The 140,337-nt window shown below is 38.5% G+C and overlaps 4 protein-coding genes and 1 long non-coding RNA gene across 5 annotated transcripts; 3 read left to right on the top strand and 2 right to left on the bottom strand.

The window, feature by feature from the left end:
- Window positions 1-18,717: 18,717 nt before the first annotated feature.
- LOC114138722 (uncharacterized) lies at window positions 18,718-81,883 on the bottom strand. Its single transcript, XR_003594278.1, has 5 exons — window positions 81,762-81,883; window positions 81,286-81,329; window positions 80,474-80,601; window positions 26,572-26,694; window positions 18,718-18,861 (listed from the first exon to the last, which is right to left on the bottom strand). It is a non-coding gene; the product is annotated as an uncharacterized LOC114138722 (long non-coding RNA).
- Window positions 81,884-101,537: 19,654 nt separating this feature from the next.
- LOC114139137 (alcohol dehydrogenase class-3-like) lies at window positions 101,538-107,844 on the bottom strand. The gene is made up of 9 exons (XM_028008829.1): window positions 107,704-107,844; window positions 107,054-107,155; window positions 106,681-106,831; window positions 106,485-106,572; window positions 106,179-106,398; window positions 102,577-102,840; window positions 102,341-102,473; window positions 102,100-102,238; window positions 101,538-101,801 (listed from the first exon to the last, which is right to left on the bottom strand). The coding sequence occupies exons 1-9, from the start codon at window positions 107,719-107,721 to the stop codon at window positions 101,768-101,770; spliced, it is 1,149 nt and encodes a 382-aa protein (XP_027864630.1). The 5' UTR covers window positions 107,722-107,844; the 3' UTR covers window positions 101,538-101,767.
- An 11-nt stretch (window positions 107,845-107,855) lies between these two features.
- gar1 (GAR1 homolog, ribonucleoprotein) lies at window positions 107,856-111,135 on the top strand. The gene is made up of 7 exons (XM_028008832.1): window positions 107,856-107,963; window positions 108,173-108,349; window positions 109,899-110,053; window positions 110,152-110,211; window positions 110,284-110,413; window positions 110,526-110,648; window positions 110,733-111,135. The coding sequence occupies exons 2-7, from the start codon at window positions 108,187-108,189 to the stop codon at window positions 110,741-110,743; spliced, it is 642 nt and encodes a 213-aa protein (XP_027864633.1). The 5' UTR covers window positions 107,856-107,963; window positions 108,173-108,186; the 3' UTR covers window positions 110,744-111,135.
- A 736-nt stretch (window positions 111,136-111,871) lies between these two features.
- Window positions 111,872-116,406, top strand: LOC114139138 (alcohol dehydrogenase class-3). The gene is made up of 9 exons (XM_028008830.1): window positions 111,872-112,004; window positions 112,505-112,606; window positions 113,557-113,698; window positions 113,767-113,854; window positions 113,943-114,162; window positions 115,395-115,655; window positions 115,724-115,859; window positions 115,938-116,076; window positions 116,200-116,406. Exons 1-9 carry the CDS (start codon window positions 111,987-111,989, stop codon window positions 116,222-116,224), a joined length of 1,131 nt encoding a protein of 376 aa, XP_027864631.1. The 5' UTR covers window positions 111,872-111,986; the 3' UTR covers window positions 116,225-116,406.
- A 1,109-nt stretch (window positions 116,407-117,515) lies between these two features.
- Window positions 117,516-122,436, top strand: eif4ea (eukaryotic translation initiation factor 4ea). The gene is made up of 7 exons (XM_028008831.1): window positions 117,516-117,639; window positions 118,297-118,397; window positions 118,673-118,768; window positions 119,758-119,821; window positions 119,987-120,100; window positions 120,324-120,463; window positions 121,407-122,436. Exons 1-7 carry the CDS (start codon window positions 117,622-117,624, stop codon window positions 121,519-121,521), a joined length of 648 nt encoding a protein of 215 aa, XP_027864632.1. The 5' UTR covers window positions 117,516-117,621; the 3' UTR covers window positions 121,522-122,436.
- The last annotated feature ends 17,901 nt before the right edge of the window (window positions 122,437-140,337 follow it).

The raw sequence follows: 140,337 nt of genomic DNA, 5'->3' as shown, positions 1-140,337 counted from the left end.
GGGTGACCTCAACAACAACTGGCCCATGATACCATAGAAACATCAATAATATTTCTGTTTAGTGTAATCCAGAAGGAGGTATTGTTCTTCAGGCAGGTAAAACATCTATGCAGATACGAAATGTGCTTTATGTTATTCAGCTTTATTACCCCTGACTAATATGATAACACCAAACTCAGCTTTATTCCTGCATCAATTTTTAATTGTAAATATAATGCAAAATAATCATCAGACTGAGGCGTAGAAAGAATTAAACAAACTTTACCAAAGAATATAAATAAAGCATAAAACTGACCACAATTAAACACATATTTAAATAAATTTAAATTAAATTGGTCACTAATGTCTTTTGGAAAGTGAGACATATTTTCATTTTTGAAAATGTGTCTGACATTTTAAAGCTGAAAATGTGGAAAGATAAATGAACCCAAACAGGGAGCTTTTCCATAAAAAATATTCTGAAAGCTGAAGGAGCTGCCTCCAATTTTGGCCCAATAAAATATGACAAACAACTGAAAACTAATGCATTCTGTGAGCATAATGTGCCTGGTAAGGTATGGTGAGTTGTTTGGGTTCTGGTGTGCTCTGCAACCCCTGAATCAGAACCAACCACAGAAAGCAGCATTTATTTTTTGTATTCCTCTAATCTGGAACAAACTTCCAGAAAAGCTGCTCTATTTTGAAGGATGTATAAAGAAAATGGAACTGGGCCGAGTGCTGAGCTCTGAGGAACACCACTATAGCAGCATAAATACAGTTTTTCCTCTCTGACCATCTGGAGTTAAACACTGGTTAAATACAAACCATAAATGACCTTTAAATTGCAACCACTCAACCAATAAAATAACACCTGCCAACTGAGATGCTGAGATTCCACACTGGAAACAAATACGGATTAATTAATATATTACAAACTGGAATCTGCTGTGCAGCTGAACTATTCCCCTGCAGGTGGGTTAAAATGTTTTACAAACATATTTTCAAGGCTTTTGGATGTTTAGAAACTGACCTGTAATAAGATTAACATCAAGATTTATTAATTTCCATTCAAATATTTACGAAAGGCTAATTCAAAAACCTGAGGTACGGAAAAAGTTAAAAGTTATTGAAAAGAAATTGGAAAAAGCAGTCCAGTCAAAATGATTTTGACCGGACATTTTTAATGTCCAGTCAATGTTTTAAACATTTGAAAACATGTTTTTGAACATTTGAAAAAATGAAAACATTTGTAATTTTCCTTGACATCCACTAATTAAACATTTTGTATCTATTTCTTAAGAATCCCATTTGTCAGTGCAGAAAAACTCCCCAGCATCGTTCACAGAGGTCCTCTCTCCAACTGGACACAGTTGTAAACAGTAACTACTTAAATATTGCCCTAAGGTGTATGCGCTCTTTAACCTTACCATAACCCCAACCCGGCCATAACCCTGACCTTCATCTGGCCTCTGGCCTCTAAATTTAACCCTAACACCAAGTCTGCCCGGCTTGCACCCTTCAACCTGATGTCCCCTGCCTCCGGGGCACATCTGCTTCGGGATCCAGCCTCTGAAGGAGGAAAATAAAGTCAACGAAACTTGAACCCCTGATGAAATCCACTTAATATCTCAGTGATCGGCTACTGCAAGACAAATGTGGATCTGTCGTCAGTGAGATGAAATCGACAGCAGCCTGCAGCAGAACGCATCGCATACTGAAGGATGTTTTCTGGTTCCTTCTCTCATGAAGTGCTTGTTAAACAAACCGCAGCAACAATTAGAGGTGTTGTTGATAAGATGTCATTTAATCATTTCTTAATGATTAATTTCTTAATGATTAATTTTAATCATTTCTTGTATTTCTATTTAATTTCGGTATTATCACTGGAGGATCCTGAGACTGATAGAATTGTGAGATTCCAGTTCTATTCAAGTTTAAACAGCTTTTTATATTTTAGTGCTAGTTAGACAGCAGCACATGCTAAAATAACAGTAGTAACAACAAAATGTCTTTGCATTTATGATTTTAGTTGGATCCGTCAGGAACTGGCCCACCAGGTTGTCCTGAACTCGGTGGTCTTTTTGATACATGGGCCTGTGGACTGGCCCAGAAACAAGAGAGCAGGGATAAATTTCCCCTCCCTTCGTTTCCCTTTCCCTGGGTCGATGTGATTCCTAAGCTGGGGCTGTACTTTCTTTCCCAGCCTTCAAATACTCCCCTGCAGCATTTGGCTTCAGTTCTTTTGCGCCCTAAATCCCTGGTCCTGGAGCTCGCCTGGGCCCAGTTGCATTGGGTGGTCACCAGTACTGTTCTGCATATTGAAACATGTCTTTTGAGCGAACGATAAGACGGCATGGTAACAATAAGCTACTACCCAGTTAAAAATAAACTCCTATCTAACGCAGATGCTGATTTTTGTGTTTGATAATTGTTGAGTTGTTGAGTTCAGGCTTTAAAGCATCTGCCTTTCTGTTTCTGTTTTCAAATTCAGCCTCTTTGACTGTAATGAAAGCAAAACAGCTGAAAATTCCCACATTATTAAATAAAACATGTCGGTGGTCAGGGGCCAAACGCTGTCACGCCATGAGGGCCGAGAACTCAGTGATATTAGTCATATTCTGTTAGCTTCTGATTCTTTTCATTTCAACTAAAATGAATTTACAAAGCAGTTAGTGAGGTGTTATTACAGATACTTTAATCGACTGGATATTTCTATTAATTTGTCTGTCTGGGAATCTGCACAAAAAACACAACTAAGACATGACATTACAGACACATTCACCCTTTCACAACTCACTTTCATCATTGAAATCAGTACAGAAATCAGCGACATGTATTGCTGTCAAATTCTGTCACAGTTTTATGTTCCTCAAAATTCGCCTCATATATTCAAAATTTGATTCTTTATATTTCCTTTACTTCCTGTTTATTGTCCCCCTGGTTTCTGAGGTTCTGTCTCATTTTGTCACTAGTTTGTAGTCATGTCTGTGTTAAGTTGTATTCTGTTTAATTTTTGTTCTGTTTTCTAGTTCTGGTCTCGGTTTCTGTTCGTCCGTACGTTCAGTGAGATTCTCTGTCCTCTGGCTCCTCACTCAGCGGCTCTCAGCTGTCCACTGATAACCTCTCCTCAGCGAAGTTGACCTCTGCTTCATCAGGTTCTTATTATCTATTCTGTTTGCTGCCTATGTGTTCCCAACTTTGGGCTTTGGTTCAGATTTCTGCTCTTTGTTTCACGTTTAGATTTCGAACACCCAGTTTCATTCCTTAAATCCGTTAACGCTCCGCTCTGATGAGACTCTGTGGCCAACAAGCAGAACTCTGTGTGGAGGAAAACTAACACACCCTGAACAAACATTCTGCTAAATCAATTATTTCATCCCTAGATGTGTACAGCTAGTAAAGATGCGCTTCAGAAAATCTACAAAGTACCGATTTATGCAGAGTATAAATGCACGCCACACTTTTCAGATATTTATTTGTGAAGCATTTTTAAATCCTTGGATCCTTTTGATCCCACTTCACAATTATTCACCACTTTCCTTTGATTTCTTACAAAATATTCCAATGAAATACATAAAAATATTTCATAATTTGAAGTTTAAAGATCATGAATATTTTTGCATCACACTGTGGAAAAATCAGGGAAGTGAAACTTGAATTACAGATTAAAGATCATTAAAATACAGTTTTTGCCACCAATATTAAAGATATTTTTTAACATATATTTTCTAAAGAGGGAAGTTGCTGCCTTCTTTCTATCATATGATAAGAGTCTCTCTACATTTTGCTTTTTGTCTCCAAGCCTGTGAAGGCCTTATCAAAAGAATCCTTTCCATAAACCGGTCCAGATGGGAAGAGAGGAACAAACACAGGACTGTGGAAAGATGAAGACACTGAGTACCTTTGTGAAAATGCAAGTTTTCCAATATCTGACTGGATGAACTTTAAAATAAACATGTCTGCTGATTGCGTCCAGTACATTTAGGGTCAGATGTATTATTTTATGCTGGACAACAGTGATCTATCTGAATTTGTTTTTCTGTGATAGATTTTCACCTCAGGCTTCTTTCACTTTATGGGAATTCCAAAACATAAAAAAATATTGATCATATATCCATTTTTTTCAGTTGTTTGTATTGAACATTATCTCTTAATGCACAACTGTTAAAAAATAAAACACAACACTGAATAAAAAATAATGTATATCAAATGGCGCCACTGAGAATATTGTATGACTACAGGACTATTTTAATAAAGAAAATATGAATGTGTGAAGCAATATTTACTTTAAACACAAGAAAATTTGAACAGAGGCATATTTTATATGTTAAAAGCTATCACCCTTTTTTATTTTGAAGGGTTTAATTTGTTGGAAAAACAAATAAGTGACTATTTAAAGACAAAGATGTTATAACTTCACCTCTGACCTAATGCCAAGCATGCCGTTTAGAACAACAGGAAGCTCAGCAAGCTTCCTTCTCTGTTTCCACCATATTTCAGTGCCTGTGTTAAATCACTAAGTACAGGCCTGGTAGAATTACAAAAATATCTTCAAAAGAAGAAATCTTCTCAATAAACTCCACAGTTGTGTATGTAATTTATTTATTTTATTCCTTGGTTCATTCTAAATTAGTGGATTTCACTAATATGTGTTTAAATATTGTGGAAGACACAAATGCAGACGGAGAGAAGGTGGAGCAAAAACATAAACGAAACGTAAATGCAAAGTCCAAAAATCCAAAAGATCATGAAACAAAATAAGTTCCAAAACAAACCATGAAGATGAAGGAGAGACGATGCAGGACATACATAGTGCATGGATAGCAGAACAGGAGCTAACACTGACCAGGAACTGAAAAGCTGTACATGAACAGAACACAACTAGTTACAGGAAGGATAAATTAACTAACAGGAGACTAGAGCAGCTCTCCAGGCCTGAAGTTGGTCACCACTGGGCGAAAGGAATATTAATTTATATACAGTTAAATCCCAAGAAATGAAGCTAACAATTCAATCACATCAATCCAGTTTAATCCAAAATGTATAATCAAAGACAGTCCAAGCACATTTGATTCAATCAGTCACTGATTATTTTAGTGTGAATTTAAACCAGCTGGGATGCAACAGTGAAGAGAAAAGCGAAATGTTAGCAGAAACTATACAGGAGGACTAAGAGTTTAGAAAAAGACTGTTTCAAATTCTTGTTTTCTGATTTTAAGTACATTTTACAAACAGTAATTTTGGAATTGGACTTTATTCATTTATTTATTTATTTTTAATAACTGTTTACTGGTTCTGTAGGAAAGCTGAGATTTAAAGGCAGGTCACCTACTTGAAAATTCAGTAAACTTCTGCATGAATTCACAGAAGCTGCATTGGTCAGAATAACACTAGACTGAAACCCACTGTACAGCAATATGAGAGAAAAAAAGAAAAAAGCACCTTGGGCAAATGAGAAAAAAGCATGCATACCTTCAGCACCTTTCTTTGGGATTTACCTGGAATATGAAAGGATTGAAGCTACAGCTGGCTTTACAGACACTGTGTTACTTTATTAAAGCTCATGTGCCAACTTCGGCACTGTATTAAAAACTGAAAGAGGTAGTGAGAACCTGATTCCTCAGGATAGAAAGAGAGAAATCCCTGGTTGAAGCACCTCAGATCTTTGGCTTCCTGCCTGCAGCTCTACTGATAGTTAGATGATGCTGTCCTGGGTTAGACAGACATTCACTTTAAAAGGTATTGATTTTAAGTTCAATAAAACATGTATCATTTGCAATTTCTTAAAGAAGAAGGCGCTACTACTTCCTTTGGAAGACACTATCTTAAGTTTAAGAATTTCATGCTGATGGCAGCACATATGTAGATTATTAAAAGAATCCATGATGACAATTAGGTACCACTGAGGTCAATTTGTCTACAGCCAAAGGTCAAATGGGAAAAATAATATGCACAAACAGATATGTTGGAGATTTGTCCTATAAGAAAATACAGCATGGGTCCATTACCACAGTTAACAGAGAAAACATTTTAGAGAAAAATTATCAAACATATAAACAAGGCAAGGAACAAATGTATTTATTTCAGTTCAGGTAAATATAAAACAGCTGAAAAACGTAGCACCTTGTTACCTACAGTATATTCAATTCAATTGGTTTATTTATTTAGAGCCGATTCTCAAGACGTGTCATCTCAGGCTAATTCAGTCCAATCATAAATCAATCAATCAAGTTTAACCCATTTCAGCAACAAGGTAGTTCACTGTGCTTTACATTATAAAAACATAATACAGTATCCAATTATGAAATAAGCAATAAGCATTATATTTTTTTCAAATGCCATCATCAAAGTCATCAAGCAAATATATTGATCGTTGTTCCAGTTCTAACAAATTAAACCCAGTTCTAAACAGGCTGAACTTCCGTCCTACTTTAAATCAACTCTGTGTTTTTTACTGATTTACAGTTTTCTGTAAGTTTACCATTTTAATTGCACTGACTTTGCAGCAATCCTTCACACTGAGCATGCATTTATAAACACTGGAGAGGAAAACCCTCCTTAACAGGAAGAAACCTCCAGCAGAACCAGAACCGGGCTCAGTGTGAGTGAGTGGTCACCTTATACTGCTGACTGAGAATACGGAGCGTACACTGAAAAGAGAAACAGATGCACTGATCCAGGAGAACTTTTTATATTAGAGAAAAGTAAAATAGCAGGCGAAGGAGAACATTAGGTTGTTGGCAGCATTATCTTGGCCAATGCCTTCAGGAAGGTGTCTAAACAGAACGCCAGACCAGATGTAGAAGAAAAAAACAACTGAGAGAAAAGTTGAAACAGCAAAGAGAATGAACAGAGTGGTCAGCTTATCGACCAGCAGCCGGAGCATACAGCAGGATAACTCCATATTACATGTACATATAATGTACTGTGTTACATGTTATGCATGTTAATATAATAAACACTCATCATAGAAAATTACATGAAAACCACAGATTTAAAAAATATTGTGATCTTCGCTTCGTTGGACCCAAGAAATGTTAGGAAATCACAAGCAAAGAGCTTCTTTATCCACAAGACAACAGCTTACTTTGTGATTTTATATTTTTCATTTTTAAAACCTGCAGCTTCCAAAAACTAACAGCAAAATGTATAATATTTATATTACTCATTTCCATATGTTTATTTTATTGAAGATTTCTGCAGCAGGATGGGCAGATCTGAGCTGGAGCTTTTGTGTTTGCCTGTAGTAAATTATTTGTGTACGTCGGCGTGTGCAGGGGTGTGTGTGTGTGTGTGTGTGTGTGTAATAGGTTTCCTCTTACAGCACAAAAAAAGCATACTAAGTGGATTGTCATTGAGCTTAGGTGTGAATGTGTTTGCTTCAATTTGGTTTGATGTTGGTAAACAGACGACGTACAGTTAGAAAGCTTTTACAATACAAAGCAAATCATAAAGGCGGATATTATTTGAATGAAAACAGAGGAGCTTTCAGTATAAGAATGATTTAAGTCCTGACCAAACTCATTGTTTTTTTATATTTCAAATTATTATCATTAAAAGAATAGTTCTAAATCAAACACATCGCCTCAGACTATGGCAAAACGTTTGTAAGGAGTTGCAATCTGTCACAGTCAAAGCCATCAAATAAAAACATAAAGTTGCTTTTTACTGAGATTAAGCAGAAAAGTGAAAACTGTTTTATCCATCTATTGAAGATTCGTTCATCTCATTTGAAACGTTTAGTTTCTGCTTCTGAATGCCTGATTTCCTCCAGGAAACAAGCAGCTCCATTTCCTCTCCTCTGTTCCCACTCTGGATTTTCCCAATAACTTTATTTTAAATAAGAAACATACAGGAACAAAATAAAACACGGAGAGTAGAGAGCAAGGTGTAAACACAAATACAGTAAATTGTAATGTCAAAACTAAATTGGTGCTCAATGGTAACAATCTTTGAAGCGCAGATATAATTTGAAGTGAATTTAGCTATTTACCTTTAGCTATTTAGCATAAGCTTCCGCTAAGTACTGTGTGTGTAGCGCTTTAGCATTAGCAGAACTAATGTTTCTGATTAGCACTCTACGGTTAGCAGAGCTAACTTTTTAGTTTGTGGTGTCTATCACTGATTTCTGTATATCTCAAAGAAACAACCGTTATTGTTGTATTTTTGTTATGTTTGGATTTGTGTGACATTTAGATGTCTGCAAAGTTTTTGTTGTTTATAAATCACAAAACATTACTGTAGGGAAAATAACTCCATGCTCCATCATCCATAATGCAAGGCAGGTGTGTAAAAACTTTGAGCTCTTCCTCCAGCTTTTAATGAACACAAGGTAGGATCAGCACAAATGAAGCAAATGAGGAGAAACAACCTGGCAGAAGGTTTTCTTCTGTCTCTGAGGTGATGCTGACAGAGGGGAAGAAGAGCGAGAGTCCCTCCATCGGTCTCCTTTTTCTGATTCACTTCATTTCCTTCTTTTTCCTCACTCCATCATTCTCTGCCTGGTTCCCTCGATCACAGTCGTCTCTCTGTTTGCTCTTCTCACTCCCCGTTTTCCCTCCCCATTAAAGACGCTGTATCTTACAAGCTATACATTCACCAGATGAGAAACAAATCTGGGTTGGGTAACAGTGATGCATTGAGTAAATGAAGTAAAAAAAAAACCACCATACAACACACTTGTCTCCATGTAGAGAGTCTGACTATTCCCAGATGCTGCTGGTTGTTTCTACACAAAGAGGACACACACATGAAATCCCTGTGGGTTTGAAGCGACACCGTCTTTTCAGCGGGTGCCAGCAGAGCTTTCACTCTTTATGACTGACTGTACTTTAACATCAGAGGGAGTAGAGCAGAGAGACTCCCTCCCAATGAACAGTTAGATGGAAAATCCATTTAAACAAGCTGAGTCATGGATGGAGGGAAAAAAACTGCTCTCAGAATGAATTATTGAAGAATCTACCAAGTAAGGATAGAAATGTGGACGCCTAGTCTGGAGATAAAACCTAAATCTGTCACAACTTTGCAGACTCTCAACTTGTTTGCATTAAGTGGCAAACAAGCTGAAGGGTAAAAAAAAGTTAATATGTAGGGAAAAAAGCTCTTTTTGGTTCCAGGATAATAAATAAGCCAACAATATTTGTCATTTGGAACGGCAGCGACTGAGTGAAAAACATAAGATGAAGCTAATGGCAAAACTAGAGCTGCAAAAGATTCAAACTGCAATCAGCATTGGAATATTGATGTGCATAAAGTTCCCCTTGAATGCAATATTTTCTAGGGTTTTTTGTTTCACACAAATGCATTCATGCTCTTCTTTTCGTCCAGTGGAATGAACTTTCACTGTCCTGTGTGGATCCCGCATAGCTCTTAGTCCACCTCTCGCCCTAAAACCAGAGGATGTTGGCACTCATCAAGATTTTGAGCTCCAATGTTTCCTGCTTGGCGCCATGGCGATTGCTAGGAATGAAATCTGAAGACTAGATGTCCAATTCACTTCCGGTTTTGACAGCCAACTAAGGGTCGGTCTACATCGACAACGTAGACTCCGTCCTTCGAAGGTCAGAGTCAGTTTTTCACCGTGGCAACCACCTTTGTTGTTAGTGTGAGGAGTTTGGGCCACAGCATAGGAAGCTTCATGCTTTTTTCACACAGCTTTTTATTTTCTATTTGAAAACACATTATGGCCTAGAATAAAGAACATCAAGTTCTCTCATGTCTTTCAGGAATCTGTGTGACCGGTGACTGGCTCCTGCTCTGAACAGGGCATGTACAGTGGGATCTTTAGTGGCAATTTTATCATGAAGGCATTGCCTCGTTTTATATATATATATATATATACACTGCTCAAAAAAATAAAGGGAACACTTAAACAGGTGTTTAACACTTAAAGTGTTCCCTTTATTTTTTTGAGCAGTATATATATATATATATATATATATATATATATATATATATATTTCAGTATCAACGAGTCACCTGAGAATGACATTTAAATGTTCTATGAATGCAGCCAAGTTATAAGATACATTTAAGGCGAATTAACCAAAAAGTGGATCATTGAGTCAGTTTCACTTTCAGTTTCTAGCAACCAGCATGGCAGGTGAGTAAATCACCAGCAGACTGCTTATTGCTAGGTTTACTATTGGTTTATTTATTATTGAGTTACTGGTGATATTTAAGTTGCAGTTGCATTGATTCTGTGGCAGATGCAGACATTTATCTACAATATTTTTGCAGCTATTATTTTTTTAGAAAACTGTTTATAGTGATGCAGATGTTCAGAAATATAATAGTATACTAGTAAAAATAACACATGATGTTTCAAAGTATTCACAGCCAATGTTCAGATCCAGTTATGAAAAAAATGAGGTAAGCAGGAGTTGAGAAGAAACAATTTTACGGTTGAGCTCAAGCTTTGATGTTCACCACGGGGCTGCGACGACATCTAATAAGCATCAGATGAATATGAAATGCAAAACATATTTGTCATCTCTGTTGAGCTGGAAAGGCAAACCACTGGAGATCATGAGATTTTAGAGGGAGTTTGTTGCTTGATGAATATTACAAACTCACTGCTAATAAAAGCCAAAGTGTTTCTCTCTCCATGTGTCTTCAGTTCGTCTTTCTCAGCCATTCCTAAACAATGAACCTTCTGCAGAACCACTGATGTCTCGAATTATTCAGGTTTTCAATTATTTTACTGGCATCCAAGAAAAAAAAACAACTGTAAAATAACGAGTAAAGACAACTAACAATATTGATAAATTGTTCAAGCTGCATCTGATATCATGAACTATTTCACCTTGTTTCTGTTTTAATGATATTCAACAGAAATGAAGTCATATTGAAATATTTAGTTTCATTTTCCTCCATCTTTATAATAGTTTTGCAGATGACTAAATTCACTGGAGAAGTTATTTTAGCACAAATACTGTATTATATTAGCCCTTTCTAAACTCAAAACCATAAAGTTAATACACATTTTATTTTTTCTGAGAAGTATGTTTTCCATGATTGTCAAAGAAAGATCTGATGAAATGTCCTTTTAATGGGTGGAAAAACAAGATTATTTATGGTGTTGTTTTCGTTTATGTATTTCCCTAATTAAAGCATATTGGCTTCCAAAGGCAATAAAGGAAACAAATTGCTTTGGCATAGCTGTGGCAGTTGGAGGACAGACTCTGCGTATTGGCAGATAAAATGAGACGGGATTTGGAGCCTTTGAAACTACATTTGTGCTTCAGTCGATGTTAATAAGGCCTAGCAGAAAGATATCACCACTCCCAAATATTTAGTCTGTCATTTTGTGGTTATACTTTATGTACTTGTGTATAAACTTAAAGTTTTTTTTTCTTTTTTACTTTTGCGGTTAATTATTTTGGGATGAAGTTTACAACTGATATAATAATTGTTGTATTTTAATAATAGTTACCTCTGGGATGCCTTAATATTGGGGTATGTAAAAGTTGTTTGTTTTTTTTTTCAGAAAAGAAATTAGCCATATTGTCTTTTTAAAAACATTAGTTTAGATTAATCCGTATTTTTATCTAATGTGTAGCATGAACATGTGTCCTGTGCAGTGGTGTGAAAAACATGTGTGTGAGCTCCACAAAACATGGTTTCAATAGTCTGACTGTGACGGTTTGAACTGGGACCCGAAGGAGAAACCACAAAACAAGCTTTCCTCAAATAACAGCAAGGGGTGGCGATGCACTGCGGAGATAATGGCCTCTTTGAAAACAATCAGGCTTTCCCCTCCTGTATTTTGGAGGGAACACATGTTTGCCTGTCTCTACTTCTGTCAACACCCACCACTACAGTGGCAGAGACCAAAGAGAGCTCTGCTGCTCATGTGCCGAAGGCGGGAGAGTTCCCCTGTCATGGATGGCTCATATAACGACTCATTTCACAGAAATGCATCTGTGCGGTAAACACGGTCAGGCAGGAAGCAGTGAGCACAAAAACAAGGCAGACAGACAAAAGTAAATATAAAGAAATGCTGAAGAGCTGAGATTCTGTCTCTGAATTGGTTAAAGTTCCTATTTGGTAAACCAGACTCTAATTCCTGACCTCGTCTTGCCCCCTAACTATGAATCTACCCCTTTCTATTCTTCTAGGAGTGAATAGTGGAACCAGATGTTTTTAACAGATAACAAATGTCAGAAGCAATAGCTGCCTGAGCACCTGGTACAGTACAGACAAAGAGCTCTGGACATTTGAGAACAGATTCCTTTTACTGCATACTCTACAAATTGCATCACTTTGGTTTAATGCAAGATACAAAACCATTTAGCTTTTTTTATTAATAATAATAGAACAACGTTTTCCCGCCTGCTTTAACAGTGACTGTTGAGAATTTGCCTTTGAGCAAGGCATCATCAGACGATGCACCGCCTCAGCTGTCATAAAAAAAAATAAAATAAGTAAAACAGTATGAATATATGATTGTTATTAGGTTCTGTAAATGTTGTTTCTGAGTGATCACATTAGATTGTTTTTGGTCAAATTGATTGATTTGTGAATTGAATAGCTTAGTAAACGTCACCACATTCACTTGTTATAGGTGTTTATTTTATGTCGCTGTTGTAATTTTTGGATACATTCAGATGAAATGTCCTCTCTTTATATAAATAATATCTTATATTTAACTGGTTTGTGTTAAATAAATGGCGTCATTAAACGGCCATTAAATCACGAGCTGAGACAGGCAGTACCTCTGCCTCTCTGAAGGGGGCGTACTTGAGTAAATAGCTTTGTGAGGTTTTTTCTTCTATGTGGAGACCAGAAGAACCAAAACACTTGCTATAAATCATTCAGCTTAAAAGTAACAAAACTGGACCTTTAACGTGAAGATGAAGTGAAAATGTTGGCGTGAGAAAGAAACTCCCTCTGTTCAACCTGAGTGAAACACCTGAACCCTCAGAAAGGCGAAGCTGGAGCGAACTGACCGTCTGAGGCAGCATCACTGCACAAACATCCACCTGCTCCTCACAAAGTAAACTATTTAAAAAGAGAAGGGTTTGATCTGAGAGCTGCAATAAGAAGTAAAATGAAAACAAGCCCAACCGTGACTCCACTATGAAGCAAATGTACATCTGTGTAACTAATCCTTAAAACTAACAATCTATCACAACATCATTGAGGTGAATTTTAATTATGTATTTAAAAACCAACTTCAAGCCCTTTAATACCAACATTTTGTTTCGACTGAAATATTTTGGAGAGCTCTAGGTATTTCTCTTGCTCCTTCTTTTGAAATTGTCATATTAAATAAAATTAAATAATATTACTATGTTTATTTAATCCATTCTGAAACTTCAGTCATTCAGGAATTTTTTAATTAGTTTTTTCTTTTTTATCTGTTTTGATTTAATAGTTTTTGTCCTATGAATTTAGCAGACCAAACAATCTACATCCTTTGGTCGAGAAAAACGATCCGTACTGAGAAATCTGGTGTTCAAGTTCAGATTGTAAAGTATATTATTTTATGCCTACTTTTTCTTTTGGGGATTTTTAATGGTTAAAATCTTCTGCCAGTAGCCCATCATGCTTTAGGCATCAGATCATCTGATTTTATGTTGGCTATTAAAGTTACATTCCACTCTGACATCCAGTACCTCAACTGGGGACCTGTCCAAGGTGTAACCTGCCTCCCACCCAATGACCAATGACCACCGGACCCCCAGCAACTGGAAAAAACCCCATTAAATGGGATTTTTGATGCATGTTTCCACAGTATGCAAGCAGTTTGTGTGAAGGAGCTGATAAAACTCCTTGTGTGAGTTCAGATTATTCCTGATCAGATTGGAGGGAGAAGCTCCAAGTCCTCTCAATCACTTCTGATCACTTCTGATCACGTTGGATCAAACAATCTCAGAGGGCAGGAGAACTGGGACTAACATTCAGCTAATAATTCTAATATTTATTTTTTTACCTGAGAATTAAACAAATAAATCTAAGAATTAACAGTCTATAATTTTGTCAGACTGTTAGGACTGATCAGATTTCTTTGGGTCATAAATGAGAAAAGAAACAAAACACTGGTTGCTTTGCTCACAACCGAATCTAAATTAGATACAATGTGGGGAAAATTAACCATTTAGTAACCAGATTCAGATGTCATGCAAACATTGTTGAATTGTGGGATTAGTCATTTGAATCCTGGAGATTATCTGAAACCTCTTGCACCTTGATGTTCGGACACCAAAACCTCATTCTTGACAATAGCTTATCTACTGCAGATAAAAGATAGCAGCTCATACTTCCATAATATTAATATACTAATTTCACCAGCTGGTCCCTCGTTCAGATAATCAGTGTCATGTGTTCAGTAGTTAATGGTGTCACTGAGAATGTTAAGGATTAAAAGCCACTTTATATGAACTTTCCAGTGAGTTATTTGTTGCTGATGTTGTGTGGTGGCAACTCTGAGGAAAACTAAAGAATTTTCATGCGCTGTTGACATACGCTTGAGGAAAAAAAAATAAGACCATCATTAATTATATTGAATTTCTCCGCTGAATTTACCCGCCTTGGAAAAGTGTAGTTTGTTGAACCTAATAAGTTCTGCCTTAAATCAGTTTGAAGGTGGCACTGGTTCTGAAAACAACCCGGTTTAAATTACCTTCAGATCTGTCACATCACCACCAGAACCACAAAAATCACGCAGGTTGTTACAAAAAAGGTGCTTTTTTTCTACACTTCAGTTTAGTATGGTTTGACATGTTGCTGGGAAATCTGGATGAAGCAGAATTAGTCTGAATTTAGACTCTGAGTCATGTCTATTTTAAATGCAAGTAAACAAACATACAACATAATTTCAAATAAATAATAATTCTGACTGGTTGCTTTTGGTCTGACTTCATGTGAGCTGCATGTAGAAATCCATCAGGACTCATTGGGAGACCAGCAGGGAAGGGTGGTCTGGTCCCCCAGCTTCTGATGATTGATGACACTTCTTGTGACACTGACAGAAAGGGATCAGCCGAGCAACCAACCACGTCTGCATAGCTCTGCTTGAGCCAGACGCCAGCCATGCTATTGTGTCATCGACACTGTCGCACACACACAGTGGGACACAAGTAAACACGTTTGCCGACAAGTCAAACACTCATAATGAGTCTCTCGGAAAGAACAGGCTTGATTTATTATTGGTAGAACCCAGGTTCTGATTCATTTTGCATAAATTCAGGGCATGTTTACACTAATACTAATACACCTGCAATCTTAAAATGCTTCACTTTTGTCTTCATTCCAAAATCAGTTTCTAAGTTCCTGTTTTTATTCTACAGGTTCTGTTTTCAGTGTCTCCATTGTCTCGTTGATGCAGGTCAACATCTAAAACATTTGATTTAAATACACATCAAGATACATTTGGACAGATTTTAATCATTTTTTTACAAATAAACCACTGCGTTGTTTTTAGTGTCACATACTTCTGGCAAATTTAACTAAGAAATTAGTTTCTTCTCTACACATAATAAAACAATGATACAGGAGGTTTTTATGTGATATGCTGGAAATAATTGATACCCTTCTTAATAATCAGTGGGAAAGTTTTAATTGTCTTTACAACAATCACATACTTCTTACTAGTTCTAATCAGTCTTTTGCATGTTTCCCCAAAAAAGTAAAGTGAATAAAATGTCACAATAAATTCTATTTATCTCAGATTCCTAAACTTTTAGAATAACTTATGCATCCACTCCAGGCCAAAGGTGGCGGTAATGCACCAAATCAACGGAGGAAGATGTTGTGTTGGAGGATTCCTTGACTTCATTGTCATTTTTCTTTCTGTTCCCAGTAGCAGTTTGAACAGCAACATGATTGTTTCCAAATTGTGCAACAGAGAATTTTCAAGCCTGGGGTGTGACTTAAATGCAAAACATGTTTCTGCAACCATGCACCACAGGCAACACTGGCAATGAACGGCTCAGAGCCCAAATAGATTCACATATCTTTTAATTGATTCAATCACTTGACAAAATTTATTACAATTTTTAAAACATTGCTTATTGTTTCGAATATCGCAATTTTTTTAATTGACTGAGATTAGTTAATTACTGTGCTTCCAATGTATTAGATATATTTTGTTCCACCACTAATATACAGCTATTGTCAATGAATGCAACTGAAATAAAACATCACAAACGTCTCCATTTCTTCTTTACAGTCATACAGTAAATCTCATCTTGTAAATAGTTTGTTGGTTTTATGCTATTTTTAATACTTCTACCATATTTATTTTCTTATCATGTAAATTTGCCTATACATTTTTTATATGTTTATCTTTGTAAAATGGAGATAACACAAAGGTTAGTTCTATTCTATTCTATTCTAAATATCCATGATACATAAAGGTTGAAAACTAACAAAGTAACCCTAAAATAATATGTTCCTTCATGAATCGTTTATGAATATCACAGTTTTTCCCAGTGTGGCTGCTTTCAAATCATAATTTTTCACCTCTCCTCTGCAGCTGTCCAGATGTATGATTTACAGCAGTCTCCAGTCACTTTCATTTTATTGAGTTATCAATTTCTCAGCGTAAAGAAAAAAACTTTCACAAACTCCTATTACAACTCCAGGCCCACATTGAGATGACATTTAAAGAGCTGGCCGTTAACAATATATCTGGTTGCAGTGAGAAAGCAGGATTTTACTGCCGAGCGCATATCAAATAATGGCGTTTGCTGGCACGTCCGTGTGAACAGAACAATATCTTCTCAGCACCAAGTGGACCGCGGGGAACGCCGTATCCGGCGCCAACCAGAAAGACTGAAAATTCCTGACTTCATAAAAAAAAAAAATTCTGGCCCATCACAGCGCCTCGTAATCAATATGAAGGGCACAGCTGTCACACTATAAAAAACAGGCCTAATTTGGGAAGAGCCCTTTTCTTTCAGAGTCCTCCTCTGCTGGAGGACATCAGGATCACCTATGCAGGTAAGTCATCCTCTGTTTTTCACTACAAAATACTTTGACAATGCCATATTTACTCATTAAATGATCCTGTTTAATAAATCGCGATTAGAGCTAATAATAAATATAATATCTCTCTTCAGTGCAGGCTCATTCTATGAATTTCATTTCCTGAAAACTCAGCAGTGAAATACTGTACCACAACGTTGCTTTGCAATCTGATACACTGAAGACGAGACCTTGAAGAAGGCCAGAACCACATCTATCAGTGACTAAATCTGTCCTTGCATTCTCAGGGAAGACTCTCAAGGATGAGGCAAGTCTTCAAAAGCATCTCTGCCTTTTGATGTAAACTTCTGTGACTGCTGGGTGCCTCTTCAGCCCTGGCGTCTTTTAATTGATTATGTGAGGCAGAGGGCACTGTATTGTAAATGAGGTGCAAGACAAAGACTTGCAACACTCACTGGTTTTCACCCTGTTATTTTCCGCTACTGCGGCGGTTGATGGTAAAGACGGACGCAGTGTATCATTCAGGGAAAAGGTCATGGGAACACTGGGTGCCAAGAGGGAATAAAAAAATTTTATTTTGAGAAAAAATGCTACAAACATTTATAACTTTAAATTATTTCAGAACAGACGCATCTAGATTTGTCCATCTTGTCTTTCCCCTCTATGGAGAAAGGAAAGTTGATTCTCACAAGCTGCAGGAGTGGAAATAAAATAAATCTCCTCTACTTGCTGCTCAGGGTAACGTGACATTTGACAGTCTTTTAAGGGGCAGAATGAGGCATGTTTGGGTGCGGAAAAAATTCAATTGTGCTGTATTGATTCGCGGGCGTCTGTCATTATTCCCTGGTTGATTGACAGGTGGAAATTGGTAACGTTAAGTATTTCATATGTTATAGGGGCTGACATTTGTTTGTCTGCTCCCTATGTCAATATTGTTGGAGAGATCTGTAGCGTTATGAGATAGCATTATACACCGACTGTGGCTTTTGTGTGATGTTCCAATGTTTTTTCCGACATAATTTAAGATATATTAAAAACCCAGCTGAATCTAGAGGTGTTTAATGCCAATATTATTGTCTTCCGCCAAGGGACCATGTATGTTCATAGTCGCTGGCAGCTCTCTGTGCGTGCACACATGTGTGCACTGCATGCTACACAATGCACAAACACATACACGCATACAGAGAACTAAAAATATATCCCAGTCATGCTTTCAGGCAACAAACACGGCCATGACAGTCAAAGGGAGCTATTTTGATTTAACTGTGTCAACAATTAGCATAAGAATGAAGCTCAATGACCCCAGCATGCTGACAGCAGGCTCACCTGTTCCAGTGGTAACTGCAGTATTTCATCCATCCACATTAGCACAGATGTATATTTGTTTCGAAGTTCATGCCAAATTCATTGGAGCGCCAGTTTGTCTGGGTCGGGGGTCCTCAATTAAACTTCAGCGAGGTCCTCTGGTTTATCAAACAAAGGTCCACAATGTATAATATTTGCCACATTTATACAGCCAAAACCTTCTTGGCTTCATTTAGTAATAGATATATTTCCTTTTTTATCACTGAATAAGATAGAGCAGCATTATACCTAAAACCAACGAACAGTCGGTGTCAGAAAAGTTGTGGATCTGTCAAACTGGTTTCTTTGATAACTATTTTTCTATTCTAATTTGTAATTTTGGGGTAAGTTTAATACACTTTGTTCCCTCAGAACAAATAATGCAAACACTCTGCAGAAAGAAAGAACATGGCGTCGATCCTGTCTTAAGGAAAATCTTTTTGTCTGTTCTTACTTTTTTTTTTTTTTAGAAACAGTTTGTTTTTTAATCATTAGGCTTTTTTCTCACATGTTCTGTCTCTGCTTTCCATTGGCTAAGTTCTCTGCAGACAGGAAGTCTTCTTGTTCTTGTTGTTCTGGAAAAGCTGTATTTTTTAAATCCCATACCTGTAAGTCAGATAAAAGATGTGCTTTAAAAAAACTATCAATTTATGTTCAGAAAAAGTTATTTTTTCCAGCTCTAAATTCTTGATATATATATATTATAATCAGGATCAAAATTAATATTCAAGCCAAATATAAACCTGAGGAAAGCCCAATGATGAATTATGTTTAAACTGAAATAGGAAATTTAACCAGATGTTTTGAGATTGAAAATCAACTATAAAATTTACAGTGTAAAAAAATTAAATGTTCATATATTTTTATTATTTAATAAAATCAAACATTTTGAAACAAAAAGCAGACAGTATTTAGTACTTAATAGTGGAAAAACAAATGGAATTAAATGTAAAAGTAACAGTAAAGTGGTTTATATTAGCCAAAAGAAAGTTGCCAAACGAATTAAAGGTTCAGATTTATGTGATATAACTAATAAAAAATTAATTCAATTCAGTTTTACAAAATTTGTATGAAACTCCAATAAAACACTGAGAAACGGCCAAACTGTGCTTACAAATTGTTTGAATTAAAATACATTAAAATCAACTTTAAGCTCAGTGTGTGTCAACGTTGGAAAAGGTGAACATCTGTTATGTGAAGAGTAATTAAGAGACTTATTCACAATTTAAATAAAAATACAGAATTATTAGTGAAGCTGCTACAGTGCATATTTATACTGTTACATATTTGCCAGTGTTTTTTTTTCTCCTTTTATTTTGTTTTTGTTTGGATGAAAATACTTTATACTCTTAAAAACTGATATTAAAAAAAGGCAAAAACATTCAGCCATCAATGCAGTATAAAGTAATATCTGTTCTGTTTGAGATAAAAACACTGATTACCTCATCATGGGTAGGTCAACCTGATTCCAGTTCTGACTTCAGCAAAGCTTAGCAGGTTTTACTGCCTTTAAAACACTAATTATGTCCATAATAATTCCTCAGCAGTGCTGGAGGCTATATGCATTATTACTCATACATTCATGCTGGCTGATAATTATCTGACTACAGAGGAGAGGAGTTACTGAAAAATATCAAATTTCCAGGAATCACTTATGAGTCTGTGGCTTGTGATAGAGTATTAAAGAAAAGGACAGATGTAAACCGCACATTATCCAATAATAGGAAGAGTTTTATATACAAGAGCCATTGGAATACCAAAAATGTTGTTACCATGGTGCAGGATTAATGCAAACAAATCCATTTGTATCCCCTTCAAAAGCTTAATGCATTTATTTTTGGCACATTTGTAACTGGGACATAAGTTTTTTGATCCACAGAGTAATATTTCACTGTTCAGAATAATCCTGCTGTTTCAGGATTATTCTGGTCAAACCTAAAGGTAAATGTTTAGATTTTACTCACCCATCCCTTTTGCCACACTAACATAAGCACTGTCTATACAGACTTCTAGTCTTTGGTCAACATCACATCTTAGCCGGACTTCAGAGTGACGTCAGTGGATCAGTGTTAAGGACATCTTGTTCAATCTGCATTTTATTGTTTAATTATGCAAAAATTGTCATAATGTGCAATAATTGCCCTGGAAATGTTTTGGCAGTAGGAAGTTTCTCTTTCTGTTCTGATAATAAAACCTCTCAGACCTTTGTGTACTCTGCAGCTCCCATCCTTACCCTGCAGCTACACTTAGGTCTAGTTTTAACCTGTTTTTCTGACGGACATCACCAGATGCTTGAGAGGCTCAAGGGTGTGGCAGTCTATTCAGAACAACCATTTCCCATTGTTTGCATTGCTATTGTTGTTTTTTGTTTTCCACATGGCCTTTAGCTGGAACAAGCAAATTCTGATCACTTTTCTAGTCTTACATGTAAACCTTTGCTTTGCAATTTCGCACATTGCTCCGGTTTTAAATTAGTCTGAAATTTATTTTAAATGAATTACAGTTCCAAAGTAAAACAATTATTAGCTAGAAAAAAAAGAATTGGTCAAAATATGACTCATGTAAAAAATGATAAAAGATGAAAAGGTTACAAAGTTGTAATATGTAGATATATCTTTATAAACCCAGAAGAGCTGAAGAATGTTCAAAACATAAGTAGATTTCAGTTGACCTCATTTTAAAACAAATGCTGGCACAAAAACATTGTCTCGGCGGGTATACTAGTCACATTGCTATCGGAAGGTTGTGGGCTCCATTCCAGCTTCTTGTCCGTAGTGAAAAACACTTTAGTGGTCAGTGTGACTGGAACGTCTGTAACGTCACTGACTTGAAGTCTCACAGTAAACACAGAGACAGACACAAACATGGAAATCTTCACAGAAGACAGGCCTTTTAAACAGAATTCAGTCAAATTAATGTGTGGCTACATACTGAGAAAAAGTAGTGCTCACTTTTCTGACAAAGATCCCTTATGCAGAGAAAATACAGATTTGTTTCAACCAACAACAACAGGAGCCAGGATGCGGTTTTACCCAAGGATGGTGAAATATTAAAATCTCGGATTCAGAAAACAACAGTAGTCCAAATCCTAACACAACACAGATAATGTCAAAGCTAGTTAGCTGAAGCAGGGAGTCAACAGTCAGGCCACTGATGTGTTGTTTCTAAACCCAAAGTTTATCCAAAACTAAAACACTCTTTTACCTCATATTTACATTGCATGTGTCTGCTGTCACTAATGAATGCCTGATGTTTGGGGATCACATGGTAACATAAACCTTCAAGTCTCTGCTAAGGGAGCCATTAGTTGTAACCTGCATGTTTTAACCAAAGATAATTAGCTGCAGCTGTGATTGTTTCTTTCCCAGTGCCTGAGCCAAGTGAATCTCCTGATAGCCGCTGCCATCTGCGTATTTTAACATTACATCCAACTGTGTATAGCTTTAAATTAATTTTTTTGCCCATGTTGTGGGAAAGCATTTAGGCGTGGATAGAAATGAAGAGTTTGGTTAGAAATAAAGTTTTTGAGTGCTGTGACTATGATGATAATGTTTTTTTAGGGGTTGGAAGTGTCCTGATGCAGGAAACCGTTTGGTAATGGTGATAAAAACAGAGCCAAACTTCAGCCTGGCCAGACTTTTATTTTCAAACCAGTTTCTGTCACAAACATTTTAATCTCCATAGTGAGTTATGTGCAGACTGGACTCTCATCAAAAAGCTTTTAAATTCATTTTATGGTGTGCCAGTTTGTTAGATCTCCAAACTAATTTTCTCAGACAACGTTTCTCCTGACTTCTCCTTCTCACCAGATAAATCAGTATATAAGATGTCACTTTATCAGTTGTGACTTTAATCTGGAGGCTTTGTTATCCCTATTTTTGTCTAAAGTGAACATTGGGTTATGTATAAACATATGGTTTAATATTTTATAGTAATAGTAAGTTCATCACTTCATCAATTCTTGTTTTTCTCAGCTGTTTTTGTTTCCTTTCACACTTTTTTAAACACTTTTTTTGACTTTAGGAATGGAAGTTATTATAACTATAAAATAAGTTGTAAAAGCTTTGATATCTGCTCTTTTATTTTGAAAAGTCTTGATTCACAAGCAATGAGAATACATCACCGATTACTAGAACTATTAGGCTAACCCATGTGATGGTCATATGTGTTCAGACTCGGAGCACATTAAAGATTCATGCATGCCTGTAAGACAGAGGTCTGGTGGCTGGTTTGCTGTTACTGCTCCACATTCTGGGAAATGTTAAGTGGGGTAAATGTAGTTGACGTAATCCCTGGATTAGCATAGCTACCAGATAATGGCCAGGAATGGACACACAGCCTTTCAATATTTGTGCCCCTTAACCTGAGGCAACATGTTGGTTGGACTGTTTGGAGAGGGAGGACTTAGACCTCCAGCTGCCATTAGCTTTAGAAGAGGAGGCGAAGAGCAACTTCAAGCTGTGACTTGTTCCTGCTTCGTCTAATCATTTATTGCTACAATCAGATAAAAACAGGAAAAAAGTACAATTTTCCTAATTGCATTTTTTTCTACTTGTTAACCAAGATCAGTGTCATCCTCTCCTATCTGTACAACAAAGAAATGGATTTGAATATCAAATACAGAGAATTTAAAACATTTTAATTAAGAAAAATTCAATATAAATGAATTAATCATCAAAAGTTGTTCTTTATAAAGTAAATGTTTCTGAATCTTCTTCCACAATGGCACACAATTCAACCTTTTTGCAGGTAAATTATTAAAATGTTTCTTATAGCATTTTAACAAAATGTTGTGGTTTGAGATCTAGTGACATTAGAAGCCCAACATAATTCTCATCAAAGTGAAGTCTGCTAGTTTAGTGTCTGAGCTGTTATTGTGGGTCCAGATAAGTAGATTTACACATGTTGTATCTGTGGTTAAAACTCTTATTTTGATGAAATGTTGAACTTCTTGAAGACTCCAATCATTTTTTGGTTCGTCACTAAAAAACAACAGATGCTAAAATTAGCAGCTGATTCATCACTGAGCTAAGATCCTACAAGCCTGGACTGCTTTTAATCATCTTTGGTTCCAAACCTAAAATACTTTTATTGATCAAATCTAAACTGATTCTAAAGAATCCTGAAAAGGATATGTTGTGGTACTTTACAGCTCATAGTCTTTTGTAAGAAAACATTATAATAACTATAATATGTACTGCATCCAGCAGCTGTTCTGGTTTGATCAGGACTTACAGACTGTTGTGTTTTATAAGAGTCATCTGGCACCAAATGGTTTACAATAAATGCTTTACAATACTTTGCACAGTAGTGCAAAGTATTAAAAATTGATTAATAAAATAGATTATTAGTTTCACTTATAAATAAAATCAAAGTATTTACTACATAACTGAATGAAAATACCTTACTGGGTATGAAAGGTTTTGTTTATAAGTACAAAATGGAAATATTAAAGAACAAAATGGCCCGGGTAAATTTGGTTCCCACCTGTTTGATTTTGAAATCAATATTTTTTATTTTTATTTTAAGTTCATAGCAAATATTTTTTTAAAAAAGCCACATTTGAAAGAGAAAAAAATTGGAAGAAGTAGTGAAGTAAAAATAAATAAAAATTCTGATTCATTTCCAGTCAGAAATATCTGACTGTCAAAATAAAAGACTAATTTGGCAGAACAGTTTTTTAATATATTGTTGATATATAAATAACTCACTTTTTCCAACAAAAAAAAATCTTTATTTTTATGCGTGATGATGCTAATTCTTCATCACATTCCTCAGTGTTAGGCCAACAGAACGCAAATTGTGTTTGATCTATGATCTGGCACTCTGCAAACCTGGAAAAGTTAAATAAGCAGTCTCTCAACTTTTTTCACTTGAGTCGTCAAAAGCGCCCAGAGACTTTTCATCACCAATCACCACAGCGATCGCTCTGCATTCACACAAAAACCAAGGGGGAAAAAAAGAAAATGACAGTTGGATCATGGCTGTCCACAAACGATGCCTCAAGGCTTGAAGTGTGAGTTTGACCAAGCGTAAAATGTCAGACAGGGAGCTTCCAGGGAACGCTTGTTGGCAGGACGAAGTGGAAACCCAGCTTTATGTGAGGGGGGGAGAGGACGTTCGGTTTGTACTCTGCAGCATGTGGATGGCTGTGTGCTCCTCTCAAATGTCATCCAAGACGGCATTGCAACAGTCCAACCAGGAGCTGAAGTTGTAGCCTATATTTTAAGAGGGTGATTATTTATGTACCTGCCATGAATTTTCACTCAGGCTCACCATGTACCGAAACCTCCCACATCTCCCCCAAAACCAGATGGAACAAGGCAGAGTAACCGCAAAGAGCAGCAGGCTCCAGAGATTTTCCCTGTCTTGAGTTATGAATTCAGCATATGCTGCGCAAAATTATACTTGTGAGTCTAAAGGCTGAGGTTTGTTTGTGAGAAGCTCTGTGAGAATAAACACTGCAATCCCACTCTAAGACCTCAATCAATCTTATCGGGTGGTAGGCTGGATTTGCATGATAAAAACAATCAAATTTGTGGTTTTCAGAGATGATTGCTCGTGGTATCCAGCACCCACTGTTTTTCACAGCCAATGCTAATGCATTATCCACAACTGCAAGAGCAGCATCACACACTGGCTTCAGAATCCATTAATACTATATTCTTACTGAAGAAAAAGAAATCTCAAGCATCGTAATGTTACTCCACCAGCTTATCCTGTTTCAGCAAAGCAACGCGGCATACTGAAAATACACCATCACTGACAGAGAGAGCCTAATCCAGTGATTGGTTTTACCTTATCACACAACTTAAGGAGTGTACACTTCTAAGCTGACGGATTGAACCTCTGTTCGATACAGGTTTGCAAAACTGAATCTGTTGAGCCTCAAAGATTTGATATGGGTATTTAAAGCTCTGCGCGGCATTAACCGCAGAGCACAACAAATAGCCTGCCTTTTAACAGGGCTGGGGAATCCTGGGGCCAGTTGGGATGCAAATTGAAATGATCCAAGAGTGGATTGAGAAGGTGAGGGTGGGCTCGGATGGGGCTGCAGAGGCTGGGTGAGGAAAGTGGGGGCAGAATGAGACAAGGTTGGTTTGAGGCTCGTGGCGAAGGCTGGCGGGGTCCTGAGGGGTTAGCCGTGATTAGCCTCAAACTCCGAGTTCATCGTGTGGGTGACAACGGTTTTGTGACAAACAGCAATGAAAGAATGTCAACGTACGTTTTCCACCTCCTCCTCTCCACAGCTGGTCTGCTGCACCGCTCAGGTTCTCCCTGGGCTTTGTGTAGCCAACCAACTAAATGTTCAGACAAACAATAAAAAAACAGGAGTCAAGATCTTCTAAAACCAGTCTTCACTGAAAGCAATTTCCACAAATAAAAGTGAGGTACAAAGATTTTTATGCACTCTTCTTCATTCACTAGAAAAACAAGTCGGTGTTTTTAATTCAAAGCCTCCAACCCAGGCTGACTGTCTTTAATGTAAAAGTGGAGTAAATCATTTTAATAGCAGATTGTACCATCCCAGTTTTAGGATTAGCCAGTGATGCCATCATTTGGGAACACTCCCCGGCTTCCCCGTACACACACACATGAGGCTCGCTCATCTTCCACCAGCAAAAATCCACCGACTAATTATAAGAGTGTAACTTGCATACTTTTCATCATTGTAATTAAAATGGGATAAATTAACACAGTGGACATGAAAAGAGGAAGACTTCCACTTCTTGACCTTGTTAATCTGGACTGGAATGATCAACCTAACTGGGATTTAATTGCCTTCTGCTGCTTTTCTTGCAGCAGTAATTTGGTTTGCCGGGCTGCTGAAACAAGCCAGGCGCTGTTGGCCCATTTAAAGCACTAAAGCAATCTTTTTATTTCTTAGTTTTTGTTTTTTTTTCTTTTTGTTGGGTGAGATGAGACAGGAAAAGGTTGGAGGATTGATAGTGAGATGGATAGCTACACACACTGGGCAACTCATGATTGGGAGTCTGCATGGAAGTCAATGTGAGACTATAAAGAAAGCAGCTTCCCTCTCTAGGGTGTGGTGAGGTTTAAGGGCTTTCGCATACAACTTTAAAGAGCCCAAGTTTTAAATCCTAGGATATACTGTTAAATCACATGGGAGGCTTATTGTTTTCAAGGCTTCACATATAAGCACTGTTAACCCTCTAAATGCCATTGAAACCAGCTCGATGTATGCTCATTATAGAGTACGAGCAGTCATCAGCCGGGCAGGTGTGAGTGAAAAGCATCTGTGATCAAGGGTGGGGTTTATGTACTGCTTTGTTTTACTATCCAATATCACGTTACCTTCTCCTTAATAAGCGATTGTCGCCCTTTACTCTGGTCTCCCTCTTCCATCTGCGTGTCCACAGACCAGAGGGCGGATGTCTGCGGGAGCAGCAGGCCTAAAACACCGGGTTTCTGGAGCTTCTGCAAAAACATCCACAGAGCCGCATTTAGAGCTCTTACACACCTCCAACAGGTGCACAGCGCTGCCAAAAACAACTATTTCTCTAATCTATTCAGTCAATATAAACTACTTTTCCTCCAAACATAAAAGTTTGACTGCAAAAAAGTTGTAAAACGTCTATTTATTTTAATTTATTTTAATTTTTTAGCTTATTTTCTGATGGCTGAGTTTGGAGATTAGTGCATGTCACAAATACTTAAAAACTGAGACCAACAGCCGATAAGTGGAACATGTGAACTCCTGCATGTAAAAATAAGGAAAATAAAACTAGAATAAGCTGAATATTCAGGTTGCTCTGAATACCAAATATGATGATAGAGATTATTTCAATCACAACTCCGAAATAGAAACAAGTTACATTTATTTCCATCAAGCAGTTTATTCAAAATGTTCTAGTAGAGACTCTAACAACTCTTTACAACATGTATCAGTTGTGTTTTATGTGGATTCCTCAAGTATTCCTGGTTAAAAATGTTCCTAATGGACACGAGGCTCATGCAGCATAAAGAGAGAGAGAGACGGAACGACGTCATTGTTTCAAAAATATGGGTCTCGCTTGTACATGGAAACATGGACCCACCATTCAGAAATGCATCCTCTCTGGGACCCAGACTCAAAAATGATAATTTCTGCTCTCCCAAAACGCTGGAACAGCAAAGACTCACAGCCTAAACCACAAAAACCTTTACGGGAACACAAAAAATATGTCTATGTGGAGCGGGTCTGAAGTAATTCAATAAAGTTCAGACCGGCTTTACCTTAATAATTTGAATTCATTTATATTCTTATTTAGGTTTTTAGCCAAACTTTTCTGTCTACGTTTAAAGAAAAGAAAAATCTTCACAACTTTATTCGGCCAACACTTAGTTTTATTTGTCTTCAAGTTCATTCAGAGTTGGACTGCAGTGGACCCCGGTGTTCATGGAGCTATTTCTAACCATCCACAAACAGATTGAGCTCCCATCTAAAAATGATAATAACTGCCTATTTTAGTAGTTCAAGAAGTAAATATTCTTTAATATGCACTAATACATACAGTGAATATCATCTTATTACTACAGCAGAAGCTAATATCTACAATCTTCATTATTTCTGCTCTAAAATGGCGCTCCTGGATCGCTCTCCAATGGCTTGTCAAGTAGAATTGCACCTAGAGTATTTTGTACTAACCTGCAATTTCTTTATATATGTAATATTTTAGACATGCTCTACAAAAACAATCACAAATAGGCAAATTTTCTGCAAATAGTTTGGAATTATTTACCTGAATTTTGTGGTGCTATTCTACTGGAAAATCTGTATGAACTTTTTACTGAATTTAGCGTATTAGCTTTCATGACAGCTAGGTGTGTTTTTAAACAGAACTAGCTTAGATGCCATGTGAGTTGAGAAAACGGTCAGAAATAATGCAGAAATGTCTCATCCTTTGTTCATATTTTCTATTTCAGAAGTCGGGCTGTAATCTGTTAAACTCACTTTTGTTATTTCAAGGCTGTCAGGTTCTGTTGAAATTTGACCACCAACCACATTAAATACGTCTGGCTTGCTTGGGTGGGTAAAGCATGCAGGCGCAGTGTTAACCAATCAGTTGGTCTGGTTTTATGGATCAAAAAATGTCTAAAAACTGTTTAGAGGAAAGTGTTCCAGGCAACATGGCTAATTTTTTACATTCAGTAATATAAACTTTGCCAGTGCCCAGACTTCATGTTTCTGTCGACTGAACTTCCAAACATTCGAACTCAACTGATTTTTGAAGAGTTTAAAACTTTTTAAAGTCAGTTTATTTGTTGCTGAAGCAGACTTCGTAGCCGCTGTAGCTGTTGTTAAAGCACAGAATGGAGCTACTGAACTTCCCTGACGTGTACGGCTCACACACACAGAATCCCTGCAGACTGCAGCCGGGAGTTTCCTGCTGTGGAGATAAGCTGTTATTTTCATTGAAAAGTTCAAGAAATCTCATGAGAGAAATTCACAAAAAATGTTTTTACTGTAAATAATAAAGTCAAGAGAATTATTAGAGTTGACTAAAACACTGTTATTTTTTTCAAGATGCATAGCAGTGTGTATATGTTTCTAAATTAAAGCAAGTTGTGCAAAAACCACTGAAAAGATTTAGAAAGCATCTGGTGGAAGCAAAATCTTTGATTTTTGCAACTAAAAATCAAACTAAATATTCAGATAATTTTACATGTTTAAATGTCATAAAACATCTTTATTTGAGGACATTTTATTGTTGCAACAAAACATAAATGTCGCTAAAACACAAAAAGTGTAAACTAACACCTCTGGAGTGAGCAGCTCTGCTAACCTCTCCCATATTTTCTTGAATAAAATAAATCATTCCCAGACTCAAATCCTTATTTTCCGGGTTGTTTTTCATTTCATCACCCGGCGCTCGCTCGCCCTCCCTCGCGTGGTGTGCCGTTCAGCGAGTGTCAAGAAGTAAGATATGATTGTATCTTCAGATATTGATCCCCGTCCCAATGTGCTTCATTGCCTCATATTGATTTCTCACGCTGGCGCTGGGGGCCTGAAATTGGTCTGTGCAGTGAATTTCACCTGTGCAGTGTTTTTATTTGTCGTGAAAACATTCATGCACTGCTCACCCATGTCAATGCTCCCTCTCTGCCTGGTCAATTGACTGCCATCTTGTGATGTGTACAGCGTTATGTTCACAAGTCTTCAGCTTACATCCGGTTTTCTGCAGAATATCTGTTTAACTACGTCTAATGACCTCTGTTTGCTAAGTGTAAAGGAAAATGTAATTTCAGCCTTGTGATTATTTGATTTGACATTTTCCTTCAACCGATATGAAGCATTTAATTTAATGTTAGAGCTGTGAGCAGTAATTATTGCTCAGCTCTGGTTCTAATTTCCTCCAAGAAAGGGAGGATGAGAAATGTTCAGTAATTAAAAAACAAATTGATTCAAATATCTTTGGTTGAAAATATTTATCAATTATCTGTATCATACAAATGATAAAAGATAAAATCACAAATGCTTTTTTGCTCAAAAGCTAAACAAATGGGATTTGACTTTCTTTGTATGAGTGGATGAGGAAAAGCGTAGCATTTAATTGAACTAGAAACACGAGTCAGCTCAGGGACTCCAGTCAGTCAGAGCTGCTTTGTGCCGCTCCCCTGTTGATGACATAAATTTATTTTGAAACAGAATTATATGGCGATTTTCAGGTCATAATTTGTCTGATTTGAAGCTGAGATTTGGCTGTAATTCTAACACTGTTAAAACCTCTCATTTGCTGTTTAAGGGAATATTAGTGAATGTGTAATTTCAAACAGGCTGAAATCTTTTACATCAAATATTCAGCTGTCATTTTCTACTTCTGTGCTTGCTTTTTGTACGTAAAAAGATCCTCTATTTAAATATAGTACCTGTGTTATATAAACACATTAAAATATTTAAGCACCATAATATAATTATTATCTAAAATGTCGGTCTCACTCAGTCTGTCCCCTAATTGTGGTGAAAACGTGGCTTCAGCAGCCTGTAATCCTCCCTGACAGTGGCAGGGCCGTCATGCAGATTATGTGTTTTCACCACTGCAGATAACAGCCATTATTCCGAGGAACAGCCATCTAAACAACATGACTCAGCTCAGTCTAATGAACTCACTAATTTAATATGCCACTGTGCTTTGGTGGCAATAGATTCAAAATCTAATCTGGGCCAAAACTGATTAGGCCTATTAAGTGGTAATGGAGCGCGGGGCACTTAGCATGCTTGGAGGTTAAGCACCTCTATCTAAGGCGTGGCTGCTCTTTTGTTGTCCTGCTGTTAAGCTGATTGCATGGCCGCGACCAGCTGCCTGCTTGTGTGGTCTTTGGTTTTTGGTCTTGAAATCCGCTCATCTGGAACTTGGAGATTTTCTCAGGGAAAAGTGAAAACTTAGACTTAATTCTCAGAAATACCAAATCAAATGATTCTTATTTTCACTACATTTGTTGTTCAGTATATTTGTTTAAATTCCCCGTGTATCTAAACACCTGCAGCCACAGATTAATTCAGCTAAAGTCTAGAAAAAGCAAAGCAAATGTTTAAAGACAACAAAATGCACATTTCTTACTTAAGAATATGTTTGTTGGACAAATCGATTCCCAAATATCTCCATCTAAATCAAATGTCAGAAAATGAGTATGTGGTGAAATAAAACCTTTCCAACAGCCTATTGTGTCGAACATAAATAGTGGTATAAGCTTAGAGCATCTTTTGAAGTGTGAGTGATCTGCAGAGCAGCACCACCAGAAGACATTCCTCACCAGGAGAACTGGCTGCGGCTCTCCGCTCCCAGCCAGCGCAGGCTTCTTTGCCACGGCACGTTTTCCTCTTGCTCGCTGAGGGCCCTGACACTTTTCTGGCACGCCTGAGCGATGGATCACAGGACGTAAAAAAAGACAACGTCCTGCAGCGTTGAAAATTTATGGCCTCACTCGCCCATATGTTAAATCTGGGGAAATGGGGCCCGCTCTGAAGGCGACAATCAAATACATCTCAATTAGAGCTGTTTGCTCCTGTAATACCTGCTTTAATTTGATGGGTTCAAGACAAATGAACCAAGCTGTGATATGAAAGATTATTTCAAAGCGTTTGACATTAAGCTTAAGTTCTTTTGGTTCTTTTTATAATGCTTATTTTTTATTCTATTTTTGGAGGGCTATTTTTATTCTTTAAGAAAATGTGATTTTTAAGCAGGTCGTAAATGTGCTGGGTTTAATTCAAAGAGATAATGTCTTAAAGCAGATAAACTTGCAGAACAAAAACATTAATCAGTCAGGAATAAATTCTATATTTATCTTCTTTAAACAGAAAAACACTTCCCTGGTTATTATTTAAATATATTGTTAATTCTTTTTTTTTTAACTCTTCCAGAAATGTATCGTTATGAAGGCAAATAAAAAGACTTGAGCTGCACAAAAAGTGACGGAGACGGTCAGGCATCTAAAGCAGGGATCAGACGCCATCTACTGGTGACTCTGGCTATTTCATTTCTGCACAACGTGCTAAAAACCATATGGAATACAAAGAATGCAGCGTTTAAACTAAAAGAAAGGCGTAAATACTGAGAAAACTATGTTATATTATGTATATGTAATAGTAGGTAACAGTACATATGTATTTATTCTGAAGCCAAAGTGACTTAATAACCTGAAATCATTCATTTTCCAGTTGATAAAGCTCCACTCAGGACTGGATCAGCTGCCGTTTCAGTGCAGACTCCTGACAGCAGCTGCCACCATCCTGTTGGTGACTCCACCATGTGACCCTGCAGCCCATCTAACCAGATGGACTCCTCTCCAGCCCGCCTGCCTCTGTTGTTGGCCTCTTTGCTCGTTTCCCTGCGTCAGGCAGCTGAGCCGCTCACCGATCCTCTGATACCTAAGCGAGCCGGGCCGGGCCAGACCTGGAGTCAAATTATGTGCGAGTTTGTTTTGGGTTTGTTTGACAAAACAAGATTCACATCCTATAAAACTTAGCCATGTTGTCATGTATTGTGTACTGTAAGTCACCGTGTTCTGGTATGTAAGAAATATTTATTTGCTAATAATTCTTTCAAGCTTTTTTGAAGCTTATTTGCAAGTCAGAATGCAGATGGTCCTCCCTTTAGATAAAATTACTCCTGAATCCCATCATTTGTCTTAAACCTAAATTCCAATCATGTTTAATTGAATAAAACATGTGAAATGTGATGTTGGAATAAACAACTTGATGATGCAGGAGAAAGATTAATGTGCAGGTACGGAGACCCATTGGCGGGTTATTTTTACAGATGCCATTTCCAGTGACCCGGCTCTGTAAGACGACTCTGCCTCTCAGCAACCAGGTGGGAGTCTTCCCTCCTCAGGACCACGCCTTCGACGTGGAGGATCTCCTTCCAGTTGTGTTTTTATCGTTCCTGGACTTAAGCGTAGGCCACTTAACTATCTAAGCTTTCGTAGTGATCATCCCATTTATCTGGGATTATTGCAGTGAATTTACTGTTTGGTCTTCTTCCAGGCCTAAAATGTCAAGTCCAAAGTCATGTATGCAGTAGCTTTATTCGGTAAGACCTTCGCAGATCCGTCCAAAGCTGGTAGCAGTTGATCTTTGGATAGAGCATGAAATAAATAAATCCTCTTTAGCAGATCAATATTCATCCTATTTAATGCTGGATGTGAAACTGCTGGATTTGAGGTGGTAATGCTGATGTACAGCTAATCGTTGGAAAATAAGCAGCGGGGCTTTGTGATTCTCCAGCAGATAGTTTAAACAGGAAGACGGATGAGTAAATGCCGATTGTCTGGGCAGAGAAAAACCTGATAGCGGCTGCTTGTAATTTATAGCCTCTAATTAATACGCAGAACTTCTCTGCTTGAGTGGGATGTGATGGAGTGACGAGTGTGTTATTCAAGCAGGAAAAGGAGCCGGTGACACGTTTCTAGCTGCAGCTTTGCAGCAAAGACATGGAGCCCTAATGATATTAGTCGACACTGCTTGCATAAACAGAGAGACAGGAAGTAAATTGAGACAACAGAGGGATGTGAGCGCTCATTATTATCCTTACTCCCTGTGTGTTTTATTGTATAAAGAAGAAGCAGGAGGACACGACCTCTGGCTGAATCAGAGGGAGGAAACATTTCTTCCTGTGTGTGTAAATCCAGTCTGCAGAAACAGCTCTAAAGCAAACCTGTGACAGGCTGTGACAGTCACTCCTGATGAATAGCTACTGTTAGTTAAGTTTGCATTGCAGGGCCGGTTCTCATAGCATGAAGCAAAGTTATTGAGAACTCCACCAATATTATTTATGGGTATGAGCCCCACCCACTCAGACTCCCAGCATTTCTTGATGAAGATTTACAGCACATGCAGTTACGAAGAGCTAAGATCTGATGTCTGCATACCTGCAGGCTTCTAACATTAGCATGACTGCGGCTCCAACGCTGCTGCAAACACACAGCCGCTGCTGTTCATCGCCTGTCTGGACTGTGGAGTCTTTTCTACAAGAAGCAGCATTTTAACAACAAATAGCTGAGGAGAAGAAAGTCACACTGGCACTAAATTACTGCTTCATTTTATTTCATCATCAACAATGGCTTCCCATTAAACTCCAAAATCCTTTATAAGGCTCAACAGTCAAATCAAAGAGGTTTCACAAAAAGCCTCTTTTCTTCTCTGAGTCATCCATTCATGAGCCTTAAAAATGTCCAGCAGCATAAATCTTTGCTGTGTCCTCAGTGGGACACAGCGATGGGAGCAGCCATGAACGGTAGAAACTGTGGTGCCTGAATTCAAACTGAAAAAAACATGGCCGCCCATCGTGACCTGCAGTGTTTTGATAATGAGGCGACAACCACCAGGTGATGCACCCGCAGTAAAATCATCCCAAATGCTGATGGATACAATTCCTACTTAATAGTTATGCTTTACTTTCCTTATTTTATTGGAAAAGGAATAAAATAAAGAATTGTATTTTAATACACACCATAATAGGTGTGTTAATATTAATGAACATAAAAACAAACAAAAATACTTTTAGTCATTTAGTTACAGACACCAGGAGATGTTAGTGCCTGTTGTCCTTTGGACAATAAAAGTGTCCTGCTGAAATCTGTTTTTTTTTTACAGTGTATTGTGTGTAGCCTAATAAAGCACATGGTCATTGATTTGAAATATGTATATAGACGTCATGTTAAAGCTGTGCTTCTGACTCTAAGGCAGCCGGTGGTTCCAAGCTGCCCTTTTTCCCACTGAAGCACCTGACCCCAAAATATCTGGGCACGCCACTGTCTATAATACATATCAAATAGCTTCCTAATATATTTAGTTAAAATATGGCTTCTAATTCTAGTCATTTTAGACTCTCATAGATTAATATTTTATTCAACATTTCTAACCAAATAAGAATAAGAATTGTGTGGCAACCGTAGTTTTAATTTGTTGCTATGGTTTCAGGGTTTTTTTTAAATAAAAGCCAGAGAAAGAATTTGGGTGAATAGACTCTTCCAAAGTATAGAAATGTAGAAATGCTCTCCCCCACTTGTTGCTTCACATAGCCTGTCAACTGACTGAAATAAAGCTTCTCTCAGTAATATTTGTAGCTGCTACCATTATGGGTCAGTGGAATATGGAAACTAAAGGAACACCTTCCATCAATCTTACAAACAAAATGCTGTTTTAGTGTCAGGCTGTCTGATTAACTGACCAGCTAACCATAAAAAAAGGATAATATTCTATGCAATAAGCATTTACAATGGAACACCAACTCCAGCTGGTGTTAATTCTCCCTCATTTTGCACAAAATAAATGATCATTAATCAGTATTCTATGCCACTTTAAAAACCGTGGAAATAATTTTCTGTTTTAAATTAGCATAATGTGTTCTTGTTAGACTGAAATATTTGTGTAAATAAAGTGAATCTGAGTTCATCCTTCTCATAAACCTATATAAAAAACCTTTAGATATAAATATAAAGTCTGTATATTGGACAAATGTATTTTTGACTGGGTCGTATGATGGTCATGCAACAAGTAACTCCCCTTCCTATAAATAATGTACGTCTAAACCAAGTGACCGCTGTTTTCATCAAAATCTACGGAATGAAGCCATTGTGATATTTAAAGTTTTTATTGTTATTTCTGTGATTATGTGTGATGCGTCTGGGATTGTTTAGACATCAGATGAGACATGGACTATAAATTCACATTAGGTTAGTGAAACCGCTGAACACCAACCACACTGAAAGAAAAAAGCTGTTCATTTTACTTAATTTTATTGTGTACATCCGTCCCACACAATGCAAATAAGTAGAACCGACATATTTTCCCTCTTTCCCTCAAATACTTAAAGCTCGTCAAATCAACATATTTTATTTACATGAGATTACTTGAAAATATTAAGTTGAAACTACAAACATTTTATCTCTTACCCTAATGTAAATATATTATGTATTATCAATAACTTTTTTTATGTCTCAGCAACACTATTGTAATGAATAACACCAGCTTATTTTTCATTGCCAGTATTACTCAATGAAATTGTGTTGGGCGAACACAATTCTATCATGTTAATGGAACACATGTTACAGCTTTAAATCCTACTTAATTTTTTCAAGTTCTCTATATGCTGTTCTACTGTAAAAAATTAAAGACTGATATTTGACAAGAAAGACAAAGAAAGCGAGTGCTACTGAACAAATTAGTTTTATTTGAAAGAAAATTTAAATCACACCATTTTGTACTTAACATATTTTAAATTGAAGAGACATACATTTTTTTTAAATTTAGTAAATACAATTTTTATGAACATGAAGGAAAACCTGAGACATATTTCTATAAAAGATGTACAAGATTATGAAAAGTATGTCAAATTTCTACAAACTGTTTTTGAACATGTATTCAAATGACATTAATTAATGCTGCAGTACATAGCTTTACAGACTTTTTTAACATATTTGTTAAAACTATCAGTATGTTATGTCAATATGAGACAAAGCTAAACTTTTTACACCAATTATCTGTCACATGTCTTACTGATTACTATGTAATACCATAGTGATAGTCTAAACAAATGTGTAAAAACGAACATTTTTTTACAAGGGAAACACTACAGCTTAGAAGTTTATCTTTAAGATATTAATATGAAAGACAAAATGATTTAGAAAAGTATGTAAAATTTCTAAAACAATTCTGAACATGTAATTTGCATGACAATAAATCAGTGTAATGTAACTTTTATAGCAAATTTCTTTAACATATTTGTAACACTAAGTAGCAGTAGTGTTATAAGTAGCACTACATACTGGAACGTAAAAGCTGCTGAAGCCCAGTCTTTCAGGTGAACGTTCCTCATTAAAAAAATACATTTGTGTCCTCCAATAAAGAATACAACAAGAAATACAAAAACTGAACATGAGAACATTACCAAATTAAACATGAGAAAATCTTTATTCACTCATAGAGGTGGTTTTTAAGGGGCAATGCCTTGTTTGACAGTTTACCTCCATCCAGTTCCATTACTATTTTCTGTAATACCTCGAAAGTGTAGCGGAGGTCAGCAGGGTAGGCGAGGTTCATTGCATATATCAGTCCAAAAAGCATTGCAACAGCTGTTGGCACACTATCCAAATTGGACAACACTCTGATGCCTTCAAGAACGACCCCGATGTCTTCATCTGCTGAAGAACAGTCTTTAAGATGAAAAACACCGATGGTGGTGGCTCCAATACCCTCTTCAATATTAGCTTCATCCACACCCTATGTGAAGAAATGACAAATTAATCTCTTTCTCTAGACCTAGCTGTATCTAGTTCTTGATATATAGATATAGTTAACATAACATAGAGAAAGAAATAGATATATAGATAGATTTATATAGATCGACAGTTTTAGAGATAGATTTAGAGAAATAGATAGTTTTAGATAGATAGATATCTCTAGTCCTTTCTCTACAGATATCTCTAAGTATACCTACATGTAGATATAGACAGATCTATGTGTCTATTCATGTAAAGATAGATCTATCTCTAGATATCTAGAGACATCTAAGTCTATATAGATACAACTATATGCAGATCTAAATCTATTTCTATATTTAGATTGATTTATCTATCACTAGGTGTAAATACACATTAAGATACATACCACATATTTATGGATGAGCTTGGCTGGATCTTCTTCCATATATATGCAGACTCCCTTAATGACACACTCCCGTGCAACATCAACATCTTCACACTGAAGGAAATTCAGTATGAAAAAATTAGAATTTTTTTCAAGCCTTGTACTTCACAATGAAGTTTAATAATGTACTTTACCCAAATGTTTTTTATGGTGAAGAGATAGAAACTAATAAAGTTAAAAGTAAAGTTTTAAATGAAAATAAGCAAGAGTAAAAGTCCAAGTTGACAACATTTAAAACAAGAAAAATGTAATTTTCTATATTATTAGTTGTGTTATGGCTACATCACTTACATCATCCATTTGTGCAACAATTTGTCTAAGCTTTTGTCCGAGCTGTCCTCCTCTTCTTTTGAAGAGCTTCCTCAGGTTGTCACAGTGGAGATCCAGTTGAGAGAAGAACTTTGAATGAAGCGGTATGGTCGTAATTCTCTTAAACTCAGCATTTATCTGAAAAAAAAAAAAAATGTGTTACCATATATTGCAGTTATCAGTAGATATTTACAAAGGACACTTTGCATAAGTCTTGAGAATTTGGAAAACATTCGGATTTTTACTCATACCGAATACTGTGCTCCAGCACTGCGCTGGACCATTGCGCCCCCAGCGAACTGTGCTGGATGGCCTTGGCATCCATACAGCGGCGCTTATGCAGTCGAACCATTACGTTAGCAAATTGAAATATGAAGATGGAGGGGATCATTAATGTTGCGCAGTGCACCACAGATAAGGGAAAATAACCCAGAAACCCGTCGAAGAACTCAAAATCCCTCATATTCTTATTTTGTCGTTCTGTCAGCGACGCTACATGCAGAATTGTTACCATAATAACGAATATCGGTTCTGTTAGTGTATCCTGTTTCCACAAGGGTCTAATCCCAGAAGAGGTGGCTCATTTGCGTGACAGTGCTAATATGAAATAACAAAAAACATGCATTTTCTATACGAACAGAACATTGAGAAGCCAGTCGGTTCTAAATCGTCACAGTAGCCATGAGGGAAATAAAGTAACGGACACTTCTCCTGGTGGCATTTCACTGCTTGGAAACTATTGAAACCACCTCGTTGATCTATCCCAAGCACACAAATTAAAAATATGATCGGTAACAACCGTCTTCTGTGGACAACTTTGATGGACTATAGCATACTGTTCTGTACTGCTGTATTTAGCTACAGCTATTAGCTATACTAATAAGAATAGCTAGCAAAATGAAAACAAAAGAACATGCAGATAGTTTAACAATGAGCTATTATACAAGACAATAATCATGTGGAAACATTCTGAACTACAAAAAATATATATATTTAGATCACTTACCTAATCGATATTCCTCTAAAGATTTGTCTTAAACGTTCTTGTCGCTGAGGAGTCGGAAGAAACTGGGCGGCAATCGCCATATCTTTACAAATATCTTGTTTGGCTTCTGATTGGTTAAGATTAAAAAGACCGCTCTTATTATTGTCCAATCATATTTGATAGTGTCTTTTGATATATTGCATCATTTCCGGTGATGATAAAACATGATTACAATGGTTTTAGTAATGTAATATAATTACGTTAAACCAATGTAAAGAAAATGTGTAGTTTCATTATTGTTGATAATTAAGTAAATGATTCTTTATTCAATTGTGTAAATACAAGAGACATGATTGTCTTGTGTAGTATTAACTTATTTTGTTTGTGCAAAATGAAAGACCCCTCAATTCTCATTTTTTCAGTGCATCCCAGAGCAGGCGGGGGGAGCTGAGGGAGAGACCGGCTCAGTGCTACAAAGCTGCCGGACCGGGATGTTTACCAAGGATTTTTGGCTCACCAAGCCGAGAGCCTACGAAAGAAAAGAAGAAAGGCAAGACGAAAGAGGATGAAGATGAAAAAAAAAGATATTTGGCATTTCTGACTTTTCCTCAACAAACACCCGAGGGTCTAAGAGTCTCATTTAAATAAACAAAACCAAGGGGGCTGGATCAATTTGTGGACAATAAGCTTTGCCTCGGGGCCCCGTGCTCTGACGAGCTTTGAAAGTGGCGCCGGACTTTGTCTCAGTGAGTCAGAGGTAGAAATCCCATCCTTCAACAGGCTGTTGTGAAGAAATGTTCACAGGCTTCACTGGTGGCCTCGCCCGTCTCTGCAAACTTTGAAGTTTGTGGAACCAGACGCAGGCTGCAAATAGGCAAATCTCCATGTACAAAATGGCCGCTAGCCACAAAGTGTGTTGGAGTGGTGAAAAAAATCAGATCCTGGTTGTGAGGAGAGGAGCTTGGCTGTAGAAATCAATGCTTGGAGCAGATTTCAGGTTGATGAAAATGACTGGATCTCCTGTAGAGACCAGCAGCGTCTCTGTCTCAAAGGTCCTGATCTCTGTTCAGAGGTAGACGAAGGTGTTTCATCATGACTCTTTGCTTCACTCCACACTCCTACTGTAAAGACTGTGTGCCTGTCTGTTGTAGTTACAACATATGGCCAGCAGATGGCAACCACAACACAAAGAAACCCCTTAAAACTGGAACAAGGAGTTTTAAAACGTTTAGAAAAAAGCCCCCAAAAAATATTTCCACAAATAGATCTGCTGTTTGGATATTTGATAGACATGTAGTATTTATATAGTTCATTATTTTTGTTTTATGATCATGAAACAAGGTTGTAAAAATAAATTGCATTTGAAACAAGATTTGAGAATATCAATCAGAAGTTTAATCTGTACTGAATTTAAAGAGATGAAGTCCAAAAAAAATAAAATCTGCTTGAATAAAATAAAACGATACAAGTATAGCTCTGATGTGCAGTTTTGTAGAGAATTGTTATGAGTACTGCTGGAAGTACTTTAGAAAACACTGATAAATCTCCTCTGCAGTAGAACCAGTGATCAGCTGTTATGGATCTGGTGAGACTGAACTGCAGCAACAAACTACAAATAAACTAAACTCTTTGCTAACTTCCTTAGTTAGCAAAAAAAAACCAACATCGTCCAACTTTAATGTCTTTCAACTGAAGCCTTTTGCATCTATTTTTGTTCATGTCTGTTTTTCATTTGCTCACATCATTCTTGGATCCACTTATTAAATTCCTCTTTAATCCGGTCACCTCAGGCTGAGCTTCAGGCTGCTCTTCACCTGAGTCTCATCTAGACGTTTTACAACTTTTTTGCAGTCAGTTGACTGTTGAAGATAAATTGCAGATTGTTAATCATGGTATGAAAATCCTTGATAATAATAAGGTTGTGTAAAGATATTTAATCAAAGACTGAAGAGTATAAAACTATGTTAAGGTAACAATTGATTTCATTTGAATACACATACATTTATCGTAACAAAAATATAGAATGAACACCCATTGAATTAAGCTGTAATTTTTAAAGGTTTAGTCCATTTAATATTGTACTTTTTTGCAATTGTGCCCCTTCTAGAGTAGCACTTGAGGCATTCTTGCACAGCCTATCCTTAAAATAAGCAATGGGTGGGGCTGCTCCAGTTTTCACAACAGGACGGCCTTTCACAAATATTTTCAAACAGTCAAATTTTCCATTTTTTAAGTTTGGAAAAAACGTAGGAGCCTTTGAGGAGCCAGCTCTTTGTGCAGCAATAGGTAAAGGAGGGGCAGCACTGTGTTATTGCATTTTATTATTGGAAAATGAGAAAACTCCAATGACATCAGTAACTTTTGTGGCATCTCAGCCTAAGGCTTTAAGCCACTGGAAAATTGTTGCTGGTATTTTTTATAAAGGTGTGTTTGATCTTTATAAACCAAACAGGATTTATAGATAATCCTGTTTGATTGTAATAAGACCAGGTCTGGTTTCTGGTTTCAGTTTCCTAACTGCTACAACTTTGCATCATACTGCTCCTATGGTGGAAAATTATTTGATGAGAAGCCATGCAAAGCGTCAGACTGACTGGAGTTTGCTGTGGTTACACATTGAGTAACACTGTGCTGCCCTTCCCCAACCTGCTGCTGCACTGTCCAGATCAGGTGAGTGAAATAACAATTTTCCATCATTTACCAGGAAAATAAAATCAATTGTTTTGTTGTTTTTTAATATTTCTGATTGTAAGCCCAAGACTGTTACTAATATAACTCCACTAAATGTAGCATGTCTGCTACATTTAGTTGTAACAGACAACTAAATCTGTTACAGCCAACAGACATTCAGTTGTAATGATAATAAACAAGGTGTACAGAAGTCCAGACAGCAGAGGTCAGCCTGTGCTGCCTGGCTAGCTAGGCAGGTTAGCCAATTCATAGTTTCACTAATTAGTCGCCAACATCTGCTAGTTTTTCTTTTTTTTGCTCTATCTTAAAGGCATAGTTCAGAATTTTTGAAGGTAAAAGTTTTGTTTTGATTGCTGTTTAGTAAAAATCCACTGTGGTTGGACTGGGAGGCCAAAGCTAACCAGTACCAACCAGAGAAAATCTGACAAGGTTCATAAAATTGTGTTAAAGTTGTTTCAAGATGCTAACGTCTCTTCTAGCCATTAGCTTCAGCCTAAAGAATCTGACTCATCCGGATTTATACTAAATGTTGGCACCAGGAGTGTTAGCCACTGCAGGTAAGATAGTAACTACTCAGAAGTGTCTGACAGAACCTTCCTGAAAAGCCTGAACTGTCTCTTTAATATAGTAACTGTTTATGAGCCTTGAAACTGTTTCCATGTTTGCTATTAATCTGTACTGTGGAGCTTGATAAGAAGCACCAGCCTGCAGGTGAATCTGTGTAAAGTTTTCAGATTTTCACATGAGATACATTTTATTTACTCTGACCAGAAACTATTACTGGTTTCATTTTGCTGTTTGTGTTTCACCTCGGGTTTATTAGTGCATCATATGATTCTGTGTGTCCAAAATCATAGATCTGTGTGTAAATCATGTTTTGCAAATACAGCAGCAGTATAAATTAGCCTTTGCATGAAAAGCTAGAATCATTTTGAGACTAAAAAGTATAAGAGAGTACAAGGATACTGCAATAGCTCTTTAAGTGATCAAAAATAACATGTTTAATGATTTTAAGTACTTTTTTAAAACTAAACTACAAATATTCAGGAAAAAACAAACATTTGATGCTTTGAAGGCCAAGCTTAAAACAGACCAGGTTGAAATCATTAACATTAAAATGTAAAGTATTTGGATTTTGGTTTGTAGCTGCATAGGGAGCAGTTAGGATCTTGTACCTGGGTGTTTCTACAGGCTGCACAAATAAATAAATCAACGTATGACAGAAAGTTTTCTTTTTTAAAAGAGGATCAAGAGGAAAATTGTACAGCTGAGGATTTGCAAAGATGTTTGTGTCCACATTTTATTATTATCAGATTTCCGCACGTAGATCTGGTGTTAGTTATGATTAATTTCTTCATGAAATAAACAAAGGCCCACTCAGAGAGATTGTTAAAGCCCAGTTGCATAGGTTGCTTCACTGGCTTCATGTTGGATATGAACATTGTCACAGGGGGGGTATCTCTTGCTCTTCAGATTGTATAAATGAAGGACTTCAGAGTCTTAATTTCTTTGATCCCATGGCTTCCTGAAATTACCGGCTTAAACATTGTTCTGCTGTTCTCCATCTTCCCACAGGAGACTTTCCATCCCATCCCAGACACAGAACGAGCTAGCCTAAGCCTCGCTAAGTCACTCTTAGCTCTGCCGCCACAGCTTGTGTGAGCCAATTCATGCTGAATAAGACCATGTTAATCTGGGGTTTACAACGGGACTAAGTAACTTCGTTTCTATCCTCTGTTAACCTGGAATCGCTGCGATGGCCAACTGGACTCAGAGCTGACGCCTCCTTCTTGTTACTGTTCCCAAGACAAGCCACCAGCATGAGTTCGTGTCCAAAAATAAGACGTCAGATCAAACACCTTGCTTCGTTTCCTGTTCTCTTAGAAATGAATAAATTCCATCAACATATTGCATTTGAGATTCATTCTCTGCAGGATTATTCTGTGTGAGGTTGAGTTCTTTAGCAAACTTTTGTAAAAATATTTAAAAGTCTTTTAAAATCTAAAAATAAACAAATACTTCTGCACATTATCTATTTAGGAGTTCTTTTTATTCAGACATAATAAAAGTTACCAATATGTGACTTTGAGGTACGTTTATAGTCCGACTAGCATATCGACGTAAAGTTGATGCTGACACGCAGCTGTCATCTGCAGGTTTGAGACGTTTCCGTTTGTTTTGATGAAGACTGGAGTCATCATCAGCTGTCAGCTCATCCTGATGCACAGCAGGACTCAGAGGTTCAAATCTGACTGAGACATTTCTATTAGCTGTTTGATTCTAATGAAGTCACTTTATGAACCAAAATGCAATTTGTTTTACTTTTGAGAAATGTACATTTGTTTACCCTACAGAAAGATGGAAAGCAAATATTTAATTTACAACTATCTACATCTACACATTCAGGTTACTTTTTATTTTATTTTTTATGCCAAAAATGGAAAACATGTTTAAAAAGCTAAATCCAAGAAAACACCCGTTTAAAACAACCCAGCAGCTCTTTTTATAATCCTGACAAAGTGTCTGACATTACTCAAAGCACAGCCATAAATGCAGTTATCAGAGGCAAAGTGTGGAGTACAGTCAGAGAACACCCTGCCTGCTGCGGCGTATCTCTGCTCTCTTCAGCCCGGGTGAATGTTTTCCACAGGGAGATGGAGAGGCAGATAAGACGCGCTCTGATGGGTCGCGGAGCCTCTTGTGACTGGGCAGTGTCAGGTGGGGTCAGCAGCACGGCCTGCCTGCGCGCTCAGGAGGAATGCAGTCGTCTTATCAGTTATAAAGGAGCTCTAGAGTCTCTGAAAGAAAAGCAAACGTCTCCGCAGGATGACAAAGATATTTTTCTTGTCCGGCTTCACTCTGGTTGGCAGATTTAAAGCTGGGCTGGAGATAAAAAGTTTTCCAACTGTCATGGCGGATGTGATTTAAGACATGCTTCCTTTTTATCCACGCTGCCTCCCTCTATGTTAATGTTCGATAGCCTAATGACATGCAAGCATTAAAAAGCATTGCTAATCAACTATTAAAATCAACCAGAATTAGGGTTGCCACTGGTATGATTTATTACTTATTCATTGTATGTGTAACATGAATTATTCAACAGGGTATTCTGATTGTCAAAGAAGAGACTGATGTAGAAATAAAAAATAAAACGCCGCTTCATTCAGACATGATTGCAACGCCAAAGGGAAGTGAATATGTGTATTATACATTTTATTTAAATATAATAAAAGATTCTAAAACACTCCATGCCCCCTATAAATCACTTCTATTTAATTTTTGATACTAAAATTATGTAGACTGTTAGATGGACATTAGCACCTACAGAGTTTATTAGTGAAACATCTGAATGTTTGGATAAAGACGAACTCAAGGGAAGCAGACGGACAACCTTTCCATAGCAAGAAGAAAAACTTTCTGTAGTCAGTTGTTACCGTTCATCAGTCACTCCTGGTTGCCATGCCTTCAGATTCACGTCACATTTTGTGTTCTGGTACCAAACTAAACTTTCCTCAATTCCAATGACTCATATTTAGATCAGTTCTAAATAAATTCTGAAAAAATATGAATTTATAGACCACAGTTCAAGAATGGTACAAATGTCTCCCTCCAGCTAATGGAGCTGATGCAGATAAAAAACTTTCGGATGAGATTTTCAAATACAAGTTCATGTTTACTTGAATGGAAAATGTTCTGTACCACATAACTTTTCTACTATTAACCACGTTTTCTCAACCATTAAAATAAAAAACATTTGACCTATAGTTAGGAAACTGTAAAGCTTTCGTTAATTAAGGAAAAGGTATGAGTTGCGGTAATTTGTTTCATTAAATTTTGTGTGTTTAATTTATTGCTGAGCTGGAAAAAAATAAAAGAATTCCTAATAAAAATTTTAAAAAACATTATGAGAACTTTCAACTTGTCAACTTTGGTTTGTGATAGAAAAAGTTTAGTCTAAAATGATCAAAGTGTCGCTCATGGTGGCAGCTTGTTGGAGCAGCTCTATCCTGTTATTTTATACAACGTTTTCATATTTCTTGTGGCTGGACAGTTACTCCATCTGGTTTCAGATGCTATGCAGGTAGAAAGAATTTTGCACTTTTTATTTTACTTTTGGAAACCGTGGCAACAAGGTATTGTTTATACAACTGGCAGCAGGTGATTGAACTCTGACCCCAGTTCCCAGAGGAGGAAGGGAAAAGAACCAAATAGCAGAGAGGAGGAGGAAGTTCAAACCATCAGGGATCACATCCTCAACGCCAACCTCTTTCTACCTACAGCTAGACGGAGATTTAAAGAGGAGTGGCAAAAGCAAAGGACCTGGGTTAGCAGCTTAACAACAACCGATTGTGTTATCCAGGACATGTTATTGTGAAATGTGATCTCTGTTGCCCAGAAATTGTACTGATAATATATCATGACAGTCATGAAACTGAACAACAAAGTCTTCAGTCAGAGGCCTCTTCAGATTTGTTGTGAGACTGACTGCTACCCGAGATCCTTCCTGATCCTTCCAGCATCACCATCCACAACGCCTCTTTGAAGATACATGGATCATTTGAGTTATCACATTTAATTTTCCTTTGGGGCAGATAACTGGTAGTGGAGTTACATTGATTTATTCTAGTCAACATTATTGATGACCTTGACTAAAAGACTTTTGTCAGTTTTACTAAACAGATGTTAAATAAATTACGTTGTAGAGGATGATGTGTAATTCTGAACATTTAAACCACTTAAGTTAAATCTCTTGGTTAGACTTTTAGGGGTGAAGTTCCTGTTTTCTGTGGAAAATATATTAGAATATTTAAATATTAAAATGTACATTTTAAAATGTGAAAAAGTTACTTTACATCTGAAAATGACGCTTTTATTCTTTACTTAATTCTTACTTTTGCTTTCTCTCTTCCTTGATGTAAATCCAAAAAGCCACTTTTGGAATTTTCAGTCATGATTTTGGTCAAATATTTCTAAATCTAACATTGTTTATTCTTTCTAAATATTTTTGACTCAATATTAACCATATTTACCCCAGATGCCAGAAAAATGTCTGAAAGCACCACATAAAATGGCTGAAACAACTGTCACCAAGCTGGTTGTTAGCAAAGAGAAAGTATTTTTTTATTTTCTTGAAGAATTCTGCAGGATTTTCCATCAGCTGTGAAGTTGCTGAACTCAGAATGCCTTTTTCTCCAGGGCCATTTCTCATCTCCTAATCTCCGGCTCCGTCTCCTCCTCTCCTGCTTAGAAAGCCGGGGCCAATCAAACACCTCACTGGGACGGTGATAGGGAGCTGGATGAACCAATTACTGCAGAAATGGCTAAAACCCTCCTTGCATACAGCCAAGTCACTAAGTCGGAGACTTGTTGCTCAGCGGGAAGCAAGTACGGGTGGATTAACGCTGCCACAAACAGCACAAAGGCCAACATGGCAGGGGGCTGTGACCCCATGAGAAGGGGTCTGAACCCCTCCATGCGAGCCTCATAAAACCTCCCATAACAAGGTGGAGCAGAGCTCCATCAGGCCGAGCTGACCAGCAACTTTACGCTGCATGGACTGCCGCTGCGATGCGTTCGGGTGGTCATGACCCCGTCTCCATGGCGCTGAGAGGTTGACAAACCAAAAGTAAATCCTGGAGCTCAAACAGAGCAGACTTATATATAGACTCAGTCTGCTCTCTGCTTTAAACTCCTCTCTGCTCGAATAGAACGGGGCCATGTCTGAAGTCCAGGACAAACAAATCTGTGTTTTTTGTGGCAACAGTACCAGCTGCACCTGCACTGGATCAGGCTGATGTTAGGGCAACAAAATGAGGTCAATTCTCACACATACTGTCTACTGCAAATTTAGAAAGTTCAAAGATGTTTACTTAAGTGAATCAGTTTTAAACTGCACTGCATCTGGAAGATGATGGCAGTCAATATTATAAAACCCCCAACATTTAAACTCAAACTATTACTTTGTCAGCAACATTGAAAGAAAAAAAGAAAAATATTTTCACCACATTATTCATTCATTTAGTTTACAAACTAAATATTTAGTTAGCTATTCCAAACCAGCTACCTCACACCAAACTATATTTAGTTTGGAATTTAGAAATTTGTACTTGAACTTTCTGAATTTTCCTAATCACTGTATGGCTATGACAAAATATTACTAATAATGTCTGTCCTATTTATTAAATGCCTCTCCAAAACCATCATAGAGCCAGAAACAACAAATTGTAAAACTACTTTTATAACAGATACAAAAAGAGCCAACTGCTGTTACAAGCTTGAAATTTAGATCCGTCTGTAGTTTTGTTCTTTTTACAAAAAAATATGTTGCATTTTAGTTCATTTTGATGATAATATTTGACAGAAAAAGTTAACCAGTTTATCCAAAATCCATATCATTATAAGAAAAAAAAAATCTAAACAATGGAAAACAAACCTTGCCCTAAAGATTTTGAAAACAGATTACCTTTCTTTTAATAAGGCAAATGAGTTTCATGTTTTAGATCTACGTAGATCTGCAGATCCCTTTTCTAGAAATATCAGGTAAAAATCATAAAACTAGTTTTGCATTGACTTGTTATAAAATTGAACTTTTGTGACCTGTGAATTCATTCACTGTGATCCATTAGGGCAAAAGTTTGGACACTACTGATCAAAATGGTGAGATAATTATTTTACCCAAAAAATAAACATACAATTCAAAGAAAAGTATTATTATTGATATCAGTGGAATTTCTTTCAATGATAATAATTGTGGGTAGTTTTGCACAACTTATGTGTTAGTTATTGCCAAACAAAAATGGAAAAAATGGGTATATGTTTATACACTCAACATTTCATCACTTTATTTGGATGTATATGAGAAAAAATCCCTTTTGAAATAATAGCTTTCATTCTGCTAAACATTCGGTTAAAAATATTCTGCTACATTTTATTTGTGATAATAAAAATCTGCAGACATTTTCTCACAAACCACGTCTTGTGCACGCCACACACTGCTTGCTGCGCTGCTCTCAGGAGACACAGATGACACCAGACAACAGAGCACTCTAAACAAATTGCCCTTTGGCTGACCTCAGGAGACCGAACATGTAAACAACCAGAGAGATGCTTATGTTACACACATTCTCCCTCAGCCTAATGACCATCAGGAGATAAATTGGAGGGAGACACGGTTACATACAAGCTTTATATGCACAGATTGATGTGGAGTGAATTAGGTGGAACATCACACAGACTGTGTCCAAGAAAATGGTTAAACTGATTTTCCTCTGTAGATCAGGAAAATGATTAGCTGTGACATTATTCTCATAGTTTAGTAACTCATAAAGCACATTTAGTACATCCAAAGGTAAAAACACTTCTTTGTAAATGTTTAAACAAGAACATTTCCCCACTTGACAACGTAACCAATCAATGAATTTATTCACCATTTCTACTAATAAATACACAGAAAATTACAATTTAAAACAAATATCCTTCAAGCAACAAAGTTAAAACGTTAAAGATTCATTTCTGAATAAAAAGAAGTTTTTCCACTTAGTTGCTAAAGCCCGGATCTTATTTCAGAACACCAACAGAAGTGTTGTGCACAACATTTGTTTCCACAATTTATCCTAGAGTTTGAAAGTGGCGTGTAATTCTGAGGTGTGCTGGCGCTGTTCTGCAGAGCCAACAGGCTGAGAGCGATGAGCTGCAGACGCTCTGCGGCGAGCTGGGGCCTCATCTGTGACTGAGTGGGTGCTAGAACGCCAAGCAGAGAAGCACCAGGTCGCAGTAAAGGTTAACAAAATCAAGGCGGGGAATTTACGATCGTCCGTGCTTCACAAGCGATGTCGCCAGCAGCAAGAGAGGGAGTGTAAAAGACAAGAGTGGATGAGAGGATTATGGGGTGTGTGTGTGTGTGTGTGTGTGTGTGTGTGTGTGTGTGTGTGTGTGTGTGTGTGTGTGTGTGTGTGTGTGTGTGAGAGAGAGAGACTGTGTGTAGAAGTCAACGAGTGTTTGTTTGCATTTGCCAGTGAGATTTTCTCCTAGTTTACAAGCAATACATTGTGACAGAACGATTAAGGACCTTTACTGCGACTAAGTGTTCATTTCACACACTGTTGGGCTGCGTGCCCTCGGTTAACTGGCTGAACCCGAGACAACGCCGGCTTCAGAGGAGCTTCGGTACGGCGCTGTCAGTCAGTCTGTCTCTAAGGGTTGATTAGTAGTAGTTAACCTTTGTTTTATCTGAGAAATAAACAAATGAAGTCTCAACACTAAACCACAGTGGATGTACCAGGATTTTTCTGTAAAAATCCCCAAAAACCAAAGTTCTGATCATCTAACCAAGGAAGTTAGAAGAACTTCTCAGTTTCACATTTTAATGCACCAGATACTCTTCTAGTGTTGTCGTCACCATGCCAAGGTTCTGATTTATATCAACAGTACATGCTGCCTGGCGACGGAGCCACCAATGATGGGGAATTTCAAATAATTCAAACATGCTAAATGTTAAAGCATTTTGGATGGTTAATGAGCCAACAATGATTTTCCAAAAAGTGGAGGGAGGAACTAACAGCTAAAGTGTGTTTGTGGGTGATCACAGTCCACCAATAACTACTTCATGAGATTTATTCAATGGTCAGAAACACAACAAATGATTTTGTTTAAACAAGATCTTTAGTTGATTTATTAGACCAATTAAAGTTGTCAGTTATTTAAAGTAATGTCCAATTCTGTGTTTTTTTTTTCCATTATCAAATTTACACTGGGAATAAAAACACAGCCGGGTTCTAGAGTTTGGATTTTAATCAAAATTTTACCAAACAAATATTCAAACAGAATCATGTTTTAAAAACAATTAATTTCACAGTTGGTGACGAGAGATACAAAAAAACAATCTGATCATTTGGCACTGAAACTATGTTGGCCTGATAATAGTTAAAATCCTATTACGCGAAACCCCCTCTAAAATTGGCTATGTTAATAGTTCAATTATGAAATATCCCGTAATATGCATCAATACGCACAATGGAAATCATCTTAACACTACCACAGAATCTAACATCTACAGTCTCCTTGGTACCTTCATGTACCAAAGAGGAATGAGGATAAAAACAACTCGTACTGGTTGATGTTGGTCAACCAGAACCAATATTCTGGTTGACTTGTCTATGATAAAGAGAGTTCAGAATAGGGTTTACCAGCAAAAATGATTAAATGCTTTCCAAGAACCACATCTGTCAGGATCTCAAAGCATATTGAGATCTACTACCATATACTACCTGATTGAATTTAGGTTTCCATGCACGTTGTAGAACAGATTCAGGTAGAAGTGTCCATAAAGGCTAAATGACCTATAAAAACATGAAAACCACTGAACCTAGCTGAAACTCAAACTCACTCTGAAACACCACCAAGCTTTTCTCACAGTCCCTTCACACAAGACTGATGTGTTCATAACAAACCATTTAAAACCTTTCATTATTTAACTTGGACCAGTGGATACAGACTGGTGATAATGTTAAAAAATACACACATCACCGACACACACAGCGAAGCTCAAACTGTACAGATAAGATGTCTTTCCTGCGTCTTGCAGCCACCTACAAGTGGAATTGAGCCCCTCGATTTTAAGAGACAACGTAGTGATAGGACACTTCATCACGGGGAAAGGTCCTCCCTCACTCTGATAGCTCCAGTTTGTCTGGAAGAAGTTATGTTTTGTGATAGTCTGGCAGAATCATGGATTTGTCTCCTTGAACCAGTTGGAACGCATATAGTGTATCAAGTTTTAGCAGCATATGGCTTTAATTTGACCCCTATAAAAACTGCTTTCATTCTCTTGATGAATGCCAAGGAGTTCAAAAGCCATTATTCTACGCATTATCAGAGAAACAACACGACATAATTTGCAGATTTTCAGCCGAGGGAACCGTTTAGGGTTCATGGGTTTCCTGCTGGCTCCTCGCAGGCATCCTTTTGTTGCTCCATGTGTTTAAACATTCATCATTCTCACATTTAATAACACAAAGCATTGAATTTCTTTTCTTTTCTACAAAATTACTCTTAAGCTTGATACGCAGTGGGCATCCGTCTGCCTGTTCGCGTCACCCACTGTGTGGATGAAGGCTGATCTAATTCAAGCATCGCTCTGTTTCCACTGCGCCGTGGCAATGGGTGGGTGGCTGGGTGGGGGAGGGGAGGGGAGTCCACAGCTGATGGATCCACTCTGGGCTTGGCACCGTCCGTTTTTTTCCCCAAACGTCGCCCACTGGCTTCTGTTGAAGTTCCATTCAGAGAGCATATTTGCTGGATGACGGCACAGTCTGTGTATCGTTTGGTGAATACGTTGTCGTCAGCAGCCCATCACACTGGCATAAATCCACGGTCAACAGTTAGTCTCGACTAGGTCAAGTGATTTATACACAGGGGCACGCACAGACTTACTTTTGCTCGTCTCTCCACAGACTGCTGCAGAGAGGCATGTTCAAACACACATCTACCTCGCAGCTTCCCAGGGCAAACGATGGAAACCTGTTACTGTATCCTCAAGGGCCGTAATGGGAGTCTTGTTTAAAGTACAGAGGAATCTGGTCTGGAGGTCACTTCTGAGGAAATGCAGAGCCTGAGGGAGTGAGTGCTAGGAGTTTTCCTCTTAATGTAGGAGGATGAGGTGGTACGCACAGACACTCTTATTCTCACACATGCATGCATGTAGGCAGAAAGCCGCACGCAGACAGGAGAAGATGAAGTGCAAAGTGGGTTGGTGGTACTTGACCGTAATCTCTGGAATAACTGAGAAGGTGCAGTGTGTCTTCGAGGATCATAGCACAATTTCAACTTTTTCATCAGAAACAAACTTTACTGCATCCTATTGACATTTTGTGTCACAGCAGCAGAAAGTATAGAAGAGTGATTGATAAAGGACACTAGTGCTAGAAAAAGAGTGGAGCGAATTGTGATGATTCATAGTTTAATAAATTTTTACAATTAAAAATCTGAAAAGTGTGTGCAGATTAATGGTTCTGGTTTTAAGGATTTTTCTGTGGAACATAAATCCAAATTATTTGTGGAAAATCCACCTATTTGAGGATTTTTTTCACAGAACATAACTAAAATAGTCAGAAGGAAATGTAGCTTGAGAAGCTGACATACTAATGTACTTGACATTTCAATGGTTGCCATTTCCAACGCAGCCAATACAAGAGTACCATTTATCATTTTACTTCACAATTCTAGTTTACTTTGTTTTTTAAAATTAAAAGAATAATAATAATAAAAAATTGTTGTTTGAACCTGAAAAATGTACAAAATGTAAAGGGTTGGAATACTTTATTAAGGCACTTCATAAATAACATCTCTGTTCAATCCCTGGAAGTGAATTATAATATTCCATAGAGAGACATTTCATATGAGTCAATTGCATTCCCAAGGCCAGAGTGGTGTTAAATGCTTTCCCTGCCACAGTTGCATTACACACTGGACAATTTGATGCGACATTTCATCAATAAAAGGGTCAACCTCCGCACCATAACTCTCGCAGGAGTTTTAGAAACTACAATAACAGCAATATATGGATGCATTCTGGGCAAAATCTGGATTTGCAGCGTTCCTCAAAGCTGAGAGACAAGCAGCCTGGCAGAACTATTAGAAATCTGTCAAAGTCACATCACTGCAGGGAAAAAGTCTGATCCTATTGATATTGCCTACTGTCTAGTCTTTGAAAAATACATCTGACAGCTGCTTGTCTTAGCCATAGCCCTCATAGTGTCCCTGTTGTACATCATCAGACTTCAACAATATTGACTTCTGTTGAGGAGATTAGCTGTCAAGCTTTTATTTTGTTAAGGGATCAAGGTCCTTCATGTTCTTACCTAAATATAACTTTACTCCATTGCAGGATTGAAATTGCTGGTGCAGGTGGCATTTCATTTATAAGAGCCCAGAATGCCTTGGCTTGACCACTGGGCTTCGGGGGGATTATGTCGTGAATTTGTGTTTTACAGCAGCTGTTAGTGAGAAATCACAAGGGGTCTAAAAGTGGATATGAATGCCCACAAATTGGGCCCTATGCTCACTTTCATTTTTTACTTTTCTGAAACTCGCCATTAAGCTGTTCATTTTGAACACTGCCTGCCTATTTGAAGTAACTAGTTAAATGTCAAATGTTTGGATAGTGAGGGAATGGAAAAAAGAATGCAACACCAGAGGAGCACTACGGGATAGGGGCTGTATCAAACTACACCCAAAATTAAACGTCCTTAGTCCTGTCTCCGAGAGCACCGAGTTGATCTTGTTCATGTCTACATTAATAAGGATCTTCTGCGAGACAACTATGCAACACCTCTTTGGTCACTGGAGATATTGATTTATGAGGGAGGACGGGGGCACAATTGATGAACTGTTAATGCCTACTTGGATGCTTGGATTGCTGCTGCCATTAAAATGAGACCAGCAAATGGGGACTAAATGAGACCAGGCTGAAAATGTCACCTGGGTGCACAACCTTTTACGCCCCAGAGCCCTTCTCAGAAGTGTAAACTCTATCTTACACACCTCTGACTGCTTCCATCGATGGCTTACGGCAGAATCCTGCCAGCAACACAAACCTCTCAACACTTTGCTGTAAATCAAATTGCTATCTAAAGCAGCGGGACTAGTCGTTACCGAGCTGGACGGCAGCGAGTGGGAAATCCCCAGCACTTGGAGGTCCAACAAGATCCAAGGGGTCACAAGCCTCCGCTGGAACATGGTGTGCAGTAAGAGAGGAAGCCTATCCCCCCTTCAGCCAGATTAAGCCTTGTTGACAGGGAGTCAATAATTTATTCAATAACATATGTATTTGGAAATTAATAGTGGGTTTAATGAGAAATTATTCAAGTGCTGCAAAGTTTCTGGCTCTGATTAAGTCTTAGTGTACGAATTAAGAACGTGCAAATGTTTGCAGCTATTACTGAAAACAGGGATGAAGAACAGGAAGTATTGAGCTAGAAATGCACCAATAATTTATCTAGTGGCAGGAACCAGCCCATTTTTAAATTGATTGGCTCTTATTGATGATCGGCCAGTCAGAAAGTGAGAAATCAAACAATTTTCTGATCAGAGCTGGCACTATATGTGATATGGAAAAAGCAACACTGGGAGCGAGAGAGAGGCAGACTTTTACCATGATGACAAAATGGAGACAAAAACTGAAGGTTGGAAAAGCCACAAAATCCTAAAATGTTCGTTTGGACTTTCCATCTTCAATGGTGTCTAAAGACAGTCGTGTAGGGCCGGTATCTCAGAGGTTTTAGTTCTTTCCCTGGTTCAACGTACCCGACTAAAATGAGGTAGTTGGATCATTTGAATGAGCTGGCAGGGACACCAACTCTTGAGCACTGATCTGGGCACATATAATCTAGCTAAATGGGAGATTTTTAAACTAGAGCGAGTCTGTGTGGTTGACATTAAGCCCTCTGGATGCAACTTGTCAATGGTTTTATATATTTAGTTATAATAACTACATATATGTGTAAACACCCTATTAATTTTATTACCCAACTGTCCAGTTGGAGGACGTTTTTTACACCAAGTCTCTTCAGTCCCACTGAGGACAATCTTTCAGAAATGAGGCCTGTTGGGCCTTTGCTGCGTTTCTACACATGGAAGCTGCTCTCTCCTCCACCTTCTTCACACACACACACACACACACACACACACACACACACAGTCAGAGACACAGGTTCCCTCTGGGAAGGCCCTGTGAGTAATGAGACATGGCCGCCACGTCTGTGTTCAGCGTCACATCACTTAGTGTGACATGAACCTCCTTTGCTATATGTGATCGATCTATTTATTGCCCTGTTTATGTAAAGCCAAGCAAAGTCTCCTGACAGAATTTCATCAGGCTGAAATATCAATGGCCATCACTCACTTTTTATTGCTTTTTTCTTGTCCTTTTGCTTCCTCTGGCATTTACTCTGTGGCGTATGAAGGACAACATATGAGATGTGGAACATCAGCGGGTGGATGTGACTCCTCTCCCTTTTAAATTGTCTGTTTCCAGACGACCAGAAGCCTTTTACAGGAACTCTGACAGTTACAAGTTAAAGTAAAATACCAAACTGCAACAGAATGCCAGGATTTTCATATTATTGTTCATATTGTGATGGTGCTGAATGTCCAGGGTGGGATGTTGTTTTAGAACCTAACCTGCTTTAAACTTCTCTAGAACCTGCTGCTGGGTTCCTGGGTTTCCATGACACGGATATTCTCTGAAGAACCTGTAAATCCTTTAGGGAACTGAAATTATACTGAAATCCTACGAGTCGCACGTTTGAGTGAGATCACATCTCGGGTCTATAAAGAAGAGGAAGAAAACTTACTATCTTGAGAAACCTAATTACAAAATGTAAGATATATCTAAAATAATGAACTATTACATTAGGAAGTGTAAGTACAACATTTTTTGTGTATTACCGTAAAAGCTGAATACTTTTGAATGAGTAGACAGAACATTTTGATTTTTGGCTGTTTTTAAAGATTTGACCTTTTTCTGTCACTTCTATTGTAGCTTAAATATTTATACTTTTCTGTCTTTGGAAAAACATTAACATTTAAAATACAAAGCAAAACTACTTTTTGCTTGCTTTTTTATTTAAAGAAAAGTATGCCTGATGGTTTCACAATGTTTTTGCTTAAATTAAGATTAATTAAATATTACTACCGATAAATAAGTTAATGCTCTGCCTTGGTAAGCACTTATGCAACATCTAGTCTTTTTATCCCTCATAATCTTCAGAGGTGTGATGTTTGTCCAAACTTTCATCCGGACCCGTTGCTTGCGACAGTTGTCGGAGCCTCCGGGTTTCTGCTATCACTGCAGATGCCAGGCCTTCCTAAGAGGGCTTCTCGGGGCAATCCCAGTTACAAGCTGTGGTGTTAACCTGTTGGAGGACTCTTATCAGCGACATGTCATGTTCGCATTTCCCCTGCAGCTCCACCAACCACCTCACAGCCATCTCGGCACTCTCCAGAGCACCGCCCCGAAAGGCCACTTTTATCTGGAGTTTAAGTGGGAAACATATTTGTGCCGAGCTTTCCCACAGTCCTAGAAGCTGGAAAAGTGCAAATAGCAACAGGAGTGAAAGACAGTCAGTTTCTATAGACCCCTTGGTGCGGTTAGTATCTACCGATATGTTTGAGACACTTTTGATTCAACATTGTACAGTATTCACTGTAGTAAAACAAGAGTGCAGGAATTTTACTGGTTTTCAGACAATAGCAATTCTGACATTTTAAAATTTTAAAATCAGATTTAGAATAATTTTAAAGGGTTAGGGTAATAATCTAATAATCAGACTTCAAAATTATTCCATTAGCAAAGCTGCTTTTTCCCCAGTATCATGATGCTACTAAATCATTTTAAAACTATATCCAAACATGTTGAATGAAAAGGTTTCGTACCATCAGGAATTTCAACTGAACACATAAGCAAAACCCTCTAACATTCATCAAAAACAGGAAGTTTAAACATAATGTATAAATAAAAAGTATTCAGAGATGCTGAATGTGTTTCTACCCATACAGTCCAATGCAGTTAGATTGTATGGATAGAAACTTATAACCAGTTGGGATTTTAATCTGAATCTGATTGAGTTGCATTGTGACCTTTCACCTCATGCTGGATGCAAACCGTCATTCATCTCCTACCTCACAACAACATGAAGTCTCATTGGCTGTTTATCCAACTCATTATAATACAACTTAGAGCTATTCAGACATGTCAATGTTCATAGTTCTAATTGAATGTGAATAATTATTTAGTGATTGTTTTGATTCCATCTGGAAAAAACATAAGTAATAAAACTACAATAAAGATTTTCCATCAACAGTATTAGTAGTGAAAATAGTGGAAATAAAAGTTTTCAGGCTGATGATGTAATTTAAACATAAATAACTGTTTAAATAGATAATTCACCAGTTTAATTAACTGATGATAATGTTTGACAGACACTGACAAAGTGGACTTTCGTTTTTTTTCCTGCAGAGATTCGTGACCCGAGACGCCCACCTACCGCAGGAACTTCAGTAAATAATCACAGAACAGGCCAGAGACGTGTAAGAAAATAAATGTTTCAGCGCTTGTGTTATCTGACGTTCCTTTTAAGTTGACTGGAGGACTTTGCTTTGTTAGGCTTCCTTCGCCTGTGACTCCTTTCATGTTGTGAAGGTTTGGGTTCAGAAACAGAGAAAACTGGGACAAAGTCTTTAGGAGAAAAAAGATGGAAAGAAAAGAGGAGTTTTGGAAAAACGACTCTTTGATGCAGTTTAGGAAAACATGTTCATCCCAACAGAAGAATTACTTATTTTTTTACTTTTGCCCATTAAACTGTAATCAAGCATCCTTGTATGAGAGACACTTTATGTTTCCGGGTGACATAATTTGATGGGAAATAAAGAAATGTAAAATTATTAATGTATTTACTTATTGTTCAAAAATAGCGCCTCTCCTGGTATCAGCATGTTGGAGCAGCTCTGTTCCTTCTGTTCATTTATTTTTTATGAGGCATTACATGCTGTGCACCTGGAAGGAATGTTGCTCTTATTTTAAAAATTTAAAAAGGAGATTTAAAAAGTAGTGGCAAAGGCAAAGGAGGTGGATTAGCAGTGTTCGTTAACGGATTGTGTCATCCAGGACATATTATAGTGGAACAGCTGCTCTGCTGCCCAGACATCAAGCCGTTAGAATATCAAGAGATTAGCTGTTTCCATCTAATTGTCATTCAAATTTTGAGTGAACTTTTAAAATGTCGCAAAAAACAAAAAATAAAAATACAAAATATGAATTAGGCATGTTTCCAGGCTAGGCAAAACTTTCTTTAGGTCTAATAAGCAAGATGTAGAGGTTACAAACTAGCATGGACCACACACCTCAGAAAAAATAGAGTCCTCCCCTCTGAGCTGGAGGTTTGACATTTTTCAGTTTCCCGTTTCAAGAGGAGAGAGTTCCACCACTCCCATCCCCGTGTGGAGCGACTCTGGCCGGTCACTCCAGGCCGACATTCCTCCCCACCGGGCTGGAGGTTTGGATCCCACCAATGGATGAAAATGTTCACTATGTCAGAACTTGTTGTGCAAATGTCTTCTCATCTTCCTGTTAGCTCATCTTTGGAAAAACCAAAAATCACCCAAGCATTTTTTCTTTTTTTTGCAAAACTGAGGAAGGTATCTCCACATTTGCCATTTCCATAAACCTTTTCTAGAGCGATATTTCAAAATGTGCATAAAAAACACGGCTACGGTCATAAAGCAAAAGTCTTCAGTCAGAAGCCTCCTCAGATTTGTTGCAAGACCAACTTCCTGCCTTCAGCATCACCATTGTCCTGCGCCACGACAACATCTGATTTTCCTGTGGAATAAATAAAGTATTTTTATGTTTTCAATCAATAGCAAACCTTCATTTGGTGACACAACCCCCTCATGCTGGTACTTCTCTCCATCTTTGTGGAATGGAAGCCATCGATGGGCCCCTCTGCACCACCTGCACCCCCAGGCGCTGCACACACACCACAGTACAGCTCCTCAAATCTCTAGTTCTTAGGGCACTGTGTATGATAGTGACTGGGCAAGCTTGGGGCTTGATTAGTGCAGTTAGCCCTTCTAAGGCTCTGGCTGTTTACAGTGGATTACAGGGAGGGAGGCAGGGGTTAAGTCTACCCAGGCACAATGCGCCATCCCCCGCCCTCACGGGAGCCGCTGCAGCAGGGCTGGCAGCTCGTCTGGGCTCCACACCGCCAGGCCAGGCTGACAGGTAGCAGGATTTGGCAGAGCACTTTGCATGAGAGCCAACATGAAAAACTGAACACGGCGGATTAGCTCGGGATTATGTTGTCAGAGTTAGCCCTGACGGACAAACTGCAGAGGAATAAATTGCAATCTGTTTGAGGAGCACGCTGCCACGCAAACGGCTGAGGCATCAGCTTGTTGCAAACTGACAGGCTGGACGAAGGAGGGGCGGGGGGCATTAATAATTTATAAACAAGGACCACGGCCGTTAATGACGTCTGGCCACTCTGGCCGGACAAGACGTCTGGTTGTCTAACCCCTGAGACCAGGAGCTGGTTCTTGTTAAAGCTTAAAAACAGAAGTGACAGCGAAGGCACGCTGATAGGAGAAGGTCACACTTGGAGAGGTTCTAAGAAGACCCAGCTACACCATCACTCTGGTTCTGATTACAATGCAAAAAGGAAGTTCACCTCTTCTGATCAGCCAACTCTTATTTCTAACTACAGTTATGAATATTTCTGATAACTGGAATTTAGGCTTGAAGATTAAAAATATGTATCTGCAACAGCTTCTGATGAGGGACCAGTAAACAATTAATGATCCAGTTAAACATTCCTTGGATCCCAGCACACTATTTTTAACTTTATATTATAATTTTATTCTTACTGTGCAGTATATTACTCTTAATTTAGTTGTGTACATGTAAATGTATACTTTTATCTATCATGCCTCGATTGTCTGGCATTTTGCAGCTGTTGTTGCACCTGAATTTCCCACTGAGGACAATAAAGGAGATTTCTATTCTACTCAATGTCTGTGAAATGTTTTCTAATCTATATATAAAATCTGATTTGTTATACTGCCAGTTATTAAATATATACAAACTGACTACAACTTGACTTTCAAAAGTGAATTATAAATATTGATACATAGAAGGAATACAGATTTATACCACTTAACTAAAATGTTATGTTTTCTTGAAAAACTGCAAATTCTACACTTAAATAAATTTTAACCATTTATAGAAATAAACTAAATGTAAATCAGATTTATAGGTGAAATAAGTGAATTTCTGGGAGAAGGATTTAATGATATACAACTCATAAAAACTTGTGGAGAATTAATCTCATTTTATTTCTGCCTGCAGTTTTTTTCTCCCTGGTGAATAAATTGAGCTGAATTTGAAGCCGTATGGCAGCGTTTTCATTTCTAAGGCTGACTGGCTTGGTGAGACGCATTAATGAGCTTTATTCTATTCTACTCTCCCCTTCATCATTAGGAATGCATGCCTGTATGTTAAACACATGAATATGCATCAGCATAGAGCATTTGCTCTCTGAGTTAGCAATGAGTTGAATGATAATCTGCCTGGGAAATGAAATGAACTGCATTTCTTTACCCTCAAGCATGTAATAAAAGACTCATAAAGCTGATAAAAACCTATTAATGTGACATTGTGCTTACATTGTGGTTCTGTTTGCTTATTGGATAAAAAGTAAATTTTCTCTTGCATGACTACATTAATTTTTATTGTTTTTAATAGATCAATTTGTGATCACAGAATCTTACAATTGATTGGCAAACAAGCTGAATGAATTAGGCTTTCTTTATGTTAATTGCATTTTTATGATTGTGAGCAAATACATTAGACAGACACATTTGGTTCGTGGGTGTTCCACCAAACAGATCTGACGGTGTTGGCGCTGAGCCACGCCGTCAGGCTGGGGGTGAGTCAAAGGTCAGCGCAGATCACCAGATAACGGCTAACAAATTGCCATGATGCCTCGCACTCCTGAATGATGCGCAGGGAGGGGGTTCATGTGGAGGACGGGTCCAGATAAACTGAAAACGAAATAAGGAAAAACTCTAATGACGCCACCCTTTAAGTTCATGTCTAATTTCATGTGAGTGACTTATAATATTTGAAATTTACTGAAACTGGAAGCAAAGATTTATTGATGCAGCTGTCCGTCATTAACTACTGATGTTAGTTTATACTACAGCTTTAGCTCAGATAAGACCTTTCATTCACCACACATGGTGCAGAAATGGTGGAGCAGGGGGGTCAGCAACACGCCCAGACCCGGCTAATCACTGCCCATTTTATTTTTTTAGACCTTTAAAACTGTTGTAGTTCTTGCACATTAATTTGATGTTTAAATCTGAGTTTTCCACTCAGAATCAAATGGATTAGGGGTCTTCAACCTGTGGCTCCAGAGTCACAAGTGGTTCTCTGGACCATGCACAGTGGCTCTTAATAAATTTTTTAAAAAGAGCCACTTTTTTTTATTAAAAAAAAGTTTCTGCACTGCAACTAATGTTTTAAATATGAACATTATAACTTGTCTAAGTTTCAGCAGTTTTCCTTGAATAATTTCCAGAGTGATAATAAATGTATCAGTAACATTTTTCTTGCTATTAAGTTAGAAAATATTTGTGTTTATTCCACAAATAAACACTCCAAAGAAGAAAATGTATTCATCATCATAAGTTTCATGATTCTTTTAAGAATTTATTTTAAACTCAAAAATTATAAATAAACTGTGGGTTTATTAAAAATGACAAATTTCCTACTGTAGATATTTTTTTTAAATTCAAAAGATCAGTAATGGTTGTGGCTCTAAATGAGTTTTATTTAGCCAGAATGGGAATAAAAAGGATCTTGTGTGTAACCAGACTCAACTAAACATGCTAATGTTGGTCTGGCACTTCAGAAAACTGAACCGGATTAAAAACAGCAGGAGCAAATAGTAACAGAGCATCAGGTGTGTCACATGTTACAATTAAAAGAAACAGAACATGGACCCTGGATCCCAGCTGCGGACCGTTTTGTCAAAGTGTTTCTACTTCTGAATAGATTCAATTTCACTTGTTTTAAAATACAAATATAAATACTTTTGCTGGTGCTTTGACTTTGCATCAGTAAATTGACAGACAACTTGAAGCATACAGAGACTGTACAGTAAACCCAAACATGAAAAAATGTGCAGCTATGAAAAGTGATCTGCTATCTGGGCTCAAACATGGAGATAGTGTGTGTGGATACAGCAGGGTGGCAGACTCTGCAGTGACCCTGCCTCAGAACGGCACGTGTGTTTGTGGATCTAAACTAAATGAGTTTCCTTATTTTAGCTGCTGAGCTGTTTTTTATTTTATTCATTTTAACTTAAGCAGTGGTAGAAATGGTTAATCTTGGCTATGGCTGACACTAGAGCTGTAAGTTTCTAAATGTGTCATCTTCCCAGCAGCCATTTTGAAAATAAACAGATAAGTTCCAGCTGTACTAGAGTTGGCCTGTGGAGAACATTACATTTTCCATTTTCCAACAGTATTATCTTAGCTTTCATCTGCTGGGAGGTCAAACAGTAGCAGTGGAGAGTCCCATGTCTCTTTAAATAAACCGCATTGTCTGATGATGTTTTAATGGGCAAACCTCCGTCCCCTGGGCACTGGCCTTTCTGACTGCTTCAGTCATGTAATCTGCACGGGGCACTGAGATGTAATTGCTGTGTACATATCAGCCTTTTCTCCAATTTCTGCACTGCAAAAACTGAACGGTTAAATAAATCCTCCTGGCATAAGTACAGAAAACAAGCAGCATTTCTGTATAAATCCTTCATTCTTTCATGTTTTACTGTAAACGTTATCAACCCCGAGTGGCACACACTTGTGGAACAGTTAAACTTATAAGGGAAGGGGAAAAATTAGCTTGCCCCTCTCTTTCTACCCCTCACAGCTTGAACTTTGACCATGATGCACTGTGAAGCAGACAGAAGATATATATCTAACTGCTCAAACTGGGCAGAAAATGTAGAGAAGGAGCCTCTCTCTCACACCTTTCTCTGCCTTGTTTTTTCTTCCTCTGTCTCACTAGCTATTTAGTTTAGACAAATGCATCATCATGCTATCCACACAAAACATAACCATTTTCTACTTATTTGAAAATAAGTACGGTAAATATTTCTCCAACACCACAAGATCACCATTGACTATTGCATCGAGTTTAGTCCGTTCTACTTTTGGTCTGAAGTGCACAAGTTTGTGAAAAATGAAGATCAGGTAGAAGATAGTAGATTTACATTCTAATGTGTCGTGATGGCTCCTCTCCGAGGTACAATATGTAACATGCATCCAAATAAAACATTCAAGATGTGAAGCATGTGAAGCAGTAAATCACAACACAACTTTTTTTTTAAAAATCCTCTTTGTATCAAAACATCCAAGTCCAAAGGTAGGGCTCATTTTCACACCTGATAGTCCTGTGGACGTCGTTCAATTGGGGAACAAAATTATAACATTTCCAGCTGTTTCCGTTTGCTTTCACACTGCATTGTGTCAAATAATCCAAACCAGTTGAAACACCTGTTCCCCTCCTGGCCTGTGGTGGCGCTGCACCAACAACCACAACAACCACTGTATTTTTAACAAGATCTTTCAAAGTGAAGGACCAGAGTTAATCCTTCAGATTGAGTTTAATTTTTCAGATTAGTTTTGAACACTAACAGTTTGATGTGGATTGATCACAAAGTTAATGCTACTGATGAATAAGGATTTATCCAGAGGGCCAACTTAGAAATAAATAAAAAAATTTACTAAGTAAAATTTTAGTCACTTTTGAAAAACTTAGACCAATCCAATTTTGACCCTGATTTGTTGAATCAGTATTTTAAAAGAAGTATTTTTTACAGCGGTGTCCAGGCTTATGCATTATGTCCCAACCTCTTTATTCCCACATAGGGCTCCAGTTCCAGTCAAAACAAAGATGTCCTCTAACCAATCAGACACCACACAGACTCAGCGTTTCAGAGAGAAGAAGCAGAAACATGTGGAATTAGGAGATGACAAAGAGCTCAAGACAGGAAACTTTATTGAAAAAACACAACAGAGGATGTTCATAAGTTTGAAAGAATGAGATGGAAATGCAGACAACTCCCACGTTTTCCTTCTGAGATTAATGAATTTCTGCTCAGAGGAAATGCTTTAAGAAAAGGTAAAAATGTCATCAAACAGCGGATGTGTGCGTTTGATTAGTAATTCAGACCAAAGCTTTCTTTGATAAGACAATATTACAAGAGAGCTCAATGAAACCGCTAATGAGCGGCTCAGCTAACTCAATCTCGGTCCAGAGCATACAGTCATCAGATTTTCTGGGCGTTGAACTCTAATTGGATTGTGGAGACATAAAGAGACCAGGAACATTTACCGTTCAGTCATCAGGAATTCATATCTTAGACAAATTTGCCAGCTTGCGTTATCATTTGATGAAATTAATTATTGATGAGAGAGAAATGTTTGTCATTTCATTCTTCTGCTCCTATACAGTCAGAGGATAGATGCTGGAAAAATTCTTGGTCCTTTCTGTAATTTCCCAGTTTGTCTCAGTCGCCCTCAACACCTGTCTCTTATTAGAGCGCTATGAGCAACCTTTGACTCGGTGCACAGGAAGCGCCGCGGCGACGTGCCGGACCGTCTAGAACCAGTCTCGGGCCGCCACTGGGGAAGAGGCCTGATGAAGATGTAAAGTAATATCCCAGCAGTACATGAGGTCACTCAGACCCCTTTTACAGTCAACATGAAAAAGGTTCGAGCGGCGGTCACGAGACAGGGCTGGGTCTTTGTGATTCAACAGGGGTTCATCAGTTCAGAGAGCATAACGTGAGTCAAGCTGCTGCTTCAGGCCATTTCTAATCTAATTAAATAATCCTGCATCAATTTATTGACTCTTAGAGACACGCCTGACCCGTAAAAACTGTTTGCCATCCATCCATCCATCCATCTTCTTCCGCTTATCCGAGGTCGGGTCGCGGGGGTAGCAGCTTCAGAAGGGAGGCCCAGACTTCCCTCTCCCCAGCCACTTCTTCCAGCTCCTCCGGGGGAATCCCGAGGCGTTCCCAGGCCAGCCGAGAGACATAGTCCCTCCAGCGTGTCCTGGGTCTTCCCCGGGGCCTCCTCCCGGTGGGACGTGCCCGGAACACCTCACCAGGGAGGCGTCCAGGAGGCATCCTGACCAGATGCCCAAGCCACCTCAACTGGCTCCTCTCGATGTGAAGGAGCAGCGGCTCTACTCTGAGTCCCTCCCGGATGACTGAGCTTCTCACCTATCTCTAAGGGAGAGCCCAGCCACCCTACGGAGAAAACCCATTTCGGCCGCTTGTATCCGCGATCTCGTTCTTTCGGTCATGACCCAAAGCTCATGACCATAGATGAGGGTGGGAACGTAGATCGACCGGTAAATCGAGAGCTTCGCTTTTTGGCTCAGCTCTCTCTTCACCACGACGGACCGGTACAGCGCCCGCTTGACAGCAGACGCTGCGCCAATCCGCCTGTCGATCTCCCGCTCCCTTCTTCCCCCATTCGTGAACAAGATCCCGAGATACTTAAACTCCTCCACTTGGGGCAGGACACCCCCCCTGACCCGGAGAAGGCACTCTACCCTTTTCCGGCTCAAGACCATGGCCTCGGATTTGGAGGCACTGATCCCCATCCCGGCCGCTTCACACTCGGCTGCGAACCGATCCAGCGAGAGCTGCAGATCACGATCTGATGAAGCCAAAAGGACCACATCGTCTGCGAAAAGCAGAGATGAGATCCTGAGGCCACCAAATCGGATCCCCTCAACACCTTGGCTGCGCCTAGAAATTCTGTCCATGAAAGTGATGAACAGAATCGGTGACAAAGGGCAGCCCTGGCGGAGTCCAACTCTCACCGGAAACGAGCCCGACTTACTGCCGGCAATGCGGACCAGACTCTGACACCGGTCATACAGGGACCTGACAGCCCGTATCAAAGGGCCCGGTACCCCATACTCCCGGAGAACCCCCCACAGGGCTCCCCGAGGGACACGGTCGAACGCCTTCTCCAAGTCCACAAAACACATGTAGACTGGTTGGGCGAACTCCCATGCACCCTCCAGGACCCTGCTGAGGGTGTAGAGCTGGTCCAGTGTTCCACGACCAGGACGAAAACCACACTGCTCTTCCTGAATCCGAGGTTCGACTATCCGACGGACCCTCCTCTCCAGGACCCCTGAATAGACCTTGCCAGGGAGGCTTAAGAGTGTGACCCCTCTATAATTGGAGCACACCCTCCGGTCCCCCTTTTTGAACAGGGGGACCACCACCCCAGTCTGCCAATCCAGGGGAACTGCCCCCGATGTCCATGCGATATTGCAGAGTCGCGTCAACCAACACAACCCTACAACATCCAGAGCCTTAAGGAACTCCGGGCGGATCTCATCCACCCCCGGGGCCTTGCCACCGAGGAGCTTTTTAACCACCTCGGCGACCTCGCCCCCAGAGATTGGAGAGCCCAACCCAGAGTCCCCAGGCTCCGCTTCCTCAGTGGAAGGCATGTTGGTGGGATTGAGGAGGTCTTCGAAGTACTCTGCCCACCGGCCCACAACGTCCCGAGTAGAGGTCAGCAGCACACCATCCCCACTATAAACAGTGTTGGTGCTGCACCGCTTCCCCCCCCTGAGACGCCGGATGTTGGACCAGAATCGCCTCGAAGCCGTGCGGAAGTCTTTCTCCATGGCCTCTCCAAACTCCTCCCACACCCGAGTTTTTGCCTCAGCAACCGCCCGAGTCGCATGCCGCTTCGCCCGCCGGTACCCATCAGCTGCTTCCGGAGTCCCACAGGCCAAAAAGGCTCGATAGGACTCCTTCTTCAGCCTGACGGCATCCCTCACCGAAGGTGTCCACCAACGGGTTCGAGGGTTGCCGCCGCGACAGGCACCGACAACCTTGTGGCCACAGCTCCGATCGGCCGCCTCGACAATGGAGGCACGGAACACGGTCCACTCAGACTCCATGTCCCCCACCTCCCCCGGGACGTGTTCGAAGTTTTGCCGGAGATGGGAGTTAAAGCTCCGTCTCACAGGGGATTCCGCCAGACGTTCCCAGCAGACCCTCACAACACGTTTGGGCCTGCCAGGTCTGACCGGCTTTCGCCCCCGCCACCGGAGCCAACTCACCACCAGGTAGTGGTCAGTGGACAGCTCCGCACCTCTCTTCACCCGAGTGTCCAAGACATACGGCCGCAGATCCGATGAAACGATGACAAAGTCGATCATCGAACTGCGGCCTAGGGTGTCCTGGTGCCAAGTGCACATATGGACACCCTTATGCTTGAACATGGTGTTCGTTATGGACAATCCATGGCGAGCACAGAAGTCCAGCAACAGAACACCGCTCGAGTTCAGGTCGGGTGGGCCGTTCCTCCCAACCACGCCCCTCCAGGTCTCACTGTCGTTGCCCACGTGAGCGTTGAAGTCCCCCAGCAGAACAAGGGAGTCCCCAGGAGGAGCACTCTCCAGTACCCCCTCTAAGGACTCCAAAAAGGGTGGGTAATCTGAACTGTCGTTCGGCCCGTAAGCACAAACGACAGTCAGAACCCGTCCCCCCACCCGTAGGCGGAGGGATCCTACCCTCTCGTTCACCGGGGTAAACCCCAACGTACAGGCGCCGAGATGGGGAGCAACAAGTATGCCCACTCCTGCCCGACGTCTCTCTCCCTGGGCAACTCCAGAGTGGAAGTATGTCCAGCCCCTCTCAAGGAGACTGGTTCCAGAACCAGAGCCATGCGTCGAGGTGAGACCGACTATTTCTAGCCGGAACCTCTCGACCTCACGCACTAGCTCCGGCTCCTTCCCCACCAGAGAGGTGACATTCCACGTCCCAAGAGCCAGTTTCTGCAACCGAGGATCGGACCGCCAGGGTCCCCTCCCTGTTTGCAATACTGGAAAAAGGGATAAAATGCAGCTTGAGTACCTTAAAGGTGTTTATACCTCCTGAATTTCTTCTCATTTTGTCACATTTATCCCTAAAATTCATTTTATTTTATTGGCACCTCAAGTAATAGATTAGAGGGCCAAATGTGGCTTTTGGCCTTCCAGAATGGCTCTTGTAATAAGAAAAATTAATTTGTGTAATTTTTGCATGGAACATGTACAACATAAGGTAACCAATGGCACAAGTCTTTCAAAAGTAACAATGTTTTGTAACTTCAAATCTTATTTTCCATATTTATGGACAAAGTTTATTCTAGAAAATTAAGATGTTTTAGTTCCTTTGTAAAAGTTAGACGTCCCATTTTGTTGCAAAATCTGGAAATACAAATAAAGTTTTGTTGAATTTCCTGAGCTTTCAAAATAAAACATTTAATTTAGTTATAAATTGATTTTTCAGCATTATGGAAAATCATAAGCATCTTCATGTGACTGCTTTACAACAACACACATCTTCAGAGCCGTGGTAGTACAGACTGCTACAGGAGATTCTTCCTGCCCACAGCTGGGATGGGAATCTCTGCAACACTTTTGAATTATTGAAGGAAACCTGTAAGTAATCTCCTCTGCAATCATCCACAGTAGGACACAGCAAACAAGTGGAAGGCAGATGGAAGCTTTACGCTTCAGAAATCAGTGATGTTTGTCTATAAGTTGTGTAAAACGACAAAGTTAGGAGTCATTTAATCACTAGATGGAAGAAACGTCCCACATGGGAGGTGATTCACCCTCACAGTCATATTAAGCTCTCAATGCTCGTCAATGTTGGGGAATTCACAAGCAGCCTAGAGGAAATAAGTGGAGGAGGGGCTGCAGAGGGTTCAGGCATCTCTGTGAATCACGCTGCGTAGAGTGCAATCGGCACACTGCCCTCCTCTTGACTCCCCTATAAGATTTACTACAACAACACACTTTCCTGTCCTAAGCACAGTCAGCACCAAGATCCACATGGCTGAAAAATTCAAAAAGAAGAAAGGAGTGTGTACCTACAGTAAGAAGATAAAATCTGAGAGGGGGAGTTTCTTCCAGCCCCTGGTTGCCCTCAGAACTCCTCTATTGTTGTTAGTATAACTGTGATGACAAAGATAATCTTTGTTATCATTATTATTATCATCATTCCCCCGTTTTAATTAATTTTCCCCGAGGGCTCAGAACAGCAATGAAAACCAGACAGCGAATGGTTCTACTGGACCAAAAAACGATCAGCGCCAAGGTCCAAACCCGGTTCAAGTCAGGGTTAACAGTGCCATCTACAGTAGAGACAAAAGCAGTCCATCATGTCTCAGGAGGACATCAGACCAGTAGACTGTCACAGATATGAAGCATTCTGGGGACATTATGGGATTTTCAGCATAAACTAAACAAAGTCTGGTTTCTTGTAGAACAATCTTTGCAACTACAGGTTCTGGATCTATACACATTTAATTAAAATGTTTCCGAGATATTTCTTATAATTGTTATATTTAAAATAATTTGACTAAATGTTTTTAGTTTCAAGCTCAAACTAATCACTTTATAATTACACTTGTTCTGGATATTTATTAGGACAACTTCTTTGCTAAATTAACTAAAATCCATATTTTACACTTCCTGATATGTTTTTAAAACTATTGATGAATTTCATACATAGATGCTTCAACTTATTCTGGAATGACACTCGCTATTAACATTCATGAGATTTTAATTAATGTTGGTGCGTTTGCAATTTTGTTTTTGTTTTATCAAACAGATAATTATGAATGAGATCTTGGATCAAAATGTATAAATAAAGGTCAAATAAATAAAATACAAATCTGTGAAACCTAGAGAAGTTGTGGAAAAAATACTTAATATTGTTTTTTTATGTAGCGATTTATCCAAGGAAAGAAAAAAATAGGAATTTGGTTTTGATATATTTGATCTGACCTGATGAAACTATTCAGCTTATGGTGAATAAAAAATACACAGATCAAATACAAACCCTTGATTTTAAAATGCTATTTTTATTCACCAATGCAAACTTTTTATTATTTTCCTCCAATACAAACAAATGTTCTCAGTAAATAAAAAAAAAAATCCAGAAACTTCTCTCATCATGACTGGTAAATATATTTCTAAAGATATGTTTAATCTTGTTAAACGCCACAAACCTCTTCATTCCTGACTAACTTTGCACATCGGTGCCAGAGCCCTATTAATAGAGATTTAATTATTTGTGCTGACTAAGACAAAACCTTGCTGTTTATCCTCAGTCTTCTCACCCCTGGCAATGGGCTTGTAAATATTATCCTGTTTTCTGTAATCCAGCGCACAACGCCACGCTCGCCCACTTACCGGAAGCTCCGACATTTACTTCGGGATTTGCCAGGGCTTGGGCTAGAGTGGCTGTGAGAGGGAAAGTGCTAATCTACACAGCAGAATCAGGATTAGTGTGGTGAGCCAGGTGACCCTGGCCCGATACGTTACAGGAGAGGACGGCCCACGGCCCGCGGGACGCAGGCGAGCGGAGGGGATGGGGAGGGTTCCCCCTAACACTGAGGCCGTCTTATTTCTCTCCTTTTATCTCGCTCTTTCTCCTGCTGTCTCCTTTCCACACACTTTCTCATTCTGTCTCAAGGAGCCTTGATGAGAATTCCACTAATCATCTGAGGATTAACAGCGACTCAGACAACAGCACTCTCACACATACAAGACATGTGTGGAGCTATTTCTATATGTCAAATATGTTCTGCATGATTGCAGTAAGAGATTGCATCTGCAACAATATAAATCATGTTGGCCCTGTGCAAGTCTTGTATGGAATTTGTTTTATTTTTAATTTTTTCCCATTGCTTTCTTTCTCCTTTTCTATAAAAGAACAATCCACTCAATGCAAACCTTGTTTTGATGCAAAAAAATGGCTGTTAATATTTTGTCAAAGTGCAACACTAAACTGTTGACTAGTCATTAAGGAATACTTTGATTTTTAGCTCAATCAAGCCCTGACCTGCAGGTCAGAAAATCAAGAGCCCAATCTTTTTCTGATTAGTTAAAGCAGGGGTGTCAAACTCCAGTCCTCAAGGGCCGGTGTCCTGCAACTTTTAGATGAGCCTCTGCTGCACCACCTGAATAGAATAATTAGGTCATTAAGGCTCTGGAGAACTGATCTACACAAGGAGGAGGTATTTAAGCCATTTCATTCCAGTGTTTTGTACCTGTGGCACATCTAAAAACTGCAGGACAGTGGCCCTTGAGGACTGGAGTTCAACACCAGTGAGTTAAAGCATCTACCAGGTTGCTCTGACAACGACTTGCTATAGTGTGCAAGGTGCTAGTGAGCAAAGATGACTCAAAGTTAGTTATGCTTAGTAAGTCCCAGGAGTTTAAATGAAATTAGAGGAAACAGAGAAAGACATTTAAATCTAACTTCTTTCTCTGACATATCAAGACTTACAGTATGTAGTTCACTGAGGAAGCAAGAGAGGAAGAGTCTCAGCAGATAACAGAAAGGCTGAACAAAGCAATGCAAAGTTATGTTTGTTGTCCTTTTGGACTTTTAACTTTGTCAGGAAACATGCTGGATTTGGAGATCTCAGTATTAAGGCCTGAAGGTGAAGCCATGTATCCATGGAGCTGTGAGCCATGATTGCATCAACAGGAATGAGCCTGGAAGCATCATGTTCATCCTGAGGAGAGGCGCCCAAGTCTTTGGGAACTAATGTCCTGCTACTTCCTTTCTATGTTCACACAAAGCAGGCAAATGTGACCCAAATCTGATATTTTTGCCCAAATCAGACTCGTACTTGACTTTTTTATGGCGGTCTGAACGGCCCAATGCCAAACTTTTCACCACTCAAAAAGTCAGACTTGTGCCACTTTTTATGTGGTACTAAATCTGATTTGTATCCGATAGTTTTCAAAGCATCTGCCATCTGAAAGGTCATGTTGCATTTTATCTCACTTTTATGTCATTGATGCGAGAGATGCATCACAATTCTGCACCAGAAGAAGCGAGACACAGTAAATCCTGACAAACAACTGAAGCATTTAACTTTCTCTTTCATTAGCCTCCTTCATCTTGTTATGATCTTGTGACAATATTGTTGTCTCCTATTGCTCAACATCTTTAAAATAAACCATAGACAGCAGCATCCTTTACTACCTCTGTAAACAGAGCGCTGCTATGTGACGTCTATGTTGTTCTGCTTTGGGGTCATAAACTTCTCAGAAATCTGAAAGTGATTGTGGTCAATAGTATGAATGTACACGCAAAAATATAAAAATAAAAAAAAAAATGGAATCGAGTATCATGACCTGCTGTACGAACGTAGCCTTAGCTGCATCAGCTGGTAACACGACATTAATCTTCTTCAGGTGAGTTGGAGAAGAAATGCATCTAAAGTTGCAGGAAGGTAATTTTGCAAGTTTATAACTTAATTTGTGGATTAAATACATGCCACACTTTTCAGATTTTCATTTGCACAAATTTTGTTTTTAAGTTTCATTGTGGTGCACTACATTGTGTTTGTCTCTGACATAAAGCTAAATGAAATACATTAAACTTTGTGGTTCTAGCATGATAAAATGTGTAAAATAATAAATTCACATTGCTACGCCTGTATGTGTCAATTTAATCTTCCAGTAAGATAAAACAAGTTATAAAAACAAAGATAACTCACTGCTGGCTTACAATAAAATTCGTTGGCATTAAAATTTCATTCATTTTGTTGACGACTTATTTTCTTTCAGGCCGTGATCGGCCACCCATACAGACGAAATAAAAAAATAAAAAATGTATTTAGATCAAGGGTGTGTAATTTCACCCCAGCTGCAGCAAGTTAATTTCAAAAGCTCTGAAATTATTATTTTTTTCCATCTATTGAATCTCATTGACACAAAATGTCCAAAAAAAAAAAGAATTGATGACAATATATTAGAGGCATCAGAGCTAAGTGGCTTGCAGTTTTAGTCTGGTTAAGTACATTCTGGCAGCAGTCTTGCACCGTCTCGGAGACAGGTTGGCTTCCCAGCCTCCCACAGTTTTGCTGTAATGAAGGAGCTGTCTTACCCAAACAAACAGGCACTCTGGAGAGGTACCTCAACTGCCTCCTTAATCCAGGAAGTCTCTCTCATCTCCACACAAATGGCCCTGCAGCACATTACAGTGCCATCCATCAGGTAAACCGCAGGGCGACGTGCGGGTACGCTTGCATCATACTGGAAAAGTGAAAACGCTGTGATGGAGGAGGACATCAGGGCTCCAACACATGATTTGTTGACATGTCTTCATGTTATTCTTTTATTCAGATTAATTTATTTTTATTTTATAAAATCTTTTACCAATTGTTGGTTGATGCAGATTTAGGGCTGGTTGGTTCTTTTGATTATGTTATCTATTTTTAAGATGGTTAATATATTTATAACTTTTCATAACTACAAATCTAGTAACAGTTTATTGTTACTGCATAAAGTAATATGTTTTTGCATGTTTTTGTTTCAGTGTTAGATTTTTTGAAAAATAGCTACAAATCTGCTAAACTGCATTGTTCTAACCAGTTCATTTTTCTGAGTTTTCTCCTTTTTGTTTTCAGTCCAGGTTTGGTTTCACTGGATTAATTTGTCAGACATGTAAAGAAAAACAGTGAAGAATTTACAAAAAATATAAAATAAAATAAAAATTCTTTAACAATATATCTATTTTTTTTACTCAGATAAATTTTAATTAGAAATGTTTTTGACCAATTCTGCAGATGAAACAAAACTCTGTCTTTGTAGAGCTGCAGACACGCAGAACATGATCTAGTTGCATCTGTTGCTGGGTTACATACTGAAAAAAATTATCTCCCCCCATAAATATTTCATAAATAGTTCTTACAGTCCGTTTGCTTTAGTTTTTTTAATATGTGGAATGTCTGAATTAATTTACATAAAAACAACAAAAGAGAGTTTTATGATGTGATGTTTACAAAATAAAGAACATGAATTATGATTTTCATTATAACTTCAAAAACAAAGTATTGCTTCTTCATCCTTCACTTAAATCTGAGATTCACAGCTGAGATTTTGACAGATTTCAGAAAGTCGATGATTTGTGAATTAATGTTTTGACTTTTCCATCCACTGTTAGAAAGAAACCAAAACAATAATCATCATTTAGTTGTGGACATAACTAGATGAAATATAAAGTTTAGTTTTACTATATTCATGTAATTACAAACAAAGTTTTCCTGTGTTTTTAATCAACCGTTTTATTTTTCAGGTCTGTGTTTAATGGGAAAGCTGTTGTCTTCTTGCTCTCCTGTAAGTGAATTGTTGTCTCTCACTCTGTGTTAATATGCGTATGTGCTAAATTGCCAAGCAGTTTCCCATTACTATCAGTTACCCTGAGGCAGCTTTTGAGCCAGTTGCTAAGAGCTTTCATCCAACAGTGTTGATCGTTAATACTGATCTGTACATTTTCCCAACTAAAGCTCTTATAAAGAGCTAAGACCATAAGACTGTGTTTGCGAGTCTAGAGACTATGCCAACAAGGCAACAAGGAGCTGGAAAGAATTGGAGACGGAGCACGCAGCCGCTTCAGAAAGCTAAAAACAGCTGTGTTTTTACAACCACTGAAACACAACGCTCCAAAGGATTTTTTTCCCATTGGCTACCCATACTGCACCTGCCATTTCCATCACAGCCATGTGGTCACAAAGGGAGCAGTATATCTGTCAACAGGATCAAGTCCTCAATAGACCCCGCAAGCCACTCAATCCTCCAAGACACCCCCTCCTGTGGCCCCAACAAAGCCTCCAAACCCCTCAACCTGGCCATTTCAGCCCAACTCATTTTACTTCCTGTCCGCTGTCTGAGCGTACCTGAGGAGCGCAGCGTTACCACAGCAGAGGTTTTCAACTTTACGCTACTTGCTGAATTGTCAGTACTATCAGCATCATTTCAGGTATAATTTATTCATCTCCACTTTTTTTATGTGCAGTAAATTAATATTTAATCAACATAAAATTCTCCTAAAAACAAACTTCAAGTACAGTACAGGCTACATAAACTCCCACCAAGTTGGAAAACCAGACCAGATAGTGACATGAATTAAATAATTTAAACAGGATTATGAATAAAATCACACCAAATAAAGCAGAGAAGTTTATCTTTGGTACTGTAACTGTTTGCTTCAGTGAAACCATCCAAGCTTACATCGATAATGTTTTTAACAGTCCAGCTCTGGATCAAACTAATAAGGTTGAACTCTTTGCTATTCCATTTTAATTCCAGTTGGAAGCCATACATTTAAATGAATCCATTTCATCCACCAGTTGTTTTAAGCCACACCATTCTTTAGCTCCATTTAAAGAAGACAGAGTTAGGAAATAAACACTACAGCATTTTCTTCCGACACATTCAGCAGCGTTTAATCACCAGACAAGCAACGCTGCCAAACATTCTGCCCCACAAGCGCCACTGCTAATGAGACAGAAGACACATCACTGTTACAAAACTAATATGACTGCAATTGAAATATCTAAAAAAAAAATTACCCAATAATAACATTACTTAGCTCACATTACATACAGAAATCCTGCAAAGCTAACAGTCTTTGATTAATAGTTATGACCACTACGGGGTTTTCACTGAGAGCTGAAAATTATTTCCTAAGCAATCAGTTGACCCGTTCGTAAAACAATAGCAATAACAACCTACCCACAATGTTGGTACCACAAGAGAGAAACTATTTAAAAAGTAATCTAAAGATGTCACAGGACTTACTGTTCCAGTTTTTCCCCAATGCTTACACTTTTATACATGTTTTTTTAATACATCAGTCTACACAGCAAAATAGGAAACGGTGTTCCAGCAGCTCAAAAACGGATTCAGGATTTTAAAACATCTTAAAAATAAGAGTAGTTGAACATACGTTTGGATCGTGACTGGTTCAAATTCTGTCTTTAGGTCAGACTTAAAGACAGAATTTAAAAGTGTCAGGTGACCAAAGATGGAGAAATGAAATATGAGTAAGCTTGTAAAGAAAGTTGTCATCGTGGCTCAGCTCTGAGCTTGTGAGCATTAAATAGCACGAGTCTTGAGTGATTTTCCTGTGTCCAACTCGAGTGTCAGCATGGGGTATTCGCCCTCTGAGACAGAGACGCAAGAGAAGATGAAGGAAACTGAGAGACCGGGTCGACCTGCTGGGGATTAAGGACGGGTCACAGTGGATCAGCTATGTCTTCCTCTCCCATAGAGGAGAGAAAACAAATATTAATCACCTCTAGCACTTCACACAAAGGGCCCCAAGACACAAGGGCAGGAGAGCCAGTTGAGGAGACGACACGGGCCTCGACAACTAATGAAAAGACCTCTTATGGGCTTTTCTGTGGTGGGCCCATGATCTCAGGACACCTCACTGTGGAAATGTGTTTTCAGTGTTTGAAGGCAAATTTAGTTGTTCTTCATTAATATGCTGTTGAATATTCATTCTTTGTGGATTAATGTCCATCACTGTGCACAATTTATAATCCTGTGAACTTTTTCACATTTTGTAACTTTGGTATGTGGAGTAGCTTGCCATGGGATGTTTAATTGTTTATTCGTTTAATCTCCATGAATATATGTAGTATTAGGGTTTTTTAAACCATGTTCATTTTATGCCACAATTCTGGACTACTTTGTGTCAGCCTGTCGCATACTGTAAAAATACATCGAGTTTTAAGGTAGTACTGTGACAAAAGGAGGTAATAATCTGCACTTATTCTGTGCTGGATATCAGGACAATATTGATCCAAACAGCAAAAAGCTCTGAAGGTGACAGGAAAGACTCTCTCATCTTCCTCTCGCTGCAACACAAACTCGTCCGTCCTCTGTCCATGAGGCAACTCACGAGTGACAACAACGGACCCCACCTGGCAAACTAGTGGCGGTGCCATCTGGTTGCGACCAAGGCTCGCCATCCGGCCCGCAGTCGGTACCCAATGTGCCAGTGTGGTGTTGTTTAATGAGCGCATATGAGCAAACATTTGACTGCCAGGTGGCGTTGCAGCCACGCCACGCAGACCAGGCGGGGTTCAGCCACTGCCGTTCAAACCCGGGGGCATCAAAAGGGGGCCTTGGATTTCTAAAGTAACTAAGCCATAATCCACCCCCTTATTGGTCCCATTCATATTGAAATACATGATCAGAGGAACTGCAGAGGCCCTAATCTTGCCAATGAGCGGTCCGGCACAGCTGCAGGGATAAAGTCAGAGTATGAGACTGCCAGTATATTAGAAAAACTCAGGCCTCACTGATTGGATTAGGGGAGACGAGGGAGGGGAAGGGGGAGAAAAGGTCTCAGGGGTGAGGAAATGTCATCTTCCACCATTAGCTGCAGCGTGGTGGTCTCTGAGAATCAGACGCCGGGACAGACGCACTTTTGAGGGTTGTGCAATCTACAAAAGAGAAATCGGAGGGGGCGCGAGCAACAAGAGAAAGAAAAGGAAAGGCTGAGTGTGCAGTGATGGGCCTCGATAGCACCTCCCAGCCACCTAATGTGATACCAACTCTGGTATTAGCAGGGCAGTTTTTAGGAGGAAACAAACTAGAGAAAGAGAGAGAGAAAACTAAACCGGGCATTAGCTGTCGACTTAAAGGTTTGTTCTGGTTCCTCTGGTAGGAAGAGCCGCCCCGTTTAAGTGCGATTGAGCGTGGCTTAGACGGGGATCATTGGTTATCCTCTCGACTGTTTTGTTTTGAGGTTTCTTTTCTGTATTTACTGCGAGAAGTAGGAGAAGCCATTTTGTCTAACAAAGCAGGAGCCAAATATTTCCTTAGTTGTGCATCTGGCTCAAAAATGTAATTTATTCATTTAAACTGGCAAACACAAACTTCTCTGCTTATTACAGTTGCACACACGATACTGTTTTATCCTTAACACAGATTAGAAAAGAACAAACTGTCAAATCCCTTCTGTAATTTTAGAGAGCTCATGCATCAGTCGAGGACTCCGCTCACCAAACGTTACAGGCTGTTACTGCTGAGCTCCAGTAAATCTAATAATATTGACCTTTTTCCCTGTTTTTACATATTTCTTACATCACTGACTTGTGATCTGACATCCACACACATATGTCTTAGAATGCAATTAGAAATGTGGATTTTAAACCATCTTTCATGTACATTTTTTTGTATATTTCAGCACATTTTATTTTGGAAGATAAATTAAAAAAATCTTAAAATTTATGCAATAAAAACAGACTATTATAAGGTAAATTTAAGCATAGTGTTATGTAGAAAGGGAAGTGTATATATTTTTCTTTAAAATGTTTGATTTTAATGTTATTTTAGTTGAATTTTAGATAGTGAGACAAAATATTCTGAAGTAATTTTGACTAGAAAAATTTAAATGTTGCAAAACAAAATAAAACAATTCAAAGTTCTAGTTGCCCCCCAAAAAAAAAATTTAGTAACTGAAAAAATATATATTTTATTCATATTTATTTTTCAGTTACTAAGAAAAAAAAAGAAAAAGAGGAAAAGATATATTTTCTAACTCAAAACAAAAAGAAGACTGTCACTATATGTGAAAGATTATAATTATGGCTGCAACTAGCGACTGTTTTAGTTTTTGACTTTTCTATCGATTACTCTGAGAATTAATTGATTAATCTGCTAAAAGATATTGGCATATTACAGAAATTTAAAGTGTGTAAGGCTAAAATGTTGATTTGTTTTTGAATTAATAAATTAATTGGATAATTAAAGATGCTTCTTTTTACAGAATTTGAACATGATGAACAACATATTTTGAGGAGCTTTGGATCTTTTTATTTTAAATGTAACATGCATGTTTGTACAGTTTTGGTTTAATTTCTACTCTGAGTTTGTTGTTTTAGCAATTAGCCTTTTTACATTCTTTATACCCCAGTTAATTACTAAATTAGTTGATGACTATTTCAACAATTGATTTATCAAGATCAATCTGATTATTAATTTCTCTTTCTAATTTTGTTATCATGCCATTAATGTGAGAGACACCTGAATGCTTCAGATGTGCACAAAACCACAGGTGGGACATTTTTAATTAGACAATTATAGTTTGTAGTCAACAAAGTTTTGCTGCTTCTCTTTTTAAATAAAACTGTCTCAATCTGATGATTCAGCAAAAAGGGAAAAATTATAATTTAAATAAAAACTGATTTAAATCTAATCTCTACAATAAACAGGGCGTTTTAGCTATTTGCATCGTAATAAAGTTATGTGATACATTTTACTTTTTGCAGTAGTAGTATAGTTCCATTGTTTGTTTTTTGCTGAATATTGATAGAAAACATAAAAACATTATTGACGTATATTCAACAAACTACTGTAACATGTTATAACTATGGAAGCCCTTATGTGCCACAATCCAACAAAGCGCATTTACCAAATCATTTGTGAGTTATAAATAGAATGATATTTAAAACAACTTAATCTAAAATGCAATATAAATGAGAAATTAATTAAAATTGATATTTATTTAGATGCAGAAATGTAGTTTCTGTAAAATAATACATCATTACTGCTATATAAGGCAATGAAATAATTAAAAAATGAAATATATGTGGAAACCAAATCATTAGCAAAGACTACTTGTTAATTACAGATATAATCAATAATATATTAATTTATTTTGAATTTTGAATGACAAAGCATTTTACAAATAATTGCTTTATGTTTTGTGAAGCTTTTGTATTTTCACAATTAGAAGAATTTCATCCTTCCGTGTAATAAACAGCTGCCCTACAGCTTCAGTGTCACTTCTGACTTCACTGAAGGTTTGAGAACGCTACATATGAACATTATGCTTTATATGAGTTCATATGTTTTTTGATGAAGTGCTGCTGGGATCATTCTGTTCTAAAACTAAATTCAGCCTCAGTCACTCCGGGCTCCATGAGCCTCGATCCACACAGGGATCTAGTTGATTTAGAATCCTGCTGAGAGAACGGATCGATTGCCAAATACTAAAAGGTCCAGGACAACAATGGTTGGTCTGGCGTCAGACATTACTACTCACACTGTGGCTCGTTCTTTCTGCAATTTGAAAATTATTAATGCCAACAGGTTTACTGTAAAAATACACAGAACCCCCGTAGAGGTCCCATCTGCAAGCTAAGAACTAAAGATGCAGCTGATAACGTAAAAATAAAACAAATTGTTTATGTGATTCAATCAGATATCAGGATGTTGTCAGAAATCTTATTGCATTAATTAGAAGTGTTATAATTTTCTGTTTTTCATAGATAAAGCATGAAATTCCTGGTCTGTTCTTTGTAACCGGCTGACGGACTGCCCTGTAGTTCTGGACTGACGGGTTTTCTGGGTTGAATTCATTAGAGCCACATATGTTCGGCCTTTTAACATTTCAGAGATTTTGCTCTTTATGCCTTCCGTCTGTTGTTCATGCTAATAGACAGGCTGAGTATGCCGAACTTCATTCTGCAGCTACAGTGATCGCGGTGCGTTTGCTGACAGCTGGGTTTTTATCAGGAAGCACCTGCTATCCCTCCCCATCTATCTGTGAGGTGGTTTCAATTTCTCCATCGGAAAACTCCTCGCTAACAGGTCTCCTTACTGGTGAGCGGTCCCAGAGCCATTCATCTCTTTGGAACTGGAAACATCCAGGTTCACCGGTGAGTCCTCAGTCATCAGCTGAGTCGCCACGGTCTGGCTGTCGATGTCACAGTTGTATATTCTTACAGGCTGAAATAACAGAAAGAGCACTAGTGAGTGAAAGAGTGAGTGTTGAATTTGTTCACCATGTTAACTCTGGAGTAACACTTTAAAAATACACATTGCAAACAGTAGAGTAATAGCACAAGGATCAAGTCTTCAAGCAGGCATGAATGACACCATAATGGACTTTGAAGTGGACGCATTAAGTGATGTTAAATAAGAGTTAAATTTGTCATTTAAATAAACCAAAGAACATTTCAGGCTTAATTTACAGTCACTTCAAGCAACATCAAACTTTCAGCAAAATCAACAAAATAAATCCTGACTGATTGCCCTCTTCATGGTTGACTTAAATAAAATAATTGTGTTATCTTTGCCCCACACAGGTGTTGTGATTCACCTTTTGTCTGGCAGTTTGTTTTCTCCATGGCTTTTTGTTTTATCTACAATCCAAAATTTACTTGAATATTTCAAACAAGCTAACATTTGTCAAGGTATGTAAACTCAATGAACTGGTTATTTTTATCAGAGCATTTTTCATACTATGAAAACACCAAAGATTCAGCAAACAAGAAAAAAAACAATGAGTTGAAGAGTTTTTTGCAATTTTCTTTATTATTTTGAAAGTTCAGTTGTGTCCTCTCAGGGCTTTAAACCAATCTACAAAAATTATTAATTAATTAAAAGGGAGGAGGGAAAAAAAGCTCCTACCAGCTAGCCATCGGTTCGGTTCTGTTCAGAGAAAAAAACCTGACCTGTGAAAGGCCAGAACAATAATCAGCAATTCAATCATTAATTCAAATCACTTTATCAGTAAACACAAATAAATTACACACATTACATAACTAAGCAAGCAGTTCAGAGGCTTCCAAAGCAGTATTCCTTAGGAAAACTCACTAATATTACTGCGCAGTTATATCCAAAGATGCTACTTCCGGTTAGCATGCCCATCAAAAAGTATGTCAAGAGTACTGAAATAAAAGACAATATCAATTCGAAATCATAGCCGAATAAGACATTACATTAATTTGCACGTGCAAATTAATTCTAAATGTTTAAATTAAATTTAAAATTTGAAAAAAGTTTTCTGAATGAAGTTCCGCGGTGGCAGCGCCACAACAAAGGATTTTAAGCAACTAGACAAAATCAAATACCGCTACAAACAGGAGAAAAAATACAAATCTTACAGGTCAGTCAAGTGTAGCCACATGTTGTGTGATGGATTCTGAAGAGCCACAGAGCAGAATCCAAATCTTCATCTGGTGGCAAAACACACGCGAAAAAAACGCCAAAGCTCTCGAAGTCAACTGACTTCCGCCAATCAGTGACGACCAATTCGGTGAGGGTTTATTGATCATGTGACATTTCTTAGTTGTTTTTTTAAAATGCATTCTAGTAACGTGTAACAGGCCTTTTATTTCCACGATGCACAAAGATAACCAGTGTTGGATAGTTACTTTAAAAAGGTAATTGGTTGTAGTTACTAGTCACATTTCAAAAAAAATAAACAAGTTAGTTAGGTAGTTTCAATATTGCACCATTTACCAGGAAAGTAACTATTGTATATTTAAAAAAGAAGCATAAAAGCATTCAGGTTCACCATGTAATGAAGCTTCACAATATGTCCAAATGTTCAATGGACACAAGCAGAAAACATTAATTTACACTACTGAAACATTATTTTCTACATACATAATAAAACACTGATCACCTCCAGAACTTACACTGGTAAAAATCAGGGAATGTTGGATTGAATCCGACTTTTCTGAAACCAACACAACTGGCTGTTATATGAAACTGCAGCATAGCAGACCTACAAATGACGTACAAATCATATAAAATACAAAGAGACTTGTGTGCAAGAGAATTAGGAGCTCTATTCTGACTCTTTCCCTTGTTACTCACTGGTGTTGACTGACATCATGATGATGGCTGGCTGTTGTAACTGGAGGTGAGGTGTGGTAAACTGGTGCAACTGGACGAAGCATGAGTCTATCCGTCTGGTGATGATTGTTGGCAGGTGTGGCTGATGTTGCAGCGGTTTTGCAGGTTTAGACAGGACACATAATTGGTTCTCAAAGGTCCAACGTGGTCATTTTAGTTCGCGCTGGTTATCATGTACTCCTTTTTGTTGCCAAGATGTCCATAAACATATGCAGCTCTCATATAAAGACCAAAGTAACTTGATTGGAGAACAAATGTAAATAGAAAAACAAAATAAAATAGAAATAGTCATATTTAGTTCACTTTAACCTTATACCAATATAATGAAGTGAACTATGTGTGATTAGAGTTTGACTGATTACGAAGCAATATCTCAGCAGTAATTATTTACAATACTAAAATCCCAGACAAATACACACAATATCACTGTAACATACTTATTTCTTCACGTTTTGATCCACATTAAACATGTTTTGGAAGATTAAAAATCAGCGTTGACAGGTGGATGAACTCAAAGAAGATCCTTCCTTGAAAACCTGACAGGCCTTGATTATCTGAATTAGCCTGTTTATTCTGGAAGTTTGGCCGACAGATCCATGAAGTTGATTCTTGGAATAATGGACGCCACTTTAGTCTCGAAACCTTTCTTCTTCCCCAACTCTAGAACCCTATAGAAACATTTTATGAGACATTTTTAAACATTTTATCTACTGAACTCAAGACACACAACATCCATCTGTTTATGCCAATCTCTGTTTTCCTTTATGCACATTTGATTCTGTTCAAGTTGTGGACTCAATGTGGACTTAGTCTCAGAAGCCAGATGTATTGTTCAAGTACGTTGAGAGTATCTGCTGCTGTTGTTCAGGTAATGAAGCATTGAACTGTGTTTATGTTCGGATGATATTAAAAACACTGAAATAAAGTAAAGTAGATGGTTGTAGCTTCTCTAGGAACAGCCAAATGCTCTTGGTGGATCTCAGGAAGTTCCCTTAGACTCTCAAGTTTTAGAGGAGATTATCTGTTTAGATTTTGGAGACATTAGCAGCTTTGAATTCTTTATGGTGCATAATATAATACTTTTCTGTTCTTTGCAATGTTTACAATAAATTACCTAAACAATAGACAACTGATGATTAAATGGCTGTGAGGAAACATTTAAAGAGTCTGTGGAAAAAAATCTTTTGAAACATTTGTTTTTTTAAGAAGATTAATGAGAAACTCTATTGTCTGAATTCCTTGTTGTCTGTTTACTCAGCCGTTAACTCTACATGACGAGAACTTTGAAGAAGCTCATTTTATCTGGAGCTACTGGGATTATTTTAATTACACACAATGACAGACTCAGTCCTTTTAAAGTTAAACCTCGGTTATGCCTCTGTTTAACAACAGGTATGGTTGAAAAATCACTGGAAACCCCCTGAGTAGTGTGAACATGTTCAGGATCTGCTGTTCCACTAAACAATGAGGAAATGCTTGATGGAACGATGAAAACTAAGTCCAACAGATGCTTTATGTTGGAAGCTGATTTAAACTTTAGTTCATCCAAGATGTTTTCCATCTTGTTGGCATTTTAACATTTTTGCAGGAGTTTTCAAGCTCCTCGAAACTCTTCACAGAAAATCTTGAACTCTTAAGTTTGTGATTTTAGGATGGTAAGATGTGGAAAAGTTTCTGCAAAATTGAAAGTTAAATTATTTTATATCTCGCTGAAGAGATGAACTAACATATTATAATTTGCTGACTTACCATTCAAGTATTCTTCATAAAAATGGTGTGTGTATGAATACACCTGCTGTGAGGTCAGACAGCTGCACAGACACCCCCTCCACCTGACGGAGGAGTCATCTGGTCATCTGGCTCCTGGGTTGGAGTTCAAAGATTTATGGCCGTCTTCTTGCTCTCATGCCTGTGTGTCATAAAATTTTATGATGTCTTTTCCACGGTATTTCTTAAGCACATCTTTAGCAGACAACGGAGACATAACTCAGCGGTGGTCATGATACAGTCGTAACTTATCTCAGCTAGATGGAAGCTGATTGTCAGTGTTGTGGTCTTGAGCTAATTTAAATTCCCCTGTAGGTTGACCTGGAAGAAAACTTTAGAAGTTTGTGCAAATTTCTATATTGTGAATATTTAAGTGAGGGAGAGGTGAACTAATCTGAAAAGTTCTGCCATCCCAAAAGATTCCGGCTCTTTCATGCAGTACAAAGGTTTGAAACTTTAATGAGCCTCTCTGGGATGTGGGCTGGTGGTTCATTGACATCATTAGGAAAGGCCAAGTGATGTAAGGACTCCCATCCTGCAGTTCACCATGTCTAAATGAAGTAACCGGCTGTAAAGTCTTGTTAAAGTTTAAAGATAAACTGATATGAGGTAGTTGCACAATAACATAAACCACTATCATATAAGTGATATAAATAGATTAAAAGACACCAGGCTTGCAGCAGTGTCAAGCAGACACAAATTTATTGTTAAAAAATGCCTAAGATTATGATTTTTGAATTTGATCAAAATCAAATTTATCAAATTAGAATTTATTGTTTTTAAATGATACAGAAAGACCACATAAAATAATGATCCAAACACATAAATGCATAAAATTGTCTGTTTGAAAATGTTTCATCGTGGACAGTTTTGGCAGCAAAGCGCCTATGAGTAAGCACAGCCTTTCTTTTCAGTTTTCCAGTTTAAACTCCATCATTTTCATTTGGGGAAGTCGGAAAGGTCCAAACTTGTCCTCTGAGTGAAGCTGTTGGAGGACACTAAATCCTCATTCTGTTAGTTAAAGCTCAAAGAAATTTTGTGGAAGAGAGAAAATGTCTTGGCAAAAAACAGCACCAAGATTTCCTTAGGGGAAATTATTGTTTTTAATTTAATAAATTCTTTAACTCTTAGCAGAGAAAAAAATTGGATTTTAGAGATTCAAATCAAAACAAACAGAATGTCCAAATGATTGTAAAAGAAAGTGAATAATCTTTAAATGAAAATCAGTTTTACACAGAATAAAACAGGATCCAGATGCAGACAGCCTAGCATTTAGCCTCAGCTGTGCTTGCACACACACACACACACACACACACCCTCACCCCCACACACACACGCCCATACTCCTACACACTAACACCCACACACATGCACGCTCTATCAATGATAATGAATTTTGAAGGAGCCAACAATATCTCAAAGCTAATCAAGATGAATGGCTTCAACTGTAGCAAACCAAAGAGGCTCCATTTACTGCTGTTTTAATTTCTTATCTGAATGGCGGCGAGCCATTAAAAGCATTTATGAACAGAAACATTTGGATGAAATGTAAAAACCTGAATGCAGTCACATGATGAATGTTGTACGGTTGGCAGATAGGAGAGAGATTAATGATGCTGAGGTCAGAGGCAGCCAGGTTTAAACACCTTGACTGCAGATGGAAACTCTGCTACTCCTGATTTTATTGAAACATCCAATCAGGAGCAAAACGTTTGGTTTTCTATCAGTCATTCCATATTATTGTTACTTTATGTGGTGTGATGCCATATGACATTTTTGCATGAATGCATTTGTTGAAATAAAATTAAGCTATTACTGTCTACTTAAAAGATTACTTTTCTATAGTCTTTCTTTAATTAAAAATTATATTAGAGAAATCTGAATATACATTATTTGGTATCCAATGTGAGAAACAAATTGAACAATTTAAGATCAATTTACTGCAACTAAATTACGCCAAATATTGTTCCACATTACAGGTTTAGCTGAAACAGAAATGCAGATGTCCTCCAGGTCATTCAGTCCGTTTCTCTCTAGAACTTCTGACCATTTGTGCAAAATTGCTCCACCTAAAGAAAGAATAGCTGTACTGCAGCTATAAGGAAAGAAAGATATAAAGGAGCAGGTCAAAGTTTTACTTCATATGTTGCTGGTTTTCAGACTCATTGTGACTCTGGAGGAGCTGCAGAGATCTTCAATTCAAATTACTGATGCGTTTTACAAATCTGGCCTTTATGGAAGTGGCAAACAGCAGAAATTATGGAAAAAAAGTATCATTTCCAGTTTGACACAATCTTTGAAGTTAAACTTTGTGTGACAGAAAATGGGCCGCACTATCTGCATGGAGGTGGCAGTGTCATCCTGTGGAGTTGCTTTTCTTCAGCATGAACAGAGAAGCTGATGAGAAGATGGATGGATCTGAATCAGGATAATACTGGAGGAAAACCTGCTAGAAGCTGCAGAGACGCTGAGTTGGGTGGAGGTTCACCTCCCAGCAGGAAACCAGCCTGAACATTCAATGTAAAAAGTGAAAAAGTTCAATGGTTCTGAAAACTTTTCCAAGGTACTTTAAGGATAATTTTCTAGGTCAGACTTACTGTAGCAGGCCAATTAGTGGATGGAGTGCTGGTTCTCCACCACAAGAATTAAATGAATTTGTTTTCTTAACTGAGTGGTGAGACATTGTGTGTGGGAAAAAGGGTGACAGTTTTCAAAATGATCCATAGTTTCCCATAGTTATATTTGTAGTTTTCTTTAAACAGAAAGTAATATTTTTAGATCAAATGTAAAAGGTAATAGTCTTCATTTCAACTTTTCCTTCCTAATCTTTAATATTAGTCTCTATTTCTTTCTTTATAACATAAAAATACTTTCCCATTTCAGATCTTTCGTAAACATTTTGACTGAGCTAAAGGCCTTACGGTTAGCATGAGGTGGTGACTGTGGGTGTTCCACCGGTCTGCAGAGTGCACCAACTTGTCAGGGCAGGACGGAGCTCTGGGGTGGGGAAATCTTCCTCCTGCACCCTGGGGACAAGGGATTACCCTGGGCAATTTAGCTGTTTCCAAACAGGTGAGAGCCAGGTTAGACAAGACCGACTTCGTTGGGGTGTCCGGAGCTTAGAGGATATTAAGCTAAAAGCGACTTGGTGGGTGTTCCCGCTGCTCCTTCCTTGTCTTTCCTTGGTTGTTTGTTTGTCAGTCATTAGAGATGAAGCATCATGTGTGGGTAGCTGCTGCTAATCCAAGTGCTAGTGATTATGTGGGCGGTCAATAGAAGCTAATTGTGTGGACTGCAAAGTTATTACCACAAAAATAATTAGTCAGTTTTAAATTATGAGGCAATCTCTTGTTGTGCAGCAGTGCTTCCTTTGTTGTCTCCAAGAAAGACATTTCTGTGGGTGAAATGTAATAATGCTGTGATATGCAAATACAGTTTAACAATCTGAGTGATCAGAGCCCATAAATGGAATCGTTACTGGACCCATTTGTCTGGCATAAACCCTCTCAACACTGGGGACTTTGTGGGCCTTAATAAAGCCCTAATAACCGGGACGTATTGTTTATTCTCTGTTACACTGGCCCTTGGGCCACACAAATATAAACCCTCCAGCACAGTGGCTTTGCCTCAAAGCCTCCCATATCAGCTAAATACCATCAGAGATCTGAGACTTTTCCTCAACCGTTTCTCTCATTACTGCTGGTGGTGACCCAACTTAAAGTCTTCATTTGCTAATGATGCATTATATGTGCTTTCACTATAGAACATTACCTCCTCAGGGCTTTGCTCTCCAGAGCATGTGCTGCTTTGCATTTTAAGATTTGCAGCTTGTTTTGCTGCAGCTTTAAACAGTTTAAGAGCTGCGGTTTCATCTGTGAAAAACACAACAGGATTTCTAAAAATACCAAAATAAACTCAGAGTTCTGCCTTAAAAAAGGAATGTTGATGAATAGTAGCTGATTATATTTACTTATCACTTATTATATTAAAGTAGTGCTACTCCTAGAGTATAACTTTTGGCTACTCTACCCAACTCTGATGTTGCATAAAATACTTTATTAAATATTCAAACTTGGAAATCTGATGTCATTTGTTGTGCTAACTCTTCATAAAGCTCGCATTATTTGCAGTGGCAAATAAATATAAAAATTATGATTTACATTAGAGTGTGTATAATGTCTGTGGATCTTGTTCTTGTGAAAAATTACAGCTCCCCCTAGTGGAGATTGTGGTTTTAGCACCTGAGATTGACTCGTACTCAAATAATAAAAAGAATTCAGACAGCAGAAATAAAAAGGTGGAAAATGATCCAGGAAGAGTTCACCTGAAATATAATGGCTTCCACATTTTTAGCAGAAGGTGTGTGGACGTGTCGGTGAGGTTCTTAACATCCCATCACAGTCACACCTGACAGTCAGAGAGTCACACCAAGGCCAGGTTTCGCTGTTTGCTCAGAGAACATCACATTCAACCAAATGTGTTTGCTCATACTCTCAAGACATGTGGGCTGAGGAATGAAATATCAAACAGGACAACGGTTAATGGGATGCACAAGTGTTCACACAGCTAGGTGAGAATGCACACACACACACATAACAGATGATTATGCATTCAGATTTGCTGCATTTCTCAAACACATGACAGTGACACACTCCCTGACACTCCACACCTCGCTGCCCTAAAACATAATTAGTCCTCTCTCCTGCTTGTTGAATAATCAGTGACTACTGTGGGTTTTGCATGAATAATTTCTAATGTGACGAAGACGGAGAGGAGAAGGAGAGGTGTCCTGTTGTGTTTTGGGACACGGGAAGGCTAGATTACCCGTGTGCCAGGGGAATCTAATGCAATTACGAGTGTTTGCTTACACCATGTGTCCTCTTCCGTCTGCGCAGCAGCGTCAGGACTGCGCCCGCCACCATCCTCCCATTCAGCTCGCTTGTTTGTTTTCAGTATTTACACCACCACCACAGGCAACCCACCCACCCCCACACCCCCCTTCTCATTTACCCCTGCTTTCAATATCACTAATTAAAGTAAACCAATAAGACTGGGGGAGGGCAGAAAATAAGACGTGTTTGAAGACCAGATTGAACTCTACCGGCAGCTCAGAAGTCAAAAGAGACATTGTGAGAGGGCTGTTATGTGTGCATGTGTGTGTGCGTGTGGGCGTGCGCATGTAGGTGTGTGTGTTGCTGGGAAAATATACATTATTTATAATGCAAAAAAGAGGGGCCACATGGGGAGAGAGAAGGTTTATTTAAAAGACTAAGAATGGTCTGCTTATTAGCTATAGCTCTCAGTTCCACTCATTAGAATAGAGTCTAGATAGATAGATAGATAGATAGATAGATAGATAGATAGATAGATAGATAGATAGATAGATAGATAGATAGATAGATAGATAGATAGATAGATAGATAGATAGATAGATAGATAGATAGATAGATAGATAGATAGATAGATAGATAGATAGATAGATAGATAGATAGATAGATAGATAGATAGATAGATAGATAGATAGATAGATGTTTTCCCCTCACTCTGGGAATCTGATGACATTTATTTTTTGTGTATCTAGAACTGAGGATAATTTTGAGATAATCTGCCCATGTTCCTGTTTGCTCTACGGGATTCAGAAAATAAAGGCAAACATTTAGAGAGTGCAGCTAAGTTGAGGGGCGACGGAAAGAGTTTTAGGTGAAAGCAGGCTGGTGGGGGAGGATTGTTGGTTCTCTCAGCGTGATGCTGTGAACCAACAATCACTGTCATTGGTTAGGATTACATATTTGATGTGTAATCTGTTGCTAAAGTTTAAGTATGTGTGTTTTGCTAGCAGTAAAGTTGACCTTACGATACAAAACCTCTGGAAAACTAACTTCCCAAAGACATTCCTAACATGCACTAAGATCTGTCAGATACTGGTCTTATGGAGCAAGTATTTAGACAAAATGTGGATAAAATAATACACTTATAATGATTTATCTAAACCTAAAAAGGCAATCATTTTAAAAGTGTAAAGAAGTAACAAGTGGCAAATCTCAGTGGAATTTTAGTGAAAAACCTGGAATAAAGCTGGTTGATTTTTTGCTTGTAATATTCAAAAGTAATCACTTGAAATAAAAAAGGCTGGGTTACTAAATCAAGCAAAGATGGTAACTAATCAGAATGTAAATAAAATAAAATAAATCATTCATAAATAAAATATCCAGTACAGTGGACCACTGTCTGTTCGCGGTTCAGAATTTGTGGATTCACCTATTTCTGAATTTTCATAGTGCATATCTAAAATATTGAAAGACAATATATCTTGGGAAGCTGAAGTCATTTTGCACAAAACTACTTGCAGGGCCGGCCCAAGCCTCCATGGGGCCCTAAGCGAAATTTGATTTTGGGGCCCTCTATTTCTGCTAACAATGGAATCAACAGTTAGAATATTAGATCATTCGCACACCTGCTATAAACTTATTGCATCCCTATAGTGCTGTTTACATTATATCCTATGCATATATAATATAGGATACATTTATCAGCCAATGGCTTTCTGGGCGCCGATTTCCTTAATTTTGGGGGATCGTGATTGGCCGATACTTACATGTGCAGCCAATCTTATCCACTGATCTTATTTTTGTCAGCAAAGGTTTATAAATCAGCCTCTGTCCTCTGCTGTTCTGCAGTGACAGGTTTGACTGACAGACCGGCCCACCAGGTCAGGTCTGAATGTTTACAGTTAACAATATTCACCGCACTGTTGCCAACTCAACGACTTTCTGGCTATTGTTGTTGCGCAACACCCCCCCCCTCCTTTCTGTCTCTACTCTCTCACTCTCGTACTTCCTCTTCTGAGAGGGGAGATGTGCTACCAGCTCTCCGTCTAACGGGTCCGTTGAGTTTCCTAAATCTGCTGGGATTTACCCTGTCCAGAACTGAAGTAAACTCTGTTTAAGCTGGTTTCGAGAAACAATTCGCCTGGTTATCTGACGGCCTACATCCAGGTGTCCCACCCTTCTTCCCCCTGTGAATTAGCCAGACTGAGCAGCCTACAGCCAACTAGTTTCACAGAGCACACCTGTTAACGGTCGCTGGTTCTCTATTTTACAACTTGCATTTGTTATTGAACCAGGTAGGTTTTAGTAACTCGGGCGAGTCCCAAGGATGTTGTTTTAAATATGGGCTACCAGCAACCTAAAAACATTTTCCACTTTTTCCTCTCCAGAATCAAACATCACAGCTATTTTACAACCATCAAAGAACTTTAAGGTGACTCATTAACTGAATGTCCACAACATCTTTTAGATTTTCTTTATGCTAAATATTTTATTAGTAAGGCATTTTTGCAAGGGTCAGTACAGCTTAATTCAGTAGCAGAAATAATCAAATAAGTAAAATCAATCATCTAGTCTATCTTTCCCTACTGCTGACACTGAGTACTAAAAAAGGAACCTTAGAGCGAGACGGACGGAGTTTGGCGTCTCGAACCCCAGACCTGGCACGATGATGAAGAAGGTGTTGCAACAGGAGGAAGTTGATCGATGAAGGCCAGGATCTCCGCAGGTCCGATGAGCCTCCTCTCCGCATGGATGCTGAGGTCACACAGGACTTGGTGCTGGCAGGAAAAAAGGCACCAGTTCTTCTTCCTTGTCTTTGTCTTCATCTTTGTCTTTGGGGTCTGAACCCAGCCGATGAGAGAAGTGCGATTCGAAGCCACAGATTGTGGGCCAGACGGGTTGGTCTCCATGTGCAGGACAGTCTCCGGCTCCGTGGCCCCGGCTCTTCTTCAGCTGCAGAGTTCTTTGTCCATCTCGATCTTGGCTCGAAGCTGCCCGGAGGATCCAACAAAAGGTTCCTCTTTTGCACCCACCTTATATAGGGTTCATCTGTCTGCTTAGACAGATGATCTCATATCCGTCACTGTCTTAAGAGACATCATGTCATGATGTCTGTGCCAATGTCTCAGGGCTGCTCAACCTCCTGTTTCCATATAAGGTGCTGATCATCTCTGCTCTCCTGTTAGTTCCCCTTTTTCCCTTCCTGTCACCTTTCACCTACCATCTACCTCCAACATATCAGTGATGTTTAATTGCAGTTTTACAACCTTTTACACCATTTCAAGTTCAATGTCAAAATCACATTTATATCACATTTATTTTCTTTAGCTTCTCTGATTTAGCATTCATTTATAATTTTATAACCATAACTTATATCACATTTATTTTCTTCAGCTTCTCTGATCTATCATTCATTTATGATTTTATAACCATAACTTATTAGTTACTCTTATTATGATCTTAATGTGAGTTATTACAGATGTTTTTCTGAAAAGAAACCAAGAATAATACATGATTCTAATTATTTACTACTAAAGTTACAGTTACTTGTTTTTCTTGTAGTTCCCACAAATATAAGTGTAAGTATTATTACAAGTAAATCAATATTAATATAAGTATTTTACTTTGAATCTTATCAAATTACTCAAAATGTTTAGATTTAATTTTTTAAAACTTTCATGCTTTAAAATAGTCTCAGCTATTTTTATAAATCTGCAGGCTGGAAACTTCCTCTTTTTCCAGGAAACCTGCTTTTCCTGTTTAATGACTCTTTCTGACTGACTATGATTTCTTATGATTAGATAGAAAAAAGTAGAATTAAAGCAAAGTTTGCATGAGACAAAAACAACACACACAACTAGATTTATTTTATTGACACTTAAGTCTACTGTTGGGCCTTGATATCACTTGAGTGGTTCATTTTAAAGATAACTTTATTTATTATTACTGTTAAACTAAAATCTCCAGCATGGGGAAGTGGGATGAGCTCGGATTTTCTTGACACTATATTTAGCGACATTTCAGACAAAAAAATTGGTATCGGCCAAAATCAAAATCGACAGGTCAGGCTTTTTAAAGATCGGTAACTGGGTTTAGCCAGAAAACTGCAATAGGTGCAGCCCTACACACATACTTATGACATTCTATGATTAAATTAATTTCTCTTAAGCGTAACTCCACTAGCTAAAAATTTTATTTACACCAGGTGAGTTTTTCTCCCCTGAGAATGTAGACCGGTACCGGTACCGGGTTGATTCTGAGCCTTCAAATAATTTTAACAGAAGTTTCACATAACTTATAAGTTGTTGTAAAAATATTGTTTGTTTTAGCTACATTAAAACTTAGCTGCACACAAAAACACTAGCATAAATGTTTGGCTGTTGAACTGAACCGTTCAAGGTAGCTACAAAGCTAATTTTCTATTAGCAGTTTCACAAATCTTTTTTATAAACATTACATTGCAAAAAAATTGCTCCACTGAGGGGGCCCCTTGGTGGCTGTGGGGCCCTAAGCGGCAGCTTAGTTTGCTTATGCCTTGGGCCAGCCCTGACTACTTGGCCCACAATTGGTTGTTGTTTCTACAGCAGCCAATCCAGGAGCACAATTTATTTTCCTTGGTGCTGATTGGCTGTATTCCCAAGAGCATAAATAAAGAAGACAATAGATATTAGCTTCTTGTAGTTGTGAAAACATGGTTTCTTGTTTATGTCATTAAAATAGTATTTTCAGATGTGGCCCGAAATATTTACAGATTTCATGTAACGGCAGCCGACTGATCCCTAACCGCTGTGAATGCCGAGGGTCCATCATACGGGCTGTTTCATCACTGAGCACGTAGAATATTAATGGGAGGAACTAAATGCTGCAGGGAGGGGTTCCATAAGACAACTTAAAAGGTAACACCAAAGCAAAGCTTGATGACTCAAAGCTTTCACTAAGCTCAGCTTTTGGGAGCATTAAGATTTCTACAGTGGAGAAGGAAAGGTGAACCAAGCCAGAACTTTAGGTGAATATCTTTCAGCAGCAATAATGCACATTGCTGCTCTGAAACAACATCAGACTGACTGGAAAAGTAAATGTCACCAGTTCTGAAGAAAAACCAGCTTCTGTCCAAATCCAGCTACCTGCAGCGTTCAACCAGTCCAAAACAACATGGTGCATTCAAGTCCATCTGGTTCACTGGCTGTCTAAATATCACAACAACGCTTAAGTGACTTAATCACTTCTGTTCCCAGATGTCTGCAGACTCTCCAACGTCTCTCTGTCGGCTTTCTATCTGTACAGACGGAGATTTAAAGGGGTGCAGCAAAAGCAAACAAGGTGGATTAGCAGCTTACCAACAACTAATGATGTCATCCAGAACATGGTACTGTAAAATATTGTCTCTGCTGTCCAGAAACCGAGCTGTTAGCATGTCATGACAGAGGCTGTCATATAGTCTTTGGTCAGAGGTCTTCAGATGGTCTGCAAGACTGACTGCTACTGGAGATCCTTCCTGTTCACAGTATCCACTCTTTGAAGATGCTTGGATGATATGAATCATGACAAACATTTAATTTTCCTCTGGGACAAATAAAGTATTTTTGATTTGAATTGAACTGAATTGAAGAAAGTTGCGAGTTTGATTCCAGCTGCCTCTTCTGTTACGTATTTAATCTGTTTCATCAAAGAGGAAGAAAAACGTCTTTCTGTTGAGTTTATGTAAATATCTGCTGTATTTGACCTCATGTGGAAAAATTTCAAATTTCATTGTATAAATTATTGAAAATGTTTGTTGTACAATTATTCCACTCTGAAAAAAAAAAAAAAAACATCTAAATGTGTCATCAAAGGCCTAAAAAGAAAACTGTGGTCATGCCCATGACGAGTATGAACCTTTCAGTGGAATTGTTATTAATCAATATCATTACTAAAAACTGCAATAAAAACTGACAATCTGCTCAAAAATGATCTTGAGGTTTGAGTGTGATGATGGCAAGTTATGCAACCTTCAAAAAGAGATTAAAAATGATTCATAGAATCATTTTTTTAGCTTTTAGTTCTGGAACTACTGCAACATCAATTCAGTTTTACAAACTTGAGTCTCTCTGCACATTTATTATTAAAACTGCAACGCTTTAGAATGAGTAATGGACCGACGCACCTATAATGGATCATTTCAGGTTTTCTTTACTGTTCACCACAATTACTACCCAAAGAAAAGTGTTCAGTCAGCTGTGTTCAGTTCAGAGTGTGTTTTTTGGGATCGACCCAATCCCTTTGTGGCCAGGCAGCGAGCCAAGGAACATTGATTTGGAAGTCTCATCTTTGGAAAACAGTGAGTTATTGTGAGCAGAGGGAGAAAAACAGAATGATTTATTTTATGGTGGTTGTCTAACAAGGTAACTGCAACTCGCCACACACTCATTTTGATGTTCCTTGTCTTACCGCAACCTTGAAAGCCTTTCGAAGCAACACTTAAATGATCCGGGATGCATCAGGAAGATAGAAATGTAAGAGAAAGCTAAAGAGAGGTCTTCAGTAGGGCATAAAGAGCCATTCAGCTGAGACTGATTCCAAACATTCGCTTTAATTCATATATACACTTCAATTATTATAACAAGATGAAAGGAATCATTATTTTCAGATACAGATCTGAAAAGTCTCAGCTGCATTTGTATGAAAACCAAAGTTTCCATCCAGTTTGACTGAATTTGAACTATTTTTAAAAGAAATGGGTCAAAATTTCAGTGTCTATGTGGACAAAAATGGTGGAGACAAAATCACTTTATGGTCTGTAGTTTGTTGAACTAACCTGACAAAATGCACAAAAAGCTAAAGAGGTTTTAATATTTTTATATTTGTAAAGAAAATCATTAAAGAAAGAACAAAGCTGTACATATTCCCAGGAATGCTCTCAGACCTTTGCGGGTAAACTGTGCAGACCTCGAGGGAAACTAAATCTCCCAGAATTTTCCTCACGCTTGTGCCGTTTTCAGGGATTTGGGAAAAGCCACCGAGTGTATGAGAAAAGCCTCTCTCTCTACCTCCACCACAAACCAACTGGAGATGTTTTGTTGACTCAAAGTTCACACACAAAGGTAAAAGAAATGCAAAAACTTGCAAAAGGGATTTTGATGTGACATTTATATCCACGCCTGTCACTGAAAAGCCCCATGCAGGTCCCACAGGCGGTAATTATTTAAGACAAACTAGGTTCGTTTACTGCAAGTGAGCGTGGGCATAACGTGATGATCTGATTGTGCATTCCTGTCGTGTAGAAACTCAGACGAGACGTTTGCTTTGAAAAGGTTTTAGTTATACTTTTCTATACAGAGAACATTTTTGTACCAAGTCATTCAAGGACGACTCAAAAGAACTAAAATAAGTCACATGGTTTCTTCCCAGGCCTGCTGCTGATGAGCTGTTTGACCAATGTGGGAGAGACAAAACAAGGGAGTGTCATGATAGCACCTTCCAGCTAATCTCTCAATTACTACCTTACTGCTACTGTCAGACAAAAGACAACAAAAGCTTAGAGCTGTCACGCATGAATCCCTCCATGTGAGCGTGTGTTTGTCTGTCTCTGCTGTAATAGCTATGTGTGGTCTACGTAATCCTGCTCTTTGTTGTCTATTTCTGTTGCAATTCATCTAGAAAGCGCAGTCATGACTAACAGCTTGCAAAACATAAAACGTGATCTGGCACGGCTCATTGAGAAAAGCATGATATAGTATTTATATGGGATGAAGGTTATGAATTAGCAAAAAAGAGGAAGAGTTTGGAGGAATCTAAAGAAGAATATTCATCTTCCAGTTGAAAGAGAAACTGTGATGAATGTTTATCGAGTCAGTGGGCCGTTTTCTAATCTTTCTTCTTTATGAAAGCCCCTGCAGTGAGCTAAAGCTTCAGCTAAAACAGCTGTTCTTCCCAAACGCTGAGTTAGTTCACTGTTGTGCCATTTTCAAATCAAGTTAAGTATATTCCTCTGACAAGTAAGCTAAATCTGTGTCAATGAAAGACCAGAGATGTCACAGCCATTGCCTGGCATTAGGCGTTTAATGGCCTGGATTTGCTGCTAAAACGGCGGCTTCACATGGGCAGCTTCTGGTAACTTAAGTGGGCTGCACACCATAGCTGTGGAGCTACAAACTGCATCTATGCAATGAACTTCCTCCTCAGTTTATTTCACACAAATCTAAATGTAATCATTTATTTAACAAATTAATCATCACTGAATATGTTATTTTGCAGTGTTGCCAACAGATCAGTGCTACTGTGTATTTCAAACACCTTAAATATTTGATGCTAAGCAGTATTTCCCAAACAGGCTCACATTCTCAGCTTCAAACTGTTCTGAACAGAAAACTTCAGGATTGGCCTGAGATTGTAGAAATCTCTAGTGCAGCATATTACTGTAAAAAATAAAAATAAATAAAAATCAAGGGTGGATACAAGCAGAAGCATTTCTATGCTCACCCTCGGGTCGTTTGTTTTTCATATTTTCCTTTAGCCACTCGACCTTCAGGATGACAGCCAGTTTTCAAGATTATGGGTATCTGAACCATTTTTTTCCATAATTTTTTTCTTTCATTTTCATGCCTTGGATAAACTTTTGGTCAAATGTTTTTGACTGTGATCATCCAATTCATACAATTTTAAAGTAAGAATATGTAGTAAAATCAGCTGCCAAAAATGAGAAAGAGGACTTTGCTTTTTGTGAGTCTCACTCCAGTCGTCAACTGGAAGGAAATGAAGTTGTGTGATAGCAACTGAGAGACGGCTGTCTTAATGTTTAGTATTAACGTCAACTGTTTTCTGATGTGCTTGCACTAATTTTATCTATTGTTTAGTGTTAGTGGAGCAAAGACTTTTGTTTAGTGAATTAGTGGTTAGTGAATCTAACTTTTGTTCTACTGGCAATAATTACTGCCGGCTTTAGTGCAAACATATATGGGACACTTCCATTGAAATCTAAGATTTAAATTTAAGATTTAAAGACCCAAAGGTCATTTAACCCACACAAAATTATGAATTACTATATTTACAGACATTATTGGCATGAAAAGTTGCTTCCACCCAGATAAATGCAGCATACATTCATGATGTTGAATTATAACTTTTAACCTTACTAGTAGTAACCATGTAGATGCTCTTCTGTATGAATGCAGCCAGAACATTTTTAAGTTCTTTTAAATCCCAGAAACTATTTAGAATTATAATTTAAATAACATTTTTAATCTCTTTTTAATTTAACATCCAGAATCATTCAGTGCAAATTTAAATGTTGACTCTTGATCAATAGAAATACACATTTAAAATTTTAAAATCCATATTCTGTGTGACCAATTAAACACTCGTGGAGTCCCAGGCAGCCACTTAGTTTGCTTGTGCTTTGGGCTGGCCCTAAAAAAAACTATTACAAACGTTTGACCTGCAGCTGAAACCTTTGCTTTCTATTTTTGAAAAATTAAGCATATTTTTTCAAGAAATTCTGCCACTGTGGAAGATTGTAAAAATATAGTGCAACCAAACATGACCTCTATAATAACATTTAACAGGGGAAAAAACATTTTCATCGCAGTTGCGGCTCTGTTTAATCAGTTGACAGATAATACAGGTCAGACTAATTTTCTTGTTGCAATGTTGATCTGCAGAAGAGAAGACTGAAAACATTCATGTCACATACTCATAAAAAAATCTTTAAAATAGTTCCTGGTTGAAACCATTACAGAGAAAAATCCAATGTTAATATTACTCTCCAGCAAATACACCTGTCTCTCTCCATGCTTGTTTGGTGGTTGGTGTTACTGAGGAAGAGCCAGAACATTGAAGCTGAGCTAACATCCCATAAAGCTTCTCAAATATAAATTTGTTGTTCATTTAAAACTCACGATACTTCCTTCTTGGGTTTCTGCTGCAGAGAAACCACTTTTAAATGGAATTTCATGTAGAACTAAATCGAATCAGGATGACACTAATTCCAGATTAAAAAGCAGGTTTACTGTACAATGAGAAAATATTCATACAGTTAAGCCCAAATGATTCACACCCCTGGGAGGTTTAAGTTTGAAGTAATCTCTTAATTTAACCTGCGTCTTTCTTCTGGCTGGAAGTAGCAGCCGAATCCGAGTCCAGACTTGAATCTGATAGAGAATCTAAGCAGGGAGCTAAAGATTAGGGTGATGGAATTGAGGCCTTTCAACCCCAAGGACATAAAGCTTAAAATACCAGCGGAAACATACAAAAAGCGGAAAAGCAAAGGGTTTGATTACTGTATTCCCTACGCAGATTTTCCATTCAATACTGAGGCAAAAATAATGTTCAAATTAATAAAATGCTATTTCCAAATTGTTTCTCCTTTTATATAATTTCATTCCTTACTAGAAACAAACTGTTTGGTAGAATAAAAATAAACCTCTTGACTGTTTTTGTTTTACAATGTGCCACGTTTCAACCACAAATTTAATGAATTCAATTAAAATTTTATGTGATACGACAACACCAGATAAGGAAGAAGAAAATGATAGATATTTATTCCTAACAAAAACCTGAAGCCTTTTGAAAAAAATCAAGTTTTAAGTTTTTGGCAAGTCACTCAAATCTCACGAGACCAACATTTAACTTGTTGGCCTAAATCTCAATGTCTTTGTGGAGGACAACTTACAACCCCCTCACTTCACAGTGGAGTGAATACACCATTCCCATAGCGGAACATAGTGATGGCAGCATTATGCTGTGGGGATGAATCCTGGAAGAAAACCAGCTAGAGGCTTCAGAAGACCTGAGACTGAAGTGGAGGTTCAGCTTCCAGCATGAAAAACACTGTGAACATATAGTGAGATATATTATTATGGGATGGTTTAGATCAAAGCAAAGTCCTGGGTACATATGGCCTAATCAAAGTCCACACCTAAATTTATCTGGGGAGCTGTGGCAAGACTTGTCTCAGATAATCTCCATCTGATGGAGCTTGAGCTGTTTTGGGAAGAAGAAAGTGAAACGTTTCAGCCTGTAGATGATTACAGTTGATAGGAACAAAGACAACCAGAGCTGCAGCTGAACCTGAAGTCAAAGTTGATCCTAAAAAGTCTCAACTCAAGACGATGAATCCATGTTTACAATTTTATTTGTAAAAATGCTTTAATTTTTTTCCAATCACTTCATAATTTTGCAATACTTTGTGTTGCTCCATTCCACAAAATCACAATAAAATACATGTTCTAGTGTAGATAAACTACTTGTATAAATATCAGAGTTTGTGGTTGTAATGAAAAAAAAATATTTAAGAATGATGAGCAGTTTTGAATATTATTTCTGTGGTATTGCTCTCAATAGTTGAAAATTTCAGCTAAATTAATGCTTTTTTTAAGATTTTAATGTTACTGATTAATAAAACAACTATATTGAAATCTAGATGTTGTGAAATACAAGGCAACACTTATGACCTTTTTCAACCAAACACACTTCTATTTAAGTGTGTATTTACACAATCTAACGCTGTTATTGATAAATATTCTCATTTCTTAATAAAAAGAAAGTGTAGAAATATGCAAACATGAAATTTAAGTGTCAAGCTTTTCCTTTTTCTGTTTCATTGGCAATATGTGGATAAAGTTGCAGAAACGTTGTGTGTCCTCTCTGAATCAGAAGAACTTTTGTGACAATTCAGATACATGGATTAAAAAAAACCAAACGGGACTCATGGATTTTCCTTTTGGATATTTTTTCCCATAAAAGAGTCAGTGGTTCAGTCACATGGATGGGAAAAAGCTGCAGAAATCCGTGAGCATGTCCGACACGATGGTCCCCGTCGCTGCCTGGACTCGTCTCGCTCTTCCTTCCGCTGATTCGGTATCTCTATGCTTCTGCTCTCCAGTTCCTAAAAGTTTGCCTTAGTTTTGCATTTTAAGGTAAAACCAGGTCATCTAAACTGCAGTCTGTGATTAATGGCACCAGCAGAGGAACCAAAGATGAAGAGAACAAATTTATTTTCAATTTTATAAAAAGAAGGTTTGGAAAATCATTTTAGCTGCCAAGTGCATTAATTTGATCTGAACAGACCTTCAATAAAACAAATTCTTTCGACAGCCATTTTGGTTCTTCCCTGTAAAGCATTCCCCAAACAACCTTTTGTCTTCTGTCCTGACAGCCCACAACTGTTTTCCTAACCGCTCAATATATATAATATTACCAAGGACGAAATCTGGTCAGCCTGACCACATGAAGCCGCCGTTCCTCACAGCTGAGGATGAATTCGGCCTCAGCTTTTGGTTCCCACAGCTTTTATCCCAGATTCCTGTCCAAGTTGGTGCAAAGCAACTTCAGAGTCATTGTAGCTGCCAACTGTGACAGATGTATAGAGAATATACCCCGACGCTGCTGCAGATGCTGCAGAATTAGAAATTACATGCTTTGTTTCTTTAAATGAGAGACATTAGAGCGTGGTGTCTGCATCAAGACTTTAATAAACTGCAGGAAAAACATAAAATAAAAGAAACTTCATAAATGGAAATGGGATAGGATGATTATGGGGACAAATGTTCAAGTTTTTTCTATGATACAATACTGCCACCTAGTGGGATTTATGGTAACTTGTTGCTAAAACTTGGATAAACCATAGATAGGGTAAAGGGAATTCTTCATGATGGACTCAGTTCTGGTGTGTCCTTCTGTCAGAAGTTTTCCAGACTGATGACGGTTCGGATACTAAACAAATAAAAACAGGAAGAACAATGAGGATAACTCAATGTTTCCTTCTATAGAAGAAAATACATTACTGGAGTTATTAAAAAATAAACTACATGATGCATTAAAAGAAAAAAAAAAGACTTTAATGAGTTTTAAACTCATTCAGCTTTTTAAACTGAGTGTATTTCAGAAATGACCTCAACAGGAAGTAAAGATGTTGTGAGATTTGCTCAGTGATTTAAGTCTAGCTCTGCTCTGTAGCTACCTAAACAGAGGAAACAACCACAAACTGAGTGAAAACTGAACAGCTTCTCACCTTTGACCATTCCTCAGCAGGTTGAAGGCGTCGTTGATCTGAGCCAGCGGGAGATTATGGCTGATAAATTCATCCAGCTTTAGCTTCTTCTGCATGTAATCCTCCACCAGTTGAGGAACATCCTTCGCACTTTTCCAACCTTCACAACAAAAAAGTTTAATTAGGTCAGTTTCCAAAAGTGTTCACACCCCTAGAAGTAAAACTACAAACCTAAAATAAGGCTGGAATGTTTTGAACTGACCTCCAAAGTAAGTCCCCTTCAGGGTGCGCCCCATCAGGATCTTTATAACCTGGACGCTCATCGACTCCGTCTCTGTCCACCCAGCAATGACGCATGTCCCCCAGCCGTCTCTTGTGGACTCCAGTGCAGCACTCTAGAAACAGCAAAACAAGCCCAGTCTTTCATAAACTACATGGAAAACTTCAACCTCAAATCTTAGTTTTCTCATTAAAAAAAAAAGAAGAAATGACATCCACCATGGTAACAGGGCTGCCAACACACTCTAGAGCATAGTCCACGCCCCCGTTGGTCTTCTCTACCAGAATGTCCTGGATGGGCTTGTTTCCATAATCTCTGGGGTTGATACACTCTGTCGCTCCAAACTCTCTAGCTTTCTGGAACTTGTCAGGGTTGATGTCGACCGCAATGATCCTTCTGGCCTTGGCCGCCTGGCAGCCCATAACGGCAGCCAGACCCACCGCTCCGAGCCCAAACACAGCACAGCAAGAACCTTTCTCAACCTGGATGGAAACACAAAGATGGGTGAAAAAGAAATTTAACTTCCATAAAGAAACAATAAGATATTGGACAACAATTTGGACCAAAATACTCAACAGAAATGACCATATGTAACTTTACAGTAGCCATTAAAAATCATCTGGATTGAGGTAAAGTTGTTCAACAACTACATTTCTCAACAAGCATCAAAACTGGTTCGAATCGTATCGTGTTTCTAGACAGAAATGGGTTCAAACAGGGGCGGATCTACTGGGGTGGCATGGGGTTGCCACCCCAGCTGAGAGCCTTGCCACCCCCGCTGGCGACAATGAATTCAATAAATAGTTATTATGGCAAATCGGACATTAAGCGCATAAATTTCTTTCTTCCGACAACATTGAATGCAACACCATGTAACCTGACACCTACTGCTAAGTAGCGGCATGTGAGAGAGAAGGACAGAGAGGCAGCAGATATACGTGATATATATGGATGGATGGATATTACTGGACTGGACGTTACGTGACTTATCGTGCGCCACTGCTGTCCACTGAGTCAGAAATATCGGTGGTCAGGAAAATACCACAATCACGCAAAGAATCTGACAAAAGGACGCAATATTTAGTGGTTAATTCAACCCTATGACAGCCATAGATAACAAGGTTCAAGGGTTTCAGGTGAGGAAAACGTTTTAATTTAGAGAAAATATTGAAAAAGTGAGCAGTGAGTTAGTTATGCTAGCCTAACTTGCTAGCTGCTATTGACTTTGATAACCTTAACATGCTGCGCAGTTCGGTGTGTTTTGGTTCCGTTGGCACTAAAAGAGGACAAGCTGCTCAGCAAGTCATCAGTAGAGCAGCTGTTTAAATCAGCTAATCACCGCGGCTGTGTTCAGGTGAAAATATATTAATAATAACAATATAGACATCAAGCCTGACAACATAATGTAACAGACCGGATGTTCTGTTTTGGTGTTGCTGCCTACTTTTTTGTGTGGGAAATGTTTGTTTTTGGTATTGAGTCCTGTGATGGGATTGAACGTAATCTCTGCTTTATCTGCTCATTGAGCTGTTGTCTGTCGGTTGCCACGGCAACGGGTGTAGAGTAATGCCGACACAGAGCGAGAAAAAGCAGAATATAAAAGGTTTTGTCTAGTTTTGTTCTCCACCTGTTTATCAGCTGCATTGTACCTTTATTGCGGCGCTGCAATTATTAAAAGTTAAACAAGCGACTAAAACTGAACTAATTCCCTCTGTTAGTAAAACGTGACGATATTTCTGACAGTCATCAAACTACAGCTCCTACAGTATATTTAAAATAAAACGATAGACCAATATAAGGGAAAATCGCCCTTTCTTGACATAATTAACGGAAACCAAACTGTTTATAGATTTGTATCACGGATAATTTATGTATCAAACATCGTTTTTCTCAGTTTTATTTTAAATCATATTTAATAGATATATCTCTCATAATAAATGATGGCGCTACTAATATTTTCGTGACAGATTTCTGCTCGTCCTGCATTGATTGGATAAGAATGGTTTTCTGGACACAATGCATCACAAATAGGTATTGTCCAATCCAATAATACATATCAATTAGCAGGAAAGACATCAAAATAATTAACTATACTACATTAAGAAATTATATTTAATCCTCAGTGCTACATGAAGCGCATTTTGAAACAAAGCAACAAGTAAATGTGAGAATGAGAGGTTTATATCTATCTATCTATCTATCTATATACACAGTCTATATATATATATATATATATATATATATATATACACACACACACCTCTTGCCACCCCATAAATATTTTTCTAGATCCGCCCCTGTGTTCAAATAAACTAAATTTTTGCACTGATACAATTTGGAAAGTGATGTAAGTGTACCAGAAGTGTCGATGCTGTGGGCTCTGCTATTCTGCTCACTGTATGCAGATGATGCAGTCATTTATGTAACTACAGCTACTCCTTATCAGGCTGCAGAATTATTAACTCAGCGGTTGGCTGCTTAATGTCAAAAACTGTTTCAATGTGTTTTTCTTAAGATGGAAAAACACAGAAAGAGTTTAAAATGAAGATGAATCAAGAGGAAATTGAAGAAGTATCTATGTTGAAATATTTGGGGTTATCTGAGACTCACAGCTCAGGTTTGATGCTCATGTGAAGAAAATGTCTCAGTCTATCAAGGCTAACTCTTTCCATTTGATAAGACATGCAGATCTACCAAAGCAGCTCAAAAACACATGTACGCAATGATATTATCACACAGCTCACATTGATTAACTTCTTGGGGACGGGCTTCAAAATCAGTCATGATTAATGTTATATAAGCAAACAATAAAAGTATTTGATCAGAAGCCAGTGAAGCCACCTCTAAATTCTTCCAAAATATAATTTACTGAATTTTAATGACTTTCTAAAAACAATATTTAAGTGGCCCATCAGGAACTCAGTCACAGGATCTCAGTTATGAAAGATTTTATAAGATATGTTGTCAGACATGAGGCTTTTCTCTGAATCGCTGGCTGAAAAGAACACCACTGTGGTTCATGGAAAATTTGATCTCGATAAGGGTGTTTTATGTATTTTACTTGTGCAATCTAACTTGTCATTTTCTATTACTTCTTTATTTGTGTTATAATTTTTTGTTTTCTTGGATCAAAAAGCCTAACCGGACATGGGGCTATGAACCACTTTAAACATAAATAAAAAAATAAAATAATAATATGAACAGTAATGCTCAGTGGTAATACCGCTTTGAACTCCTTTAAACAAGAATATTCGAAGGAAGCTCGGATGGTCTACTACCATCTTGTGGAGAATTTTCATAATAGCAACCAATAAGAAAGAAGCAAGAAGCAGAAAGCAATTCAATAAGAAAGGTTGAAACCAAATTATGGTTTTTATATTTTTATTATGTAAAAATTCTGACTTTTAAATGAGTTCTTAGTCGTTTCTTTCTAACATAAATCCAGGAAGGAATGAAGAAAAAAGAAAGAAAGAAAAGGACAGAGCAGTAGAACTAAAGAAAGAATAAAACTTGGGAAGAAATGAATAGGCAAAAAGAAAAAAGGGACAACACAAAAAGTAGGGAAAGTACAACAAAATAGGAGAGATGGAAAAATATAAGAAGCTAAGCAATGAAGAAAAGACAGAGGGACGGGCATAAGGGAAGAAGGAAGGACACAAGAAAGAGAGGAAAGGAATTTTCTATTGTCTATTTTCTTTTTCCATACTTTTCCAAAGCTGGAAAACAATTAATTTACTTTTAAAGACTGTAAGGATCCCTGATTTGAGTTGGTGACCAATCAGCTTTAACTTGACCTAAACCAGGTAGATTCAGTCCTCACCTTCCCGGTTTTAACAGCCGCACCGTAACCGGTGGAGACGCTGCAGCCCAGCAGGCAGACTTTTTCCAGCGGCGCCTTGGGGTTTATCTTCGCCAGAGACGTGTCGGGGACCACCGTGTACTGACAGAAGGAGCTGACACCCAGGAACTGATAGACCTGCTGACCTCTGCAAGATATTCTGCTCGTCCCGTCAGCCAAAACACCCGCTTGTGTGTTTTCCCTGTAAGTGACATGAAGATCAGAGTGTTATTAAAGTCTGTGGGGGAAACACCATGCATGCGACCGTGTGTGTGACTGAGAAATCACCAGTTCTTCTTGCAGAGGTTTGTTTTCTCACATTTACACTGGTCACACTCTTCACAAAACGGAAGAAAAAGAGGAATGACTTTATCCCCTGACGACAAAATGAAAGCAAAAACATTAAAAGAGGATATAATGGGCAAAAGAGATTGCGTAAAACCAAAATCTGACTCAGATATTTGTGCGTTTTACTGCAAATTACCCGGTACAAACTTGGTTACGTCTGGGCCAACACTCTCCACTACACCTGCAGCTTCATGGCCGAGAACCAGAGGGAAAGATCGGAGGTTCATTCCTCTCCCGGCCTCATTCAGGTATTCCCAGTCTGTGTGGCACACGCCTGAGGCAACAACCTGCAGAAACAAAACAATGAAATAACTGATCAGTTTCACAAAGAGGAAGCTGATGTTTTCCCCAGCATGATTATGAAACCGAGGCAGGAACGAGTTTTATCTTTCAGATATGTTTTTGCATAACTTTGAGATTATATTTTAATGACATAAATCAAAGTTAGAATGAAAACCTCTAAAACTGCATCAGAAACTAATTCAAATGTGTGTGTGCAGTGTGTGTACCTTGATCCGGACTTCATGAGCCTTAGGAGGGGCAACATCCACTTTTTCAATAGAAAGAGGCTTTCTGGGCTCCCAAGCAATAGCTGCCATGCATCTGATTACCTGGAAAACATTAAATATGCTAACTGAATTCCCTTGCCACACCCTGAAGCTATAGAGACTGGATGGGGAACAACCGGCAGTTGATGAAGTTCATATCAGACTTACACCAACCCTCAGTACAGGGATGTTTCACAGTTTTTAAACCTCTAGTTCAAAATCTGAAAAGATTGGATTACCCACAGATTTATAGGTCCAGCCCAACTACAAAAGAAGAAGTTAAACATAGACTGCATTATTGCTAAATGCAGTCTATGTTTTACAGTAGAAGCTCTATTAATTACAAGACGCTTTTAAAGGTTGCTTGATCTTTTGGACCAACACAGAACAGGTGCAATTAAAAAAAAAAAAAAATTCTTTTTGAAAATTCTTGAAAATTCCTAGACTCTATTTGATTTATATCTCCATGGTGGACTCGTCTATAAGGGCACGTCGATCATGTGAAATAAATAGGAAGTCGCGAATCGGATGTAAACTTCTGCATCAGTGTCGGTAATTTATTTATTTATTTATTGCTGAAAGAAAAGAAAGACAAAATTGTGCTTTCTTACCTGTCCTGTTGTTGCCATTATTAAGTGAAAGGTAATCCTGGAAGTGAACAAATATTAGAAAAGAACCTGTTGGAAAAACTAGCACTTCACCAGCAGCAGCTGTCAAAAGAGAGAAAAATATTGTGCTTGCTCCTTTAAAGATGACGCCCAGGAGGTTTACGACACTTTCCGACACACTTTGTTATGTTTACGGCAGCCACTGGTCACACGTGTTGTCGCATGGAGATTAGAGTCGGTAGAGCTCTCAGCTAGTAATTCAAGTATGTGTTCTAATAAATATGCTTTAGATGTTTCGTTTTTATATTTTAAGTGATACTATAACATGTTTTGTAGTTTAATAATGTTGTTTAGTGAGTGTGCGCGAGGAAGCTAATTAGTTAGCAGGAGCTAATACTGTTAGCTCACGTGTTGATGCTACTGAGTTCAACTTCCAGTGTTTTACTTTGCTTCTCATTTCTTTCTATTTCAGACCTTCAAAGGAAAATGTCGTTCAGAGGCGGAGGTGGACGTGGTGGGGGTTTTAACAGAGGAGGTGGAGGTTTTAACCGAGGTGGGGGCTTCAGAGGCGGTGGAGGATTCGGCCGAGGTGGTGGAAGAGGCGGCTTCAACAGACAGCAGGACTACGGTCCTCCGGAGCGAGTTGTGGGTAAGATGAGTTCAACCAGCGGAGACAGAAGAACTTTCAGTTGATTCATCAGAAGATTAGGTGGCACATTAGGACGGTTTTAAAAGCTGAAGTTATGGGCTAATTCTGGTTGGTTTTATATTAAATTCAAAAATATTGTATTTATGCCAAGGGAAGTTAAATTAACTTGTATCATCCACGTATTTTCAGTTACTTGTGAATGGTGAGGTTGTGAGCAGGAAGATTTTCTGGTAGCAGTCAATCTTGTATGACTTCAGCCTTCACCAGCTGAAGACTGTTGCTGCGTGAAAGTCTGATGTTTGTGATGTCATGCTAACAGCTGAATATTCGGGCAGCAGAGCCGTTATATTCACGAATATAACACTATCAGTTGTTAAGCGCTGTTAATTCACCTCATTTGCTTTTGCTGCTCCATGCATCCATTAAGCCTCCTTTTTAACCCCACTGGGTTTTGGGGTCGGAATTCAGCTATTATTTGAGCTTTTGATTGTTAATCATCTGTAGATTTGAAATTTTGAAAGGTGATGATTTCTATGTAAACCTGAATGCCCTAAAGGGGAGCTGACGTCAGATTCCCAGTTTTTGTGCATAAATTGGCCAATAAAGCTGATTCTGATTCAAAATAAATTCCTTATTAGCATTTATATTCCAAAGCTTTTGCATAGGAATGTTCTATAAAATATCTCTGAGATTTAATCTGTTTCATGACCATAAAATATAAAATGGTTTTGAAATGGAACTAAAAGTGGATAAAATGGCAACCTGCAGGTAGAGGCTAACAAACAGGTGACTGGCTTTGACTTGGTGCTGAAATGGAAGTGGGTGGAGGATGCAGGTGTAGGTGCTGTCATGTCAATTTGAACCTGCTGGAAACATGTTGTACATGTGTGCTGACTGTGCTGGTGTCTCTGCAGATCTCTAAATACCTGGAGTGGCTTACCAAAGTTTGTCACTACATCACAATAGTACAATGTTGTCATAACTGTTGTTGTGACGGTAACCATAACTGTAACAAGAGTTGTGATTACTGTCACAATAACTTCACCAGGTCTGATCTGAGCAACAAGTTCTGGAGAAGATTGAATTAAATAAAAAAATAGTTTCTCTTGCAGCATAATAACCTCAACTGTTTTTGAGGTTAGAAAACTTCTGAAGAGATTTAGTAAAACCTGCAGAACTCTAAACATTTCAGAAGTTTTTTTTATTTCAGCCGTTATGTTTTGTTCACTGCTGCATAGATTTTCATCATTAGCCTTTATTATTTATCCTAAGCTGTTGATGCACAGAAACTGTATTTATGGAAAAGAATATAACTGCACATCATACAATTTAGATTTTATTTGTTAAATATTGCAAACCATGAATTTTTCTTTTCATTAATCAATTGTCCACCATTATCTTCTGGTCTGTCATGTAAAATAACAATAAAAAAATATGTGAATAATTCCCCAGGACATAAATGCTGCTGCAAGTAGCTGAATCTGTGGTGCAGATGTCTCTAGTTTTTAAATATTAATAATTTGATGTAATAATGACTTTGTCTCTGCAGCTCTGGGGGAATTCATGCATCCCTGTGAAGATGACATCGTGTGCAAGTGTACGACGGAGGAAAACAAAGTTCCTTACTTCAACGCTCCGGTCTACTTGGAAAACAAGGAGCAGATCGGGAAAGTGGACGAGATATTCGGCCAGCTCCGAGACTTTGTATCCTTTCTGTTGTCATGATTTTAGGCTCTGAACCCTCTGAGGATTTTCAGGTGTTGCATCCAGGATTGGTTTCTTTCTTTAACCGATTCCTGCAGTATTTTTCAGTAAAGCTTTCTGAAAACATGAAAGCATCTTCGTTCAAGAAAATGCAGAAGGTAAAAACTCATTTCCAGACTGTGATTGATTCTTTTCCAGCCTGAACTGATTCTAAATCCCTTCGGTTTTAGTTTTATATCGATCCGATGAAGCTGCTGCCGCTGCAGAGGTTCCTGCCAAGACCTCCAGGAGAAAAGGGGCCACCGAGGGGGGGCGGGAGAGGAGGGGGTAGAGGTGGAGGAAGAGGCGGTGGGCGTGGAGGTTAGTCTAGTCTGTCACATTCAATCATCTGTAGAATACTGGTGCTGCTACTTGGGTTTGTACATAATCAGGTCCATCATGTATGATTAGTTCCTGTTTTTGTTTCTATCAGGCGGTTTTAGAGGCGGGAGGGGAGGAGGATTTGGAGGAGGCGGCCGAGGAGGATTTGGAGGAGGCCGAGGAGGTGGAGGAGGCTTCAGGGGGAGAGGAGGAGGAGGAGGACGGGGATTCAGAGGTCAGAACTTCTCTCTGTACAGAATATTTGTCATCCTGTGTCAGAATGTCGCTGGGTGTCCTCATGGTTTGTTCTGATGTTCAGGTGGAAGATGAGCGCACTCTGCTGGCCTGGAGTCAACATCACATCGAACCTCCGACTAGAAGCTTTCAGTCTGCTGGATTCTGGCCTCACAGACTCACTAGGACTTTAACTGATGAGTTTTCTTCCTCTGTTGTCTGGATGACTGATGGATTATATATATATTTTTTACCATTATTTAAAAGGTTCATGTGTTTGTTTCTGACACAGAGTTGACCCTTTTCTTTTAATATTCTGTGTTGATGGGGAAAAATAATTCTAGGAAATGCTTTCATAAAACTTCCATGTGGTGATTTTTCTAATATAGAGAAATCTAAGTTCATTCAGCATTGGCTGGAAACATTTTAATAGAAATATTTCATAAACTGAATTTTTGTTAAACGCCTTGATTAAAAGGTTTTCTGTCTGGGGGTGTGCTGCTGTTTTTTTTACTTTGTTTTTTTTTACATTTTGAAGGTTTTAAAGCATAAGTGCAGGGATTTTTCCTTATCGGTAATATTTGGTAACAAGATATAAATAGAAGAGAGCGCAAAACAGTTGACAGATAATATACAATTTAGTTGCATGATTTGAATATTAGTGTAATTATCTGCATAATGTGTGACAATTGATTATTCACATGAGTTGGTAATTAAAATACCTGCCATGAACAGAATGATTTGGGAGGAAATCAAATCCTCTGCTGGAAGCAGAACAGGTGAATATAAAGAGGTGAACAGACTCAGAGCAGAACATTTATTTAAAAACAGTTTTATAAAACTGGGGATATTCACTTCCTGGAACCTCTTCAGTGTGCATCAAGTACAGTTGGATTGTTTTAATGGGAAATGTTGAAACTAACGGAGGCAACGGAAGTAAATTCAAAACAACAATATAGAGCAAAAAGGAGCGCAGTCAAAACCACAAGGAAGTAAAGCAAAAAAGTTAAGATTTTATTTTCATCCATTTGTTTTATATTGTAAATCCCAGAGATTTCCTTTTTTGTAACAGTAAAAAATAAAGGTGGCTTTTAATTTAAATGGTCATAAAACATATTCTGGCTACCGTTTGGCTCAGGTCCAAATTTATGTAGATTCGTTGCGTCAAATCTAAATTAACAGGCAAAGATGATTTATAATTTCTGCGACCCAGTTTTCGCTCCTATGACCAAGCTGACGTCATACCCACGCTGAGCGTCCTCGCTTCTGATTGGCGGAAAGGTTGACTCCTTTACGGCTGCTCGGCATCCTCCGCCTCCTCTCTGCAGAAGGAACGGACATGGAGACAGCTGGGAAAGTAAGTTTCCACAAACTAAACCAGAAATATTTCGTATGCATTTTTACTCCGCGTGAAGAAAGAAGAGTAAACGCTTTAAAAGTGTTCATGTTTATGTAGAGGTTGAAGTTCTGAGAGCCAACATGGAGGTTTTTACAGAAACGTGTTGAATGAATCGCAACAAAGAATTTGGGTCTCCAAACTGAACAGCAGGGACCTTCGGCAGGTCGGTTCCAGCTGGTACTTTCAGGATTCCCCCGCTTCTGCTACTTCAGCGTGGACTCCGTCTTTTCTCTGATTTAAACCAAAGTAATGCAATGAAAACAAAATTTAAAGTATTTCTCTGTTGGCGGTAAAATGAGCAGCGCTGTAAACTGCAGAGATTCAACTAAGCGAGAGGCTTCAGCGGGAAAATACAGGATCTCTGCACTGTGGGACCTTTGGCATGCACAGCATAAGAGGAGGTACTTGTTCTTGTTGCAACACCTAGTTATTGTTTAATTCTCTTTTTTTTCCTGCAGGTGATCAAGTGCAAGGCAGCTGTTGCCTGGGAAGCAGGGAAGCCTCTCTCCATTGAGGAGGTGGAGGTTGCTCCACCCAAGGTTCACGAAGTTCGCATTAAGGTGAATTTTAATCTGATTTTAGCCCCATTTTCTAAAGTGGTGCATATTAAAGTATCAATCCCTCTTGAATGAGCATTCTCATGCCATTTTTAGGCAATTTGCTTTCATTCAAACCTGTCCAGTGTGTGGATTTTGATGTCAGGATAAATATGGAAAATGTTGTTCACGAGGAGTAAATTTCTGCCAAAAAACTCAGAAATGTTTTAGCTAATTTTAAATATTTACAAGAAAAAAATTGGTTATTGTTTGATATCCAGAAGTTGTAAAATAAGAACTTTTTTTCCTATGATTCAGTGCATACATTCATAATATTAAAACTATCATAAATTTACTTTATGATTTGTCATTAATTACTGACTTTATAATTTCTGACACTATAAAGTCTAAAATTACTGACAAAAATGCCAGAAGTTCTCTAAGAATAAAGTGTAAATTTCTAAGTTGGTCTTCTGGATATTTTCCAAGGTGTAAGTGGAAGGTCCAGCCTCTTCCTCCATCAGAACCACACCTTCCAGATCCAGACTCACTGCGAACGCCTCAAACAGGATCCAGAATATCACCTCCTTTTTACTCATAAGTTCACAACCCAGCATGAAAACCCGTCTAAAATATTCTGATGCTTCAGGCTGCATCATTTCTGACATTTATCAAGTATTTTTATACTAAAGACCGCAGTTTGCATTTCAAGACTTTTTACTTTTAAGCAGAATATTTCTTATTTCACTTTTTGTTGCTCTTTGAATTATTAAAGTACAGTATTATTTTTTATGGTCTTAACATATTGGTTGCTACTCTAATGTTGTCACGACACACACACTGAAGCTGTAAAAGAGTCATAAAGTTCTCCTAACTAATTTCTTTCCTACTGTAATGTAATCATTTGTTCTGTCATTTAAGTTGGTTAATATTTGAAATATAAAAGGCTCATAATGTGCTGTTAAACTTCCTAGATTCTTGCTACCGGAGTTTGTCACACCGATGCTTACACCCTGAGTGGCAGTGACCCTGAGGGACTTTTCCCTGTCATCCTCGGACATGAAGGTGCTGGAACTGTGGAGAGCGTTGGCAAGGGCGTCACTAAGTTCAAACCAGGTAAGGAGCGGTGCATAAATATACATATCAGTGTTATTTGTGTTTCTAATTCAGTTATTCTCTCCCAGGTGATACTGTCATCCCTTTATATGTGCCTCAGTGTGGTGAATGCAAATTCTGCAAAAATCCAAAGACCAACCTGTGCCAGAAAATTAGGTAACATTTAAAACCACAAACCGAATGTAAACTCAGTCATTACAAAGAATGTCTCTTCATGCATCCACCATGTTCCTCCACCCTGCAGAGTCACCCAGGGTCAGGGTCTGCTCCCCGACAAGACGTCACGCTTCACCTGCAAAGGGCAGCAGGTGTTCCACTTCATGGGGACCAGCACCTTCTCTGAGTACACGGTGGTGGCCGACATCTCGCTGGCTAAGGTTAATGAGAAAGCTCCTCTGGATAAAGTCTGCCTTCTGGGATGTGGGATTTCCACAGGTTATGGTGCTGCTCTGAACACTGCCAAGGTGAGTCTCAGAGGCGGCTTATCAGGAAATAAAACGATTATTAATATTACTACTACTACTAGGATGCTCAAGGATGTTTTGCATATAAACACAGAAAGGAATAAAAAAAACTTAAAAGAAACAAACAAATTTTGAAATGTGAAAGCTTCCACATTTTCCTTGCTTAGATGTTTTCTTGCTAATAGATAATTGTCAAACAGTTGAAAATAGATGCAGTATTATTATTGCAGTTTATAGAATAATGCATTGCAGAATATAATTTAAACAAACCACAAGAAAATATCTTTATAAGGTTAAAAGAGTTAAAATCTAAGGTTTTTCAGCTGATTAGTTTCATAATGTGGCCAAACAGTAAGCTGCTACTTTACCAAAGGATCATGTAAGTGGGTGCCAAGTGCTGGGCTTCTGGCTGAACTCTATTTATCCGGGTTTTTATTTCATGATGAACTGGATATACAGCTTTGATTTAAATACCAACTGAACAGTAAAATAAAATATAGAAAGTACTGGATCAGTGCTTCTGTATTCTGAAACCCCCCAGATGGGCATTTCCACTCAGCCTGGCTCTGCTGGACGTTTCTTCCAGTTAAAGGGAAAGTTTTCCTTCTGCTGCCATTACAGGCAGATTCAGTTTTAGGAAATGGTGTTTGATAATTTTAAAATTTAACCTGTTTTTTTTCTTGTGCCATAAATGGAAATTGGTAGATCAAAAACATTGACATTTAGAGAAAAACAACAAAAGTGAAACATTTGAAGGGATTTCATCATAAGAAAATGTTGAAAAAGTAGGAATGACTTTGGAAGGGTGCGATACGGAAAAATTAAAAGGAAATTACTTGAGAAACTAAAATGTAGAAAATCTCATGGGAGCCAAATCAATTTTCAGAATATTGTATTTATTCTGATTCAAGCTGAAGTACCCAAGTGAAATTTTTAAAAACAATTTCTTGCAAATTTTCAAGTTCTCTTTCAACTACTGTGGCCCTGATATTTTGTTGCAGAATTATTCATAAAACAAATGCTTTATGCATATTTGATTCCCAGTTTTCATGCAGGACTGATGTAGCCAACAGGTTGCAAAATGCCCAGAAACATTAAAATCTCTATCTGTGGTGTAATGCAAGATTTCACCAACCAAAACAAGTGAATTTCCTGTCTACAAATCGACTAGTCAGATCATTATCCTATGATTTCAGCCATTAATTCTCAGAAATGTTGGCTCTGTCTCACAGGTCGAACCCGGTTCCACGTGCGCTGTGTTTGGACTCGGTGCCGTCGGCTTGGCTGCCATCATGGGCTGCAAGGTTGCTGGAGCAACCAGAATCATTGGTGTGGACATCAACCCCGACAAGTTTGAGAAGGCCAAAGAGTTTGGCGCCACAGAGTTTGTGAACCCGACGGATCTCAGCAGGCCCATCCAGGAGGTTCTGGTGGAGATGACCGACGGCGGCGTGGATTACTCGTTTGAATGCATCGGAAATGTGCAAATCATGGTGAGACGTTGTTACTGGTAGAGGTGAGATGATAAATGGATCGCAGAAACATGACCGTCTCTCCTCAGAGAGCTGCTCTGGAGGCGTGTCACAAAGGCTGGGGGGAGAGCGTCATCATCGGCGTGGCAGGAGCGGGACAGGAGATCTCCACCAGGCCGTTCCAGCTGGTGACGGGCAGAGTGTGGAGGGGCACGGCGTTCGGAGGTGGGGAACACTTCTGAACCTTTCTGATGAAGCTTCAGTCTGTAACTCTATCCCTCAACGAAGCTGTTGTTCCTCCAGGCTGGAAGAGTGTGGAGAGCGTTCCTAAACTGGTGGAAGAATACATGAATAAAAAGCTGAAGGTGGACGAGTTTGTTACTCACACTCTGCCGTTTGAGAAGATCAATGAAGCATTTGACCTGATGCACGCCGGAAAGAGGTAGAAAACCGATCATGCAAATCAGTCAGACCATTTTGCTATAGTTTTTGTTTTAATATCTTTAGATTTCTTGCATTGTGCTTTGTCTACATCCTGATGCCTTTTCTGTTTTTTTGTTTGCAGCATCCGGATCGTGCTGACTTTGTGATCTGCCTAAAACATTTGTCACATCCGGCCTTAAAGAATCTCCATCCCATTATAAGTTCCAGCACTAACCTCTCCACACTTACTTGGATATAAATTCCAGTGTTTAGAAGAAGCTCTTTCAGAGCAGAACCGTTAAATCATGAACTGTTTTTAGAAAACCTTATTAAAACATTTAACTTGCTACTTTTGACTGATTTGTCTTTTAATGATGCATGGTCATTTTCTGACTTGACAAAAACAAGTTTGGTGCCTATTCTTAAAATGAAATGTATTTAATATTCAAAGATACGTCTTCCTGAAGCTCACACACCATGCGTTGGGAGCAAATATATGTAGAAACTGAAAACTTACATTATTAAATGTAGAAATTGCATCTTATCGTTATGCATCAAAAATGGAGGAACTGAAGCTGCAGCTTTCAGGTTAGATCCTCAGACAACCCACACATTTACTTCATAGAAAAGAATGAGATGTATAACATTTAGTTTGAGATGACATTGACACTGATAGGAACTATGGGATCTAGTCATTACTAGACTCATTATTCACTTCATTGTTAAAGTGAAACAGGAAATTGAAAGTTTAGAATGATTGAAGATCTTCATCATGTCTCTCTAAAAACTAAACTCATTTGGACTTTGTTCTGATGCCAGAAAACTCCATGTATCAGTGAACAGACAGAATAGTGCAGACCATTTAGTCTGGAGGCAGGTGACTTTCTCCAAAGCAGCTTTTGCTCCAGGTTCTGCCAGATGGGCCCTCCCTTTCTGGCAGCCTTTGATTCAACAGATGAAGGCATCACAAATATAGGGTCCTGAAAGATTAAACTGAAAAACTCCAGACGGTTATGGAGAAATGAAATCATTAATTATTGATAAAGTGTGTCAAACTTGTTAACCCATCTTTACCACCTGTTCTTCTAATTTAATCCCTGCAGGAAATGTGATTTGAGTTACATTTCCTGGTTCTCTAATATTAACAAATGAGGTTAGGAATTAATTCAATTATAATTTTCTGAAAGGAAACAACCCCTTCTCTTTATTAATGGATTATTGTTAATTAGCACAGCAACAAAGTGTCTTCAGTCAGAGGCTTCTTCAGAACCGCAGTGCTACTGACCACTACAGGAGCATCTGCAACTCTTTGAAGATTGAGTTACACATTTAATTTACCTCTAAATATTTTTTTTTAACTGAAGTGAATTTACAGTATCTTTTTAAATCTAATTAAATTTATTTAATATTTTTCAAATAAACCATGCAGAATAATTTCTCAATGCATAACGTTTTTCTGATTGAGCCTTTGAGGTGAACATGTTAATTTTCTGTAAATCTGAGTGCGCATGCGCAGCCTGAAACTATTTTAACACGCCAAAAAGCAGAAAATTGACTCCGGAAGATGGCGACCGCTGTAATGGTGAGTCCCATACATCCCTGTTGTTTGCTGAAGCGGGCCATGTGGGCCGTGACAGGCCTGAAAAGAGACTTTATCCACCACTCAACACACATACAGTGAAGGGAAAGTTAGCGGCGGTTCCGAACGGGAACCAGAGAAGCGGATAAAGGTCCAAACTCTGCCAGCTAGCTCGTTAGCTTCACATGAAGTTAGCGTCGCGGATCCAACAAGATAATTTCAATGGAGTTGTTCGGTTAAGTCACTGCTTGCCGAACTTGCTTTTACCAGAACTTACACCGAAGTTACGTTTGATTCGGTACCACATCATAGATTTATTGGGACCGTTTAGAACAGTTGAGTCAGTGAATCAAACTGTTGCTGTTGGAATGAACGAGAACCCGGACTGGAGTGGGACGTTAACGTTTACGTCAGCTGGTTCTGCTCCTGGTGATGTTGGGTTAAAGCTCGGTTCCGTTACTTCTGGCAAGCAAAAGTTTTTTTCAGCCAGAAATGTGTGGGTTTTTTAATATTGAGTTTATTAATATTTGAAACGGAGGCTGACATGAGATGAAGCCAGTCTGAAAACTAGTTTCCCGTCCTGGTATCTATCTATTTTTCCAGCAGTTTAGCCATCAATTCCTTCTTTTTCTTTTAAAGCGTTTGTTTTCCTCCAAACAGACGAGTTCAGTTCCTGTTAATTCAGAAAAGGAGAACTGTGAGAAAACTCTTCAGAAGGTTGTGAGTCCTGAAGGTTACATCAAACATCCTTTACAAAACAGGCAAGTTCTTCTTTCATGTCTCTACTTCCAAATAAGTTTAAACACAATTTTAAAAAGTTTTTTATTAAGTTGTCAAGGTGTTCATTTTAACCCTCAACTTTGTGAGGTTTATGACCGGGGTATAAAGGTCTGTTTGCCTATTGCTGTGATTTATGACAGATCGTTTGAACGTGACTGGTTTCAGCCCAGTATCCAACATGAAAGCTGCACAGATAAAGATTTATGCAGTCGTTTCATGCAGCTGTGCTTCTCTGAGGTTCTTCTTGTTTTTCTAGGTGGGCTCTCTGGTTCTTCAAAAATGACAAAAGCAAAACGTGGCAGGCCAACCTCCGGCTCATCTCCAAGTTCGACACCGTTGAAGACTTCTGGGCGTGAGTAGACTTACCGCTTCATAGAAGACCAGGCTCATTCTCAAGTCAATTCAAAACTCTGTTGAAGATGAATATTAAGAAGGTTCTGCATCAGATGTACATTCTCTGTGTAATCTGGTTGTTATCTGCTGGTGTATCTTTAGAAATTGAACTAAGGGAATTTTAATACCTCAGATTGTAATCACAAGAACAGTACATCAAAAGAGGTCACTGCTAAAGAAACTGGCTGTGCAGTATTCTTTATCTAAGACATATTAATGGATAGTTGAGTGGAAGGAAAAAAATCTACATGGAGCAAAGGTCTGAAGGAAAACCCAAAATTTCATGTTTCTTTTTGACCAGCTTTATGGAAATGCTGACTCAATTTTATAGCAGCACCTTGAACTGGTCCACACTGCTAATAATACAAATACCTGCTTCAGTCACCATGGCATCACTCATTGCAGTTCATCTCAAGTTAACAGGGACGTTACCACATTCATGAAATAAAATCCTTTATTTACCAGAGGTTCAGAAAGTATTCAGATTTTCTACACAGTAAGTTGTGAAGTGTATATATTACACTTTAAGAGTAAAGTTTACACCAATCTAGAGAGCACTATCACAAATATCTGGAAAAAAAATTAAACATTACTTAAACATTGAGCTGGTCATGCTTACAGCATTGTCATCTCCAAAAAGCAAGGACAAATTGTTAAGGGTTTTAACGGTCACTGAGAGAGATGGTGGGGGAGCAGCTATGCCATGTTTGCCCATCCCTAACGGCAACCCCCATTAATATTTTCTTTCTGCATTTAAAATTTCTACATTGGAATGGATAAAGACTTTCATTGCATTATATTGACTTTTAGCCAGAATGATCAAAATAAACAAGTTTAGAGTTTGTAATGACCGGAATATTTGTTTCAATTAAGTTGAATCAAGTAAAATTTTTGATGCATCTTTAGTTTAGGTGTCTATTTGATGAGAATATCGCCTCCTGTTGGCAGGTTGTATAATCACATCCAGCTGTCCAGTAACCTGATGTCTGGCTGTGACTATTCTCTGTTTAAGGTAAGGCTCACCTCTTACACCTTAACACAAACATCTGATTCTCTGCGCTGTGATTTGTTTTTGACTATGGATTAAATTAAAATATGAAGAATAATAAATGACCTTAAAGTATTTTACAGAGCTGGTTCCCTGTCTGATCTGTTCTGGGTTTGTATTTGACCACAGGACGGGATCGAACCCATGTGGGAGGACGAGCGGAACCGACGAGGCGGCCGCTGGCTGATAACTTTGTCCAAACAGCAACGGAAAAGCGATCTGGACCGGTTCTGGTTAGAGACGGTATGCTGAGCTCTACTAAAACCATATTTAGTTTTCTTTTATGTTGGATTTGAGTCATGTTGAATATGAAGAAATATAATCGGAAACATCACATCACTAATCTTTGAAGGTGAAATTATAATGATTTAACTTGACAAAACCTTTGTTGTGTGTTCCACACTGTGAAAACATCAGATACTGGTCTCCGGTAGAAACAGTTTAAATCCGTTTTGTCCTCCTGCAGCTCTTGTGTCTGGTGGGTGAAGCGTTTGACGACCATAGCGATGATGTTTGTGGCGCCGTCATTAACGTAAGAGCCAAAGGGGATAAAATCGCAATCTGGACGACAGACTTTGAAAACAAAGACGCCATCACACACATAGGGTGAGCTGCACAAACCACCATCTTGTTTCACTTGGCTTTCAGGTTTTCAATATTTCCAGTGGTAGAAATACTTCTGCTAATGTTCTAATAGTGCAACTAAAGTTTTGTTTAGCATTTTTGCTAAGTTCTAAAACGTTTAGCAGTCTTAGCTTGCCCTGTAATAAATTTGTTCAGACAAATTCCAAAGAGTTACTTTACTTGTAAACTTTCAGTTGAATAAATTTTGACATTTGTAAAGATTTAATTGATTGATAAGAATCCTACAAATGGATGTTTATATTTAAGATAAGATAGATAAGATAAATCTTTATTATCATTGTCACAAGGACAACGAAATTCATAGGGTGCCATCAGTCGGTGCACATGCCCAAAAACAAAAAATAACTGTCTCACAATTCACACACAACGCAAGAATCAACAAACAACTGGCAAAAAATAAAAAATAAGAGCAGCCACATTCTCACATACATCATTTATGATGATTAATGGTTGTTTTTGATTGCATTTATGCTCTTATTTTAATTACGGACCAATTTCCTTTATTCATGTTTGTTTTGTTTTCTTTCAAAAAACTTTGAGCAAGTTGTGAGTATGCAACAAAAAACGATGAATACAGAATATCATAATACTTGAGTGAGGAAACAAGCAGGATGTTTAACAAATGCAAAAATTCGCAGAAATTGTTGAGAGCCTCATGTTCTCCACAGTGATGCCATGCAGCAAATGACATGTATTCTCTACCCAGAATGCATTGCTGTAGACTACATCCTGTAGTTGTACAGTAAACAGTTCAAAATTTGTTATGTTTTTCTTCATACTTCAATTCATGTCCTGATGCTTTTCGTTGCATTGCAGCAATACTCCTGATATTCAGCCATTTCAGAATAACATCCAGAGATTTTTTAGCACCAGCTCATATTTGGCTACTTGTTTGTGCTTCTAGGCGAGTTTATAAGGAGAGGCTAGGCGTCCCACCAAAAGTGATCATTGGCTACCAGTCGCATGCCGATACGGCCACCAAGAGCGGTTCCACCACCAAAAACAAGTTTGTTGCCTGAGGACTCTGGATTCATCCACCACAAGTTGTTTTCTGTCGTTTTGTTCCATGAATGTAACTGAGAAATTAATCTACAGGGTGAATGTTTTGCTTTTGTTTGACACCTGACCAAAGCTTCAGTTTGTGGAGAGAGTGCAATTCAAAAAGTACCACTTCTTTGGACACTTTATTTTGTGGCAGTTTCTGTTGTACAATTTGAATGAAATTTTAAAGGGGAATATAAAAAATAGTTTGGTTATGAATTACAACTATCTAATGATTGGAAACTTTGCTAAATTTGAGTTTAAGTTTTGCTCGGGTCCAATAAAAATCATTTATTTTACAATAGGAAAATGTTCAGTTTTGTAAAGTTAGTGATAAAATGTGACTTTGTCATCACTGGTGCATGTTGGGTAACTGAGCTCTTTTTATTAGAACTCATCTATGTTACATAAGTGTTCATTTTAAGCTCCTCCTTCAGAAGGAAAATACAGTTTCAATGGAGCTTGAAGTCAAACTTTGCATATGTCAACTGCAGAAAATAGAAATTCTAACCAGAACCACAAAAAGAAACCAGAAAATGAATCTTTTCTCTGCAGCATCAAGCCACTCATACTTAAGTTTTTATAATATTCTTCAGTTCAGACGAAACATCTTCAGTTGTAGAGCACAGAGCTGCGATTCCTTTATCTTGAAGCCTCACTGTGTAAATGGAAAAGAGATGCTTTCAATGATTCTCTGACAGATTTTATCTGCAGTGAAAAATATAACATTTGTTTGAGGTAAATATTTTTTGAAACTAAAAGGTGCCTTTAGTGTTTAAACCCTGTTTGCATATTTTTATTTTACAACAAATGTAAAAAGAACCAATGTAAATAAATTGTACAGTGATGTGTTCCCTCATAAGCAATGGAAATAAATATATTAAGTGGTGTAAGATGTTTCTGGGAAATCTTTAAATGTTTGTGGAATTGAGCATATTTTCATTTATTTACATTATTCATTGTGGACAGAGTCCATCCAGCAATTTTAACCAGATTTAAGTCCATTTTCTCATGGACCTTTAGTCTGCCTTGATATCTTGATGCAGTCGTTCGGCTCTCCATGGCAGGACTTTCAATCTCCAGTCACTGAGCGCTGCAGACATGGAGCTTTTCAGTCTCTTTTCGGACATTTAGCCATTTGATGTCGGTGTTGGCCAGACACTGACCGTCTGGGATTTGAGTTCGTATAAGTGTGCAAAGCAACCGGTTTGAAGGAAATCTACTGCGAGAATTCCTGAGAACTCAGAGGATAAAACAAGTCATCAGATAAAAGCTTTTTTGTTATTGCATGTTTAGACCACTATGTGTTGCTGTTGACCTGCTTGAGGGAAGACCAAGACAGTACTGTAGACTGCCATGTAAGGTTGCCCAAAGTATGGTCTGGGGGCCATTTGTGACCCTCTAAATTTTGTTTTTCAGGTTCAGACCAGATTTATAGAATGGAGCAAATCTGGCCTGCAATTAGGAAATGTTGATGCTTTTCTTATGTTTGAAGGTGTTTTAGAAAGTTTTCCAAAATAAAAAGTTCTTAAAATGAAAAGGCGTTTTCTACTCCACAGATGTTTCCTCATCTTTAACCAGGATTCAGGTTTAAGTTCATTTTTAAAAATGGGACAAGATGCAGAAATGAACATTTACATGAGATTATAGCCACATGGCTAATTTCTATCTCTATTCCCATTGGCAGGTTGTTAAAGCAATAAAAAGTAAAGCTAAAAACCACAAAATGCTACTAAAACAATTCTGCATTTATTCTAATTTTATAATAAAAAAAAGCTCAAAAATCAACATTTATTCAAAATCAGGCCTCGTTACCCTTCCAATTTTAAATATAGTGGCCCAAGTTTTTCTTAGACAAAAACAATATAGCCCCAGAAAGAACAATGGCTCTGGAAAAGACAAGTTTTGTTGTTGACTTGCCATTCATAAACCATTTCCTGCATTCTTGTTAGTTGTGCAGGAGGCTCCACTTCTGCTTTTCAAAGATGTACACTTGCATAATTGCACATCTGTTTGCAGCCATTTTCACAGGCAAGTGTAAAGTTGAGTTAGAGGGGAGAGTGGGCGTGGCCAACAGCAGCTCATGGATTTAAAGTGACAGAGCCCTAAAGCAGCTCATTCTGACAGGAGCTGAAAATGCAGAACTGAGCAAACTGAAATCTCATTATCTAAGAATGACTTTGTGCAAAAAATGTAATGAACGTGGCTTATTATACTTCACCTGTTCAGTGAAGCATAATAAGCCATCTTTAAATGACACATAGTGCGGCTGTGACTTCCAATCAGGTGACCTCTGAAGGCAAGGTCAGGGTTGGATTCTATTTATGGCTAAACAAAATACAGAAATCCATAATTAAACATCTACAACTTATTTGGCAGCCAAGGTGTTGAGGGGATCCGATTTGGTGGCCTTAGGATCTCATCTCTGCTTTTTGCAGACGATGTGGTCCTTTTGGCTTCATCAGATCGTGATCTGCAGCTCTCGCTGGAGCGGTTCGCAGCCGAGTGTGAAGCGGCCGGGATGGGGATCAGTGCCTCCAAATCCGAGGCCATGGTCTTGAGCCGGAAAAGGGTAGAGTGCCTTCTCCGGGTCAGGGGGGGTGTCCTGCCCCAAGTGGAGGAGTTTAAGTATCTCGGGATCTTGTTCACGAATGGGGGAAGAAGGGAGCGGGAGGTCGACAGGCGGATTGGTGCAGCGTCTGCTGTCAAGCGGGCGCTGTACCGGTCCGTCGTGGTGAAGAGAGAGCTGAGCCAAAAAGCGAAGCTCTCGATTTACCGGTCGATCTACGTTCCCACCCTCATCTATGGTCATGAGCTTTGGGTCATGACCGAAAGAACGAGATCGCGGATACAAGCGGCCGAAATGGGTTTTCTCCGTAGGGTGGCTGGGTTCTCCCTTAGAGATAGGGTGAGAAGCTCAGTCATCCGGGAGGGACTCAGAGTAGAGCCGCTGCTCCTTCACATCGAGAGGAGCCAGTTGAGGTGGCTTGGGCATCTGGTCAGGATGCCTCCTGGACGCCTCCCTGGTGAGGTGTTCCGGGCACGTCCCACCGGGAGGAGGCCCCGGGGAAGACCCAGGACACGCTGGAGGGACTATGTCTCTCGGCTGGCCTGGGAACGCCTCGGGATTCCCCCGGAAGAGCTAGAAGAAGTGGCCGGGGAGAGGGAAGTCTGGGCCTCCCTTCTGAAGCTGCTACCCCCGCGACCCGACCTCGGATAAGCGGAAGAAGATGGATGGATGGATGGATGGAACTTATTTGGCTGAATTGTAACTCTTGTTTAAAGCTTTTTCTTAAATGATACTTGTGATGACGCTGTGATCACACCAGCATCAGTGGTGAGTTTCAGAATGAGATTTTGCAACTCCTTGATATCCCCCCTGGAGCTGATTAGCACATCTTGTGCTCCTGCAGTGCTAACAGCTGACACATCTGAGGTGTCTGGATTTGAAGCTCCTGATGTTCTGATTGATGGGATTGATGATCCGAGCTGACACCTGTAATTGACAGAGGCATGTGCTCCATCTAAAAGATAATCAGCAACAATAATGACAATTCTCTTAGAGGGTTTTCCTTTAGTCGTTCTGAACCAGGGGCTCACTTCAAGCTCATGATATTAATCCAATCAGTGACTGATTCAAACAAAAGCACAAACAGCTTGCCGTAATTACAAGTTCTTGTGTATAAGCTTTTTTTGGGATGATGCATTGATAAAATGTCCTTAAAAATGACAGCCACTCTGACATACCTTAGTATTAGGCTTTGGTTCATTTTCATGATTTGATCTTGTTCTGTTGAGAGGTGCTTCAGTGAGCAGGTCTGGGTTCACTGCTCATCTGATAACATGCCTGCTCATTGTTCAGTTTAAGCTTCTATGGCTGCTGAATGTATAGAGACCAACCGACTCACACCTCCAGACTCTGCATGTTAAACCACTGATAGTATTTAAATGATTTCGTGTGAAAACAGCCCCTATATGAAACCAAACCACCATGCTGCATGCTTTCTGATATGCAGGATATTTATATCATCTGATTGGTTGCAGGGATTTGCTTCTATTCAGTCTTTACGATTTCCAAAATAAAGAAATAACAGGAAGGGTTGAGTGAAGAATGAGCTGGCTTGTCTGCATTTTGGATTCAGGACAGAGATGTGTACAAGCCAATTACAGCTGCAGTCAAAATATAACACTCTGTCTCACCTTTGTTGCTATGGGAAATATTTAATGATGAAACAGAGTACACTCTTGAGTCAGACTGGCTGATGTATTTCACTACTCACCCTTTCCCAACCCGTCCACCAGGAGGCAATGTGGCCACACATGTGACTTCAACATCAAACATTTGACTCCTTCATAATTGTTCTTTTTTTTTTTTTTTTTAGAGAAAACTGGGTTTCCTGTGAGTGTGTGTCTGTTGCACACAGTTTGGGAAGACAATGACTGTAAATAGCAACTGAGCATCTTTTTCCCCTCTTTAAACGCCAACCCCATCCTGAAGAAATAAAAAATGGAAACATTTGCATTGCATAACCCCCACACATCATTGCCCCAGGCAACTGACAACCTCCTGCTCTCCAGCCCACCTCTTATGCACAAGTGCCAGGTGCTGGAGGTCTAGACTCGGTGACATGACACCACTCCAGATGAGACTGCAGCATGAAAGGTTTTCCAAAGTCCCTCGCATCTGCAGGAGGTGTTGATACCCTCTGTGTTTTTTATGGCAGACATGTCACTGAACGCTTAGCTCACTGTAACTCTCCAGCAGCTGCTGCTTAGGATTCTAAGCTAAGCTCAATAGGGAGATTATTATCTATGGAGCTGCTAGCAGAGTCCTGCATTCAATATTCATAATATTCATGCTGTCATGTTATTCTGAGTATAAATAAATATTTGTCAGATAGAGTATACTGTAGTTGGTTTGTATACCCAGCAGGTCATGAACATCCACCTCCTTGTTCTTGTCTTGCTATGGAAAATGAGTAAACAAAAAAAAATATTGCTACTCAAAGTGGCTCTACTTTGTTGTTCAGGACATGCCTGCACATATGTTTGGCCATTCATCTTTACAAAACAGCTCAAGCTCAGTCAGAGCTTATATATGAATGAACATCTTAACACTGTTTCTCTTTAGATTTAGGTCTGGACTTTGACTGGGCCATTCTCAAGCCTGTCACAATAAGTAATTAATCAACTTAATCAGAACTTAAGTTTTGATCACTTTGAATCAAATGAAAAGATGGTCAGTGTCCTCCTGCTTTTAGAAGTTTCGGTGCTCCAGCACATCTGAATTCAATATTTAGATCATCAGAAAAACCTAAGAAAAATGGTAATTTAGCTGTTGGATTCAGGTGTGTCTTTGAAAGTTGCAGGCACTCAGTGATTGGAGTTTAGCACTCCTGCTTTGAATAAATTCATACAGCAGTGCATATTTTAATGGAAAACATAACTGGTTCTAGAAAATATGGTTCAAAGAAAGCAGCATGCTCACCTGGCATAGTTCAAACAACAATAATTCCAGGTAACATTACATTATTCAAGAGAAAATTTGATTTAAGGAATTGCATTCCAGAGAAAAACATGTTTTAAACAAAAACATATTTCCCAGATATTGAGCGTTTTCTATGAATAGCAGACTGTCTCTCCTCCTGTCCTTCCACAGAAAAATGGACTCTGTGGGTCTGAACTTCCACAATGACGTTGTTCAATAAAGTGAAAACGCTGTAAGCCAGTTTATTTAGCAGTTCACTGAATTGAAGTGAGAGTTTCTCCTTAATGGTTGCCCTTGAACAAAGTGATGAAATCTGCATGCTGATATTAATGTCTGCTCACTGTAAGGTTTCATTTCATTTTATGTTTTTATGTAAAGGAAACAATTATGTTTTTAATTAATACATTTTTTTCAGGCATATACCTGCTTCATTCTGTTCAGGTTTCTGAAAGGCATTAAAACTTACAAGAAGGTCACAACAGGTCATCACTCCATCACAGGACCAAGACAGAGACACACAGCCTCTCTCGTGTACAAGGGTCAAAGGTCAGAGTCTTCTATTAACTTAAGAAAAGTCATGATGTGATTGGACTGAGATCTGATGCTGCCATTAATGCAACAAAGGAAGAAAAATAACCAGACATATCAGACATATCAAACATATCACATTATTTTAAATCATAATTCAAGTCTCAAATATTCAATGTTTCAATTCAAAATATTCAATGTTTCAATTCAAAATATTCAATGTTTCAATTCAATTCCCACATTCCTATTTATTCAAATATAATATAGAAAATCTTAATAAAATAAAATCAATTTTTAATGAAAATTATTTTTCCCAAATTTCTGGGAAAAGCTTCAACGTTTAGGGATAGTTAATGTGCCCTGAGAATACACTTTAGTGTTGTAGCCATTTATTACTCGTTTTAATTTGCAAATAAATGTAGAAAAATTACAGCTACGCTTCGTAGACAAAAATAAATATTAAGGATGAAAATGAGCCTCTTGATGTCAAAATGCAAGATTCACAAATACAGTAAAAAATACAAATAATTGCGAAATAAAATAGTAAATGGCCAAGGACAGAACCTTGTGGTACGCCATTATTTACAACAGAAACTTCATGTTGATGTTTTCAAAAATAACAGCAAAATTTAATTCAAAACAGTTTCTGAGTTTGTATTTATACAGAGAGGCCAGACATACTTTATATCTGAAACTACATAATCAGCATGAAAAACATGTGTTTACAACTTGACCAAGCAGCTGTTAGTCTATTTTTTTAAAGAATGCTTTCGTAACCTGGCTGAGAAGGCACCAACACAATCTGGAGAAAGCTGACAAACATCCTGGTACGTCCTCAACGTCAAAAGGAATAAAAATCACTTCCTAAGAAAGTGCTCTGAGAAAATGCTCTGAGTCAGCCATTGAAATGTCAACTGTCCAAAAACAGCACAGTCCTGGGCCATAATGGATCCTGGCTGCACAAGAACCAGGCCGATTCTTCATTAAGTCTGTGTCCAAAAACTTTCACAGCTTTTTAAAAATAAAAACATACTCAAGATTATGAATGCATTAGAAATAATTTTCTCATCCAGACAGTTTGGGCCAAAACAGGTTGTCGTTTCTTCTCTTGCAGTTCTTAACATTATATTATCAATAAACTAAACATATTTAGCATATTTAACACATTTTGAGATTAGGCTAGCACCATTCCTGAAGCTTAATGAATGAAGCTGATGTGATACATACTTGGCCTGTAAGAACATCCAGTTGTTTTTCAGTGTCAACAATGTACCTGACTATTTGAGATGAATTTGAACAAAATGCTTATCTTTATCATTTTTCTTCCACTCTTAAAGACATGTCATTGCCAGGAAACCGATCAAGTTATATGAACACTACTGGTTTTGATAAATATCTCACCAGAATAATCACTTGTTAATGGTTTCTTCTTGGTAAGGGGCATTTATAAGTGAAGGTGTATGTATATATTTGAGCCTGAACCAGTGTTTCTCATTAGAGAAACTCTGCATTCAACTGAAAATGAAGCACTGAATTCTTGTTTTTAAATAAACTGCTGTTTATTCTGTACAACCATTCCAAACCGTAAATAAAACAGTTCAAATTTGAAATTAAAAAACTAAACTTAATGTAATATTCATGTTGATGATCATGCAAACTTCAGAGCAGCACTGTACATAAAAATAAGCTACCTGCAGGTAAACGCACTCATTCTGAAGGTGGGCAGGAAAAAAGGATCCTGTAGCAGCTTCTTATAGTGAAATGAGCTTCAGCTCCTGTCTGATCAGCTGTTATCTCTGGTTTCACAGCTCCAGAATCCAACCTATGTTAAATTTATTCCCCAAAGCTTCGGCTATCATCCATCTCCAATGGCTGCCTCTCTGGACAAGTTAGGATTTCTGCCCCACTTTTTTGGAAACACATTTACATCAGTTTAACATAGAGGCGAGATGAGCTGCTGCTGCTTCTTATGCAGAGTTTGATCTCGACTCTGAGGTCAGCTCATCATGCGTAAATGGTGTTTCCCTGGCAACATATTCTGTACAAGAAATGCTGATGAAGGCAGTGAAGTGAGGGGAGATCTCTATCTGGGAAATCATTCAGTGGTTGCAGCACATGATGATCACACAGAACCAATATTTCAGACTTGAACACACAATTGCAAAATCATCAAGGATCTAAAACAGACAGTAAGTGTGGGTTTCTGTCTCACTGTTTTATTTTTATCTTGTCACATATCTTGGTGAAACATCCATCCATCCATCCATCCATCCATCCATCCATCCATCCATCCATCCATCCATCCACCCATCCATCCATCCATCCATCCATCCATCCATCCATCCATCCATCCATCCACCCATCCATCCATCCATCCATCCATCCATCCATCCATCCACCCATCCATCCATCCATCCATCCATCCATCCATCCATCCACCCATCCATCCATCCATCCATCCATCCATCCATCCATCCATCCATCCATCCATCCACCCATCCATCCATCCATCCATCCATCCATCCATCCACCCATCCATCCATCCATCCATCCATCCATCCATCCATCCATCCACCCATCCATCCATCCATCCATCCATCCATCCATCCATCCATCCATCCACCCATCCATCCATCCATCCATCCATCCATCCATCCACCCATCCATCCACCCATCCACCATCCATCCATCCATCCATCCATCCATCCATCCATCCATCCATCCATCCACCCATCCATCCATCCATCCATCCATCCATCCATCCATCCATCCATCCATCCATCCATCCATCCACCCATCCATCCATCCATCCACCCATCCATCCATCCATCCATCCATCCATCCATCCATCCATCCACCCATCCACCCATCCATCCATTAACATAAAGTTAATTTTCAATGTTTATGTTTAGTACCATGAAGGGTATTCTACATTTGCTATAACATCATGCTTTTATTTCATTTGGTTATTTTTCCAAATGTAATGACACATAACTTAATGTTTAATGCATCTTTAATAAGGAGAGGTCATTTTCATTAGGACAGACTGACTGTGTGCATGACTTAATAGGAGAATAAGTAATGTTGTGAAAACATTTGATGGTTTCTTGTTACCGTACCAGATGCATAGGAAGGTAATGGTGGAACGTTATTTACAAAAGACCTGTTTTCCTTGATGTTGATGTTTGTTTGTTTCTTTGCCCATTTTAATCACTAGAGATATTTCCTGTATCAGTTTTAATGTAACTTAATATCTCTACACTGTTAAAACACAAAGCAGGTACAGGCAGTATTCTAAAGTTTAAATCACCAACCAATCATTTTAATATAGATCATAAGTATAGACCTCAGTGTCACAGAGGTTTGAATTCAGCTTCTGATAAAACCATCACCTGATTTCTCTGGAAAACTGATTAGAGCCGTACTGGTTACATATACTACAATAACATACTAACATACTAATTATTGTGAACTTGCTCTAAATAATTTATCTCCTTTAGCTTCATATATCAGGTATGGAGCAGATACTGTATATCTGTTTGTGAAACAACGAGCTACTTCCTGATCTGTTCTGAACCGCGGACTAAAGGTTAATACCACAAAATCCTTCAAGTTCGATGATTTTTGACTGATCAAAACTACCTTTAGTCCAAGTCTCCAGTGTTTAGTGGAGCATGTGTATTTTCCTCTGTCTTCTTGTGTACATCGATTTGTTGGCTGTTTAATCTTCGATTGCGACAATGGTCATTGAGATTAGGGACTGGAGCTGCAGCGTTGGGTCTTTTAGGTGCGTAAAGGGCAAAAAAGCGTGTTAATTGCCCTTGACTGTTGAAAGTAAATTAATTATTGATCCCCTTCTCGACTCCTCTTCTGTACTTACGTACTCTTACAAATCCTTTTATCTCCGCCTTGAAGTAAGAACATTTCCTCTTTTTTCTATCATTATGCAGGCTGGGGAAAAAGCACCACCATTTCAGCCAAACTGGTTTTTATTTTGTTTCTGCTTGTAGTTTTGTGGTGTACTGAACAGAACTGTCAGAAATTATCACAGCCTTTTCTGTAATCTACTGCGACTACCTGTCTGTTACATCACCCCTCCTCAGCTTTAATTTTCCAAATAGCTTTTCGTTCATGTTTTTCTCTCTTCCTGCCTTCTCGTTTTCTTTCACACACAGACTGGAGCCCCTGGCACGCACGCACGCACGCACGCACGCACGCACGCACGCACGCACGCACGCACGCACACACACACACACACACACACACACCTGTTCTCTCGCCTCCGCACCAGTGGTTGTAACAAATGAATAAGAGGAGAAGATGAATAAAAACTGGTGCTGGGGTCTAAAGGTTGTGTTGTAAATTGATGACAGTGAATGTAAAGGTGTAGTAGCAGTTCAGACAACATCATCATTATTCTGCGTATTGATTTTTCCCTCTGCAGCAAAAAGGAAAAATGTTGCTTTATGTTAGAAATGAGACATAAACAAAAGCCAACATAATATAAGCTGCAGATATTTTTATACAGCTGCAGATGTCAAACACTTTGGATGAAAACTTTACTGCAAAACCAGAAAAACATCAAGACTTTCATACATTTTAGTGACACAAATGTTAAAGGACGACAGCTGCTATCGTAGATATTTGCTCTTTTTGAACAGTTTCCTCAGTTGGCAGGTGCTTTGAATTTTAGACATTAGGTTAAATATGGTCCGATTTAAAATATTGAATTTTCTGCCAGCAAAAACAGTAAAGAATTTTGTTTAGAAACTACTTCTTATTTTTGCATAGTTCTGTGAAAACATAAAACATGAAGATGATGTTTGGCTCTTCTACTTGATGTCGGGGTTAATTGGGAGTAGAAATAGGAGCGGTTGTAAAATAATTAATTTTCACTTGCAGCTTCTTTTAGTGTGAAAAGTAGCAACTAAATGTGAAGTTAGATTTCCTATCTAAAAGAGCCATTCTATCAATGTTAATTAGGACCAGATTAATATTTCACAATCAGGGCAATAATTGGAAAGGTATTAGTCATTCTATACCATCAATGCAGGAGTTTCTCACTAGAATACATCCTGCTAATGTTCTCCCATCTCAGCAAAGCACTAATGAAACATAAATAGTGTTATTCTTGATAATGAAGAATATGCTACACCATTCAGACTTCACAGTTTCCGGGAAATGACAGCCAAGTCTAAGCTGATGCTCTGGATTCCCATGTAGGAGTGTGATGAAACAAAGGACTGGGAAACCACATTGTTGTAGATTCTATCTTTTCCTCCGTCTCTTTTAGCCTCTTTTAACTGCTTACATGCACACACTGCAGCTTACATAACCATGTTTATGTATGACTGCTGATTGCAGAGAACAATAAAAAGTTAAACTTTACAGTCTTTGCCTCACTTGGCTCCATCCATAAGGTTTGCTAAGTGAGTCCCAGCGCTGGATGGTGAATGTTACTCTATCTGTTCCGTTTGTGTGACATGTATGGTTGTAATATTTGGTCATTTTTCTGCATTAAAGCCTGTTTTTATATATAACCAAATCTAATTATTTCTCAAAGTAATTTACACTCAGAGGTTCTGGTCGGGTCCTGAAACTGGTAAACGGACCTGGTGGAGCACAGAGACAAAATGATGAACTCCAACAACATATAAGCTTGACACGTTTAGATACATAGCAGGAAGGTCTTGACGCTGTCAATCATCCTTCTGTACGTGCTGCTTAGCAAAGAGCAAGCAGGAGGTGTTGAGCATGAGAGTGATTTACAGCACTAAAACCCTCCTCTGGGCTCTGATTGGTTGTTTCTGGCAATTAGTACTGGGAACACTGAGAGATGACAAAGGAAATACATTTTTTTCACAGATAATCTGCCTTTGACTGTCAAGGCATAATAATAACAAGTTGATTAAATAAATAAAAAAAAAATCATATCTAACAGCATAAAATGCACTTGAATTCACTTGTAATTATTCAGTATTATATAAATCACCACCAGCAGACTAATATTTCCCCTGAGCTTAATTCACCCCATCCCAGCTCCTCCCACTAATTAAAGCATGTAACCTAAAACATTAGAGTTGCTTTAAGACTACCACTGCAGAGCACATTTCTGACTCGGTTAATCTCAGTTTTCTCGGTGCAGAATGTCCCAGAAGTTGGGCATCAGCATCAGAGTCCTCTGGTCACTTATATTAGTTTTTTTCAAGAATTATGTGATGTCAGCAAATGTCACAAAGCATGAAGGTTGGCCTCTGCTAACGGGAGAATTGAGCAGGCGACAGATAGACACAGCCGTCTTCATGGCCACACAGTAAGAGGTCTAATCAAGCACAAGAAGTGTGAACACTTGTGTGGGATGTGCGGCGTCTTTAAAATGCCAAGCATAATGACCAAATAGAGCATGCTTCTTTACAGCTTTTCAGTCCAATTATGAGCCCTTTATGTTAGCATTGTAGAATACTAATGAAATGCTAATAGTCAGTAACTGGAAATTAATATTCTGATGTTTGATATTATTTGGAAGCATGTTAAATGATTTTTGGTTGACTCGATCTGCTGTTTGTTCTTTTTTTTTGATGAATTTATGCTTCATTCTTATTCACATAATAACCCTCCATGTTTGAGAAGCATTTTCTATTAGCTGGTTTATTGAACTCACTAAAAGCTTGGAAAATTATGTAAAAGATTAGTTATTGGAAATCTTGGAGTTGCTACAAAAAATAACTTGGCCCAATGAAAGATGACGTATCCATTACTACAGACAGAAAAAAACCCACACAAAATAAAATAAAAATCCAGAAATGGATCATCATCAGTGTTAGTCATGTTGGATATTGAGTCATGTTTAAAACTGTCTGCTTGTCAGCTGTTTGGTGAATGTGGAGCAAAGCCAGCAGAAACCTCAGCTTGCACTCACTGCTCCCGGTGACTTGAGCTGTTCTTATTCTGCCATCTTTGTCATTGAAGGACCTTGATCCTCCCTGTAGCATTTCTTCTATGATAATTGCAGCAGAGATTTAGAGAGATTGCAGGCTTTACTGCGGCCTCTGTGTTGGGAGGGAGCTGGTCATCTCTGTCAGGCTGGGGTCTTTATAGCAATCTAATCTATCGAATTCAGAGACAGGTGAATTATAAAGACTCTAACGGGGGTTTATGCACTGAGGCATTTCAATAATGTGACATTAAATAAAACGAGAGGTTCAGAGTTATTCCATAGAAAGATCTGTCTTCTCTCGCTGTGTGTCTGGGTTTAGCAGATCTTAGCAGAAGTTCAGAAGATTTTCTAAAGGTCACTTTAGAAACTCTTTAGTGAGGAGTCTTCTATATGTCAAACAACTCAAATAAAAATCCAAGGAGCTTCTTGATGCTCTATTGCAAGTTTTTGCTGAAATCCAATTTTTTTCTTAGCATGGTCATTCATGCTACTAGTTAAATGTGAATGCAATCAGACTTCAGTTTATGACTGCAACGTGAAGAACGTAGACGTCACACAGCAACACTCTGTTTACAGAAGTAATGATGGCCGCTGCCGTTTATGGATCAATTTTAAAGTTGTTGAGCAACAGGAGCCGACATATTGGCACCAGATCAGATTGAAGGAAGCTGATAGAAAGTACGAACAATTAATATCAACAGCCTTTAGTGGATCATTGATCACAGCTCCTGTAGAGAAATCTGTTTGCTGTGGAGTCGGACCAGGAGGGGTGGGATTTTAATGTGATGCGTTTCTCTGACAGACTGCTTTCATAATTTCATCATTATAATTGTGAGCCATTGTTTACGTCCAGATATGAGTCGCATTCGCCTGCTGCGTGAACGTAGCACAAATAACACGTTCCCATTATCACACTAATGTGATGCACAGAAGTGACCTGCAGCAGAAAGCTACCGGTAATTATGCATTTATAGTTTGTTACAATGCACAAGACAAACAGCATTAAAAACACTGAAAATAAGGAGCTTCCATTTTGAAACTTTGTCTCTTCTTACTGATGAGTCACAGCAGCAGATGTCTGTAAGTCCTGGGATTTTTCTGTGTGATAGTCTGAAATATTCACATGCTGGTCTTTCATCTGGGACTTAATGATGACCTTTGTCAATAGTTAAAGGCATGTGCTCCATCATGTCTGGAACAGGATTTTTTTATTTATACATTTTGTAGTTGGTATTGCTAGCAGCATCTCACTCTATGTCAACCAGAAGACCAGAATTTATCTGTCCAGCCTCCCAGCAAGTGCATTTGAACTTGGAATCCAAATGCATGCAGATTGCTAATTGACTCTGTATATATTCTTTGGTGTCTGTTGAGTCAGCCTCATTTGGCGCCACTTCCTGTATAGCTGCCCAGGATAAGTAGCTATTTACTGAATGACTAAAACATGAAACGATAGAAATGACTTATATAAGAGGCGCTCTGTTGAAGAGACAAAACACCATCCAAGTTGATTTTTTTAGACCTCCAGCTATTAATGATATGATCCTGCAACGACACTCTGAACCAAAACATATTTTGTAAATATTTACATAAAAAACAGAGTCGTTCTCATGGCAGCTTATTTGAATTTAGCCGAAAGGTGAAAATGGATGAATTAGGTGTAAAAATGCAAAAATAAAAAGCCAGGCATGTCAGTCTGGTGTGTGTGTGAGGGCGTGTGTGTGTGGGTGTGTGTGTTGGGGTGTATTTATGTGTGTGTTCCTCACTGCAATGATTTCCTGCCAGACTTGAGGGGACTGTTATCTCCTTGACTTGTCTTTACCTCGAGCGAGTGGCGCTCTCTCCACCGACCTAATTCTGCAGCTGTGCCAGGTGAGAGTGGCAACCTCATTTAGCTAAATGTTTTTTTTCTTTTTTACCTTCAGAATTTGAGCTTTAAAATGAGTTCAGTGGGAACTTATCTGGCCCTCTCCTCACATTGCACACCTTTCTCTATATTCAATTGACGCTAGCACTTCCTTTCTTGCTTTGTTTCCTGTCACATCTCAAGATTAATAATGTATAACCGATACACACCTCCTTATTTTATATGCAGCAGATAATGCTCAGACAGCACAAGCTAATTTTGGAGGATGACACTGCTGAGTGCCTGCGATAAGCAGCTCACAATGAGCGGGGCATTATTTCCTCTCACTTCCTTCCAGTCTTCCTCAGGTGGAAATCACTATAAACACAGCCTGTCCCAGATCTCGGAGATTGCTGAAAATGCTGAACATATTTTGCATCATTACTCGGTACTCTACCATGCATGCCTATTTGCACAGTACAACGTCTCACAAAATTAGAACCTGACTGTTATTTCTGCATTTAGGAAGTATTGGTATGTCAACAGATGTGACTATTTGTTTGTGAGAGAACAAACTGCACCAGAGTGATGGGTCTGAAAGTGTTTGCTGCAAACAGAGATGAAATAGGCGACAGAGTCTCAGAGGAAATTATCGATATTGTATCCAAACACTGTTGAGCAGCTTCCTCCACAGATAACAAGTGCCTTAAGAGACATCTTTTCATAATTAACAAAGAAGTTGGGAAACAGCAGGGGGCTCCAGTTCATTGGTTGGCACAGAAACCTGTTTAGCATTCCTCACTTGGAGCCCACGGCGCAACTGTTTATCACATGAAATGTATTATTAATTTCCAAGCCTTCAGAAAAATCGACCTCAGTATTTGTCTGACCTAATCATGTTTATTTTATCTTGCCCGTAGCATGTAAATCATTCTAAATCAGCTTTAATTACACTGGAGTGGAGTTTGTCTGTGGCGGAGGCTCAGATTAGATTCAAGGACAGGATAATTTTACTGGTATCAGACTTTTTGTTGCCTCTTGTTCTGGATGTGTGTTGCTACGGTGACATGCGGACTCCCTCTGTGTGTGATCTTATCTGATGAGAGAGATAATTGGAATTTATAGGAGGTAATAGATAACATGGTAGTACGTACAGCGGAGCTGACAACAGCGGCGGAGTAATATATATCATATCATGGCTCTTCAATTTCTTAGAGTGGTTTAAAATGGAATGCCAGGGAGGAATCTGACACAGATTGAAGCTGCTGCCTCTGGGATTTTCACTTCTGACTCTAAATGTGAAACCAGATGCAGATGTGGTCTTAACCTGGGGATTTTAGAGCAGCAGCCCATTATCTTTTAAAAAGTCTTTTGGTCTCAGAGGAAGTGTTAGCTGCTTTTATCTGTTTTTACATCTCCAGTTTTCACTTCTCTAACTTCTTTCTGCACTCTGAGCCACTTCTGAGTTCAGAGCCGAAAACATCCCATTACGCAGTTCCAGGAAAACACGAGTGCTAGAAACTGTTAAGTGTTTGAAAACTGTTAAAGCTTGGGGATAAAATCAATTTGTGTTAGTAAGTTAGTTATAAAGCTGTCCAAATGAACCTAAAGTTAAACTTTTTCATATTTTCTCTCAAGTACTCTACTGGAATTATATGTATTAGACCAACAAATGGTTTTATACATTTTTATAAATGACATTAATGTTTGGTAATTCATGGAAACATGCATCTCTGTTGAAATTATTAAAGGGAACCAAAAAAAAAGGCATAAAATGAAGGTTTTAATTTCAGGGGAACATAGAGCCTGAAGCTAAAAATGCAAAAACTGTTCTGCATTCAAATCTCAACACTTTGCAACATTTTACTCAGTCATACTAATGTTCAGTGCTATTACTAAGTTCAGAGTTTGGTTGGTATTTTCCCGTAAAGAGTTAACTAGACTCAAAGTTTTGCTGTCTTTTAACAGTACAAAGAAAAAGTAAATCATCACAAAAATTTGCACAATTATGCAAATGTTAATGCATAAATGTGGATTTATTAATAATTAGCTGCGAAAGTGGTTAAAAACTCCAGCTTTGAGTGATGCTAACTCTCACCTGCAGTAATTCATACTTCTACTACTGTACACTGCTGCCTCAGCTTTACTTCATGTCCATGATCGACATGGCCAGTAACAAAAATGTTACCGTCACATAAAAACAAATATAACAAAATTCCCTGCAAATATTTCTATAGTAGCACAACAAAATCTGTGATTTTGATTGCAAAAAAGTCACAAAAACAATCCTAAAATCCTGGAGGGACTGGATTATGTAAAGTGTAGCAGTTTGCACGAATTGACCAATCATCCCTGTTTTCTGTTTACAGATGAGCTTTTTTCCAAACACATGTTAGCCTATGAGAATCTGAACACTCATTTCTAATCAAACACGTCACAGGTTTGGAGAAAAAAACTCTGATTATCCATCTGCCTGTCCAGGTCAAGACCAAAACCAAAACCAACTCCAAACAAAGGATTAAAAACGTGGCTTTCCAGGAGGCTGATGGGTAATTTGCTCTAAATCATTCTGGAGTTTTGTTTTGTAGACTGCAGTGAGTGACGGGATTCTCCTGGTTGTTTGTGAACTGCAGTGTTGTCCTGTGGAAAGACTCTGTCCTGAACTGTTGGTCGCTGAAGGAGCAACAGAAACTCCTCTCAGTGTGGGAGCGCCATCTGTAGGAAAGACGTTGAGGTCAGGGGTCATGTAATCTGGCTGGCAGGTGAGGGCGGAGTCCTGGGCATCCAGATTCTTCTCATCATAACTCAGCTCAGATCAAAGTCAACTAAGGATAAATTAAAGAGATTGAAGTCCAATATAAATCCAGTTATATGTAATCCATTTCAATGCCATTTATCTTTGTATTGCTAATTCAATCCAATTATGGTTCAATCCAACACAAGATATCAGAGATTTCTCTTTTATTGCTCTGGGAAAAGATCCTTCTCCCATTTTTCCTTTTTGTATTCTTTCTTCTTTAGGAATGTGCTAAAAACATCATTTCACATTTCCTTTAGGAAGTCTTGAGTCCACCATCCCTTCAGATAGGCCTGAAATGATTCTCTATTCTTTACACTGTAAGATGTATTATAACCATATTGTTGGATGTAATATTCTTTGTCAGAGTCACATTTTAGGAGGATGGATGCAGAGATTCTTGTCTTATTCAAATGAATATGTGACAAATGAGTTTCTCTCGAAGCCATATGATACATTATTAGCATTTTATTATAACTAATGATGTGGGTGATCGGGATTATGTAGAGGAGATAAATCATTTCCCTTGGTTTCATTTAGGGAGTGACAGTGCTTTATGGCCTTTAGCTAGACATAAAACCTGGGTCAATGATTTCTTCAGTCGATTTTAAAATGATATTTTCTACTCGGTTCTTCTTATTCTAGTTTTTGCAATCATGACAATCACTTTCTTGTGAGTAGAGCTAAAGGGTAACCATTAGATAGAGAACCAACGCTATTCCCAGTAGCTGCACTCCAAGGGGAGATTAAAGCACACCGCCAGCATAAGAGCTTAATTACTTCTGCAGATGCAAGCCATCATGATAAAAGTCCCCTCTGTAGCAGCTTTATGTTATTAATATTAAAGCCCCACCACTCTGAAGTCACACATATGTCAGGTATATTCCATTATGACCGGCTTCCCCTGCAACTCTACACTACATTAGGAATGTAATCATAGCAGAGGTCTTTGTCTTTAACAATGCATCTGTCTTACAGTAGTGTTGCAGGTAACCTTTTCCATTAAAAATATTGTGACGTACAGTAAGAGTTGCGTTATGTTGCAACGCCGACCTCCTATCTCACAAAGTGAGCGCTCTGTCATTTCAATGTGTTGCCTGACAGCAAGGAAGAGCTTTCTGATTGTTCTGTCTGTCTGAGGAGGAGACGAAGCTTTGGAGTTAATCCTGGGAGTTTTCTTTTCAGAACTGATGTCTTC

Source organism: Xiphophorus couchianus, chromosome 23 (assembly GCF_001444195.1).
Source record: "Xiphophorus couchianus chromosome 23, X_couchianus-1.0, whole genome shotgun sequence".
Classification (NCBI taxonomy): domain Eukaryota; kingdom Metazoa; phylum Chordata; class Actinopteri; order Cyprinodontiformes; family Poeciliidae; genus Xiphophorus; species Xiphophorus couchianus.
This window is presented reverse-complemented; position numbering and strand designations above follow the sequence as displayed.

Bases quoted from the DNA above. Each gene is read 5' to 3' on its own strand.
- eif4ea (XM_028008831.1), top strand. The intron at 118,769-119,757 runs GTGAGTAGACTT...TCCTGTTGGCAG, and splicing joins ACCGTTGAAGACTTCTGGGC to GTTGTATAATCACATCCAGC. The intron at 120,464-121,406 runs GTGAGCTGCACA...TTGTGCTTCTAG, and splicing joins GACGCCATCACACACATAGG to GCGAGTTTATAAGGAGAGGC.
- LOC114139138 (XM_028008830.1), top strand. The intron at 115,656-115,723 runs GTGAGACGTTGT...GTCTCTCCTCAG, and splicing joins TCGGAAATGTGCAAATCATG to AGAGCTGCTCTGGAGGCGTG. The intron at 116,077-116,199 runs GTAGAAAACCGA...TTTTGTTTGCAG, and splicing joins CTGATGCACGCCGGAAAGAG to CATCCGGATCGTGCTGACTT.
- LOC114139137 (XM_028008829.1), bottom strand. The intron at 106,832-107,053 runs GTACACACACTG...TTGTTTCTGCAG, and splicing joins CTCATGAAGTCCGGATCAAG to GTTGTTGCCTCAGGCGTGTG. The intron at 106,399-106,484 runs GTGATTTCTCAG...TGTCACTTACAG, and splicing joins AACCTCTGCAAGAAGAACTG to GGAAAACACACAAGCGGGTG.
- gar1 (XM_028008832.1), top strand. From the start codon at position 108,187: ATGTCGTTCAGAGGCGGAGGTGGACGTGGTGGGGGTTTTAACAGAGGA. The intron at 108,350-109,898 runs GTAAGATGAGTT...TTGTCTCTGCAG, and splicing joins TCCTCCGGAGCGAGTTGTGG to CTCTGGGGGAATTCATGCAT. The intron at 110,414-110,525 runs GTTAGTCTAGTC...TGTTTCTATCAG, and splicing joins AAGAGGCGGTGGGCGTGGAG to GCGGTTTTAGAGGCGGGAGG.